This window comes from Myotis daubentonii, chromosome 1, assembly GCF_963259705.1.
Source record: "Myotis daubentonii chromosome 1, mMyoDau2.1, whole genome shotgun sequence".
Lineage (NCBI taxonomy): Eukaryota > Metazoa > Chordata > Mammalia > Chiroptera > Vespertilionidae > Myotis > Myotis daubentonii.
In genome coordinates, this window is record NC_081840.1 from 1,147,162 (window position 1) to 1,285,799 (window position 138,638).

The 138,638-nt window shown below is 54.4% G+C and overlaps 4 protein-coding genes, 1 long non-coding RNA gene, 2 other non-coding genes and 2 pseudogenes across 20 annotated transcripts in view; 4 read left to right on the forward strand and 5 right to left on the reverse strand.

Annotated features, from left to right (window-relative positions):
* Nucleotides 1-5,501, reverse strand: part of MARK3 (microtubule affinity regulating kinase 3) — a 109,225-nt gene extending 103,724 nt beyond the window's left edge. For 3 of the 12 annotated variants that reach the window (XM_059685239.1, XM_059685248.1, XM_059685229.1), the window contains exon 1: nt 4,893-5,500. In XM_059685239.1, coding sequence (XP_059541222.1) covers nt 4,893-4,943 — 51 coding nt within the window. In that variant the 5' untranslated portion in view covers nt 4,944-5,500. Of the gene's footprint in view, nt 1-4,892 lie in introns of all 12 variants that reach the window. The other 9 variants (XM_059685282.1, XM_059685291.1, XM_059685274.1 and 6 more) reach the window with 5 other exon arrangements.
* LOC132223331 (U4 spliceosomal RNA) lies at nt 2,625-2,737 on the forward strand (annotated as a pseudogene).
* Nucleotides 5,502-10,465: 4,964 nt separating the features above from the next.
* LOC132228543 (small ribosomal subunit protein eS8-like) lies at nt 10,466-11,187 on the forward strand (annotated as a pseudogene).
* An 8,954-nt stretch (nt 11,188-20,141) lies between these two features.
* On the reverse strand, nt 20,142-29,410 carry EIF5 (eukaryotic translation initiation factor 5). 3 transcript variants are annotated; one of them, XM_059685135.1, is made up of 12 exons: nt 29,276-29,410; nt 28,941-29,141; nt 27,684-27,963; nt 27,493-27,574; nt 27,048-27,220; nt 26,588-26,699; nt 25,843-25,988; nt 24,390-24,548; nt 23,549-23,710; nt 23,065-23,229; nt 22,645-22,779; nt 20,142-22,309 (listed from the first exon to the last, which is right to left on the reverse strand). In XM_059685135.1, the coding sequence occupies exons 3-12, from the start codon at nt 27,753-27,755 to the stop codon at nt 22,220-22,222; spliced, it is 1,296 nt and encodes a 431-aa protein (XP_059541118.1). In that variant the 5' UTR covers nt 27,756-27,963; nt 28,941-29,141; nt 29,276-29,410; the 3' UTR covers nt 20,142-22,219. The 3 variants fall into 3 exon arrangements, with proteins under 3 accessions (XP_059541118.1, XP_059541126.1, XP_059541136.1); XM_059685143.1 differs by lacking the exon at nt 23,065-23,229; XM_059685153.1 differs by lacking the exon at nt 20,142-22,309 and having other exon boundaries at nt 22,667-22,803.
* On the reverse strand, nt 26,315-26,438 carry LOC132224744 (small nucleolar RNA SNORA28). Its single transcript, XR_009450723.1, has one exon. It is a non-coding gene; the product is annotated as a small nucleolar RNA SNORA28 (small nucleolar RNA).
* Nucleotides 29,411-49,615: 20,205 nt separating the features above from the next.
* LOC132224884 (small Cajal body-specific RNA 24) lies at nt 49,616-49,745 on the reverse strand. Its single transcript, XR_009450754.1, has one exon. It is a non-coding gene; the product is annotated as a small Cajal body-specific RNA 24 (non-coding RNA).
* A 2,312-nt stretch (nt 49,746-52,057) lies between these two features.
* Nucleotides 52,058-59,654, forward strand: LOC132214066 (uncharacterized). The gene is made up of 4 exons (XR_009448210.1): nt 52,058-52,305; nt 52,418-52,477; nt 55,162-55,318; nt 59,549-59,654. It is a non-coding gene; the product is annotated as an uncharacterized LOC132214066 (long non-coding RNA).
* Nucleotides 59,655-88,050: 28,396 nt separating this feature from the next.
* Nucleotides 88,051-90,907, forward strand: LOC132228945 (ras-related protein Rap-2c-like). Its single transcript, XM_059685871.1, has one exon. It carries the CDS (start codon nt 88,256-88,258, stop codon nt 88,856-88,858), a length of 603 nt encoding a protein of 200 aa, XP_059541854.1. The 5' UTR covers nt 88,051-88,255; the 3' UTR covers nt 88,859-90,907.
* A 27,403-nt stretch (nt 90,908-118,310) lies between these two features.
* On the reverse strand, nt 118,311-131,274 carry TNFAIP2 (TNF alpha induced protein 2). Its single transcript, XM_059685701.1, has 13 exons — nt 131,261-131,274; nt 128,706-129,066; nt 127,837-128,467; nt 125,471-125,585; nt 125,188-125,310; nt 124,927-125,027; nt 124,315-124,413; nt 123,638-123,746; nt 122,679-122,801; nt 122,304-122,459; nt 122,018-122,139; nt 118,961-120,251; nt 118,311-118,714 (listed from the first exon to the last, which is right to left on the reverse strand). The coding sequence occupies exons 2-12, from the start codon at nt 129,049-129,051 to the stop codon at nt 120,113-120,115; spliced, it is 2,064 nt and encodes a 687-aa protein (XP_059541684.1). The 5' UTR covers nt 129,052-129,066; nt 131,261-131,274; the 3' UTR covers nt 118,311-118,714; nt 118,961-120,112.
* Nucleotides 131,275-138,638: the final 7,364 nt, after the last annotated feature.

The window sequence follows — 138,638 nt, forward strand, 5'->3', positions numbered from 1 at the left end:
TCTCACTTCTTCTCTGAAATCAATAAAACATATTATTAAAAAAAAAAAAAAAAAGACTGGCCATTGAGCTGTTGAGTACATGGGGGGCTAACTACATACCAGGGTTTCTCAATCCTGGTACTACTGACATTTTGGGCCAGGGAGTTCTTCGTTAGAGAAAAGGGGTACTATCTTGTGTATTGTAAAATGTTTAGCAGCATTCCTGGTCAGTAGCAACCCTCTGCAGTGTGACAACTGAAAGTTTCTCCAGACATTGTCAAACGTTCACTAGAGGGCAAAACTGTCCCCAGAAGACAATCATTGACAAATACTTATTAAACTTTCTCCTACTTATTTGTTTGAAATTTTCATAACAAAACTTTTTTTCCCATTCTCACTGGAGGATATGTTTTTATTAATTTTAGAGAGAGAAAGGGAGAGGGAGAAACATTAATCAGTTGCCTCCCAAACTCCGATGGGGGATCAAACCCCCACCCTGACCCAGAATCAAACCCGATACCTTTCAGTGTATGAGACAATGCTCCAACTAACTGAGCAACACCAACCAGGGCAACAAAATACTTTTAAGTCTTAATCATACTCTGTATTGGCACAACTACATCTTCCTAATTAAATTATATATATATATATATATATATATATATATATATATATATATATATATATATATGGCTAATATGCAAAGTGTCCCCTCAAGAGTTCGATCAGGAGACTGGGAGTTCGATCACTCCCAGTGAGTATACAGTGTGCTGACTACCAGGGGGCGGCTGGAATGAAGGAAGGCCCTGGTGGACAGCCAGTAAAGGAAGGCCCCGGCTGGCAGCCAAAAGGCCCCGATTGGCCCTGATAGCCGTCCAGGCCTAGGAACCCTACCTGTGTACAAATTTTGTGCACCGGGCCTCTAGTCAGTAAATAAGCTTTTGGGAAATAGCCTGATACACACAAAAAAGCAGAGGGGGCTCAGCTGGAAAACTGGGACTTAGCAGAGATTCTACTACTAAAATAGTCAGAGGTCACAAGCTTCTTGTCAACTATCTGCACCTCAGCACCCTCATTACATCAAATTGTCTGACTAGTCCTTTGAACTATGAAGTGGATATTCACATTTGAAAAAAAAATGAAGCCCTAGCCTGTTTGGCTCAACGGATAGAGCATCGGCCTACAGACCAAAGAGTCCCAGGTTCGATTCCGGTCAAGGGCACGTACCTTGGTTGCAGGCTCCTCCCCAGCCCAGGCCCTGGTCAGGGCTCATACAGGGGGCAACCAATCGATGTGTTTCTCTCACATCGACTATTCTCTCTGTCTTTCCCTCTCTTCCACTCTCCCTAAAAAAAAACACAAAAAAAAATCAATGGAAAAATATCCTCGGGTGAGGTTTAACAAAAAACAAAAGCTAGAAAAAGAAATATAGTAGGCAAGAATGAAGATAATATTTTCATAACAAATTATCTGCCTTTTACTATTCTTAACCAATAGGCAACATTCTTATCTCAATATAAGTAATTATTTAAAATTTAAATAAATTTGCGACAACATGGATGTATCTTGAAAGGATTATGCTAAGTGAACTAAGTCAGAAGGAAAAGGACAAGAATCATGTGATTTCACTCATGTGGGATATAAAACAAAAAGCAACAAATGAACACACAAAACAAAACAAACTCATAGACACAGACAACAGAATGGTGGTTACTAGAGGGGAAGGTGGGTAGGTGGAGAATAGATAATGAGGGTAAAGGAGGTCCACTATATGGTAATGGAAGAAGACTAGACTTCCGGAGGTGAGCACATAGTGGAGTATACAGATGTCATGTTATAAAGTTGTATTACTGGAATTTATATAATGTTATTACCCAATGTTACCCCAATATATTTAATTTAAACATTTAAATAAAATTTGGAAGGTAAACAAAAGGGAATCTTTTTATAAAATAGAAAGACAATGCTGTTCTATACATAACCACCAAAATGCCCATCAATTAGTGAAAGGATTTTAAAAAATTGTGGTACATCCAAATAATGAACCACTGCACACACATACTAGCAAACATGAATGAACCTCAACAGTATTATGCTAAGTGAAAGATGCCAGACACAAGACTATATAGGCTTTGATTCCATTTATATTAACACTAGAGGACCAGTGCACAAGAATCGTGCACTGGAGGGGGGGGGGCGGGGCCCTCAGCCTGGCCTGCACCCTCTCGCAGTCTGGGGCTCGGGACCCCTCACTCCTTACCACCCGACTGCAGTGGAGGCAGGAGAGGCTCCCGCCACTGCCATTGTGCTGGCCAGCCGTGAGCCAGGCTTCTGGCTGAGCAGCACTCTCCCTGTGGGAGCACACTGACCACCAGGGGGCAGCTCCCCCTGGTGGTCAGTGAGTATCATAGGGACTGGTCATCCTGCTGTTTGGTGGATTTGCATATTAGCCTTTTATTATATAGGATTCTAGAAGAAGTAAAACTGTAAGGACAAATAACAGATCAGTGGTTGCCAGGGGCTAGGGAAAGGCAGAGGGGATTGATTGCAAAGGGCCATAAGGAACATTTTGGGGCAATAGAAATGCTATATCTTGACTGTGATGGTGGTTACATGGCTATACATTTGTCAAAATTCATTAAACTAGCTTTGCAGAGTGGCAATATTGTAGCCAATGAGTTTTATCCGAGGTGCAATTATTGCTAATTGAAAAAAAAATTCATCAAACTATACATGAGTCTATGATCTATCTCAATATTACCTGACTTTAACAAATGAGCTGCTCAACAGACTGAGGGCTCCCATTCATTCTGTACCCTCATTCCTCAACTGGCAAGAAGTCTAATATTTAGCAGCAGTTCAGTGATGATAGGTAAATAATATGGTATATGCCAGATGTGTAACACGGACACAAGGGCACCGCACTGTAAAAGACACCCAAGTACTTCCAGAACATGCCAATACCTGAGTTAAAAATGGAATAGGGCATGATAAATTAACACATGACGTGCTACAATCCTCTGATTGTAACACTGTCAGAAATTCAATTTTAAATACATTCCATGAGAATAAAGGCACTCTTCATACGCTACATTGTTGTTGTTTTTTAAAAAATATATTTCATTGATTTTTTACAGAGAGGAAGGGAGAAGAATAGAGAGTTAGAAACATCAATGAGAGAGAAACATCGATCAGCTGCCTCCTGCACACTCCCTACTGGGGATGTGCCCGTAACCAAGGTACATGCCCTTGACCGAATTGAACCTGGGACCCTTGAGTCCGCAGGCTGATGCTCTATCCACTGAACCAAACTGGTTAGGGCCGCTACATTGTTTTTAAAGAATAAAGCTAGCAATTTGTAATGACACACACAAAAAATTACAGCATAATTCAACAAATTCACCAGAGAAGGAGGAAAAGATTCATTGGGTGTAAATCCTTCATTATCACAAGTCTATGATGATTGCCAAAACCGGTTTGGCTCAGTGGATAGAGCGTCGGCCTGCGGACTGAAAGGTCCCAGGTTCGATTCCGGGTCAGGGGCATTGTACCTGGGTTGTCGGCACATCCCCAGTAGGAGATGTGCAGGAGGCGGCTGATCGATGTTTCTCTCCCATCGATGTTTCTGACACTCTATCTCTCTCCCTTCCTCTCTGTAAAAAAATCAATAAAATGTATTTTTAAAAAAGTCTATGATGATGATTATTTGGCTTCAGTTTATTTAGAAAGCATGGAGCACTTGCTCTGGCCCAATGTAGTAAGTTGCTTCTCTGAATGAAAGTCAGTAATTAAAATTAACTCATTCTTTTGCTTGTTCCAAAGAGTAGCCAAAGAACAGGCTGATAAAGTCAGAAATTGGTTCAAAAGGTCTACAAGAAAATGAACTCACTGACTCACCCAGTCTGCCACTTTCGGTTACCCTATGTAATCTTAATCCGTCCCAGGTAAAGGTACCCCTGTGCCACTTCCTGACCTGCTTAGATGGTCACCACACGTTAACATCCTGCGACCGGGCTCTAGCGCCCGGAGCGGTCACCTGCCCACCACCGAACAAAGCAGCGGCACTGGCCATGAAGGCCTCCGAGCCCGCCAGCCCCGTGTCCCGGGCCTTCCTGCCATCAGGGGCCACGCCACGGGCAGAGCAGAAGCCTTTTCCTACGTGACAGGTCTTCCTGCCAGGAATTAGCTCATGAGGTGACAGCGAAAGCCCAGCGAAGCTTCTTTAAGGAGGGACTTTGGCGATGTTGTGCGGAAACCACACTGCTCGACCGGGGCAGACCTGAACCCAGAAGAGAGGGGTTCGGAAACTGCCCCAAGTTGTCATTCCCTGAAAATGCTGCTCGCGGCCTTTTCAGAAGGGGTCGTGAACGAAACCGGGGGCTCCGCTGAGAGCACCACGGGCTGCGAGCCCCCCTCTTCGCGAAGCAAGCAAGCCGGGCAGGGAGGGAGCGGGCAGCCTCGCTCCACACCTGCGCCCGAGGCGCCCCCGCCACCGCGCCCCCGCTGCCCTCTCGGCCCAGCTCCGGACCCTCGGCGGCCACTTCGCGGGAGCGACCCGACGACCTCAGTCCCGGACAATCTGAAAGGACGAGGCACAAAGGACGGTCCACTTGACTCGACCGGCTCCTTTTCACCGGCACCCGGGCGGACAGCCCCCCGAGAGCTGCCTGCCCCATTTACAAGGAGTTCGGAGAAAATCGGCGCTAACCCGGCAGAGATGGGGCGCACACTCGGGTCCCCCGCGGCGGGGCGCGACCGGCGGCCTCCGGGCCCGGGTGGGCGGGCAGGGCTGAGGCCGCAGGCGCTCGCGGCGGCCCTTCCCGGGTCCTTCCCAGGAAACGGCCGCCCGCCCGCCCGCCCGCCCACCCACTCGCTCCGGGCCGGGGAGCAGCGAGGGCGCCCGGGCTACTTACGTTCTCAGTGTCCCGCTCATTCACCGTCGGCAACGGGGTCCTCGTGGACATCTTCCCTCACTTCACTGCGGCACCACGCGAGGAGGAAACACAGCACAGCCCGGCCGGCGACGGCGTCCTGGAGCGGCGCCGCGGGAGGGCGGCTCCCCTCCCCCACGCCGTCTAGATCCCGGGCCGGGTCCCGGCCGTCCCCCGGAGGGTCCCGGCGGTCATGCTTCCCCGGCCCCGGCGGCCGCGCCGAGGAGCCCCGCGGGCGGCGGTGGCGGGGCCGGGCCGGCGGCAGCGGACTGCGGGCGCTGGCGTCCCCGCGTCGGAGGGCACCCCGTGGGCCCGGAGCCCCTCGCCGCCTCCTCCGCCCCTCGCTCCGCGGGTTTCAGCGCCGGGGCCTCCACACAGCGCCGCCGGCGGACCCCGAGAAGGCGGAGGAGGATGTGCAGGAGGTGGGGCGCGAGACAGGCCGCCGCGGTCTGCGGGCGCCGACCATGGACGAGACTGTGGAGGCGGCGCCTGCGCCCAGCTGCTCGTCTCGCTCCGGCTCGCTTTCCGCCTCAGCCTCCGCCTGCTGGCCGCCGGCGCTGCCGCCGCTCCCCGCACCTCCGAGCCTCACGGACCCAAGATGGCCGCCCGACGGCTTCCTCTGCTGCCTCCGGGGGCCGGAAGTGACGACACCGCTGCCTCCCGGAGCTCGGCCAATCAGCGCGGCCGAGGAAGCCGGCCGGCGACTGTTGCTAGGAGAGACTTGGTCCTGCCCCGGGCCCAGGGGGCGGCTGTGGGCCGGGAAGGGCTGGCGGGTCCGACGGGTCCGGGCGGCTGGCAGGCTCCCAGCGTCCAGGGCACGCGGGCACCCCCGAAAGAGCGGACGAAGGCCCTGGGCGGCGGCCCGAGTCCTATCACTGGGTTGGCGTTTACAATGTGGACCGGGGGCCTGCTCTGTGGCAAAGCTGCCCCGGACCGTGCGGCACCGAACAGAGTCCCGGCAGCAATGATAAGGCCGGGGCGGCGGGGAGGTGCCGGGCTCCTGCTTCATTGACGTTGACCGGGGAGTGGAGGACTCGGTCGCCCTTCCTGCCTCTGGCTGGGGGCAGCCGGGCTGGGCTCGGCATCCGGGTGGCAGCAGGCGCGTCCTGCTCTGGAGGAGCTCGCTGTCTGCAGGAAGGTGGACCGAGACCAGCTAAATGCCATCGGGAAGGAAGGTGCTCTACCGGAGCTCTACGGAGGCTAGGGGCCCGGGGGAGGTGTGGCGAGCAAAGCCCTAGAAACCCGCGGGGACCGGTTCCTACACGCCCCGGGAGGTTCTACTACACCAGGAGCTGGAGCACCCCTGGGTCCCCGCCGGCACTGAGCTCAGTGGACGCTTGCAGCCTGGGACACTGGACATGCTACCTCCCCTGGAAGCCTTCCTTGTCCCCTCTCCTCCGCATGTGCCCCGTGGCCCTGCCCAGAGGCTGGCCAGCGGGGGATGGAGTCCATGGTGCAGGGCTCTGAGGAAGGAGATGGATCGGTATGGGTTGGAGCAGCATGAACTGTTATTGACAGCCTGCCTTGGGGGGCCATTACATTTGTCGCCTCATTTACCTATAAGATGGGCAGGCACACCTTGAGATCTGAAGTCTAAACAGGTAACAGTGACTTGACCCAAGTACCCGAGTTGGACTGCAGAGCTGGATTTTGAACACAGCTCTTTTTTTTAAATATATTCCATTGATTTTTTACAGAGAGGAAGGAACAGGGATAGAGAGTTAGAAACAACAATGAGAGAGAAACATGGATCAGCTACGTCCTGCACACCGGCCACTGGGGATGTGCCCGCAACCAAGGTACATGCCCTTGACCGGAATCGAACCTGAGACCCTTCAGTCCGCAGGCTGACGCTCTATCCACTGAGCCAAACCGGTCAGGGCTGAACCCAGCTCTTAAAACTTCCTAATGCATAAGCCCTCGTAATAGGTATATCCGGTTTTAGTTTTTCTCTTTTGTCCCCTGCATGTGAACCGGCTGGGACGTTTCCTGCTCTGTGAAACACACGTCTTTAAACACCAGAATCATCACTCGAGAGGACTGAGATGCAAGTGAGGCTTCCATCTCCCTCTCTCTGGCAAGTGTTCACAGGCTCAGGGTAGTCCAGTTTAAAATGTTATTATCGGGGACTCTCTCCCCCTCCCCACGTGGGAGTCTGCTTGTTTCTCAATAAATTTCCCTCTTTTCCTATAAAAAGTAAAATGTTATTGTCTTTCTCCCTCATTGGCCAACCAGAAATGGTTGAATTCTCTTTAAATGTATGTCACAGTCCAATTGAAAAGTGGCTTATCACGGTATTTTGGGAACTCCAGCAGGGGTATTTGGCCCAACGCGGGCTGGGCCGGGGAAGCTCCCTAAGCAGAGGTGTTTCTGCTGAGTCTAAAACAGCCGTGGGCAAACTACGGCCCGCGGCCGGATCCGGCCCGTTTGAAATGAATAAAACTAAAAAAAAAAAAGACCGTACCCTTTTATGTAATGATGTTTACTTTGAATTTATATTAGTTCACACAAACACTCCATCCATGCTTTTGTTCCGGCCCTCCGGTCCAGTTTCAGAACCCATTGTGGCCCTCCAGTCAAAAAGTTGGCCCACCCCTGGTCTAAAAGCATGAGCAGTTAGCCAGGTGAGGAGGTGGGAGGGCAGTCCAAGCAGCAGGATGGCCTGTACAGGGGCACAGAGATGAGAAACATCATGGCGGGCGTGCATCCATGTCAGCAGAATGACAGGTGAGCCTGGAGGGTTAGGCAGGAGCCAGGCCAGGTTTGGCCGCAGCATGGCACTCTGTTTTGTGCCAATGACAGCAATGTCAACTAGGTCAGCTGGGAAACACCGCCAGGACCCATAAATGGTGTCAGCCTTGGGCAGGAGTGCCAGGGAATGAGGTTTCCACCTAGATCAGCAGTTCTCAACCTGTGGGTCGCGACCCCTTTGGGGGTTGAACGACCCTTTCACAGGGGTCGCCTAAGACCATCGGAAAACACATATATAATTACAAATTGTTTTTGTGATGAATCAATATGCTTTAATTATGTTTGATTTGTAACAATGAAAATACATCCTGCCTATCAGATATTTACATTACGATTCATAACAGTAGCAAAATTACAGTTATGAACTAGCAATGAAAATAATTTTATGTTTGGGGGTCGCCACAACATGAGGAACTGTATTAAAGGGTCTCGGCATTAGGAAGGCTGAGAATCACTGACCTAGATGGTTTCTCATTGAAATCACACATTAAATAATGAGTCAGTGAATGCCAAAAGGTAGGAAGTTAAGCTGACACATCCTCACTCACGATGCTTCTGGTTTTCATAAAGTCGAGAATTAAAGAAACGCTTTGAGCTTTTCATTACACTTATGTCAAAGGACATCATCCTATATAATAAAAGCAAAGTATGCAAATTGTCCCCTCGGCAGGGAGGTTGTCCAGGAGGAGTTCAACTAAGGGGCGGAGGTAGCCACTAGGGACCCTGGGGAAATTCATGCACTGGGCCTCTAGTGGTACTATAAAGAGCTGGGGTTGAGAAGCAAGGTGTGCCTGTTATATGCACGCACACACACACACACACACACACACACAAGAGAGAGGAGGAAGAGAAGCAGAAAGAGAAAAAGAAAAAAAAAGTGTCCAGCCAGGTATGGCTCAGTGGTTGAGTGTCCACCCATGAACCAGGAAGTCACAGTTCCATTCCGGGTCAGGGCACATGCCTGAGTTACAGGCTCAAACTCCAGTAGGGGGCATGTAGGAGGGTTAGGGCCCTGCAGCCCTGTGATCTGGGGACACCCCAGAGGCCCCTCCTCAACCCCAGCCACAGATGCCCAGGACAGGCCCCTCTGCCCCCCAGCACCCGCGGGCCCCCAGCCTCCCTCAGAACCTGCTGTTCCCCACCCACCACGCTGGAGAACGAGAACACCCCTGGCCCTGACCTGAGGGGGGACTAGCAGCTGGAGGTGAGCCAGGGGACAGGGTAGAAACCTCTGACTGACTTCTTTCCCTGCCCAGAGCCTGGAACAATTCAGGGTCGAAGCAGCCTGGGGCATTTTTCCTTTAAAATAACCAACAACAGCCCTGTGACTCAGTGGTTGAACATGACCTATGAACCAGGAGGTCAGGGTTCAATTCCCAGTTGGGGCACAGGCCCAGATTGCAGGCTCCATCCCCAGTGTGAGGTGTGCAGGAGGCAGCTGATTAATGATTCTCTCTCATCATTGATGTTTCTCTCTCCCTCTCCCTTCCTCACTGAAATCAATTTTATATATACATATATATATATATATATATATATATATATATATATATATATATATATATATATATATAATTTTTAAACTTTTTTTAAAAAATATACTTTATTGATTTTTTACAGAGAGGAAGGAAGAGGCATAGAGTCAGAAACATGGATGAGAGAGAAACATCAATGAGTCGCCTCCTGCACACCCCCTAATGGGGATGTGCCCGCAACCAAGGTACATGCCCTTGACCGGAATCGAACCTGGGACCCTTCAGTCCACAGGCCGACGCTCTATCCACTGAGCCAAACCAGTTAGGGCAATTTTTTACCTTTTTAAAAAGGAAGAACAAAACCCTCAAAGGTAGCCTCTCCTCCTGACCTTACATGGACTGCTCAGGGGCTGGGCATGGCGAGACGGCACGGAGCCCACCAAGTCGTTAGAACAGGATTCTGTACCGGCGGTGCAACCTCAGCCATGAGCTGTCCAGGGTTGGCCTTCTGAGTCAGGCCTGAGTCCCACCTACACGCCCTCCCCGTGGGGCTGCCGGACTCAAAGCCTCCTTTCACAAAGAGGGCAGGAGCATGGATGACTAGCAGTGTGTAATGTGTCTGAGCTCAGATGAATAATTGATGTGCTTGAATCTTAATAAGCAGGAAGGTTTCTGTGGCCAGGGAAGCCCAAAAGAGATTCTGGTAAAGCAAACTCTTGAATGTGGACCTAAGGCAGGCAAATAAACATAAGAACAACAACAACAAAACTCCAAAACTCCCCTAAAAACAGAAACCTATACACACATATACCCACATAATTTATAGGTCAAAGAAATCAAGAAGGAACATGTAGAACTGAATAATAATGAAAATTTTTTTCACATCAGAAGTTGTACGATACAATGAAAGCAATATTTAGAGAGAAAATTTTAGTGTTATATGTTAAATACGAAAAAAGGGCTAAAAATTAATAAGCTATGTATTAACATTATGTAGTTAGAAAAAAAATACAATATGCCAAAGAAAGCAAAAAGGAAAATGAAGGCCTGGCTGTGTGACTCAGTTGGTTGGAGTGTAATCCCGTACACCAAAAAGGTGGCAGGCACATACAGATTTCAGGTTCCATCCCTAGTTGGGGTGAGTCAGGAGGCAACCAATCAGCTTCCCTCTCCCATCGCGTTTCTCTCTCTCTTCCCTCCATTGCTCTCTAAAGTTTATAAAAGGACAAAATAAAAGCAGAAATTAATGAAATAGAGAACAAAGTTAAAATGAGATCAACAAAACCATTTGAAAAATACTAGTTAAAAAGGTAAAACTCGCTTTTTGCGTTTTCTCTTTCGAACCGGAGCCGAGCCATGGGTATCTCTCGGGACAACTGGCACAGGCGCCGCAAGACCAGGGGCAAGAGGAAGCCCTACCATAAGAAGCAGAAATATGAGCTGGGATGCCCTGCCGCCAACACGAAGACTGGACCCCGCCGCATACACAGTCCGCGTGCGCGGCGGCAACAAGAAGTACCGGGACCTGAGGCTGGACGTGGGCAACTTCTCCTGGGGCTCCGAGTGTTGTACGCGCAAAGCGAGGATTATTGGTGTTGTCTACAACGCATCCAACAACGAGCTGGTCCGCACCAAGACCCTAGTGAAGAACTGCATCGTGCTGGTTGACAGCACACCGCACCGACAGTGGTACGCATCCCACTACGCACTGCCCCTGGGCCGCCAGAAGGGGGCCAAGCTGACACCTGAAGAGGAAGAGATTTTGAACAAAAAACGACCAAAGAAAATTCAGAAGAAATACGATGAGAGGAAAAAGAATGCCAAAATCAGCAGTCTTCTCGAGGAGCAGTTCCAGCAGGGCAAGCTGCTTGCATGCATCGCTTCAAGACCAGGCCAGTGCGGTCGAGCAGAAGGCTATGTGCTTGAGGGCAAGGAGCTGGAGTTCTATCTGAGGAAAATCAAGGCCCGGAAAGGCAAATAAGTCCTCTTCCCTTCTATCTTAGCCCGTGTAATAAAGGTGTTTATCAAAAAAAAAAAAAAAAAAGGTAAAACTCTAGCCTGGCTAAGAATAAAGGAGAGAAAGCATGAGTAAGGCACTAGAAAATATAACAGAAGACATGATTACAGATGTTGCAGATTCATAAAAGATACCGAAATATTATCAACAAATCTGTGTCAATATTTTGAAAAAAATATATAAAATTAATTTCTAGAAAACTATAACATCATAACTATCGAAGAAGTAGAAAATGAGTAGTTCTATAACTATTAAAGAAGTTGAAATAGTTTTATTGGCAGTTTTACTAAATTGTCGAAGAACACAATTTCAGTTTTATGCAAATTCTTTCAGACAAGAATGGTCCAAAATTTATGACCTTAAGCAAGCACCTCAGGGAGCTTGAAAAGGAACAGTAAGCCCTGGCTGGTATGGCTCCGTGGGCTGGGTACTGTCTCATGCATCGAAAGGTTGTGAATTCAATTCCCAGTCAGGGCACATGGCCAGGTTGTAGGCTTGATCCTTGGTAGAGGGCAGATCGTGCAGGAGGCAGCTGATCTATCATTCTCTCTCATCATTGATGTTTCTCTCTCTCCTCTCTCTTCCTTTCTGAAATCAATAAATTCTTGCTTGCTTTTCTACAAAAAAAAAAAAGTATTCCCCGCTCAATACACAAACATGTTTGAAAGATCCGGCACTGAAATATCTGAAGCATTATACATGGTAGTGAAGACATGGCAATAACCAAAGTGTCCTTCAATAGATGACTGGATAAAGAGGATGTGGTACATAATATATACAATGGAATACTGCTCAGTCATAAGAAAATATGAAATACAGTTATTTGTGACAACATAGATCGATCTTGAGAATATCATGCTAAGTGAAAAAAATCAGATGGGAAAAGTCAAGAACCATATGATTTTACTCATATATGGGATCTAAAACTGTAAACAACAATGAACAAACAAGACAAGCAAACAAAAACTCATAGACACAGACAACAGTATGGAGGTTGCCAGAGGGAGAAGAGAGGTGGGGGTAACAAAGGGTAAAAGGGGTCAAATATATGGTGACAAGAGATTTGACATATAATGCAATATACAAATGACGTATACAGAATTGTACACTTGAATCTTATATTATTAACCAATGTTACCCCAGTAAATGTAATTTAAAAGTCAACGTAACTCACCAAAATATTAGAATGGAGAAATCATATGAACACAATACATGCAGAAAAATGATTAAATTTTTCCAGCAAACTAGGAACAGATTGGAACTTAATTTTACTTTAATCAAATTTACCAGAATTTTCCTTTAGAGTTATTTTTATGCAATATAGTGAAGTACGGTAGCAATCATCTCAGGTAGAAACTATAGTTTAACTTTAACCCTGCTGTTTGGCTTCTGTACTTATTTGCTTTAATAATAGAAAAGTTATTTTAATTTTCTTAATTATATAAATCATCCCATTCGATTAAATGCCCTATTGATTGTCATGTGGATATCCCATGGGTTGTGGTCATACTGGTCTTAGAAAGCACATTTTCCTTTACCTGGGAAGGACAGCACAGTTATCCCAAGGTCAGAGGGCTCCAGTTAACGTGTCCCTGTTGACTTGTGTTCTGGAGACCCAAAAACTGTGATTTAGAAAACATGTTGCGCCGAAGCCGGTTTGGCTCAGTGGATGGAGCGTCGGCCTGCGGACTGAAGGGTCCCGGGTTCGATTCCGGTCAAGGGCATGTACCTGGGTTGCGGGCACATCTCCAGTGGGGGGTGTGCAGGAGGCAGCTGGTCGATGTTTCTCTCTCATCGATGTTTCTGACTCTCTGTCTCTCTCCCTTCCTCTCTGTAAAAAATCAATAAAATATATTAAAAAAAAAAAAACATGTTGCTTCTGCTTCTGTAAACTGGTTTTTTGCAAACCAGGTTCCTCATTCCAGACCCGAGGGCTCTAGATAATGTGTTTCTGTCAATTCAGTGATCCAGAGACCCCAAACTCTAATTTAGATAACATGCTGCTTCTGCTTCTGTAAACTGCTTTTTTGCAAACCAGGTTCCTCATTCCAAACCTTGGGATGTAATCAATACCTTTGTGATTTTTGCCTATATAAATCTGGTGTTGTGGCCATCTTATCACTATGAGATTTGGGAGAGCTGAAATGCCCTCTCATAGTCCCGGATTGCAATAAATGTGACTCTTTAATTCGACTTCTTGAGGCGTCCTTCTGTGATTCACGGGGTACATTACAACAATAGTAAAATTTTTTTTCTGATTTAATCTCCCTAGTAGTTATAGGTCTGGTCAGATTTTGTATTCCTTGGTGAGTAGGAACTTAATTATGTCGCCATGTTTGATATCTATATGCCATATAGCTTTATTTTTTTCCATCACCATATATCCCCTCTATGCCCTCTTCCACTTTAACCCTCTCACCCTAACCCCATCACCACACTATTGTCCTTGAGTTTCTTTCTGCTCAATTCCCCCAACAGAGCTGTCTGCCTACTCTCTTATCTATGAAACTCTTTTTTTTGTTTGGTTGTCCATTAAATTCTACATGAGTGAAGTCCTATGGCATTTCTCTTTCTATGACTGGTTTATTTCACTTAGCACAATGTTTTGCAGGTCCCTCTGTGCTATGGCAAAGGGTAAAATTTTCTTCCTTTTTATGGCAGAGTAGTATTCCATTGTGCACCACGGGTTTTTAGCCACTCATTTACTGGACACTTGGGCTGCTTCCAAATCTTGGCTACATACCATCTAGCTTTATTGTCCCTCACTATCTGCATTACTGTAGTCTTTTGTGTTATTTGATCTTTTGTATTAAATGCTTATTTTCTCATTTTTTTATATATTCTATTATCTTTGTGGTTACCATGGAGATTACATTTAACTTCCTAAAGTTATAAAACTTTAATTTGAATTTATGCCAATTTTACTAAAGCATGTAGAAAACAAACTTACAATTGTTAAAATACTAGCTTTTATAATTTCCCATCTACTTTTATTGAGATCTTTATTTCTTCTTATGGCTTCCTCTCTAGTGTCCTTTCACCCTGCAGGGCATTTCTTGCAGGGCAAGTCTAGAGGTAACAAACCTCATCAACTTGTTTATCTGAAAATATTTTAATTCTTCCCTCACTTTCTTAATTATACATTTTTATTGCTTTTAGGGAGGAAGGGAGAGGGAGATAACATCAATGATGAAAATCATCTTCTGCCTCCTGCATGCCCTCCCACTGAGGACCGAGTTCGCAACCGGGCATGTACCCTTGACCAGAATTAAACCCAGAACGCTTCAGTCCCCAGGCCAACTCTATCCACTGAGCCAAACCAGCTAGGGCCCTCAACTTTTATTATTGATTTCAGAGAGGGAAAGATAGAAGCATCAATGATGAGATTCTTTGATCAGCTGCCTCCTGCAGCATGCACCCTTACTGGGGGTTGAGCCTACGACCCTGGAATCAAACCATGACCTCCTGGTTCATAGGTCAAAGCTCAACCATTGGGATACACTGGCCAGGCCACTTTTTAAGGCATTTTGAGTATATTAATCCACTACCTGATTGTGACTCTCTGAGTTGATCTGGCTTGTAATTTGTTGAGCCTGTCTTTCGTTTACTTTGGGAAGTTTCCAGCCACTATTTCTGCTCTATTTACTTTTTTTCTATTTACTTTTCTTCCGTTTTCTGTTCTTCAGAATGAATAATTTCCATTGCCCTAGCTAAAAGTCCACTGATTTTTTCCTTCTGCCTTTGATTCCATCTGGTGAAACTTTCATTTGTTATTGTATGTTTTAGCTCCAGAATTATGTTTTTTTAATATATTTTATTGATTTTTTACAGAGAGGAAGGGAGAGATAGTTAGAAACATCAATGAGAGAGAAACCGATCAGCTGCCTCCTGCACATCTCCCACTGGGGATGTGCCCGCAACCAAGGTACGTGCCCTTGACCGGAATCGAACCTGGGACCTTTCAGTCCACAGGCTGACAACTCTATCCACTGAGCCAAACCGGTTTCGGCATTTTTTTTTTAACTCTTTATTAATATTTCCATTTGGCTCAGATATTGTCTTGACTTCTTCCACATCTTCCTTTCCTTGAGTATCATTAAAATGGCTGCTTTAAAATCTTTGTCCGTGAGATCGGCTATCAGGTCTTTTTCAGGGAGTTTCTGTGGATTTTTTCCTTGGGTGGGCCATATTGCCCTGTTGTTACATATTGCTGTACACTGGACATTTGACTCTGTTAACCTTGGAAATCAGATTCTCCTTTTCCCCCAGGGCAGCTGGGTTTGTTTTCCATTTGTTACTATTATTTTTATAGGCTATGTCTGTGCCAAGGCTCAGCCTGAGGATAAACATGAAGGCCGGTCTTCCCAGGTCTTTCTGGGCCTTTGCCTTTCCCTGGGCATATGTGGTCAACTTCTCATTTTCTGTACATATGCAGCTGCTTGCCAATATGACCTAGTAAATGTCCTACTCTGGTTCCCAAAAGGTGAAAATGAGAAAACGAGAGGCAGTGCCGGGGTCCAACCCCAGCAGGTCCAGTGGTTCCCAAAGGCGTGGACGGAGTCGGGGAAGAAGGAATGACATGGAGACAGCGTTCAGTTGATCAGCAGCCTAGCCAGGATCTCTAGCCCGGATCTCCAGAGAGGTTCTGCTCAGGTTCTCCAGTCAGGTTCAGTCACCAGGTTCTAGTCAGGCTCTCCTGCCAATCTCCGCAGTCAGGTTCAGTCCAGGATCCCCTGCCATGCTCTCTCGCCAGGCTCCGCGGCCAGTCCCTGTCCAGGATCCTCCGGCATGCTCTCGCCAGCGAAGTTCTTCTTTCTCTAGAGAACGTTCTGTGTAGGTTCTGTGCCTAGGCTCTGTCTCTCTTGATCCTGTCTTCCAAGCCCTGTGTCTTGCTGTCTTGTTACATCTGTATTTATACCAGTTGATTCAATCCTATCGATCTCTATTACAAAGGTTAGGGCGTTTCTTATCTCCATTCCAGGGAGTAAAGATTATGCAGCTTAAGCATGATTGTTTGTAGTTAAAGTGATTAATTACCCACCTGGCACTTAGTTAAGGGGTTTTATTCCCTCCCTAACTTCAGGGGAAAACCCCTACTTGGGGAAACAACCTTTCTCAGAGACCTTGGTTAAAACACATAGTGCCAAGAAGGTGAGCAAACATATTAAGAACAGTATGCCATATATGCCAGGTCCCTTGAAACAGCAAGCATGGACCGGCTCCCGGCAAGGCAGGAAGCAGGGCACCACATCTTTAAATCTCCCAGAAGTTACTTCAGCCTGAGAACAGGCAACACTGGGGAGAAGTGAAACAATGGCTTCCCTACTCTTTACACTTATCCAAAGCAGCATTTTATCAGCAAAAGGGTCTTTGTGGGCCACACTACTTCCTCAAAACTGTGTGCATGTTGGGGGAGAATAGGTAAGCTACTACTGTGCCAGAGTCCAAAATGAACTGTAATTCTATTGTCCAAGGAAGTTGAAAGCCTCCCAAGTTCCAAAATAGTCGTATCAGACAGATTCTGCCAGTGTGACTGTTAGGTGGGGAGACAGATTCCTGGCGCTTCAGACTCTCCCCAATATTTTACTAATATTTTGCTAATCCTCTTTTACTAATATTTTGCTGTAGTTTCAGGATTGGTCTCTAATTGGGTTCAACCAACAATCTCAGAAGTCACAATTGTTTTCTAAATTTCTGTGTAGCTCTTTTAATGCACACTTGGGACATTCCTGGTTGTTTCATTCTTGTGTTATTCATTGCTCTTTAAAAAAACTAAAACAAAAAAACACCACCATCGTCCTGGCTAGTGTGGAGCAGTTGGTTGATGTCCAAGCACACCAGAAAGCAGTGGGTTTGATTCCTTGTCAGGACAAATGCCCAGGTTGACAGTTTGATCCCTGGTTGGAGCATGTGCAGGATGCAGCTGATTGATGTTTCTTTCTTACTCTAATTTACAAAATATGTATTTATTGATTTCAGAGAGGGAGAGGAATAGAAATGAGAATCATTGATCAGCTGCCTCCTACATGCCCCCTACTGGGGGTCGAGTCCATAACCCAGGTATGTGAATGGGAATCCAACTGTGACCTCCTGGTTCATAGGTTGACTACTCAACCATTGAGTTACTTAGGATGGGCTCTAAATTAAAAAAAAAAAAAATAAAATTATCATTTCCATAAATACTTAAAAAGTTAAAGGAATGGGAAAATGAAGAGAAAAATGACCCAGGTTCTCATGTAGTCTTTATAGATGTATGAACTGGCTTGGAGGGGAAAGCATGTTTTAAATCTCTCAGTCATCTCCCAATACCCCATCCATTCACCCATCTATTTATTCACCCAAACATCCATTCATCCACTAGTGTACCTAGTCATTCACCCACCCACCCACGGCTCCATCCACCTATAACCCATCCAGAAACTTGGTGATTCCCTGGGTATCTATCTCCTTCTATGTGCAAACTGTTCTAGGGACTTGGGATGCAGATATTAGATTTGTCCCTGCCCTTACAGATGTCAATCTTTGGAGCAGATTCTGCTGTTGCCTTGACAGATAAGGCTTCCAAATCAGGACTTTCAGCTCTATCCTCATATCCAGCTGCCCCCTGGACCTTCTCCACTTAGATATGTCAAAGGTCCCAAAGTTCAACGACCTTCTTCCCTTTGTGCAACTTGTCGGTCTCCGGATGTCCTGTGTTGTGTAGCCTGGTCACCGTAGCCTGCGGATTTCCTCTCACAATGTGCTCCTTTTGAGTCTCGGTTGGGCTCTCCCATTTGGGGCCTGGAGGATATTATCTAACTCAGCAACTCCACAAGGCATCCCCCAGGAAACCTTTCCTGACAGTCTTTCACTTGAACTCTAATCACAACTGTTCACAACCACCTCTCCGGGACTTCTGGTGGCTTCCAAATGGCAAACTGTGCCGCCCATACCAGGTTGTAAGATCCCAGTGTCAGGCCCCATGTCACTATCTGGATCCCAGTGCTGGATGCTCACAGAAGGGTGGCATCCACATGCTTTTGGTTGACTGGTTATAAAGCTGCTGAGATGTCCTCAGAGCCTGCTAATCAGGGTAAATAGGTTCCAATTGAAGCAACTGCTGTCTCCAAGTGCCAGGAGTTTCTGTTGACCCAATCACAAACCCTACTGTAAGGCAGACCTTGGCAGTCACATGTCAAGCCCCAGGTGATGCCCTGCTCCCTCTTGGCCACAGTTGACTGGAGCTGCCAAAAGAGCCCTCTTGGTGGCTGGAAGTGATCAACCTGACAGAAATGTTCATTTACCAGTGGAGCCTACAGACACCTTCCCAGGATGGTGAATTGGGAAGTCTGGAGAACTGGCTGTATAGAACCAGAAACAGAGACTTGAACTCATGAAGAGGGTGCGTGTTGTTCCAGCGTGCCAGGCAGATTATGGATAGAGACCCACAGAGCAGCAGCCGGGTGGGCAGCCCTGGAGGGATGCTTTCTTGCCAAGATCTCTAAAGCCCGTTGGTATGTGTACACAAGGCTGGAGCTGGTGTAAGCTGGGTCCTCACAAGGCCAGGCTTGTGCAGTGAGGTTACCACCATCTTTCTCCCTCCAATGGGCTCCACAACTTAGGGTTACTTCTTATCAAAAGTACTTGACTAGGCCTGGATGGTGTGGCTCAGCTAGTTGGAGCATTGTCCTGTATGCTGAAAGGTGGTGGGTTTGATCCCTGGTAGGGATGCATATGGAAGACAGCTGATCTGTTTCCCTCTCATATTGATGTTTCTCTCTTCCTCTCAAAAAAAAAAAGAAAAAAAAAAAAAAAAAGTAAGAATACATAAAAAAAAGACCTGCAACTACAGAGGGCTGTCCCAGCACTGTGTCTCCTCAGGCGCCAAGCCTCCAGAGACATCCTCCCGGATGCTGGTCTTCACCCAAACCCAGTAAGATGTACAAAAGAGGAAGGTTTGGTTAGCCCTGAATTCTCAGTCTTTCTTGCCTGTGGGAAAGCCCCTTCACTAGCAAAATGATTACAACTCACTTTTATTGGGGTGGGCCTGCTAATCCCTCCAATCTAGGACTCTGTACCGTTGGGATAGCCAAGGCTGCTTTGGGACCCTAATCTTTCCAGGCTAAAGTGCACCCTTGTCTGACCAGTCTAGCACTCATGGCAACTGCTGTCAGCTACAGGAGGGCCTTACCCCTCCCCTTCTTAGCTTCTCACGCAGCTGGATGATGCAAATGTGATTCTGTTCCTGCAGTTTGTAAGGTTCATGCAGTCCACAGGCCTTAGGCTTGAGGATGAGGCCCTGCTGCCGCCTCCTCCTCACTAACCACTGCACTCAACTACAGGGAGTAGCTTCCAATTTCCAGATGTGCCCCCACCCAGAAGGCAAAGAGTCCCACATACCCCAAGGTAGGAGGCACTAAACACTAATTTAGAGAACACCCCTCCCCACCCAGAAACCTTTAGGACCCAAATTGGTACCTTGTTAATAAGTTCATGTACTTCAAAACACTTTCTTAGAAAGCTATCTCCGTTTCCCTTTCTCAACGGAAGATACATGCAGTATCAGTTATGTAACTAACTACAAGCATACCCTGTTTTTACTGTGCTTCAGATTCATTTTTTACAAATCGAAGGAAGGTAAAGACCCTTCACCAGCAAAATGATTACAACTCACTTTTATTGGGGTGGTCTGCAACCAATCCTGTAGTATCTCTATATACTTGACATCTGAATTCCCTTGGTAAGTGCCCATAAAGAGTTCATGAAATCACATTAAGGCAGAGACCCTTTCAGTTTAAAATCAACTCAAGTTGCAGATCAGGAACACAAGACCTAAGGAAAGCCACTGACTCTAGGTAACAAGCAACATCGATTTTTGAATAGGTCTGGCAACTGCAGAAGGCAAAGTCCAACACAAATCCAAAGCAGCAGCTACAAAACAGGGCACATTTCAATAATCCAGCATCTTATGAAAATCTACATTAATTTTAACATTGAAGCAGACACATATAATTTTAACATTGTTTTAATCAAGTAATGTAGCAGTTTAAAACAGGGAATTTTAAGACAGTTGAATAGAGCAAAGTGAAGGATCACTCTATTAGGATAGCCTCTGTGAATAAAATTTTTATGTGGTTTTCAATCTATTGGAATTTTGGCACCAGACTCAACACCAGTCTATGCCAAAATTTTATTTAGTGTTTAGAAGCCCTAAACATAGTTTCCTTCACATTAAAAGAAAAACAAAACAAAACAAAAGCCTCTATAACAGAACCTCATTAGCTTGACACCGGGTATGAGTGCAACCTGGCCTATGCCACCAGTATCTCCTATAGGATGTCAGATAATGAAAGCAATTAGCCAATGGCAAAGAATTTGAAACCTAGGTGAGATGTGAATTTGCAAAACCCTTCTCTTTGGTGTGACAAAGCACATTCCCTCCAGATATAGTTTCTGCTTCACTCTCATCAAAATCTATCAAAAGGCAGCTGGAGACTAATTCATTCTCTCTCCAATAAAATTACTAGATTTTAATTTCTTAAAATATCAAGCTAACAAGATTTTATTATATCAAATGTTTGTATAATTTCAATGTGAAAAAACTTTTACATACATTTGTTAAGGTCTCATTATAATCTGAGATGGATCAAAGAAAATCAGAGGTGAATAAAGAAAGCCCATGCTCCAAATAAAACGAATCCTGTGATTCTTGATTCCCATAGAACACTTTTTATGGAAAGAAATAACTGCAATAATTTCTCAAAACCCTTAAGTGAATTTAGATATTTTTGGGGAAAGAATTCACAAGTTATTTCCAAATCTAAAGACCTGGATGGGCTGGGCCAGGCCCTAATCACCTGTATTCAGTGGCCATCACCAGACTTCATGAGTGTCTAACTATATTCAATGTGAAATAAAAGACACCCAAGTCTCCTGCCAAAATATAGGCTGACTTAGAAGTACAATTTTAGTTTTCTTTTTAAATAAGACATTTTTTTGAGAGGAGAAAAAAAAAATCAAGCTTGAGACATAGCAACACTAATTTTGGCAAGATAGCAACCAAAACCTGTATGTCCAAATGTAAAAGGCATTCAAGAATAAGCCATAGTATTAGGGAAAATCCACACTGAACAAAACATACAGTATAAGTCTAAACATTTTGAAATTGTAATTTAAACCGTAAAAGCTGAAAAATTATGCTGTTTTTTGCTAGAGATTAAGTGCACCTTTTTCTTCTTCCCCCAAATAAAATCATGGAACTATCTAATCAGACCCTAATGCTTGAGCTTTCTCTCAGCACAAAGCAACAGCTAACATAGACATAAAATGCTCATTTGTTAATAATTCCCCTGGCTCATCCAACTTGCAATGCATATGACTTCAAAGACTACAGTTTGGGGCAAGGGTATGTGAACTGAAAAAAAAAATTCAAGTTTCAAAACCTGTTCTTAAAATTAATGTATAGGACACTCAGGTCGTTTTCCTCTTAGTAAGATGAAAGTGTTGCACTGCCCACCCTGGCATTGTAAGAGTGTACACGACCAGATGCCAGTTTGAGGGACTAGAGATAAGACTTAAAAAGTACTGTGTTTCTTAATGGCTGAATAAGGTATTTAAAAATACGTTTATGCTCACACTCTGCTAAAGACCTGCTTACAGTCTCAGCACCTAACAGTTTCTAACAGGCTCCAAAAATCCCTATCAGGTTAAATGATGGTACAGTGTTTTTTAAAGGAGCCAATTGTTTCAGCAGCTTAAGTCATTCAGAGCCAAAAAATTTAAGAATGACCAAAATCAAATCTTTATTTTTATAACTGTATAAATGTGATCCAAATGTGTCCACCACTAATTTTTCAAAAAGAAACATGCTATAAATAAGCAAACTACATCTGTTCACTGATATGTGTATGGACTCCCGAGGTGTCTCATTGGGGCTTAATTACAGACCACTCACAGCAATACATTTTTAGCAGAAAGTGTAGCATGATGTTAAGCCATGTTAGCTTTTGCACATACATGTTGCACTTCTGGCTGAGGATGCAGAAAGATTCTTAGCATTACAGATAAGCTGGGCTGCACCCACCCCTTTAAATGGCATCAATATCAATGTCATCATCCTTGTTGTCAGACTTCACAGCTTCCACTTTCGGGACACTGGCAGTCTTCGAGTACACCACCTGATAAAACAAGTATTTTAAGTCCGTGCTAAACAAAGAAAATGGCCTTGATGCATCCCCCCACCCCCAATAAGCTCGCTCCACAACCACCAAGATCTTGTTCATTTTTACAGACCACTAGCACCTCTATATGCAACCTGCAGTACTTAAAACTTACATTGGAAATTCTGACATTTATTTGAAATGTCTGGGGATATGAGATTCCCATCACCCTTTATACTCAGGATTACTCTCCAAATTATTGCGACATCTTATTGCCTCAATCACCCAAATTTGCCTTTTTACAATTCTCAAGCACCCATCACTATCACTAAATTTAACTCTCCAGTGCTTACCTCAATATTCTCATCTTCGTCTTCTTCTTCGCCACCAGAAGATTCCTCCTCTGCTTCCTTCAACCACTTGATAAATGGTTCTGCTTTGACACGAATCTCTTTGGCAAGTTCTTTTGAAACGTATTTCTTTGAGGCCTAAAGAACATTAGGTATAGTTTCCTTAAGTTTGAAGAATTTGAAAAAATGGGTTATTTATATAGCTCTCAGGGGACTGGGTCATACTGTAATCTTGAATCAACAAAATACACATATTCCACAAGAAAGTATCGAGTGTGAATAGCTTCTTATTACCAGCAAGCTGCCATGGTGGGGAATCCCCTCCACGTTACAGTAGTCAAGCAGAGGAACTGCATTTTCATGTGCATATAAAGAAACTAAGTATGAGAAGATACTTGAAGAGCCCGTTTATACATCCCCCACCTTTTCTGACCAGCTGATGATGACCTCTTCCTCCAAAAGGTCTGCGTCATACATTTCCTTCAAGATATGTGGAATCTTGGCGAGCAGCTGAGCTTGATGCATTGCTACCACACACTCCAAACCATGAAGGAGGTAACGTTGAGCTTTTTTATTGTTGTGACAAAACTGCAAATAGATTATCTTTGTGTTAACAAGCTTTCACAGATGTTCTAAGTTGCTAATTTCAACATCCAAGTACATTCACTGCCCTAGGATTGTTCCTTAAAGATATGGCCCCTAACAGTGGCTCAAAATGGTCAGCACAAGAACTTTGCATTACTTTATCTGTAGGAGACCATGTGCAGTTTTCAGACAGTCTCATGCTTTTAAGGCATATCAATTATCTCCACTTTCAGGTTGACAGAGAACAAACGAGCAAGAGTTAAAGTGATGTTCCCAAGGTCACACAGCTTTAATCTCATTTATGAATCTCAAATTTGCTTACTCGTAGGAAATGGCGCCTGTATTTTTTAATCTGTTCTCTAATCTTCTCATTAAAAAGAACTTCAGTCAAAACAAGAGGTCCCATAGCTTTTACATCCAGTCTTTCTGCTTCAGCAACAATTTCTTTGTCCGATGAGTCGATAATACCCTCTTCTTTCTTTTTCTGCAAATAAAAGCAATTCAGTGAAACGGAGACATGTTTTGCTCTAGAGATATAGGTTAGTCCCTACTCTCATGGACATTTCCTCTAATTTGACAGTTTTAAGACTTCTATGATCAACAGCAGCCAGAAATAGTGCCTGGGATCACGCCCAAAATATATGTGAACTAACAAATAGAAAAAGTAAAAGCCTTGCCATTTGAAGATTCAAAGGATTCCATGAAAAGTTACTTGACAAGTATCAGCTTAAAATAATATTTAATAGCCTGAAGCTATGTTGAAGCTGGTTTTATTGATCAAAGAAAAAACAAACAAACCAGCCAGCATGGCTCAGTGGTTGAGCTTCGACCTGTGAACCTGGAGATCACAGTTTGATTCCTGGTCAGGGCCCCTAACAGTGGTTCAAAATGGTCAACAGACGAAGAACTCTGCATCACTTTATCTGTAAGAGGCCATGTGCAGTTTTCAGATAGTCCCATGCTTTTAAGGCACATCAATTATCTCCACTTTCAGGATGACAGAGAACAAATGAACTTGATCACCAATGTGGGTATGCAAGGGGCAGTCAATCAATGATTCTCGTCATTGATGTTTTTCTCTCTCTCTCCCTCTCTGAAATCAATGAAAATATATTAAAAAAAAAAAAAAAAAGTCCAACCACTCTCAAAGCAAGTATTTTTACCTTAACAAAATCAAACAGGATATTGACCCGTTCTTCAACAGTTCTTTCCAAATCATCACTGAGTGTTAGAACTTTTGCATGGTCACTGATTTCATCCATTCTGCGCCTCTGAGCTTCCTCAGTTGTATCCTCCCCCCAGTCATCATCCTCTTCTTCTTCCTGTTTACAAGAGCAAAGATGCGTGACCAAAGCCCTTAAAATGTAAAAAATGAGCCCAGCCAGCATGGTTCAGTGGTTGAGCATCAACCTATAAACCAGGTCATAGTTCGATTCCTGGTCAGGGCACATGCCTGTGTTGCAGTTTCAACCGCTAGCGTGGGGCGTGCAGGAGGCAGCCAATCAATGATTCTCTCTTATCACTGACTAGAGGCCCAGTGCACAAAATTCATGCGGGGGGGGGGGGGGGGCAGGGGCAGGGGGCAGGTGTCCCTCAGACCCGCCTGTGCCCCCTCACAGTCCAGGAACCCTGTGAGGAGCAGCAGGCCTAAGCCATCAGTCAAACATTCTTAGCAGACATTTTTAGCGCAGCTGGGGAGGCAGGCAGGAGGTTCCTGCCACCACTACTACACTCACCAGCCGGCAGCTTCTGCATTGAGCATCTGCCCCCTGGTGGTCAGTGCATGTCATAGCCAAAACCAGCTCTGACATCCCCTGAGGGGTCCCATATTGCAAGAGGGCACAGGCCAGGCCAGGGTCCCCACCAGTGCACCATTGGGGCCAGGGAGGGACCACGGGAGGGCTCTAGGGCATGTCCAACCATCTCAGTCCAGATCAGCTGGACCCCAATAGCAAGCTAACCAACTGGTTGGAGCTTCTGCCCCCTGGCGGTGAGTGCATGTCATGGCGAGCAGTTAAGTGGCCTTAGCATATCATTAGCATATTATGCAATGCTTTGATTGGTTGAACAGTCAACTGGATGCCTGGGCACTTAGCATATTAGCCTTTTGTTATATAGGATGTTTCTCTCTCTCCCCCTCTCCCTTCTCTGAAAACAATAAAAGAACATTTTTTTTAAAAATTCAGGTTTTTTTCGCCGAAACCGGTTTGGCTCAGTGGATAGAGCGTTGGCCTGCGGACTGAAAGGTCCCAGGTTCGATTCCGGTCAGGGGCATGTACCTGGGTTGCGGGCACATCCCCAATAGGAGATGTGCAGGAGGCAGCTGATTGATGTTTCTCTCTCATCGATGTTTCTAACTCTCTATCTCTCTCCCTTCCTCTCTGTAAAAAATCAATAAAATATATTTAAATAAAAAATAAAAAAATAAAAAAAAATAAAAATTCAGGTTTTTAGTTAACATCAAAGTTCATTTTCCCTTAGATGGCGTTTACCTCAATTCAATCAACCCCACCTGGCACCCAAAACACTGTTGTGGTTTATAGTATTTCTGCTCACTATAACCAAATTTATTTTACACAATCCAAGTGCCTACCACACCCTCAATACTGCACTTACCACTGCATGTGGAGGGAGACTGATTTCATTTGGTGGTGGTGGTGGTGGTGGTGTCTCACTGCTGGACACAGAGCCATTTTCCTTGTCTTTGCCCTTCCTATTTTTCTTTTCCTTTTCTTTCTTTCCTGTACCACTGTCACTATTCTCTACCAGGAAAAAAAGTAAAGTTTAGTATCACGGCTTATTCTACACCTTATCACCCCCATCATAAACATTTAAAATCCTGCTTTTTGTTCCTGAACCCTCCTCGGAGAAAACCAAACACACTGCTACTTAAAATTTGAAGAGGATTCACAGACCAAATTCATTCACTGTATTCAGGTTAAGAATGGAATGTTCCAAAATATTAATGGTACTGTTACGATTAAGATGAAGTGATGACTCAGAAGACCCAGCATTCATGACCCTCTTCCATCACTCATGAAGTTGAACAGGGGCATAGCTGAACTGCACATTAGCTCACAGCCAGAACACTGTCTAAGTCTATATAACGGCTTGTCTCATAGAGGAGAGCACCGGAATAGGTTAGACTTGGTTGCTGTAGCAAGCTCAAATTGTGTCAGACAGTGTCGATCATCTGCCACAGAGTGTTGCTTGCAATGCTCTAAAGCCACTTAAGCTTAATGAGCTAATAAGCCCTCCGTTCTCCTTATATGTGTTTTATAGCAACAAGAAAACTTCCATTTTCTTTCAAAGAATCAGTAGCTTCACAGTAAGATCTTGGAAGTTCATCAGGAAGACTTACCAGGTGGGTTTTTGAGAATGAATGTGCAGAGTTTATGATGTGTGTCAAGCATGCCTCGATAGCCACAGGCTTTACAAGAATTACCTATTGTTTGCTTCTTTGGATTGACATGCTGCCAAAAAAGTAAAAACAAGTATGTCATCCATAATATATGATGAAAATTCTGAGAAAAAAGTGTGAAAAGATCTAACCAACAGAAAACATCTAAAACACCAGTTTAACATTCAAAACAATTATTTTCCACAGTGATCTACTTCAAAAGTCACTGAGTAATACTGCCAACAAATAAAATAACAAAAGTCAGTATGTGAATATCTCCAAAATTTACAGGTTTTGTGTTATACTTCCAATTATGTCTGCTTTGCCTTGTCGAAACATTAGTTAGTGCTATCACAGGACTGATCACAAAAGCAGGTATTTAGTTTCTTCTTTTATTGACAAAAATCTCAAAGACACTCACCAGCTCTGTTTCAGGATTCTCACACTCAGGACAAAGAACAAATTTTTTAATGAATCCATCCAACATGTCTTGCAGCTTATTCGCCTCATGAGATCCATTGACAATGTAACGGTCATTCTTAACATCAAACTGGGTCTGTGCTCCCAGCTCACAACCAAAATATTTGGTGGGATCTGTTTGGGGGGGGGGAAAAAGTTTGATCACAATTAACTAGCCTACTCAGCTAGATGTATACAATTATCACTCCCTATGTTTTTAAATTATTGGGTTAAAAAATGTGTTGCCTACATTTTTTTTGTACTAACGACATTAAATCAGTTGGCTTTAAATCCAAGGTTCTACTTAACCTTTACACTAATGAGTACACAATCCAGGCAAGATCTGCAGATCCAAGTTGGTCATTACTGTCTATGCCTTTCAGACTTCTCCAAGAGGCATTACTTACACGTTGGAGGCCGATTAAGCGCCTTTGCAACGTCAACCATGTTGACTATAACTGTCTTGATTCCATTTCCTTTGCCCTCAACCTAAAGGAAATAAGAATTTAATTTTGCACTGTCTAGCCAAGAGATTCAACTTTAAAGAATCTACGAAAAGAGCTTAGGACTTGTTACTAAAACGAAGAAAAGTTACCACCTTGGCAATCAGACGGGGCATCTTGTAGCGATAGAACTGGTCTGACACACTGCGGTTGACGTTGACAGACATTTTGGCTTATTAGTGGCTTTATCAATAAGATGAAGAGATCTTTGATTGCAACTTTTTGGTATCTTCTGTCTGGAGAAGAAGGGATGACATAAACGACTGCAAGACTTCTCGGTCTCTGACATGAAAAAGTTTTCGCCACTGAGGCTGTAAGCTCCTTGCTTGTATGCTATATTCCCCCAATACAGGTACCAATGGCTGCGCAACAGCTCTGGAAGAGAAAGGGGAGAGAACACACAAGCCCCCACATTTAACAGGACTCCTGTATGCAACACGCACCCTATATCCTAGTTAATTACGCCCAAATTTCCAGGGTTAAAAAGCACCCGAGTTCACTCGAAAACGAGCCTTCTGACACAGGACACCTGTAGCAACATGAAAGGTCGCCACCTGATTAAGACGCGACCAGGAGGAAATGCCAGACTAAAACAGCGAACTGCCTCAGGCTGCCGCGGACTCCCGGGACGGACCCCGCTCCGCATTTCAACAGTCGGCTTCTGTGCAGCGAGCGGCCTGCTTTCCCAACTAATGAAACCTCTCCTCCCCCGAACCGGGCCGATACCGGCACCGAGTGTGGCACACCGCCCTCCCTACGAGCTACCGGGTGAAGACGGCGGACTGTTCTCTACACCGTCCCTGCGACAACAATGCCGACTTCGCAGAGACACTCCCACAACAGCCCGCACACGAGCTCCCAGCGCGTGAACGGCCTGCGGAGGACGCGCCCGGCCCCGCTCGCGCCAACGCGCCTGACCTGACCTTCGCTCCCGTCCCCGCGGCCGCGAGCCCACGCGGTCCCGCCGGGGGAGGGCCGTTCCCCCAGAGGCGGACGCCGCGGAGCCGCGACATGGCGAGGCTTCCCCAGGGCGGCAGTGGCCCGGGCCGCGACCGCCGCGCCTGTGCGCGGAGCCATCGCGCCGCGGGGGGACGAGACCCGACAGGGGGCGCCGGCCCGCCACCCTGCCCCGCGCGATGACTCACAAATGCAGCACCGAGGCCTGACTCAGCCGCGCGGCGCGCTCCCGGGGGCGGGGCGGGGCCCGGGGGGGAGGGCGCAGGACCGGGGGGGGGGGGGCGCCCGCCCGCCGCCCGAACTGCGCCACACGCGCCGGGTCACGCGGCGCGCCGCCATCTTGTGCGGCCGCCATCTCCCCGCCGGCCCGCGCCGCCCGCCGCCCGCGGACTCACCGTTTTCGTCAAATAAAGACATAAACCCAACGCTGCTCGCCCGGGACTGGGATGAAGTGAGGCGCGCGTGAACCCGAGTCCGAGGAGGGGCGGCGGAGGAGCGCAGCGAGCAGCGGCCGGGCAGGCGCCGCCGAGCAGCGGGGAGGGGCTGTCCCAGCGACGTCCGGGGTCCACACCCTTCAGCGCCCGGGGCCTGGCGACCTGGCGCGGAGAAACGTCGCCGTGAGCCACGGCCGACGGGGCGCCTTCCCCGCCAGCCAGCGGCCCGCGGGGGTCGAGGGGGCGGGGAGGGCTGGGAAGGGGGCGCGGGGCCGCCAGCTCGCCACCGGACTCACCTCTGGAATGTTCTCGCTCTGACTGAACAACGCCGCCGCCGCGCTCAAGCTACCCTTGGCCCCAGTGCCCGCCCCCCGCGCCAGGCGGCACATCCCATTGGCGGGAGGCCTGCCCGACCTCGCTCGTCATTGGCCTGCACGCCGCGTCCATCGCGCCCTTCCCCGCCCCTTCTGCTTCCGGAGGCTCCACTCGCCGCCTTAGCCGGCCCCCAGCCCGGGTCCCGGTTCCTCCACCTGCCTTCCCCTCCCCTGCGTTTCCCGGAGGCCTTCGCGGTCTCGCGAGAGCGGGCGCGCCGCGGCGGGGCGAGGGGCTCGCCCGCGGGCCGCGCTCGGTCGGTTTGGCCGGGGGAAGATGGCGGTTGGCTCCCCACCCTCCCCTCCCCCGCCGGCGGGTCCTGGCCGCGTTCCCGCTCGAGCTCTCCCCGCGGCGGATGCGCAGCCTCGTCCTCCCGTTCCCCGGGGTCCGCTCGAGGGGAAGAAGTTGCTTGGTCTCCCTATTTCCGCGGCCTGGGCACCGGGGGTAGATTGGGGCGCCCGGGGCTTCCACCCTAGGCCCGCCCGGTCCCCTCCCGGGCTCGGGTCTGCGCGGCCGCGGCGACGTGACCCACCGAGTCCCCGTGACGGGGGCGTGAGGCCGGGTAGCTCCCCCGTCCCCTGCCACCGTCCGCCATGCTCCCCCGGGCACCGCAGCCGCCCGGCCCACACACCCGGTTAGCGGGCCGGGACCCCCTGGAAGCGCCCCGTAGAGGGCGTCCCCGTGGGGTGACCGAACAGTCCCCTCGCCGGCTTGTAAGTCGTGACTGAGGGGCCAAGCAGGCACCTGGAAACGAGGGCGGCTGCAGACACCCCCATTCTTTCGGAGTCAGATGGTGTGGGAGTTTGCGTTGCGACGGTAAAGATTCGGCATCCGCCGCCCCGGACAATTGAAAACGCGCCGGGCCGTGAAGCCAGAGCCGGGTAACGGAGTGGCGGGCTGGCACCTGCCGTCCCGGGGCCCGAGCCCGCGCGTAGACGGCCCGGGCGCAGCAGCCGCGCTGGGAGGGAGGCGGGATGGGGCGCACGGGGGCTGCCCGCCCTCGGTTTCGGGCCCGTCCGGTTTGCAAGAAGGTGGGGACCGAAAGGCACGGTGATCTTTTTAGTGGGTTCAGGAGCACCCTTCCGTGACTGACAGCTTCATAAACCATTTTGAAATTGACAGCGACCGTGGGGAGAATAAATCCAAGGCCGTAGCGCGGAGAGAAGGGGCTTTCGCCCCGGGAGCGGGGACTCTGCACCCGGGCAGGGTATGTACCTGTGTCTGTGCGTGACTTAGAGCGGGCGCTTTGCGGGGCCAGGGTTCCCAGGGGACACGCTGCTCAGGTTCACCTTGGAGCATGACTTAGCTGTACTGAAACATGCGAGTTTTTTGCATGACTGCAGGCAAATGACATTATTTTAGAACTCTTTTTTGGAAACTATGGGCATGAAACTAGCCTGAGGCAAGAAGCCTGCCTCCTCAGCGAAGTTTTAAAATAACTACATACAAAGTGATTTGGAAAAAAATTTTTCTTGTACGTGTGATGGCCCATAGTTAATTTTCTTTAAAAAGTTTGTGCTAAGCCCTGACCGGTTTGGCTCAGTGGATAGAGCATCGGCCTGCGGACTGAAGGGTCCCAGGTTCGATTCCGGTCAAGGGCATGTGCCTTGGTTGCCCGCACATCCCCAGTGGCGGGTGTGCAGGAGGCAGCTGATCAATGTTTCTCTCTCATCGATGTTTCTAACTCTCTATCCCTCTCCCTTCCTCTCTGTAAAAAAATCAATTAAAAAATATATTTAAAAAAAAAGTTTGTGCTAATGTTAACTTTAATTATTAGTACGTGTACTGAGGACAAAAAAGTGTTTTGTAGAAAGAAACCTCACAGGCTGATGGGATCATAAATCTCTAACCCGCGGGTCATGGTGGGTAGCCATGCCCCAGACTTACAATTTCTTAGGAAAATGTTTATCTTGCCTTAAGCAAGCCCTCTCCATTGCTCTTGTCATCCAGGTTAATACACCTTTGAAATAAGCATAACAACTAGAGAGCAAATAATCTTGTTAACTCTCCTGTAATCCAATTACTAGCCTTACTCTCTCCCACGTGCATATCACCTTCCTTACATTCCTTCAATTTCACATGCATGAAAGAAAACTGCAAAACTGTTATTTTCCTAAGTGTTTGAGATCTCGCTTCCTGGCAATTGTCATCTGTTTATTTTTAATATAATGTTTTGTTTTTTAGAGAGAGGAAGGGAGAGGTAGAAACATCAGTGTGAGAGAGGAACATGGATTGATCGGCTGCCTTCTGCACACCCCCTACTGGGATGGAACCCCAAAACCCAGGTATGTGCCCTGGGAACCGATTCAGCAACCTCTGGTGCACGGGACAACTCCCAACCGACTGAGCCATACAGGCCAGGGCAATTGTCATTAGTTTTGGCTCAAATCCTGTATAATTAAAGGCTAATATGCAAATTGTCCCCTCAACTGGCAGTTCAATCGGGGTGGGGGCTGGGGCCCGGCTGGCTGCTGCCCCCTGGTTGAACTCCCCCTGTCTGGCCCGCCTGATTGCCCAGATGGAGATGGGCCGGCGGACCCCACCCATGCACAAATTCGTGCACCGGGCCTCTAGTAGACTCATAAAAACTCAAGACAGCTTTGGATGTTTATACATCGACAGCACCACTCCTTTGTGCCCAATCACAGGCCACGCTCTTTGTTGAATGCTTCTATAACCTGGGGATTTGCTAAGTTCTTTGCATATAACTTTCTTACTTACTTCTTAGCCCCTAGGAGGAATTTTTTATTCCCATTTTACAAATGAGCAAACTGAGAGTGGGAGAGGAGGGGGGAAGACAAGCAACTTGCCCAAGATTGTGTACCTATTAAGGGGCAGAGCTAGAAGTTAGACCAGGTGTGTATGACCCCAGCGTCTGTTCCCTCAACTGCATGGGCCACAGCCTGCCCAGAGGAACATAAACAACCTCATGTAATAACCATCACGTGAGGGGGTGTTGCCATGCCCGTTTCACAGGTGAGGGATGGGACTCAGGAAGGTGAAGTAATGTTCCTGAGTCCCCTGCCTATTACACATGGTGGACAGCGTTGGAACTCTAGCTTGTTTGACGCCAAGATCATTGCACAACTCGGCCTCTCTTTGCTGGTCTCCGCCTCTTCCGGCTGCACTGTCCTCGGGTTTGCTAATGATAGGCACTTGGTGCTTACGAAATCCTTTGCGAATGAGTTCCTGAAATATGCGTGTCAGTGCGGACATGAGTAGCTGCGGAAAGGTGAATTAGTCCACTGGCTCCACGGTTGTGTAGATATCGGTGTCTGTGACTCTGTTTAGCATGAATTAGCCCCCTGAGCAACATCAAGTCTGCGTGGACGGAGAGCCTTGTGCTTCTGAGCTGGGGGCCCCTGGGAGCCAAGGCATTGGCTGGCCGGCCTCCCCCATGAGGCTCCTGTCTCAGCTTTCTCTCACCTCCAGCGAGTTTTTTTTTATCGTCACCTGATGATATTTTTTCCATTGATTTTTAGAGAGAGTGGAAGGGAGAAGGAGAGACAGAGAGAAACACTGATGTGAGAGAGACCCATCAATTGGTTGCTTCCCACATGCCCCTGACCAGGGCTGGGAGCCAGCAACCAAGGTACCTGCCCTTGACCGAATCAAAGCCAGGACCCTTCAGTCTGCAGGCTGACACTCTACCACTGAGCCAAACCGGCCAGGGCTCCATGCTGTTTCAAAGCTGCCCACTATTGGCCATGGAAGTTCCTGTCTCCCCGACTTGAGGACAGTTTAGGGGATGGCTGTTTCCTCCTAGCCCAGCAGTCGCCAACCTTTGGGACCCCGCGGACCACAGGTTGGCGACCACTGTTCTAGCCCTGGCCTGCGCTAGGCGGGAACCGAAGGTTATCTGGTGTGTGCAGGGGTGGAAAGGGCGTAGGCTCGTGTCCAACAGCACCGTAATCTAAGGCACCCATTTCAGTAAACACTTCTGACTCGCCAGGCAACGAGAATCCAGGCCCCACCTACAACACAGGCACTGCCCAGGGCCACACGGAAACATGCCCTGTAGACACCCCAGGAAGGCAGGCCCCCTCCGTGGCATCTCTGGGCCCCTGGGCAGGATATCTCCCCACTTCTGTGGCCCCGCCCCCCACATTCATGGAACGTGGTTGCCCTTGCCTGTTTACTTGTCCGCCTCCTCAGGCTCAACATGGGGACGGGGGACTTGTCCCTGAGAGCCAAAGAATCTGAACTTGGGGGAGGACAGGGAGCCTTCAGTTTTGAAGGGGACAGAGGCAGGCAGCAGAGGTGTCTGTGAGGCGGCACCCAGGCCAGGTGTCGCTGGAGACTGACATGAGCCCGCCTCCTCCACAGCACACAGTTCCAGCCAAACTCCACCTGTGGCACTCCTGGAGAGAGAGGAGAAAGTGCAAAGTAGTCCTAGCCGGTGTGGCTCAGTGGACAGAGCGTCGGCCTGCGGACTGAAGGGTCCCGGCTCGATGCTGGTCAAGGGGTCCAGGGCACATACTTTGGTTGCAGGCTATTCCCTGGCCCTGGTCAGGGCACGTGCAGAAGGCAACCAATCAATATGTTTCTCTCACATTGGTGTTTCTGTCTTTCCGTCTCTCTCCCACTCTCTCTAAAATCATGGAAAAATATTCTTGGGTGAGGATTAAAAAAAAGAAGTGCAAAATGGAGAAATGTGGAGGCCTGGGAGAGCAGGCCCTGCCCGTGAATGGGTTGTGTCTCTGTCACATGGAAGCCACACATGACACCCCATGCAGCCTGCCCCTGGCCGCCTCAGGGCCTCTTGCAGGGAAGCCCGGAGCGTGGCTGCTGACGCAGAACCTCCCCTGCACGGCTCGAGTGGCATTAGTCTCGCACAGCGTGCTGCCCTGGTACACACCGTGTGCATGGAAGCCTGGGACGGGCTGAGGGGTGGCGAGACGGGACTCCCACCCGTTCTCCTTCCTCTAGCCATTGACAAGCCTCTGCAGGAGAGCATCTCAAGGCGGTCCCCACCCCGCCACACGGTGTCCTCTCCAGTGTGAGCCTGGCAGGCTTTATCCGCCCAGATGAAGTGCCCACGTGCCAGGCAGTGAGCTCACGGGTCGCTGGTGGCTGTGGCTTGTAGCCTGTGCTGACCACTTGACCCGCAGCAGCAGGAAGCTTGGCCGGTGACCTTCCCCGCTGAGTCAGCGGCCACTTGGGGCAGAGTTGCCAGCAAGGTGGTGTTTTTTGTCCTTTTTTTTATTTTAGAGAGGAAGGGAGAGGGAAAGAGAAACATCAATGATGAGAGAGAATCATTGATTGGCTGCCTCCTGCATGCCCCCAACTGGGGATTGAGCCTGCAACCTGGGCATGTGCACTTGACTGGAATTGAACCTGGGACCCTTCAGTCCGCAGGCCGACGCTCTATCCACTGAGCCAAACGGGCCAGGACCAGGGTGGCCTGCACTCGGTGCTCCATTTCCTGCTTCTCTGGGCACGGCCTGGTTTCCGTGAGCCAGCACTTCTCCTCTGAGGGTGACACCGGGACCCGAGGGCCAGGCAGACATGGGTGGCTGGGCTGCCACAGTGTGATTCTAGGTCTGGGCAGGGCCCAGAATTGAGATCTCTAATAGATCCGGCGGGAACGCAGCTGCTGGTCCCAGCACCCCACTTTGCCCTAATGCTGGGGGCCCCATGGCTTTGGAGTCCAGGGACCCCTTTTCCTCTCCCCATAGTGTCAGTGGCTTTCTTCTGAGATGGTCCAGGGGCCCTGATTCAGGCGGCCTGTCTGAATGCAAATGAGCGAAGAGGAACAAACGGATATCCCGTCACCGAGCTGCAGAGGTGGGTCCCAGAGACATTGCACTGGGCCGAAGCCCTGTCCGCTGTCCCCTCATTCACATCCGGACCTCAGCGAGGGCACAGTGTGCGTGGTGGCTCTGCCCGGAGCCAGTCTCTGTCATTCAGAGCCTCAGGCGGGAGTGGTCACAGACATGAGCCTTTGGATCCCACCCCACGCCCGGCCAGGGTCCAGGTGTGCATGCACACCCACCTGCCTGGCCACTGCCCCCCCGCCTGCCTCCGCTCTGTGCTAGTCTTCACTCATCTATTCACTTATTCATTCATTCAACCAATATCTATGGGCGACCAGCTCTAGGAAATTTAAACATTTAAGACATTGTATTAGTTTCCTGTGGCTTCTGTAACAAATGACCTGGGTTAAAACAACAGTGATTGCCCTAGCTGGTTTGGCTTGGTGGATAGAGTGTCAGCCTGCGGACTGAAGGGTCCCAGGTTCGATTCCAATCAAGGGCACATGCCTGGGTTGCGGGGCATACAGGAGGCAGCCGATCAATGATTCTCTCTCAACATTGATGTTTCTATCTCTCTCTCTCCCTCTCCCTTCCTCTCTGAAATCAATAAAAATACATATTTTTTAAAAAACCCACAACAGTGATTTATTCTCTTAGTCCTGGAGGCCAGAAGTTCAAAAATCAAGGTGTTGGTTGGGCCATGCCCTCTCTCCTGGCTTCGGGTCCTTGGTTCCTGGGCTCACAGCTGCGTCACGCTGAGCAATGCCTCAGTCACCTGACCTTCTCTCTGGGTCTGGTCTTCACACGGAGTTCTTCTTGTGCTCTGTGTCTTCCCTTTTTATTTTCAAAATTAGAGGCCTGGCGCATGAAATTCATGCACTCGGGGGAAAGGGGGTCCCCTCAGCCCGGCCTGTGCCCTCTTGCAGTCCAGGAGCCCTCAGAGGAGCGGGCCTAAGCCAGCAGTTGGACATCCTTAGTGCTGTGGAGGCGGGGAAGACTCCTGCCACCACTGCCATGCTCGCCAGCCATGAGCTTGGCTTCTGACTGAGCCGACTGCTCCTGTGGGAGCACACTGACCACCAAGGGGCAGCTCCTGCATTAAGCGTCTGCCCCCTGGTGGTCAGTGCACATAATAGGGACTGGTCATTCTGCCATTTGGTCGATTTGCATATTAGCCTTTTATTATATAGGACTAGTAGCCCAGTGCATGAAATTCATGCACTTTAAAAGGGAATTAATTGCCATAACCAGTTTGGCTCAGTGGCTAGAGCGTCGGCCTGCGGACTCAAGGGTCCCAGGTTCGATTCTGGTCAAGGGCATGTACCTTGGTTGTGGGCACATCCCCAGTGGGGGTTGTGCAGGAGGCAGCTGATCGATGTTTCTCTCTGATCGATGTTTCTAGCTCTCTGTCCCTCTCCCTTCCTCTCTGTAAAAAATCAATAAAATATATTTTTAAAAAAATGACAAAAACATGATATGAAAACAACAGTGATGCAAACAATGACTGATAAAGTGATTAAACTTATTCTAATATTTCCCTGTACACCACATTAAGAGTGAAAACACTTTCAGAGTGCTTGACTAATTTCCCTTATGATGAAGTACTTAGAACTTTAACTGTAACATCACATGCTCTTCAAACTCAAGAGAAAGCAACATATAACTGACCATGTGCAAAAACGGGTTCAGGTAGGAATATGCCTACTTTGTCTAGAGTTTGTCCTTGTGATTTATTAATAGTCATCACAAATGCTGGCATCATGGGAAACCGTCGTCAAATCAGTTTAAATGGGAGGCCAGTGTCAGATGGGGACAAACTAATTCTTGGAATCAGAACAGCCTCTCCCTCTGCAGATCCTGGTAATACTTCAGCTTTGATAATGTTAGGTTGTAATCTTTTGATAATAAATCTGGTACCATTACAAAGACCCCATTTACTATTGAGATTTCTCAATAGCGTGATGATTGCACCCGCTTTCAATTTTAATTTGACACGGCATTCCCGAAGGAGTAATACTATTCAGAAATTCGATGGGGAAATTTTCCTTTGTTTCTTTATTATGGGGTGGGGCCACAACATTAGTAACAAAGAAACAGAATTAAAATTTTATTGTGGGGAGCCGCTACAGTGTTTTGGACAGGTTCAAGCCTTGGACTGATGAGAGGGCACAGTCCTCTCATTGCCACGTGCAAGTCCCAGCTTGGAGGGCAGGGCCCTCCCAGCACAATTATAGCAACAGCTGTAGCTGTGAGCGTGAACCTGTGGTTGGAACACGTGGCCCCACGTGCCTGAGTGATGTGGGCTTGATAGAGTTCAGGTGCATATATTTGAGTAGGATTGAAACCCAGGAGAATGTTTGTAAACATCTTGGTGACGCCCTTACTTTGCCTCGTAGCATCTGCTATAAAATAAAGGCATGGCTGTGGGCGTGGTCACTGTCTCTCAGAGAAGCAGCGTCCCACCGAGACCCAGCTTTCATTCTCTTGTTTGTCTTTTCTAAGCCTTTCAGCTGCCCCACTCAGGTTCACCCCGTGCTGGCGTGGCACACTTTAGAAAGATCTGCCTCCACGCTCCCAGGGCAGGTTCCTGCCACAAACTCCGCCCTTACAGGAAACAGCTCCGGGAAACTGCTTGGGGGCGGGCTCAGCTATTGCCAAGACAACCCCTGTAGGACTGACTTCCTTCCGCTCGGTCAGGGCTGTTCGTCTGTATGTGATGAACACCACCCATGGTTTTTATATAAGTAGATGTTTTTATTGATTTCAGACAGGAAGGGAGAGGGAGAGAGAGGAAAACATCAATGATAAGAGAGAATCATTGATTGGCTGCCTCCTGCACGCTTCCCACTGAGGATTGAGCCCACATCCTGGGAAGTGAACCTGCTGGTTCATGGGTCAATGCTCAACCACTGAGCCATGCCGGCTGGGCATGATGGCTTTCTTGCTCCATAGGGTGATGTTTCTCAACTTCCCCTTAAACTTAAGATTTTTAGTCCAGCCCTAGCCAGTTTGGCTCAGCCGATAGAGCGTTGGAATGGGGGCTGAAGGTCCCCAGGCTTGATTCCTGTCAAGGGCACATGCCCGAGTTTCAGGCTCGATCCCCAGTAGGGGGCGTGCAGGAGGCTGCTAATCGATGATTCTCATCATTGATGTTTCTGTCTCCCTCTCTTTTTTTTTTTTTTTAATTAAATCTTTATTGTTCAGATTATTACATTTGTTCCTTTTTTTTCCCTCCCCATAACTCCCCTCCTCCCAGTTCCCGCCCCACCCTCCGCCCTCACTCCCCACCCACTGTCCTCATCCATAGGTGCACGATTTTTGTCCAGTCTCTTCCCACATCTCCCACACCCCTTTCCCCCCCAAGAATAGTCAGTCCATTCCCTTTCTATGTCCCTGATTCTATTATAATCAACAGTTCATTCTGTTCATCAGATTATTTATTCACTTGATTCTTAGATTCACTTGTTGATAGATGCATATTTGTTGTTCATAATTTGTATCTTTACCTTTTTCTTCCTCTTCCTCTTCTTAAAGGATACCTTTCAGCATTTCATATAATCCTGGTTTGGTGGTGATGAACTCCTTTAGCTTTTCCTTATCTGTGAAGCTCTTTATCTGACCTTCAATTCTGAATGATAGCTTTGCTGGATAAAGTAATCTTGGTTGTAGGTTCTTGGTATTCATCACTTTGAATATTTCTTGCCACTCCCTTCTGGCCTGCAAAGTTTCTGTTGAGAAATCAGCTGACAGTCGTATGGGTATTCCCTTGTAGGTAACTGAGTTTCTTTCTCTTGCTGTTTTTAAGATTCTCTCTTTGTCTTTTGCTCTTGTTATTTTAATTATGATGTGTCTTGGTGTGGTCCTCTTTGGATTCCTTTTGTTTGGGGTTCTCCGAGCTTCTTGGACCTGTAAGTCCATTTCTTTCGCCAGGTGGGGGAAGTTTTCTGTCATTATTTCTTCAAATAGGTTTTCAATATCTTGCTCTCTCTCATCTTCTGGCACCCCTATAATTCTGATGTTGGTACGCTTGAAGCTGTCCCAGAGGCTCCTTACACTATCCTCGCATTTTTGGATTCTTTTTTCATTTTGCTTTTCCGGTTGGATGTTTTTTGCTTCCTCGCATTTCAAATCATTGACTTGATTCTTGCGCTCCTCTGGTCTGCTGTCGGGCGTCTGTATAATATTCGTTATTTCAGTCTGTGTGTGCTTAATTTCTAGTTGGTTCCCCAATATAAGATCGAGGGTCTTATTAGTTTTCGTGTAGATCTCATTAAGTTTATCGGCAGCTTCTAAACAGTTCTTGAGAGACCTTAAAAGTGTGGTTCTGAACTCTATTTCTTCCATTGACAATTTTGTCCTGTTTCTTTGTCTCCGAATTTTGTTATGCTTCCTTGGTGCACCCCCTAGTGGTCTTTGTTCGCAGTCTTATAGATAAATCTTGATTGTTGTAGCTAATTCCAGGGAGGGTTTGACCTCCAGGCCAAGTGGCTATGAGAATCAGCTGTGTCAGCAGTGAGAGAACTTCTGTCCTCTAGGGAGGTGCTAATCTAGCCTTTGCCTGAGGCTATCCGGCAAATGCCTCTGTGCAGGGCTTGGGCGGGGCGGGTCGCACAGGATCAACAGGGTGGGCCGGAGAGAGCAGTTATGGCGGCTCCCAGTCCTGTCGCAGGGGGCTCTGCCTCTCTGAGTCCCAGCACCCGCTGCAAAGCTCGGAGAGAAAGCTGCACTCGCTCTGACCGAAGCCAGACAGTCCTGCTTCTCCCGTTTGAGTCTGGGTCCCTAAAGACTCGCCCGGATCTGGTGCTCAGAGTCTGCGACTCCCTCCCGATTGAAAACAACAACTGCGCCCTCCGCCGCCAGCCCGCTCCGCGCACTCCGCACCTCAGAATTTGACTTCAGCACTGCGCCTCCTCTGAGTGTCCGTATGCATTTCTCTTTCCTCCTAGTTGTAGGACTTCCACTCAGCCAGCGTTCCTGTGGTTCTGGGTGATGTCCCTTCCGTTTTTTGGTTTCACTTTTGAAGTAGTTGTTCAAAGCAGCAAACTCCGGCGTTAACCTATGCCGCCATCTTGGTTCTCCTGTCTCCCTCTCTTTTCCTCTCTGAAATCAATTAAAAAATAAAATTAATTAAAAGAAAAGAGTCCATATTTGGGGTCAGTTTCCTATATCTCTGTCATATTCTCTAGTCGATAGAAGAGCCATCAGAAACCATAGCAACATGCTCTAAATCACCTTTTTTTTTTGTGGTGCCCTCTACATCCATGCAGTTAGTACCAGATGGGACTCTGCAATGTGGACTCCGGAGGAAAGCGTTTTCCTTAAATTCGGTGAGAGGTGTTTTCCCTGGGCCATCGGCGCCCACGTCAGATGTTCCCCGCGTGACGTGCGCTGTTGGCCTTGGTAAGAGGCTCAGTTGTTCTGAGCTCCTTTTAGCTCAGCTCACAGGCTGCCTGTGCGTTGTGGGTTTTTCATGCAGAAGTCTTTGGCCGAGGTCGCACATGTGCACATTCTCTTGCTAGATATTTACCAACCTGGGGCTATTTTTAACACTCACGTTCTCTGCCTTACAACCACAGTCCGAATGGAAAGCCCTGACTGGCTCCTCTCACTGAGCACGATGTCTCCAAGGTGCATCCATTCTGCTTGAGGGAAGCCACTCACAGAAAGACACCTACTGTGCGAGTGCTCAGGAGGCGGGGCAGGGCGAGGCCGGGGCACAGGCAGGCTCGTCGGTGGCGGGGACTGGGTGGGTCGGGCAATTAGTGTTCAGTGGGAACAGGGTTTCCATTTGGGAAGGTGGAAAAGTTCTGTAGACGGATGGTGATGCTGGTTTCACAGCATGTACATCACCTTTGGGCCCTGAACTTAGAAATGGTCACAATGGTAAATGTTGTGTATATTTTACCACAATAAGAATAAAGCCCTGCGCCCTGACCGGTTTGGCTCAGTGGATAGAGCGTCGGCCTGCGGACTGAAGGGTCCCAGGTTCGATTCCGGTCAAGGGCATGTACCTGGGTTGAGGGCACATCCCCAGAAGGGGGCGTGCAAGAGGCAACTGAATCGTTTCTCATCGATGTTTCTAACTCTCTATCCCTCTCCCTCTCCTTCTCTGTAAAAAATCAATAAAATATATTAAAAAAAAAAAAAAAGAATAAAGCCCTGCAATAACCCAAGGAACTACATCTAAATATATCCAAAGTGGTAATCGATACATAACAACTCACAGTCCTGAGGGGCGGGGCTAGGAGAGGGGCAGTGGATGTAGGGAAGAAGAGCAGGCAAAAGAGATATTTTACAATTTATGCTATGAGTTAGGTGGGAGGGGTGTCTCTTTTTTTTTTTAATTAAAAAAATTTAACCCAGACGGTGTGGCTCAGTGGTTGAGCGTTGACCTATGAACAAGATCACAATTCGATTCCTGGTCAGGGCACATGCCCAGGTTGCGGGCTCGATCCCCGTTGTAGGACTTGTAGGAGGCAGCCAATCAATGATTCTCTCTCATCATTGATGCTTCTCTCTGTCTCCCTTCCTCTCTGAAAGCAATAAAATACATTAAAACATTTTTTTTTTAACTAGAGAATTTTAAAGCCCTGGGGAAGATCCCTCGGGCCACCAGTACTAGCGCATCCTATGGCCTTTGATCTCCTTTCTCTGGACAAGCTCCACAGCGAATCCAGTCAGAACTCCAGGTGGTGAGGGCTCTGGGCTCTGGGCTCCTGCTGGGGTCTGTGCAGGGAGGGCTGGAGGGCCCAGCATCCCAGGAACTCACTGTGCTCATCCGCATCCAGTCGCCTCTAGTCCTTTGACGTTAGGTAAGCTGTTTAGGTTCAAGGGTGTTTCACTCACATGGCTTCCTAGGGACTGCATTTTCTGGGGTGTGCAGGGAGCTCTCCATCAAAGCTTGATGGAGCAGAAAATACATGCGAATGCTCCCAGCAGCACTCTGTTACAGCGTAAGAACCCTTGTAAATATTCACTACGCTAGAGGCTCGGTGCATGAAATGCGTGCACAGGTAGGGTCCCTAGGCTTGCTCAGCGATCAGGGCCAATCTGTGGGGCAACCAGCGGGGCAATTGGGGCCCCCACTCGCACCTGCCTTGGCCTGGCACCGCAAACCAGCTGGCCCCAACCCGTGCAGCAGGCCTCTATCCTATATAGTAAAAGAGTAATATGCCTCCCAGCACTGGGATCAGAGTGACAGGGGGCAGCGCCCAAACCCCCTGATCGCCCTGCGGCTCTGTGTGTGACAGGGGGCGGCGCTCTGACCCCCTGATCAGCTCTGCTCTGTGGATGATAGGGGGCAGCGCCCCCACCCCCCCTACCCCCCATGGGCCCTGCTCTGTGTTTGACAGGGTAGAGCCATAGCCTCCCCATCAGCCCTGCCCTGAGTGTGACAGTGGCGGCGCCCCAACCCCCTGATTGGCCCTGCTCTGTGGATGATAGAGGGCAGTGCCCCAACCCCCTGATCCGCCCTGCTCTGTGTGTGACAGGGGGCAGTACCCCAACTCCCCTATCAGCCCTACTCTGTGAGTGACGGGGGAGCTCCTCAACCCCCTGATGGGCCCTGCCCTGTGTGTGACAGGGGGGAGCTCCCCAACCCCCATGATGGGCCCTGCTCTGTGCATGACAGAGTACGGAGCCTCAACCCCCTTGATGGGCCCTGCTCTGTGTGTGACAGGGTACGGAGCCCCAACCCCCTTGATGGGCCCTGCTCTGTGAGTGACAGGGGGCAGCGCCCCAACCCCCCGATTGGCCCTGCCTTGAGTGTGACAGGGGGTGGTGCCCCAACCCCCCAATCGGCCCTACCCTGAGCGTGACTGAAGGTGGCATCGCAACCTCCCGATCCACCCTGCTCTGTGCGTGACGGGGGCAGCGCCCCAACTCCCCAATCGGCCCTGCTCTGAGCCCGACCAGGGGCTGCACCTAGGGATTGAGCCTGCCCTCTGCCACCCGGGAGCAGGCCTAAGCTAGCAGTTCGTTATCTCCCGAGGGGTCCCAGACTGCGAGAGGGCACAGGCCGGGCTGAGGGGACCCCCTCCCCCCCCCCCCCGAGTGCACAAATTTTTGTGCACCTGGCCTCTAGTAAATAAATAAAATACATTCCTGCCTGGCCAGTGTGGCTCAGTGGTTGAGCATCGGCCAGGAGGTCAGGGTTCGATACCTGGTCAGGGCACATGCCTGGGTTGCAGGCTCAATCCCCAGTGGGGGAGTGCAGGCGACAGCCAACCAATGATTCTCTCCCATTTGTGATGTTCCTCTCTCTCACTCTGCCTTCCTCTCTGAAATCAATAAAAATATATTTTAAAAATGTTTCTTGTCCAAATCTAATTATAGTTCTATGACTTCATAACTTTGTGACTTTGAGCTAGTCTTCTCAGCATTTTGAGCTATTATTGTTCTGTAAAATAGAAATGATAACTCTACGGGGTTATCAAAGGGGAAAAAAGAGATTTAAATTCATGACATTTGCTCAGCCATACGAGTAGAGACCGAAGTAAAAAGAAACCAGCCTCATCGGTGTTTAAGTGGTAATGGGATCAGGGGTGATGCTGGAAATGCCTTGGCCTCATGCAGCAAGCGTTGTAAACCCACGTCCTTCAAGGGCCAGGCACATGAGCGCACAGTGGGAGGCAGGCTGGAGCGAGGCCGTGAGGCGGGCAGGGCCTGTGGCAAACTGGAGAGCCCCACACTCATTCCATCAACAAAACCAAACAAAAACTCCATGCAAGCCAAGCAAACCATAAAGGGTTGTGTGTGGACCAGGGCCAGTAGTTGTCAATTCCTGCTTTAGAGGAGGAGAGACTTAGATCTGGTCGGGACACCAAAAGCCTTTTATAGTCCCAACCCCTAATTTTCAGAAGGTGGGGACGTGGCCAATGTAGGATCTAGATCTTAGCCCCATTTCAGGTCTCCCACGCCACCACTCGCTAGAGACATTGTTTTTCACAGATACTGTATCATTCCAAGTCTGAATTTGAATCTCTTTTGACATAGATACATTTGTGGAATTTAATCTTTCTGCCCAGGCCATGTCAGCCCCTAGGACAGCGGTTCTCAACCTGTGGGTCGCGACCCCTTTGGGGGTTGACGACCCTTTCATAGGGGTCACCTAAGACCATTGGAAACATATATAATTACATATTGTTTTTGTGATTAATCACTGTGCTTTAATTATGTTCAATTTGTAACAATGAAAATACATCCTGCATATCAGATATTTACATGACGATTTATAACAGTAGCAAAATTACAGTTATGAAGTAACAACAAAAATAATTTTATGGTTGGGGGTCACCACTGAAAGGACAAAGCAGAAACGAACTCTCCTCCACTTTATCTTGTAGGGCTGGGCCCTCAGCCTAAACCCTCTCCCCTTTCTGAGAGTGACCACAGGAATGCCAGTAATATCCTAACTCCCCCAGCCACCACCTGAGTGGACCAATGAAGCTCCAGGAACGCAGCTAAGGTCCTAATAAGGCTATAGTGGGGGACGGCTCAAACCTCAGAATGTGTTGGTCACTTCCTGACCTTTGTGCTGTAAAACCCTGCTGAAAAACCCTGACTAGAGTGACCAATCTCTGTAACTCACGTCACTTATCTAAGCCCACCCAAATGACTAGCCCTATATAACCATTGTTCTCTTGGGACTTGGGGCTCTCTCTCATCCAATAATGGAGGCAGAGGGGGACCAAGCTGGCTTGAATAAAAGACTCTATGCTTTTGCTTTGGACTCGGTGCTCCCTAGTGATGTCCTTTGGAGGATCTTGAAATCTGGGCATAACATTTGGGGGCTCGTGTGGGACCCCCAAGACTCACGAGGGACCCCGATCCGGAGAGTCTGACTGACCACAGTAAGTGTCTGTGTGTTGTCGATTCTGTTCTGTGTGTTCTGTCCTGTGTGAGCTCACTTCTGAAATCTGTAGTTTCTGAAAACGGTCTAGGTGAATGCACTGGAGGCCTCGGGTGGGAGGAGTCGGAGGACGCTCCGATCCTCTGTCAGGAGGGGTGTAAAAACCCCTCACGAGGGGAGTAGGTTCCTCTTGAAACTCTGGGACGAGGCGGGTCGCTCCCGCTGGTTGGCGTAAGGCCATCGTCCAGTTTTTGGCTTTGCTTCTGCGGGGTCGGAAGGCTGTTCTTGGACGCCTTTGTTTGTTTGCTTTCTGTGTTGTTTTGTATAATTTTGTGGACTTACTGGATGGACATTATGGGACAGACTCAAACTACTCCTTTAAGCATTATGGTCATTTTAAAGTCAAGGGCTGGGCCAAACCTGCTTGCCCGCCTCAGGTGTGGTTTTCCAGAACCTCTGGAAACCTGGGACCTTGAAGCTTACTGAATTCAAATGATAAAAAACTTATATCTTGCATTTTTGAAGTTTATTCTTAAAAATGTTACTGATTGAGAAATGCTGAATATTTGACTTGCCAGCTAAAAGTTTAAGGTTCAGATTGAATTGGGAAAAACTGTGTGTTGTGGTAGCTAAATGCCTTTGCTGAATGAATGTCTGGTGAAAGTGTGTGAGCGTGAAGGGAGGGGGCCTGCCCTCTCCTCTCCTTTGTGTGGCCCCACAACTTCGGTCAGGCGGGCATCTGAGTAAGGATCTGTGAAAACAGGTCACCCCCCCTCCCTTGTCTGTCTCTCATCACCAATCATCATGGGGTCGGGACAAAGTTTGTTTGTGTAGGACTAGCCAATTTACTACAGAGAGGGGGGACTGATAAAAGAAATCTAACAGTTACTGTTTTGTTATAACTCTGGAGAGTCCATAAAAAGGACTGACAAGAAAAATCAGAAGATCTTAAAGCAGATCAGTATGTTTTTCTCCTTATATAATTCCTCTGAAATTTGGCAATGCTTAATAAGTCATGGCAATACATTTCTTTGCATGAAATCAATAAGACCGCTTTTTAATAGTGATTTTATTAACCAGAAACTTTGACTGGAGTATCATGTTTTAAAGAAACCTGTCTGAGCTCTGAAGACTTGAAGCCAATAAAAGTGCCACAGGAAAAGCCTGGTATCCTGCTTGGGAGCCCTGAAGATGGCTGGCGCTGGAGCATCAGGCCCATGCCCTACCATCACTGGCGGTTGGACAGAGTAAAAGGGGAGCAATAAGGATGCCTCTGCATCCCTGCGGAACCCCCACACACTCTGGGCCGCAACGAGCAGGAGGGCTACTGAGATGGGCCTTAAAGCCTAGAGCGTGGGCTCAGGTGGAGTTGCTGCAGGTGAGGGATTCACCTAACTCAGCAGATACTGCAGGCAGGCCTGATGGCAGCTGGATGGCTTGGCTTCCTGGCCCTACGGGGCACATTAAGATTCAATCATGAAATTCCAGTAAAAATAGTCAGTTACCATTCTTGTTGTGTTTATGCAAACATCAGGCCAAATTGAATACAGTAGATAAATTAATCTTGATTTGGCTTTTTGATAGCCATAGAGGAATTTTTAAGAAGAAAAATCCTATTTCAATAGAGGTTGTTAAAGCTAAAATGGTTTCTTTCCCTTCCACCGGACCATTTGTTATAGTTTGTCTCTGCCAAGTCACAAGCCCAGCTCCTTCTGTGACAGCGGACCTCGCCGGACCCCTTGTAATCCTCCTAATGCTGTTGACTTTTGGCCCTTGCATTATTAACAGACTAGTCTGATTTGTCAAAAAGCGCATAGGGGTGGTCCAGTTGATGGTTTTGAAAGCCCAGTACAGGCCTCTAGCGACGGAAGGTAAAATAGAAATGCAGTCTGTCTCATGATTGAGCCGTAAGTTCCAAGACAAGGGGGGAATGAACGGACAAAGCAGAAATGAACTCTCCTCCACTTTATCTTGTAGGGCTGGGCCCTCAGCCTAAACCCTCTCCCCTTTCTGAGAGTGACCACAGGAATGCCAGTAATATCCTAACTCCCCCAGCCACCACCTGAGTGGACCAATGAAGCTCCAGGAACGCAGCTAAGGTCCTAATAAGGCTATAGTGGGGGACGGCTCAAACCTCAGAATGTGTTGGTCACTTCCTGACCTTTGTGCTGTAAGACCCTGCTGAAAAACCCTGACCAGAGTGACCAATCTCTATAACTCACGTCACTTACCTAAGCCCACCCAAATGACTAGGCCTATGTAGCCTTTGTTCTCTTGAGACTCGGGGCTCTCTCTCATCTAGTAATGGAGGCAGAGGGGGACCAAGCTGGCTTGAATAAAAGACTCTATGCTTTTGCTTTGGACTCGGCGCTCCCTAGTGATGTCCTTTGGGGGATCTTGAAATCTGGCCATAACAACCACAACATGAGGAACTGTATTAAAGGGTCGCGGCATTAGGAAGGCTGAGAACCACTGCCCTAGGACTTTTCTATTTCGATAACAACTGCCACCCCCCAACAAAACCCCACATTCAGTGTTGGACAGAAATTTTGCTGTGATGTCACTGTGCCTGCCAGCCCTTTGAAATGGGAATTACTGGTGTCTGCTACTTTGTATTCAAATGCCAAGTTTATTTGTGAACACGTGCATATCTTCGGCTTCCTGAGACTTGACAGGTCTTGAGAAAGATGGGCTTTCTCTGAGCGCTCAGCTCATTTTAGGAGAACTCTGATCTGAGGGCATGAACTGGCAGACGGGGTGGGTATGCCCCTGCAGGAGTGTCTGTGCTTAGCCTCCCAGTTTGGGGAGGAGGGGAATGAAATGCCTTTAAGGCACTGTGATCTGGGAAGCCCTGTACACTCCCCAGTCCCCTACCAGCAACATCTTCAGCTGCCCATGCACACAGCCCCTCCCTGGCCCCTGCGGGTAAGTGAGGCTGTGATGAGACTCACTCAGGGAGGTCACAGGGCACTGCTAGCAGAGCCAGTTTCTCCAGGAAACACACTCAGAGGTCAGGAGTTTCAGCAGACTTCCCTGGGATAGCCACGCACGGCCAGCTGCCTTGGCCTGTAGGACAGGGTAGAGACCCACCCTGCTGCTCTGCCTCTGGCCATGTGCAGGAGGGAGTGTCAGAACATTGGGAAACTGTTTCAGATGGGAATTCTAGTCCAGCTGGTGTGGCTCAGTGGTTGAGCAGTGACCTATGAACCAGAAGGTCACGGTTCACTTCCCAGTCAGGGCATATGCCCCAGTTGTGGGCTTGATCCCCAGTAGGGGGCGTGCAGGAGGCAGCCACTCCATGATTCTCTCTTATCATTGATGTTTTTCTCTCTCCCTCTCCCTTCCTCTCTGAAATAAATTTAAAAATATATTTTAAAAAGAATAAAGTGGGCAAAAAAATGCTCAAGATCAATTTTGCGAGAGTGGATGGGGGTAAAATCAATTTAGTGGGACCAGAAGAGCATTGGTTTAAGTTTTTTTGTTTTGTTTGTTGTCGTTAATACTCACCCGAGGATATTTTTTCCATTGCTTTTTAGAGAGCGTGGAAGGAAGGGAGGGAAGGGGCCCAAGAGAGAGAGAGAGAGAGAAACATCGATGTAAGAGATACACATTAGCCCTAACAGGTTTGGCTCAGCGGATGGAGTGTCGGCCTGCGGACTCAGGGGTCCCGGGTTTGATTCTGGTCAAGGGCATGTACCTTGGTTGCGGGCACATACCCAGTGGGGAGTGTGCAGGAGGCAGCTGATCGATGTTTCCCTTTCATCGATGTTTCTAACTCTCTATCCCTCTCCCTTCCTCTCTGTAAAAAATCAATAAAATATATTTAAAAAGAAAAAAAAGAGATACACATTAATTGGTTGCCTTCTGCAAGAGGCTGAGATGGAACTTACAACCCAGATATATGTCCTTGACGAGACTCAAACCTGTGACCCTTCCGTGCCTGGGGTAACACTCTAACCACTGAGCACACAGGCGGGGGAGCATTTTTTAAAGCAGCCTTATTGAGGTGTTAGTAACACACGGCAAACTAGCACATATTTAAACTATGCAATTCGATAAGTTTTTTGTTGTGTGTGTGTGTGTTTTTTTAAAGAGCCTTTGCAGGAAGTTTTTTTTTTTTTTTTTTTTTTTAAATATATTCCATTGATTTTTCACAGAGAGGAAGGGAGAGGGATAGAGAGTTAGAAACATCGATGAGAGAGAAACATTGATCAGCTGCCTCCTGCACATCCCCCACCGGGGATGTGCCCGCAACCAAGGTACAGGCCTTTGACCGGAATTGAACCTGGGACCCTTCAGTCCCCAGGCCGACATTCCATCCACTGAGCCAAACCGGTCAAGGCGGAGTTTTTTTTTTAATTGTATTTTATTGATTTTTTAGAGAGGAAGGGAGAGGGATAGGGAGTTGGAAACATCGATGAGAGAGGAACATCCATTATCTACCTCCCGCACACCTCCTACTGGGGATGTGCTGGCAACCAAGGTACATGCCCTTGACCGGAATCGAACCTGGGACCTCTCGGTCCGCAGGCCGACGCTCTATCCACTGAGCCAAACCGGGTGAGGGGGTGATAAGTTTTTTTTTTTAGTCTATAACATAATCATATTTATTTCCTTTAGCAGCTCAACCTTTCTTTTTCTTTTCTTTTTTTTTTTTTACATGTCAGTAGTGGAACGATCCACCCCTTTTTACTTGCAAAGGGTGAACAGAAAGCTACTATATTTCTCTAGGACACTTACAAAGAGTTTTCTTCACCTTAAGAAGAAACTGAATAAAAGTAAGCTCAACCTTTCTTATTTCTAAAGTATCATAACAACCACTAACCAACAAAAGCAGGCAACGATGGGGGAGGCACTAAGCAAAGAGAAAACATTACGAAGTCATGTAGTGTTTTCCTTGGTGGTGATACGTGGGCTGGGATCTGCAGCCCACTTTGGACAAGTCGGGAAGTTTTGACATATGCGTGCACCTGTGGCACCATGGCCAGGTCAGGATGGGAGAAACTCGCCATTGCGAGTCCGTGCCCTTTGCGATCCTCCCACCTGCCCTTCTCGCTGCTCCCCATGTCGACACTGGTCTGCTTCCTGTCACAGGTTAGTTCGTTTTGCCCAGAGTTCTTTTCTGGCTTCTTTTCTGAGAATTACTGTGAGATTCATTCATGTTGTTGCATGTACCCATGATTCATTCCTTTGATTGCTGAGTCATATACCATTGCAGGGATATAGCACACTTACTTTTTGTTTTGCTTTTAAATATATTTTTATTGATTTCAGAGAGGAAGGGAAAGAGAGAGAGATAGAAACATCAATAATGAGAGAGAATCACTGATTGGCTGCCTCCTGCACACCTCCTACTGGGATTGAGCCCATGATCCGGCATGTGCCCTTGACCGGAATCGAACCCGGGATCCTTTAGTCCACAGGTTGACACTCTATCCACTGGGCCAAAACAACTAGGGCAAAGCACACTTTGTTTATTCATTCACTGATTGATAGTGAATCTAGGTTCTTTACAGTTTGGGGCAATTACCAATAAAGCTTCTATGAATATTCGTGTACAAATCTTTGTAAGAACATAGAATCCCCTTTCCTTGGGCCCATTTCCTGGGAGTAGAATGGCTGCACGTGTGGTAGATGTATGTTTGATTTTCGAAAAAACTCCCAAACTATTTCCCAAAGCGGTTGTATCATTTTACAGTCTCATGAGCAATGTCTGAGGATTCCAGTCCTCCACATGCTTGTCAGCACTTGGTTAGCCTGTCTTTTTTTTAAAATCCTCACCCGGGGACACTTTTTCCATTGATTTTTAGAGAAAGTAGAAGAGAGAGGGAAAGACAGAAACACATCAACTGGTTGCCTCCTGCATGCCCCCCAACCAGGGCCAGGGCTGGGGAGGAGCCTGCAACCGAGGTACATGCCCTTGGCCTGAATCGAACCCGGGACCCTTCGGTCTGCAGGCCGATGCTCTGTCCACTGAGCCACGCTGGCTAGGGCTAGTCTGTCTTTTTAGTCGCAGCCCTTCTAATAAATGTAGACTAGTTTCTGGTGGCTATTTAACGTGCGTTTCCTTAGTGACTGATGGTCTTTGTGCATCTTTCCACTTGCTTATATGCCACTTGCCTATCTCCTTTGGTGATGTGTCTATTCAAATCTGTTGACCATTTTAAAAATTGTTGTGCTTACTTTTTGAGTTTCAAGAGTTTGTTGACTTCATCCCGGGCTGGTTTAGTTCAGTGGATAGAGCGTCGGCCTGTGGACTGAAGGGTCCCAGGTTCGATTCCAGTCAAGGGCATGTACCTTGGTTGTGGGCACATCCCCAGTAGGGGGTGTGCAGGAGGCAGCTGATCGATGTTTCTAACTCTCTATCCCTCTCCCTTCCTCTCTGTAAAAAATCAATAAAATATATATTTTTTAAAAAAGAGTTTGTTGACTTCAAAGAAATAGAAAACTCGGTATTTCTCCAGCAAAACAGATTTATTCGGGAATAACACAGAACTGTAATTCGGCACAGAGTCCATTGGAGGAAACTGGGAGTTGGAAGCATTGTGGCTACTCATTGGTTTAGCTGTCACTGTCTCTCATTGGCTGAGTGGTTGCCAGGCGAAGAGAAGATCCTCCTTCCTCCTGGAGTAGCTGAGTAGGAACAAGTGATGGAGATGGGAAGTAGTCTCTTCCTGTTTGGGGTGATTGGCAGGTAGGGTGTGAGAGCTCCCCCTGCAAATGCTCTCTACTCCAAGTGGAGTTTCTGTTCATTAATTTCCACAAGTTCTTTTTTTTTTTTTTTTAATATATTTTATTGATTTTTTACAGAGAGGAAGGGAGAGGGATAGAGAGTTAGAAACATCGATGAGAGAGAAACATTGATCAGCTGCCTCCTGCACACCCCCTACTGGGGATGTGCCCGCAACCAAGGTACATGCCCTTGACTGGAATCGAACCTGGGACCCTTCAGTCCACAGGCCGACGCTCTATCCACGGAGCCAAACCGGTTACAGCTCCACAAGTTCCTTTTGAAAAAATTATTTTTATTGTATAAAGAATTACAGATGTCCCCTTTCCTGCCCCCCACATTGGCCCCCTCCACTTCCCTACCCCCTTGGCCTTTATATATTCTGGATAAAATTTATTTTATTTTTGTTGTGGTCCCTCTCGAGGTTTGGTGTCATCCTTCACAGTGAGAACTCTTTCATTCTGGAAAGTTCTATTTCATTCTTTCTTCCTCTCCCCTCTGTTGTCTTCTTGGGAAATCGCTAGTGGATGAAGATGGGCCATCTCTTAGATTTTCTTCCATCCGTTCCATCTCATCCCCTGTTGAAGGCAGGTGCTTCCGGTGCCTGGGACTTTGCTGGTGAGCGAAAGCAGTGAACCTCTGCTCTCACCTGGTCGGGGTGGGGGGGCGGGGGCTGGCGATGGGTGACATGGCCCGACAGTAAATCAGCGAGTCATTTCTTCTGTTCCAGGTGATCCTTGCTGTGGAAGGAAATGGAACAGGACAGGGCAGGGGCCTGCGTTGGGAGCAGGTGAGGCCATCTCACCAGGAGCAGAGATAAAGGCCTGCAGAGGAGTGGCCGGTGTCTGCAGGGGTGGGGAGAGCGAGGCGTGGAGGGAGCAGTGGAGCAGAGTGAGGGAGGCAGCCTGGGTGCGTGGGTGAGTGCGGGTGTGGGAAACCTGGTCGGAGGTGGGGTGGGCGGCAGGGCCGGTGCTTCTTCCGTGTTACTTGGAATGGATGGAGCCCCGCAGGAGCGAGGGGCCCGGGGGTGGTGGTCAGTCTGGAGCACAGACGGTGGGCGTGGGAGGGAGGCCAGGCGGGAGGCCTGCAGTGGTCGGGAGGGAAGCGCTGGCCAGAGGAGGTGGGGGTGAGCAGCTGGTCTCCCCGAGAAGCAGGGAGATCAAATGCTTTATTGTGGGAAATGCTCTGGGAGGGACATGAGGAGGGAGGTGCGAGGGAACTGCTGGTCAGCCACGAAGGTCTGACTTGGAGCGTGGGGGGGGGGGGGAGGCAGGAGCATCCTGGGGGTCCTGGCAGCCCGAGGAAGGTCTGGCACGGCCATCCCATTGGCGAATCCTCAAGCCAGAGCCAGTCATCAGAGGAGCCCGTCCCCCAGACCAGAGCGGCAGGTCCCTGGCGGTAAGTTCCTGGTGGGGAGCAGCGGGGGCAGCAGAATCCCAGAGCTAAGCAGCTGGGACCCTCCCTGGAGTTGGGGGTCAGTGTCTTCATGGCCACACTGTCCTGGGCATGACTAGCCTGGACTGTCCCCTCACTTGACCTCCATGACTCCAGAAGGGAAGAGTGACCCAGCCTGGCCAGCGTGGCTCAGTGGTTGAGCATCGACCTAGGAACCAGGAGGCCGTGGTTCAGTTTCCCGTCAGGGCCCCTTCCCCGGGTCGGGTCCTTGATTCCCAGTAGGGGGAGTGATTCCCATCATTGATGTTTCTCTCTCCCTCTCCCTTCCTCTCTGAAATCAATAAAAAAGCAAAAAAAGCAAAGAGTGACCCCAACTGCTGTGTGGGTCCCTGGTTTCTCCCTGCTCCTCCTCCCTACATCCTTTGCTTTGGGGTCAAGCCCTGTGTGAGGGGTGTTGAGGTTAAAGCGGAACGTGAGTCTATTGCTAGCATGTACTAGTAGGTTCCCGGACAGAGGATGGAGAATCAGGTCACAAGATCTAGGAGAGAATGCAGGTTCATTAAAGTTTAAACCCAGAGCTTTCTGCAGTGGTTCTGAGAGTCAGCATCCAGCCGGGGGAGCGGACAGGGCACGTGGCCGTGACAGGCCCTGCCTGGGCCGAGATCTCTGGCTGGTGTCTGCACCATCCTCTGCGCGGGAGACAGTGGCCCAAGTTTGCTTTCAAGCTTTCTGCTTTTAAGCAACATTTAAATTCATCCCAGCACATCCTCGACTGCCTGGGGACGTCCTGGTCTGAGCTGGGAATCTGGGTCAGTGTTTATAAGAACAGTTTTGCTGAATGAAGCTGGAGCCCCCAGGGAGGGTGGCTTCTCGGGGGAGGAGGGGGTGAAAGGGGAAGGCTTTGGCCATGAGCCCATCCGTGCGACATCTGCTCTGGGCTGCGCTGTTGGGTGTTGACCTGGGCGCTGGAGCCTCTATGTGCCTCCTGGGAAGGCGCCTGAGGCTCTGTGTGAGCCGGGCTGGGGTGTCTCTGCAGTGGTTTGGGGTGACGGGCGGCCCCGGCCAGGGCTCCTGGCGTCAGGGTCCTGCTGGGCCAGGCTGTGCTCAGGTCGCTGGGCCCTGAGACCCCAAGACTCCCAGACTGTTTGCTTCGCCTGCTTTAAGCTCCAGCATCTGTGCTGTGGGCTGAATTGTAACCACCCCCCCCCAGGAACAGGCTGGAGCCCCAAGCCCAGAGTCTCATGGGGCACTTATTAGGGGACAGTCCTGACAGATGTGACCCAGCCGGGAAGAGGTCACTGGGGTGGCCCAGGGCCAGCACGACTGGTGTCTTTATAAGAAGCGTTTGGGACTCACGCACACAGAGGGACGGCCCTTGAGGACACGGGAGGACGTGGTCAGCAGTCCACAGGCCGGGGGAGAGGCTTCTAAACCAGACCCCGAGATCCCCTCCGCCTTCCGCCATGTGAGGACACAGCCAATGACAGTGCCCGTGGCCCAGGAAGGGGGCCTTATCAGACACCCCACCTGCCAGGGCCTTGACCTTGGGTGTATCCAGACTGTGAGGAATGAGTTCCTGTTGTGTGGAAGGGCCCCTCTGCCCCTAGGCTGTGGTATTGTCATAGCAGCCTGAGCTGAGACAGCGGAGCAGGCCTAGAGGGACCTGGTCACACTGGGGGAGTGACAGGGACAGAAAGCACATAGGGAAGGGAAACTCCTGTACCAAAAAATATCTCAATTTCAGTTTTTTAAAAAATATATTTTTATTGATTTCAGAGAGGAAGGAAGAGATAGAAACATCAATGATAAGAGAGAATCATGGATCGGCTGTCTCCTACACACCCCACACTGGGATCGAGCCCATACCCTGGGCGGGCATGTGCCCTGACCGGGAATTGAACTGTGTGACCTCCTGGTTCATAGGTCAACGCTCAACCACTGAGCGATGCTGGCCCGGCACAACAAATAACTTTTTAACTATAAATATACCCTAAGTATTGTATTCATATAAACATAATGAAAAAGCCCGTTTCATCTGAGATGCAAATTTAACTAGGATTCCTGTGTTTTTATGGCTAGATCTGCAACCCCCAGCTGTACAGAGCAGCAGACACTGCAGGGCCTTGTGCCATAGGAGCACACGTGCCCCCGCGTGTTGGGGGCGCCCCCGGTTCACATGTGCAGTGCATGTCTCGCTGTGGATTTGAGAACCGTGCAAGCTGCCGTCTGGGAGGTGGTGAGTGGTAAGGGTGGGGCAACCACAGAGGCGGGGGCAGTGCTGGAGTGACAAGGGGCACCAGGGGCATGGTCATCACTCATTCCGTGCCCTGCAGGTCTGTGGTTTTAGAGGCGTTTTCTTGAAAGAACCCTGAGCCTCCAAGTGTGTTTTGAAATATTACTCAGAAAGTCGCCTGTGGTGAGCAGAGGCTCACTTCTCCTCTGAGGGGAAGTCCCTGGTTCCGCTCTCCAGGCTTCACCTGGGCAAAGATGCCACCAGGTGGGCAACGTGCCCCATGCCAACAGCCACTTCCGCCCGTGGCCAGGAGGTGGCGACAGCGTCCGTGACCTCTAAAGACAGGCTCGAACCAGGTGCTTCCTCGCCTGGAGAACTTGCTTCCCCTTAATGAGTCTTTCATCCTCCCCTTGCCTCCCCCTTTCCCCCTCCACCCGCACTTCCCTTTACCCCCAAAGCAACCTGGACCACGCCTCTGCCCAGGCTGACTCCCAGAGTCAAAATGCTCGGGGCGTCCTGGCCGACTGCCCAGCGGGTGAGGGTGGGACTGGAGGCCAGGCGAGGCCCGGCCACCGCAGCTGCTGCCTCCAGGTGGAGCTCCTGGACCAGCGGCCGGGAGAGGGCTGCTGAGGCCCCCTCCTCAGAAGCTGGCAGGTCCGATCCAGCCCCAGGGCTGTGGCCGGGACCAGGAGTCGGGCGGCTCCCTGCTCTGGGGCCGTCCCCTCGGTCCTTCAGTGCCTCTGGTCTGCGCAAGCCGCTTCCTTTCCACCTGCCGCTCCCTTCCCTGCCCCGCTCTGCCTTCCCTCCATGCTCACAGCCCGGAGGGAACTCGCACAGGCCACAGGGGGTCAGGGCAGCGGATCAGAGAGGGGGGGCCGTCTCACTTGCTGTCGCCTGTGTCCTCACACGGAGCCCGCTGAGCCTGGGCCAGCCTCTGTCGGGAGGGACCCCGGACCGACTGCGATGAGCAAGGGAAGGCCGGGCGCCATGGGGGGCACATGGGGCTGCTTTGTCCATGTCTTGGGGGCCAGAGCCAACCCCCCAGAGGAAGTGACCTTCAGCCAAGAGGAGCAGGAGAGTCAGGGTAGAGGGGGGAGGAGCAGCCGAAGCTGGAGGCCTGGGGTGCCGGAGTCTGCACAGATGGGGCCCGAAAGGTGTCCCTGACTTCAGGGTCCCCAGTGATGGTGACAGCGAGGCCCAGGCACAGCCCAGTTGGGAGGCTGGGAGAATGCCAGCTCAGGACCACTGTGGGTGGATCCTCAAAGGACCTGAGAGAAAGGGAAGAATGTTCCAGGTCGTGGGGCGGGCGGTGCAGCCGTGGGGGCTGGAGGGGAGGCTGACCGGGGAGGGAGGAGGGCTCTCACCCCCTCAGAGGGCAGCTGTGCCAGTGCCTCTTGGAGGGCATATGTGCCCCCGCGGCTGGAGGGACATGCCCGGGATAGACATGCCCTGGGGCCGGCTGTCTGGACCAGGCGTGGTTGTCCCAAGGTCTTTAAAGGAGGGTGTTAACATAAAAACATTCCAACCTGTGAAGAATGTGAGTTTATTTGAGCCAAACTGTTGACAACTGGGGAAGAACAACAATGGATTGGTATGGTGCTGGGGGGGGGGGGTACCTCTGGGATTGGATAAAAGTGAAATGATGGACAAATGCTCCCTTTACATAGATGGCTCCAGGATAGTTAACAGCTAACAGTGGACAATTAACATAATAACAATGAGGGGGGGGGATCTGTGGGCTCTGCCATGGGGCCATGGCTGTGCCCTGAGGGGTCGGGAAAAGGGAAGTTACAAGTTACCAGACATCCCACGGGTGTGTTAGCTTAGAGCAGCGGTTCTCAACCTTTGGGGGTCGAACGACCCTTTCACAGGGGTCACCTAAGACCATCGGAAAACACATATATAATTACATATTATTTTTGTGATGAATCACTATGCTTTCATTATGTTCAATTTGTAACAATGAAAGTGGGGGTCACCACAACATGAGGAACTGTATGAAAGGGTCACGGCGTGAGGAAGGTTGAGAACCACTGTCTTAGAGGCAGACAGACAACGGGCTCAGTAAGATCGAAGTTGACCTTTGTCAGGGAAGATACTGGCCCAGGACATGACTGCCCACCAGAACCTGCTTTTGGTTCCACATGGAATTTCAGACCATCCTTGTGGCTCCTTTCGTGCCCCCCCCCCCCCCCCCCCCCCGTCCTTAAGAGGAGTCAGCGAGGGCAGCCCATGGTTTCTGAAGCTCCCGAATGGCAGCGGGAGTGGCGGAGAGCTTCCCTCGGAAAGGGAACCCACTCCCTCGGCCTGTTCCAGCGAGTCAGGGGGACCCCAGGGGCCTGAGCCTGGGGGTCACAGTGTAGAGGACCCCGCAGGGCTGAGATAGGGGCCGCAGGGACGGTCTTCTGCTTAGAGACCACCCTGTGCCTCTGGGATTGCAGCTCCAGGCCCGATGAGCTACCCAGCCCACATGCGGACGTCTTCAGGACCAGCTGCCTGGGATGATGAGCCCAGTCCTGGTGCCGCCACCAATCAGTGGAGACCACAGCCCTGAGAGGACACACCAGGGAAAGTGCTGTGGGCTCTGTGGAGACCTTCCCGGGGCCGCCCCCCCTTCCCCCTAAAAACCCTCAGGAGGCGGACCCAGCGCCTCTCCCTGCCTGAGCATCGCCAGGGTCCTTGCTAAGAGGCAGTCATGTCTGCAGCTGGGGAGACCTCAGGGTCCCTCAGGGCTCAGTAAGGATGGCTTGTCTGGTTTTTGGGGGGCTCACAACCCCAATCCCAAGGAGAGCTGCGCTGATGTGGGATAAGTGGGTTCCCCATCAGACAGAGAGAAGTGACCCACACGGTCACGTCAAGCTTTTCGTGGTCACAGTAAAATATGCAAAAAGAAATAGGTGAGCCCGGCTGGGGTGGCTTAGTGGTTGAGCGTTGACCTATGAACCAGGAGGTCAGGGCATATGCCTGGGTTGCCGGCTCGATCCCTAGCGTGGGGTGTGTAGGAGGCAGCCCATCCATGATTCTCCCTCATCATTGATGTCTCTATCTCTCTCTTTCATTTCTCTCTGAAATCAATAAAAATATATTTTAAAAAATTAAATGAAATAAAACAGCACAGAAGTCAGTAGAGATGAGAAGTACACTCCTGGTTGCCTAGGGCTGGGGACTGGGGGAATTGGGACATGGCTGTTAAATTGTGTTTGGAGCGCCCTAGTGGATTTGGCTCAGAGGATAGACTATCAGCCTATGAACTGATGGATTCCATTCTGGTCAAGAGCACATACCCGGGTTGGGGGTTCAATCCCCAGCAGGGGGCATGCAGGAAGCAGCCAATAATTCTCTCCCATCGTTGATGTTTCTGTCTCTCCCTTCCTCTCTAAAAATCAATAAAAATAGATTTTGAAAAATTGTGTTTAGCCGAACCAGTTTGGCTCAGTGGATAGAGCCTTGGCCTGTGGACTGAAGGGTCCCAGGTTCGATTCGGGTCAAGGGCATGTACCTTGGTTGTGGGCACATCCCCAGTAGGGGGCGTGCAGGAGGCAGCTGATCGATTTCTCTCATCAATGTTTCTAACTCTATCCCTCTCCCTTCTTCTCTGTAAAAAATCAATAAAATATATTTTAAAAAATTGTGTTTGGAGCTGCTTTTTGGTGAGCTATGAAAATGTTCTAAAATTGTGGAGTTGGAGGCACAGTCCTTAATATACGCGGTGGACACTGTGAATGGGTGGGTGTGATGCTGTGTGAATTCTATCACTGAAAAGTGAATACTTGGAGAAATCTCAGACAGGGGTGTCTGGGAGGTCTCTGTATCATTCTTGCAACTTTTCTCTCAGTGTGACATTCTTTCCAGCTGAAAAGTTAAAGAGTGAACAGGCCAGGGGTGGGGAAGGAATGGCCAATGTCGTGGAGAGGAGGGGTGGCTCAGAGCACAGGGCCAGGAGGGAGCAGTGCAGGGAGGGGGGAGAGTCAGTGGGAGGAGCGGGGTGGAGGGGAGCAGGAGAGGGAAGGGGAGCTCTGTGGGCAGTGGTCCAGGCCCCGGTGGAGGTCTGGCGGGGGGCCGGGCCGGGTCATGTTAAAAGGCTGCAGAGGCTGGAGTGGGCATGGTCTGCCTGCGACCATCGGGTTTATCAGCAGTGGTGGCCACGTGCAGAGTTGGTTTGTTTCTTCCCAAGTTGAAGTGATGACAATTTGAAATGGATGGCTCTCTCTTTCTTTTCTTTATGTTTTTAAGGTTCGCTGTGTGCTGGACACGATGTTGGTTCTGAAGAACAGTGACATGCAGAGGATTCCGGGCTGTGAGCCTGAGCCTGTGGAGAAACTGAGGAAATTGCTCAGAGCGGAAGTGAGTTCCCTGTGGACGTGGACCCACCGTGGAAGGGTGGGAGGTAGTTGGAGCCGCGAGTTGGGTGCCCGGCCTGGTTAGCAAGAGTTGCGAGGGATCGAATGGCAGCTGTGTTTCTGCGGTGAGACCCTGTGAGGGGCCCCTGTGCAGTGAGTCCCTGTGAGATCAGCATCCCCCACACTTAGCCGGTGGTGCTGGACGCGGCTGTGCAGCAGAATCACCATAGACCTTCTGACCACTTTGGAAGAGGGCCCACCAGGACCGGAGGCGTTAGCCCAGCAGGAGAGGGGCTTGTCTATGTAACCTCCCCAGGTATTGTTACGTGGGGCCACAGCAGAGACCCACTGCCCTCTCCAGTCAGGGCGTCCTCTATCTTTCCTTTCCTTATTTTATTTTATTTTATTTTTTAAAGGGAATTTATATATATCGGGTTCAGAGAGGAAGGGAGACGGAGAAACATCAATGATGAGAATCATTGATTGGCTGCCTCCTGCACCCCCCACCCTGGGGATTGAGCCCACACCCAGGACATGTGCCCTGACCTGGAATCAAACCATGACTGCCTGATTCATAGGTTGACACTCAACCACTGGGCCACACTGACCAGACTCAGGTGCCGGTAAAACTGTTTGTCTAAATAAAAGAATGGTCTTGCTGGTTTAGTTCCCTTTAAGGTATTCTTTGAAAGTATTGGGGACTTTGGTAAGAATTTATGACTGGAAATTTGAAAATTACCTACTAAGACCTAATGGAACCCATTTTTTCTTTAAATCCTATGCCGAGGGTGTGCTTGCTGATTTGAGAGAGAGAGAGAGAGAGAGAGAGAGAGAGAGAATCATTGATGTGAGAGAAAAGCATCAATTGGTTGCCTCTCATACACACTCCCACTGGGGACTGAACGCCCAACCTAGGTATGTGCCCTGACCGGGAATTGAACCCACAGACTTTCCGTGTAGAGAATGATGCTCCAACAAACTGATCCACACCGGCCATGTCATGGAACCAATTTTTAGGAAAGAAAACTTTGTTACTCCTAACCTTTGTGCATACCCCTAACCTTTGTGCATACCCGTGGTCCAAAGTACAGCTCAGTCCATGGGAGTTCATGGAACACCTTGATGACTTTGAGTTGATTGAATGAGATGCCATGTGTGCAAGGTGCTCATCACTGTGCCAGGCTTGTGCTCACTCTTGTGGTTTCAGTCGGCCTCATCCTGTTTTCTGTCTCATTCTTATGTATTTTCCTTAAAGGAGCTCTAGGCTCATAAAGTTTGCATCGTTTCTCTAAAATGTTGGCCCTGAAAATTGGGAGCAGAGAGTTTCAAATTTTATCATCCAGTTAATATCTCATTGCCATAAATTCATCAATTCAACTGTTCTTGAAATCTTGATTTGCATAATGATAATGCAATAATTTTCAATATATCAAGACTCCTTAAATTATATGTTATTTGCTGTGTTCTCAGTTCAGGTCACTGCATCTATAAATTTGTTTCCAGGTTAGATCACATTTGTTGGACATTAATTTAAATCCCACAAATGAAGGTGGTTAGATTTATGGAATAGCTTCTATACGAGGAATTGATTGAGATAGTTATGAAAAAGTAACCACTTTAGGTGGGATTTTTTTCATTTTTGTTCTTTTGTTCGGGGCAGGAATAGACTGTTGGGGACTCGCTATGATTACAAGGAATATTAATGGTGCTCTGTTAACCATGATTGTTCTGTTCTAATGAGGGAAAGCACGTTCTGATCTGGTGGAGAGTTGTCTGCCCTGGGACATGGGCGCTAACAAGGGAATGCAGGCCACCCTCCTTTCTGAGAAAGTTCTAGATCAGCAACCTCGTTGCCTGTAATCTGGTCCCGGAGCCACCCAGCCTCTGCCAACCCCCAGCCGGAGTTGCCTGTAACCTGTAACCACTATACCTTCCTACTTTCCTGGGCCTGAAGTTCCTACTTTCCCATGGGATCTTTGTCCTTCTACCCAAGATAAGCAGCTGGCTTATGGGAGGTGGGGACAGGGGGTAGAGCAGACTTTTGTGGGTGACCTGCTGCTCTCTCCTTCTGCTGCATTCATGGAATAAATGATCTCAGCCCTGTCTCTGCTTCATTGGCTCAAGGAGTGACCAGCAGCCCGGACCCATTGCTTGTCCAGATTCACTTTCAGTAATTTTATGACAGTCATTGGAGCTGGATAATGAATCGAAATGCTAATCAGTACTCTCCCCCCACCCCCAATCTAAGTCCAAAGATTTCATCTACTTTAAACAATTTAAATTTATCTTAAATTAAGAACGAGTTTTTTAATTAACCCAAGTAAAATCATTACTAGTTTAGAAATAATTGATTGGCAGCCTAAATGTTTAAATTCTGTTTTGAGGGTACCTGTATATTTGTTCTCTAAATGTCTTTCTTACATGTGCTAATTTAGTACTCCTTGCACAGAAAGCTATGTACAAAGTCCTTTTGTTAAGATATTTTCCAGTCCGGCCGGCATGGCTCAGTGACTGAGAGTAACACTATGAACCAGGAGGTCACGTTCAATACCCAGTAAGGGCACATCACATGCCTGGGTTGGGGGTTTGATCCCCATTATGGGCGTGCAGGAGGCAGTTGATCAATGCTCTCATCATTGATGTTTTTCTCTCTCCCTCCCTCTCCTTTCCCCTCGGAACTCAATAAAGATATATTTTTTAAAAATATATAAAGTATAGCCCTAGCCAGTTTGGCTCACTGGATAGAGGGTTGACCTGGGGATTGAAGGGACCCAGGTTGGATTCTGGTCAAGAGCATGTACCCTGGTTGCGGGCACATCCCCAGTGGGGAGTGTGCAGGAGGCAGCTGATCAATGCTTCTCTCTCATCAATGATTCTAACTCTCTATCCCTCTCCCTTCCTCTCTGTAAAAAATCAATAAAATATATATTTAAAAAAAAATATATATATAAAATATTTTTCAAATATATAGCTTTACTTTGTTCGTTTTTCTTATAAACTACACATTAGTGAGTGGTCTGTCAAATTGTGTTTTAGGCAATTGACTGGTGGACTTCAGGGGTTCTAATGTATGAACTATTGACAGTCGATGGGGAGAATTCCCGAGCTAGGCTCTCTAGGTAAGACTTCACAAAATAAAATGAATGTGTTCCCTGAAAGGAACAGATCAAATTTCTATAATGTGGCTGATGGGAAAAAATAATTTTTTGAAACATAGACAGACATATCAGAATGAAGTGGTTAATTTCCATTTACAGTGGTATAGGATCTATAAATATGACCTTTATGTTTCTTTACATTTTATGTGCCAGCTAGATCTTAAGCTTCATGGGGAGGGTGTCCTAATTTTTGTGTATTCCAAAGCAGTTAGCATGGGGCATGAGCCTCTGGCAGAGACGGTTAGAATGCAGGGCCTAGAGCAGTTTGGTTGGGGGGCCATGGAGACAGTGGAATGTTCGGTGCGGAGTCGGTGGGCGTGGAGTCGGTGGGCGTGGAGTTGGAGGGTGTGGAGTCGGTGGGTGCGGAGTTGGTGGTGCGGAGTCGGTGTGAATTGTCAGTGTGTGAAGAGTCGGTGTGAAGAGTTGGAGTGAGAAGAGTTGGTCGTAGAGTCGGTGAGTGCAGAGCCTCTTCCTGTGTGAGAAGGGACTGTCCCTGCCTCCCCCTCGGGGCTCTTGTGAGGAGTGAATGTGCAAGGACAGAGGGCACCTGGCGCAGGGCCAGGGATGGGCAGAGAGACGGTGCCCAGGTGACTCCCGAGTCTGTGAGCAAACCCTTCCCGCTGCCAGGCTTTGACCAGAACCGTGTCCACTGGCGGCAGGTCCACGGCTTCCCTTCTACCATGAATTTTGGGTTCTGGCCGGTGCGGGAAAGTGAACACGAGATGGAAAAGCAGGAGCTACCGCCCACTCCCAGTTGTTGGAACCGTGCGTGGGGCCAGCCTTGGGAAACTGCCACCGAGAGCAAGGACACGTCGGGTGCATGCGTGTTCCCAAACTGTGAAGGCGCTGGGGGGAGACTCAGCCCTAGGACACCTGTGGTTCTGGGAGGGCTCCTGGGCGGGAGCAGAGATGAGGGGAAAGAGCTGACCGGCTCCCCGTGTGTGCTGGGCCCTGGGACCGGAATAGGCCCCGCGGACTCCTCCCCTGAGGGGGCCTGCGAGGGACCAGCCATGCGTCCCACACCCAGCATGTGCCTGACACCCAGGGGCCCATAGTACTGTTTGCTGTGCCTTAGCCCTCATTTCCGGGAAACTGCCCAGGGCTGTTGGTTTTCCAAGAGGCTGTGTGCGACCTGTTCACATAGCAACTGGGTGTTGAACAAAAACTCACCGGAACAGCCATTTTATTTCCAGCTCCCAGATCAGTGGAGTGACCGTGGAATTGAGAGGCCGAGGCTCAGCCCTCACACCCGGGATAGATCTGAGCCCCACCCCTTCCTCGTTAGGGAAACGGGCTCAGGGAAGTCCCGCACCTGTCAGCAGGTGCGCTCGTCCAACCAGACGAGGCTGTACATGTCAGACACTCTCGCATCCTGTGTACAACAGATGGGGGCCGCTTTAGGTTTATGTGGTGCCCTTCTCTGATTTTCTGCTACTGGGCGGGGGCTGCTGCCGACACAGTGACCTGCTGCCAGCGAAGAGTCATATGCTAAGCTCAGTGGCTTAAGTGGGCAGCAGTGAAGGCCCTCAAAAGAGACAGGGCCTGCCCGGCCGGGCCAATGCCCAGGTCGTGGGCTCCATGCCCAGGGGTGGCTTGTGGGAAGCAGGCGATCAATGAGTCTCTCTCATCATTGATGTGTCTATCTCTCCCTCTCCTTTCCTCTCTGAGATCAATAAAAGTATATTTAAAAGAAATATATATATATATACACACTAGTGGCCCAGTGCACGAATTCCTGCACCATTGGGGTCCCTTGGCCTGGCCTGCGGGAATTCGGCTGAAACTGGCTCTCTGACAGCCCCTGAGGAGTCCCGGATTGCGAGAGGGCATAGGCGAGGCAGTGGGACTCCATTGGTGTATGATCAGGGCGGGGAGGGACACGGGAGGTTGGCTAGTGGTGAGGGACCAGAGGAGGGCCCCAGGGCATGTCAGGCCTGTCTAGTTCAGTCCCAATCAGCCAGACCCCAGCAGCAAGCCAACCTGCCAGTTGCAGCGTCTGCCTCCCAGTGGTCAGTGCATGTCATAGCAAGCTGTTGAGTGGCCTTAGCATATCATTCGTGTATTATGCTTTCATTGGTTGAATGGATGACCAGACACTTAGCATATTAGGCTTTTATTCTATAGGATGTTAAAAAACCCAAACAAACGGATAGGGCCTGACTGCCGTGTTGCTTTCTGTAAGGATGGATGGAGGTGGGTGACTGGCAGTAAGGGTCTCTGCTGGCAACGAGGATGTGGGCCGAGCTGTGATTTGGGAGTCCCTGCGGCCTTTCCAAGACATGGTACCCCAGCGAAGGGGCCTGAGAGCCGCCCGTCCTCCTGTCACTGGCTTTACGGCCCTGTGCTGGGCGTCAGTTTGCTCAGACACCACTGAGGCCTCATGGGTCTTCATCTCTTACCTCTGGGTCAGCACGTCTTTTAGTGGCTGTCGGTCTCCCAGCGGGACCCTGTGTTGGAGCCCCTTCTGTGCAGCTGTGCTCTAGGAAGTGAGCCGGTGCATGGAGGCCCTTCATCCTGGGGAACGAGGGTAGCTGCACTGGGGCGGGGCAGGCCAGCGGGTTCCATGGTGCTCATCCTCACCCACCCCTCTTCCTGCACTAGGATCGTGGACACATCCCCCAGCAGTTCCTCGAGGAGCTGCTGGGGGACATCATGGCCCTCGAGGCTGAACAGGTCCAGAGGAGGAACCAGCCCGCCCACCTGAGCTGGGAGCTGGAGCTGCTGATAGAAGGTAGGCAGCAGCCCCTGGCGCCGGGGAGCCAGCCTGGCGGTGGCTTCTCCCTCACCCAGGGAGCTGAGGCCTTGGCTCTGAGTCTCCTGGGTCAGCCCACCCTCAGCCCAGTCAGTAGGGTGTGATTCAGGGGCCATTGGGGACCGTTTCGTTGCCATTCTCCCCAAGGGGAACATGAGGGGCCTGGCAGCCTCGAAGTCAGGACATGAACTACAAGTAAGTGTTGCCAGATTTCTCAGCGCCCGTGCGGACAGTCCCGGGAGCTTCCAGATGACAGCACGCTGACCCCAGAGGCGGTCTTAGATCTGTCCGTGGGGGATTGAAAGCTCTGGATGGCAGGGGCTTCCCCAGTGCTCACTGACCTGCATTATAACGGAGGCCTGGGCTGGTTGCCTCCGTTCCTGTCCTCCCCGGGCAGATGGGTGCCGTCTGCTCTCTGTCTCCCGGGGCAGGGGCTACTCCGTGACCTCTCCTCCCGCAGGACCTCACCCACGGGTGGCAAGTCCTCGACACACGCACCCCAGATCTGCTACCCCCCGCAGACATACTGGTCAATTACCGTGGCTCCCACTCCCCAGCTGAGCCCCCCAGACCCCCGCACTCTGACGGCTGGCCCGGACCATGCCATGTCTTTGCCGACTCTGTGAGTCTCTGAAATCCTTGACTTGACGGTCAGGTTAGAACTTGGCAAATGGTGGTTCCAGCAGTTCCACCGTCTGGAACTTCTGCTTTGGCCTCTCCACGGTCACCTGCCTTCTTAAGCTCTGGGTGGCTCCCCTACCGGCCCCCAGCTGAGCCAGCACAGGGGCCACAACCAACAGCGACAGCCGCTTGTGAAGGACACCCAGCTGACCATCCCCGGCCCTCACACCTAGGCCTCGGGGTGGGGGGGTGGCCGTCTGGGGGGATGGTCCTCTCGGGGCCAGGGTCAGAGAGGGGAAGTGGAGGCCCTGGAAGCTGGGCTCTGACTCACTTTGCTCTTCAGCCTGCACGCGGATCACCGATTTGGAGGAGAATGCCCGTACCCTCCAGGGCACAGTAAAGACGCTGCAGGAGGAGAGCCAGCAGCTCCGGAAGGAGGTAACAGTGGGCGGTGTCCGGAATAGACGGGCAAGCCGGTGGCCAGGTGTCCCATGGGGTGACAGGTTTGGGGTTTGCTCTCAAGCCAAGTTCACTCTGTGACCTGACTGTGGCACGGGCTGGGTCTCTGGCTCTGCAGGTGGCAGAGTTGGGGACCCAACTCACCCAGGACAAGGCCAACAGCCAAAAGGAAGAGCTGGAGGGAGAACCCCAGTCTAACATCGCCAACACCGTGAGGCCCTCCAGGGCCACACAGGTAGGCCCTCCAGAGCGCATGCCCCCCTGGCGCCCCCGCCTGCCTGAGGGGGCCTCCGGGATCACAGCCATGTCCTGGTCATGGATCAGTGACTCCTGGGTGACCAGTTCCCTTGCTCAGCTGCAGCTCAGACCAGCAGTTCTCAGCCGCTGCTGGCCGCGGGGGCAGGTGTTGCCTCCCAGGGACACTGGCCATCTTGGTGGTGGTTGACAGGACTGCGGGGGGAGGAGGGCGGTGCTGCTGGCTGTGTCAGGTGGATGGTTGTTCCGTAAATATCAGGGGAAGTTGGCTGCTAGTGTTGTTCAGATCTTCTGTATCCTGACTGATGTTCTATGTACTTTTTATTTTTCTTTTCTTTTTAAAATATTTTTATTGATTAAGTTATTACATATGTGTCCTTATCCCCACATGACCCCCTATGGGTGGGGGGAGGGCACTCATGCCCTCAGCCCCCTGTTGCCCGTGTCCATTGGTTAGGCCTATATGCTTGCATAGAAGTCCTTTGGTTGATCTCTATGGACTTTTTAAAAAACAGGCTTTTACGATGGGTCCCAGGGGGCAGCCAAGGAGCTGATGCAGAGAGCGGGCGTCCTGTGCCCCTAAAGGTCCCGAGTGTGGAGAGGGCGCAGGGCTCCCGTAGCACCATGTGCTGGTCCGTTCATGCCGTGGGCCCGGCCCGCGCAGTTCCTTCGGTGCTGGGAGAACCGCACTCAGCACGGCTGGTGCTGCCTGCCCGAGGGTCCCTGCTCTTTTGGGGCCCGCACTTGCCCGGCTCTTGGCCCCTCACTGCGTGTGGGGGTGCAGGGATGCGGGGTCCTTGGCTCCCCGGGGCCGTTACCCAATGAGGCATCCTCACCTTTTCCCTCTGGGCAGGAGGAACCTTCCAGTCTGGGCCCCCAGAACCAACAGGGGACCGAGGAGAGGGAGCTGGGGGAGCAGGAGAAGCAGCTGCCTGAAGTCCAGGAGGCCCTGACGCAGGAGCAGGAGGCCAAGGCCCTGGCCGCCACCGCCGGAGAGAACAGCGGAGAGAAGGAGAGGCTGCAGCAGGAGCTCCAAAGGTGACCGCCCCGCCCCTGCAGCGGCATCTGCCGCGTTTCAGTCACACCAACGCCCTCAGCTCCCGCTGAGCTCAGCTCAGGTGAGCCCCCTGGTCATGGTGCCCTTTCACCCGCCCTGTCACGGTCACAGCTGATGGTCAGGAGGGAAGGGCCTCCAGCTGGTGGCTGGGATGGAGCATCGTCCAGGTGTGGGTGACCGCCCCTCCCACATGGATGATGGTGATGACTGAGCGGGCACGGGCATCTTCATCCTCTCTCACCAGCCATTCCAGAAGGACATGTGCTTGCTCCACGTCATTCCCGCGTTCCCTGTTGGCGAACTCACCTCCTCGCTGAGATGCACTTGTCACCCCCCATCGGTCTCCATGGCCTGTCAGGGGCCTGTCCATAGGGCGAGATCCTGGAATCACCTGACGTGCACATTTGCAGCTGCGGTTGAACAAGGCCTCCGACTCCTGCCTGTTTCAGCTCTCACCCTGCACATGAGCGTCCCTTTCCTGGTCCATTGAGTGCCATGGGGTCCTCTTCTCCTGCTTTTTGGTGGCGATTTCGCTGTTTGAAATGGCCCCCAGATGGAGTGCTGCAGTGCTGTCTAGTGTCCCCAAGGGCACGCTGCGCTGGGCCTCAGGGAAAATATCCGAGTGGCACAGGAGGGTCGTTCCGGCCCGAGGTCTGGTGCTGTTGGCTGTGAGCATATGACACAAAGCGTCTTTTTGTCTTGATTGGTGGACAGAAATGGGGCCAGAGCCTCACAGGAACAGGTGGGGACAGTTGCAGTCCACACTGCTCAGTGCGCGGGGGCTCCACAGGACATTATACCGCGAATCCTGAGAATTGACTGCGTTTTTATCCTTTTCAAACAGATGAGGAAAGAGGCTCAGAGAGATTCAGTAACTTGTTCGGGCCAGTCCTGAGGGTAGTGGCCCAGTCAGGACTCAAATCCAGGTCTTGTCTCAGCCCAGAGGCCTGACCACGGGAAGCCTTCCTTCGCACAGCCTTGTTTGAATGTGTTTGGGGCTACAAAGCCAGGTGCCTGCGGGGCCAGGCAGGTCCGGCAGGTGGGGAGGGAGTGTCAGCGGCAGGGCAGGCCCTCCTGGAGAATACACACCCTCTGAAGGCGGTCAGCTGGGAGGCAGGCCCAGGCTGCCAGGCCATCCTTTTGTTTCTACTTTTTATTATTATTGTTATTTAATCCTCATCCCAGGATACTTTTTTCATTGCCCTTCTGAGAGAGTGGGAGGGAGGGAGGGAGCGAGGGAGGGAGGGACTGACGGCGGGAGGGATGGAGGAATGGACAGAGGGAGGGAGGGGGAGAGAGAAACAGTGATGCCAGAGACACATCTATTGGATGCCTGCAGCACACACCCCTCTATGCCGGGGAGCAATCCCACAGCCCAGGGACATGCCCTTGACTGGGAATCCACCCGCGACCCTTCCAGACACAGGCTGATGCTGTCACTGCTGAGCCGCCCCTGCCAGGGCCTTTGCTTGATGCTTTCTCCCCACCCTCCCAGAATCTCAACAGCTGAATGTTGATGTGAAACGGAACGTTTTTTAGAAATATTGAATAACGAATTAATTTAAATTAAGTCACAGAGACTGTGTGGGCCTCACAGGGCCCATCTGTGTTCACATGGAGTCCATGAGCCTCTGGTCGTTGAGATTTCAGGTAGAACCCTTACCCCTGGAAAGCCAGTCGGGTAATTATGCCGATGAAAATGATGATGATGATGTCAGTGGCTTTACATAATGCTCCAGAATCTCATACTTTATTTGTCTCAGGAGTTGGGATCAGAAAGGGACTTGGAATTGGGGGGAAGAGCTGGGCAAAGGCAGAGTTTCAGAGCAAAGATGTTCTGATTCCATGTTTTTCAAAAGTGTTGCACTCGAAGAACCCTTTTTCCCAGGAGGCAGACATGCAAAGCCTTCCAGGGGAAGGATTTTTCACAGGCTGCTCTGTTGAAGTGTGTCCGAGCCTGTCTGTCCTGTGTTTCAGCCCAGAGTGCGGCAGCCGGGGTTGCCGCATAGAACCCCAACGGACACAGTTTGAGAACCTCTGAATGTGCTCAGCCCTCATTTCCACAGCGGAAAACCTGAGGCCCAGAGAGGGTGGGGGTGTGATTGAGGTGTCCATGGGACAGAGGCTGGGAGTGCTCCTGAGCCCTGGGCCGTGTGGCTCTCCGCCCGCAGGCTCACTTCCTGGACTGAGCTGCTTCAGGGGGAGCAGGAGGAGCTGCGCACCCAGAGCCAGGAGCTGCAGGCCTCCCTAGAGGACGCGCAGCGGAAGATGCGGATCTGGCAGGCCGCTTACCATGACCTGAAGGCGGAGCAACGGCCCAAGGAAATTTTGCTGACCAAGCTGAGCATCCAGTGCGAGGTGAGGCCGGGGGCTGGTGGGCCTCAGGACACCGGGCCTGAGCCCGGGGCTGACAGCCTGGGGCTCAGCCAGGTCCGAGTGGGTCCTCATTGGCACCTGTGCCCAAAGACTGTGGGAATGTCACCCAGAGGCCGAGAGGAGGCCAGAGGCATTTAACGGGACAAGCACCTTGGCTGGTGGGGATGTGTTAGAAAAGACCTCTCACCAACCTTTGCTTTTTGCAATTTTTAAATATATTTTTCTTGATTTGAGAGAACAAGGGAGAGGGAGAGAGAGATAGAAACATCAATGAGGACAGAGAATCGTGGTTCGACTGCCTCCTGCACCACCCCAGTGGGGTTCCAGCCCACAACTTGGGCATGTGCCCTTGACCGGATTCCAACCTGGGACCTTTAGTTCGCAGTTCAATGCATGCTCTCTCCACTGCACTAAACTGGTTAGGGCCTGACCTTTGCTTTTTGCAGGGCCGGGGCGGTGCATGGAAGCAGCCAAGTGCTGTTTCCATTCTGTCCTCGCGGCTGAGCTCTTTGCTCTGTGCTCCCCGTGTCATCTCACTGAATTCTCGCAGTGCTTTTGTGAGCTGGGGCCCATCCTCATCCTCTGAGGTTGGGTCTGAACTCCGTTTGTTTGAAGCCAAAGCTTGGGCTTTCCCGCCACTCCAGCCCGATGATGTTCTGGGTCAGGAGTTGACCAACCTCAGCCCCGAATTCCTATCCAGCCCGGCATTTATTTCTCTGATGTCAGAGAGAGGAAGGGAGAGGGAGAGAGGGATGGGAACTTCAATGATGAGAGAGAACCTCTGATGGGCTGCCTCCTGCACGCCCCCTACTGGGGATCGACCCCTCATCCTGGGGGGCATCCTTGACCAGGCATCTCTTTTGTGAACTCCTGGTGCACGGGGGGCCGCTCCACCCCCTGAGCCACACCCTTTGGGCTGCTTCCTAATGAGATACTTTACATTCTTTTGAAAAATGGCTGTCAAGTCCTCAGAGCCTCTTGTACATTTTGCACTGATGGTGCCTCTCTGCTCAGACTGGCTGTGTTTTCAGTGCTCAGTGGCCACACGTGGGCAGGGCTGCGCGACTGGCCGGTGCACTCGGCCATCCCCATGTCATTGGCTGTGTTGGCCCTTGCGACTGGTGAAGCTCATGCCGCAACGGCCATGTTCATGCACGTGGCCCTTTTCTCCTTTTGGGAGCAGTGTCCCAGCAGTGGAGTCACAGGGGCCCGTGGTGTTGAGGACATTGTTGATCTGTGTTTCAGTCGCTCACTCTTGCGAAGAAGGACTGGCAAGAGGAGAAACATGACCTGAGGAGGGAGATAGACACCTTGAAAGAGCTGAACCAGAGCCTCCTGGCCGCAAGTGAGCAGCACTGCACTGAGAACATGTAAGGGGGAGGGGTGACCGACACCTGTCCTCACAGGGCTGCGGGCTTCCAGCTCCGCGCCCAGGCCTCCACATTCGGGGCACAGAGCCCGCCGGCGAACTGGTGTCCCCCGGGCAAGGGAACAGACCATCTTCCCAGCGCACCCTGCTCTCCTTTCCCCGGAATGGCTCTAGAACTCTGCAAGGAGGGGTGGTTGGATTTTGCTGGCTTCAAGGACATGGCCCACTGCCAGCCGCTTCTTAATCTGCTTTTGGAATTAAGCTCAGTTTAAAAATTATGACAGAGGTAAAGAGAGCTACCTAGGGAAGCCATCCAGGTCGCGGGTTGAGCCCGTTCTCTGCCTGATTTCCCCTGGAGGGGCTGGAGAGAGGGTTGTGGGTGCGCCGCGGTTGTCCTCCCTCTGCTGACACGACACGGACCTGGCTGTGGCGGAGGCCCTGCGAGGTGCACGGAACCAGTGACCTGGTGGCCACGCACCGGCAGGGGTGATGGCATGTGAGCAGAGCTGTGTGCCCAGCAGACAGATGTTGAGGAGCTCCAAGGAGGCGGAGAAGGAAGCGTGGTGTGGGAGTTGGGGTTCTGCAGCTGACCCGGATGGGGACAGGGCTAGCCGGGGGGGCGGAGTTGGGGGGACGTGAAGGTGGAGCACGGGTGGTCGGGGTGCAGGGAAGGTGCAGGCAGTGGCAGGAGGGAAGGCTGGAGCAGGGGGCACTCAGATGGGGAAGGCCTCCATGCCTTGCTAAGGAGTGAGATTCCCTGGGAGTGAGTGTTTACGGGAGGCTGGTCTAAGGGCCGAGGGAGCTGCCAGAGAGGAGGCAGGAGGAAGAGGCTTGGTGCTGGAAACCTTGGGGTGGGAAGTCAAGTGACGCGAGATGCATCTGGTGGGCCCAGGGTGGTCTTCACCCCGCGGTGCTGAGCTGCGGGCCTGTCCTTCCTTGTGACGGGGAGTGGCTGGCCATGAGGGGCAGAGGGACATGGTCACAGGGCCACAGGGGCACTGACCCAGCCCCCCGGGGTCACGGTGCCGCTTCACTTTTCTCCCGGATTCTTCTGCTCGTCTACAGCTGGCTCGCCACCTACCCAGGATGGTTTCCAGGGAAAGCCACACTGTAGTTTGGGGTGGAAATGACCGTGGCCTGAGTTGGCTCTCTATAGCGCAGCGGGTGCCAATGACCAGCAGAGGTTGGGTAGGTGCCAACTAGAAGCATCGGGGCCTGGTACCCAGGGGGATGATCTGATGATGGTTTTGCATTAAACAGTGTGTGCAGGAGGCCAGGGAGTGGGCAGGCTTCCTGAGCTGCTCCGAGTGGAGTCTTCCCAGCCCAGGGCGGGTTGGGGGCCTGTCTTCTGTGAATTTGTGCGCCTAGTGGTGGAGGCCGGTCAGAGCCAGACAGGAAAGCGCTCTAGCATAAGGCCCAGCAGCACGGCTGAGGGAAGACAGGAACACAGACGAGAAGAACAGATGCCCAGCCAAGGCCTCTGGGAGCAGGTCAGGGTCGGTGGTCCTGGGCCCAGCGGTTTGCGAGTCATCGCTTTTCACAGCTGCTCACGTCACGGTGAACCCTCAGAAAAGCCCGAGTCTTAGGTGGGACCTCGGCAGCCTCAGGGCCAAAGGAGCCTGAGCTGCTGCCTCGATCCAGGGGACTCATGTTCAAGCCAGGAAACCAGGGTCTCTGCCGTCCAGGCCCACGGGTTTGCCATCCTGAGTTGCACATGGTTCGGGGCTTGCTCTCCTGCGATGAGGTACAGCCTGCTCCTTGGTGTGCAGCAGGTCTCCTCACGTGTTAGGGTTCCCGGACCCACGCCACAAGCTCCCCTCCCCATCTTCCCCACTCGGCGAGCTTGACGGTCACGAGCACCGTGATGTCCGAGTCCCAGGAAAATGCCGGCCCTTCTGGGCCAGGTCCCAGCCGGGGCCGATGAGTCCATTTACATGTTTTATATGAAACCAGACTGTTCTTTCTTTCTCCTCTGTTTACAGCGACAGCCGGAAGACTATGCCTACAGGAGAGGCGGAAGAGGACCGAATTGGGGACCCAAAGGAGGCTAGGGTCCTGCTCCTAGGAAGTGAGTTGATTTCAGCAGCAGGAACTTCAACACAGAACAGGAAGCTGCTCTTTCACGAGTGGGGAAAGCCATGTGGAGCAGTGACCAGTGTGTGGGGCCCGCACCTTCCCCTCTATGCCAGGTCCCCTGTGCGCACCTCTCTCCCAGCTCTGAAAGAATTGAGAGTTTCTTTCCGGCCTTCCTCGGGGTGATCCTCTGAGGGATGGCGAATGCCAGCTGCCATGTCCTGTTGAAGGGGCAGAGAGTCTGCATTAGAGCCACTGAAGCAGGACTATCAGGCTGTGTCTCCAGGTTTCAGGACCTAGAAAGCCATGTTTCTGTTCTGGGAAGGAAGCGTGGGCCGGACACCTGGGCCAGCACCCATGGTCTTCAGTCACAGGAACCTCTTGGTCTGCCCTACATTCCTCTGGAGTCTCTGGACCCCAGGGTGGTTCTCCAACACGTTCCCTTCTGCAGAGCAGCAGCCCCGGTGGTGGGCGGCTCGGTCCCCGAGGCTGCGGGCTTCCGTCAGGCAGGCCTTCCCCTGCGTCCGGGCCTGAGCCCCAGGAGCTGGGCCTTCAGATTGTCCTGCCCCAGCCCAGCCTTGAGGCCAAATCACCATGAATCCTGCAAGGGCTCTCTGTCGACATCACAAAACCACATAATTTCCCACCCTCCTCCTGTCCCTTGTGTTGGCGGGGACATTGAGGCCTCGATGAGGAAAGTACTCGAGTTGAGTCAGCACAGTGTCGCTCGGTGGCAGAGCCAGGATTAGAACCAGCTGTGGTTCTTCTTGTGACATTAGAATGCCTCCATTTCCGGTTAGCTGCACTGTATTACCCTTTAAGTTCACTGTTTTCATTAATTTTTTATTTTACTATATATATAAATATATAGTATATTTTAACTGAATTCAGAGAAGAAGGCTGAGGGTGAGAGAGAGAAACATCAGTGATGAAAGAGAATCATTAATTGGCTGCTTCCTGCACACCCCCCACCGGGAATTGAGTCTGTAACCCGGGTTTGTGCCCTTGACCAGAACGGGGCCCAGAACCCTTCAGTCCATAGAGTGATGCTCTACCCACTGAGCCCAACCGGCTAGGGCTATTTTAATTTTGCTTAATCCTCACCTGAGGATTCTTTTTTATTGATTTTTGGAGAGAGTAGAGGGGAACAAAGGGTTGGGGGGAAGAGAGAGAGACATCAATGAGAGAGACATCAATATGAGAGACACATTGATTGGTTGCCATCCAGCACCCCCCCCCCCCCCCAGTGGGCCCAGGGATAAAACTGCAACCCAGGTACAAGCCCTTGACCCAGAATCAAACCCTTGACCCTTCAGTGCTTGGGCCACTGCTCTAACCCCTGGGGCACACCAGCCAGTGTCCACTCTTTTCCATCCACATGGCCCACTGGGCCCACCCTGTTCCCCCCTCACCCAGACTCCTCAGTGCCCGGAAGGGGCTAAGCCTGCCCGCTTGTCTCACCTATTGGGAGCTCCAGCGGGAAATGAGGAGTCCCTGACTGTCCCTGACCTGGCCCTGGGATGCACAATGGCCAGCACACCTAGAGGAGCACAGCACCTCTCCCGGTGCCTCCCGGTGACGCAGAGTGGAGGCTGCACGTGAGGCTCTGTTTCCCGAGAGGCTAGTGCGGGTTTCTGCCACAGGAACGCTTCTCCCGTCCCTGGGTCTGTGCGAATGAACTGCCAGTGGTGCTCCACGCCCTGAGGCCGCATGCGACGATCCTGGTGCTGGCGATGCAGATTCCCGGGGAACCTGGTGCTGAACCCCAAGTGAACGGCCGCTTCCCCGGCTGGAGGGGCAGTGGGGGTTGGCAGTGTCCTAACCCTCTACTCCTAATAGGAAAAAGCGCTGGAGTGGAGCCAGAGCCTTCCTCAAATTCTTCCAACGCCAGAGAGACGGCTCACGAGGACAAGCCAAGTCACCCGCAGACAGCCCTCCTGGGCCCCCGGAGGCCACCCCCTCGTGCGCATACTGGGAGGAGAAGGGAGACACCCGCAGCGGGCCCCCACCAAAAGGTAGGAGGGGCTGGCCTGGCTGCAGGAGGGCGTGAAGGGGAGGATCTCAGGCCATCCTCGAGGTCAGGGCAGAACCGACGAGATGCGAGCTGGGTGCGCACACGTGTGCTTAGAGCCTGAAGGGGGCTCCGCACGCCATCGTCTGCCCCCTGAGGTGTGTGAACACCCAAGTAGAACATGTAAGCCCACGTCACTGTGGTGGCAGTTTCATCCAGAACCAGTTAGCTCCTTCAGCATGAGGAGCCTCCCCATCACGTCCACTGTGGTGGGTCCTCGCATACCCAGAGCGGATCTCCAGACAGTTACCGCGGAGACACGCTCAGGAGAGGATGTGTTTGGGGCTCCTGGTCTCTGCCAGGCCTCGGAGCAGCCATTTCTGTCGGGAGAGCCCCCATGTAACCCGTCCTGGACGTCTGCCAGCCTTCAGCCAGGCCCGGGCTCTGCTCTCTCTGTGGCTCTGAGCAGTCGGTGTGGTTCTCTTCTCCCACCTGACCTGGCCCTGAGTCCTCCCACCAGGGGGCGCTGGACCTGCTCATTGAGGGCTGGGATGGGAGTGAGCCATTGGGTCCACAGTGGATTTGCAGCTGCATGTGCTGCCTGTGTTTCCTGGGATCTAAGAGGCTGTCAGCTGTCAGCTGCCCGAGTTTGTGCTCATAGAAAGAAAGTGATCGGGTGGTGGCAGTGAGGGTTTTGTCAGAATCGCCACCAGCCGACAGTGACTGGGAGGGATGCTCCAAGCTGCACTCTGATTTCAGAGATGGAAGGTTGGGGGTGGGGGGTTCCTCTTAGAACCAATTAAAGCCATCGACTGAAAGGTGGTTTAGTTTTCACATTCACTTTGAAATATCATTTTATTTATTATTTGCCTATAAACCTGCCAAACATGCCCCCTGAGGAAGTTAACAATTTGAAGGCCACTAGGACTTTCTGAAGACGGGGCCAGGCCCGAGACTTGTGGGCTCCCAGGGGCTGGGGTGCCAGGACCTGACAGGACCCGGGGCCATGACAAGGCGCCCTGTGAGTGTGACGGGTGCCCCAGCCGTTCCTGGTGGCAGTCACCACTGCAAGTCCTGCTGTGTCACTCGAGATGCAGAAATGAAGTGTGCGCACGCGGACACACTGTCTGGGGGCTGCTGCTTGCGTTCCCGGTCTCACAGGAGGTGAAGTCGGGGACACGCTCACGTGCAGGTAAATGATCATGAAGCTTACTGCCTTGTTAGCATTGGTTTTCTCCAGAGGGTTCTGTGGCCTCTGGTTTTCATCCTGGCTCCTCACACTTTTGGACATGTATCACGTCCACTGGTGTGATTGGCTACGTTGGTGAATGAGCTATAATCAGCCCAATTGCGTTAGCAAAACCTTCTGAGCAAAAACTGCTTGACAGATCCCCGCTGTGGTTCGGATCCGTGAGTGAGCAGGTCAGGGGCTGCAGGTAGTAACGGCAGCCGTGCGAGGGGGCTTTCTGGGCTCAGCAGCCTTTCGGTAGTTGACCCACTCTGTCCGTCTCCTTGAGTTCTAGCTGCCGTGGGAGGTCGGCTCCATTCCTGTCCCCCGTTCAGAGCTGGGAGGGGAGCTCAGGAATGCTTGACCAGGGTCAGCACTGCCCAGAGAATCAGTGTTGGAGCTGGGACCCGAACCCGCGTCTGACAGGTTCCGGGGCCCGAACTCTGAACCGCTGTGAGCACTGCCTGCCCTTCAAGCTGCTTTGGTCCCTGAAGATGCTCAGCCAACTTGGGGCCCCAGCACTGAGGAGCGGGTCCCTTCTCTGTGGTGTGAGCCGTGTCAGCAGGTGGCGCTGTGGGGGAAGGAATAGCAGAGGTGCAGCTGTGCACTGGAATCCTCCATCAGAACTGGAGAAATCCCTTCTGTTCATGGATTGACGTGTTGAGGAAGTCACTAGACCAATTGTCTGCTCTCATAAGACTAGAACTTAAAGGCTGTGAGGGCGAAACCCAGAGGAGAGGATGCGGCGCGATCTACACTGGAACAATGCTTGAGTTTGAGGGTGTTTGGGTATCAGATAGAGGTAGGTATTTTCGTTATGTGCAAAGCCATCCTGCCATCAGAGGCTGTGAGAGGTACCAGAATTCTTAGTGAGCCTGCCCGTTCGTCTCAGTGGTTAGTTAGAGCATCGAAGGAACGAAGGGGCGCAACTTAGATTTCCGGTCAAGCGCACATACCTCGGTTGCAGGGTTGATCCTGGCCGCGGTTGGGGTTTGTGAGAGAGGCAACCAGTGGATGTATGTCTCTCCCATCGATGTTTCCCTTTCTTGCTCTCTCCCTCCCTTCACCTACGTCCTCCCATCCACTCTCTCTCTAAAGACCAATGAAAAAAAATTCTCCCGTGAGGACTTTTTAAAAAGAAGTATTATTACTGAGGAGTTCAGGTGGACTGTTTCACTGCCTGCAGCAGGCCAGAAACATGCCACGAAGTGTTTGGAGAGGAGCAGGAGTTAGTTGTGTGTGAGACAGGATGTCAGGGAGCCTGTCATTGAAATGGATGAGTAAGCGCAGCTGGTGTGGCTCAGTGGGGTGAGCATCGTCCCCTGAACCAGGAGATCACTTTCTGGTTCCCGGCCAGGGCACACTAGGATGGGCGTGCAGAAGACAGCCGACCCATCGTTCTCATCATCGATGTTTCCATCTCCCTCTCCCTCCCCCTCTCTGAAAATCAATGAAAACACATTGGACAAAAAAGCGGATGAGTGAGGAAAGCTGCCCCCTACATCAATAAACACCCTTGCTTAACAATGTAACCCATGGAAATGGAAAAACAGTCTAAGGCGTCGACTCCTTGAGTAGTAAAGAGTGCTCCTCTCGTGCTACGTGGAGCCCTGGCTCCAGCTGCCACTCCAACACTTGACTGGAGTCCGAGCAGAAAGGGTTCACCGGGCCCTGATGCTGGTTGTGCTGGGGGGAGTGTTGCCGTCTCTCCCGGGCTGGACTGGATTCTGGTTTCCCAAGGACATTTGGCGAATGTAGCGTCATTTGTCCATTATTCAGTTCATTTCCTCGCTGTTTTCTGTGTTTTTATCCGTCCTCCCTTGGTTATCCGGGATGACAACTTAGCGACGGAACAACGAAAGAGTGCCTTTTGGAGCAGAAAGAAGCATGTCGAGGTCAAAGACAAGCCTCCAGTGGCCAGCTCTGCTTGGTCTGACGTCATGAAAGGCTGCATTTAATGCACCCACCCTCCCCTCCCTAACTAGCCTCTCCCTTTTTCCTGACCACGAAGATTTATAATCCTTCCCTTTATCCCTGTCTTGATCATATACCCTTTATTTCTGAAAATTTTTTCAATTTCTTTTAAAAGAACAAAAAAACTGCAACAACAACAACAACAAAAAGCCCAAGAAAACCAGTTCGCTTGGAAAAAGAAAAATCCTGAACCTAATGGAAACCTCAGTCACCATGACAACAAGGCCACGCCAAAGCAGGAGTCACCATCGCCCTGACTTAGTCGCTTGCTGTGTCCCCTACTTGGACTCTTGCCCCGGCACTAACTCCTGGGCTGCCCCGGCCTGGTCCTCCCTCGGCCTGTCTCCCGGGGGCGCAGGTGGAAACCCGAGGTCTCTCTGGCTGGCTGTGTCCGCCGCTCTGCTCCTCCAGGTGACGGCACGCAGGGGAGGCCTGATGTCAAGGGGTAAGATTTGGGTGCTTCAGACTTCACGGTGGGTGTGACATTGAGTGGCTGAGGGGCAGGGGGCAGGTCCTGGGAGAGTGAGGAGGGGCCCGCAATCCCGACAGTGGGTGTGGCTCCAGGGCCACAGCCCCCGGGGCTGCCTGGAGCCCGACGCTGTGCAGACAGCCTGTCCTCGTGCTCCCGGAGCTCCACCGCACGCCTGTGCCACTGGGATTGGAAAGCCCATCGCCTGTCCCACGATGAGGTAGTTGCAGGTCTTTTAGGGGTTTTGCCCTCATGTTTTTTTTAATTAGGATTCTGTTTAGCTTTGACAAGAGTATACGTTCATGGTAGAAAATTCAGAGATTGCAGAAAGCACAAAATACCAGGTAAACTCATGGTGCAGTCAAAGTCACCATGCGGAGAGGAGGGCTTCTTAAACAGACGGTTGTTAGGGTGGCAACCGACTTGGTTCTCAAATCCTAAGGGTGCCCTCCTGGCCCGTGAGGCCCGGACCGCAGGTGTGGAGTGGTCCTAGGCAGACTCGGGTCAGGGCGCTTTGAAATCAGGGATCTGAGGACAGTGTCTCCAGCAGGTGTGCCCAGGAGTTATGTGTTGGACTTGTGCCAACATTTGGTGCAGCCTCGTGAGTTGGTCCCCCAAGTTCTCCCAGCTGCTCCGGGCCCGCCCTGTGAGCGATGGGTAGAGTGGAGGCCTCCGCTCAGGCCTGCGGCCAGGGCCTCCCACTCAGACCACAGCCCGTGAGGCACAGCCCCACCTCTGTCCCTGGGCTCCGTGGGCCCTGCTGCCTCTGCTGCTAGGCCTCGGTGTGGTCGCCCCCCCTTGGCCTGGGGTGCTGCAGCCCCCTGTCTCACTGTCCTTCTCTGCCCCAGGCCCTGGGGACCCGATACTGAAGGGAGTGGCCCTCCACGGAGGCAGCCTTGACCACTCAGGTGCCTCTGTGACCCAGCACCCAGGCTTGGCGTCCTGACCAAGGGCGCTGCGGGAGCTGGGGCGACGCTAGGCTGTCAACAGGCCGAGCAGGAGTGGAAACTTTGGTCCTGGCCATGTGGCCTGTGCGGGGCACGCCCTGGGAGGGGAGGGCTCTCCGAGAACCCCTCCTGCCCTCACTCCGTCCTCTCCATCCTTCCTCTCTTCTCTGTAGGACACTCCCAGGTGCCCGATGACCTGCCAGGGTACCTGCTCAGAAACACCTTCACCTCCTGACCACCGGGGGCCAGGCAGGCGCACCTGCCAGGAGCAAAGGGAGGACGCCCTCCCTCTCTGTGCCCGCAGGAGGACTGTCAGCCCCTCCGGGGGAAGCTGCTGAAGGCGGGCGGTGTGTGAAGCCCAACTTGAGACCTGCTGAGCCCGAGGCCCACCCAGTGCGCCCTGAGGCAGCCCTGCCTCCCCAGAGCCTTTGTCTGGGCAGAGCCAGGCCACCCCATTCGCCCCTTGCTCCCCACCTCCCACACAGCTGCCCGCTGGTGCCTGTCCCTAAATAGGGCGGTCAGCCTAGCCTCAGCCCAGCTGCTTGGGACCGCAGGCCACAGGCCGGCAAACAGGAGTCACCTGAAGGCGGGGGTTCTGAGGACTCGAGGGGCAGAAACAGCCAGCCACACCCTCTGCCCCAGCTCCTTCACCGCCTGGGTCCCCAGTGCCAACCACTGGACAGGAGGCGCTTCTCACTGGCTCCCCCAAAGGAGGAGAGGCTGGCTCCCCTGCAGCCTCCGCCACGGCCCCGCCACGGCCACGGGAGGTGGCGGCCGCAGCAGCGCCAGCCCCAGCACTGCGCAGTGACTGCTGCCCCGGCTGCCAGGACGAGGCCTCAGCCCCGGGCGTTCAGGGCAGGTGGCCACCGTGGCCCCTGTTCCGACGGGTGGAAGCTTCTCAGAGCCCGATGGGTCCAGGGCCGGACCACAGACAGGGGCTCCCTGCCAAGAGCCCACGCAAGTCACCCGACGTGGCTCCACGCCCATGGGCCCCTGAGAACATCAGTCATGGGAACAACTTAGAGAGCAGGCGGGCGTCGCCACAGCTGCGTGGGACCAGCAGGTGGAGCTCAGAGGATGAGCGTGTGTCGGGGTCCAACCCCAGCGGGTCCAGGGGTCCCCAAAGGTGTGGACGGAGTCGGCGAAGAAGGAATGACACGGGGACAGTGTTCAGTTGATCAGCAGCCTAGCCAGGATCTCTAGCCCGGATCTCCAGAGAGGTTCTGCTTCGGATCTCCAGCGAGGTTCTGTAGCCATGTTCCCTCGCTAGGTTCTCCAGCCAGGTTCTGTCCAGGCTCTCCAGTCAGGTTCAGTGTCCAGGTTCCAGTCAGGTTCTCCTGCCAATCTCTGCAGTCAGGTTCAGTCCAGGATCCCTTGCCATGTTCTCCCGCTAGGCTCTGTCTCTAGGCTCCGAGGCCAGTCCCGGTCCAGGATCCTCTGGCATGCTCTCGCCAGCGAAGTTCTTCTGTCTCTAGGGAACGTTCTGTGTAGGTTCTGTCTTCTTGATTCTGTCCTAAGTTCTGAGTTCTGAGTGTTTCTGTCTTGTTACAACTGTATTTATACCAGTTGATTCAATCCTATCAATCTCTATTACAAAAGTTAGGGCGTTTCTTATCTCCATTCCAGGGAGAAAAGATTATGTAGTTTAAGCATGATTGTTCGTAGTTAAAGGGATTAATTACCCGCCTGGCACTTAGTTGAGGGGTTTTATTCCCTCCCTAACTTCAGGGGAAAATCCCTACCTGGGGATTCAACCTTTCTCGGAGAGGTGACCTTGGTTAAAACACAGCGCCAAGAAGGTGAGCAAACATATTAAGAACCGTATGCCATATATGCCAGGTCCCTTGAAACAGCAAGGATGGACCGGCTCCCGGCAAGCGTGGCTGTGGGTGACTCGTCTCTTGGACCCGCAGCCCCTGAGCCTTCAAACTCCTGACGCCCCTTCTGACCACCAGGGCCCCCTCTCCCATCGGCCTGAGGGGCCGGGAGCGACTTTGGAACGGGGAAGCCCAGACAGGCCAGACGACCAAGACCTCGCGGCCCTGGGTGGACCTTGGAGTCGGGCTCACTGTTACCCCAGAGCGTTGCCGAGCCAGGCCTGGGCCCCACACTCCTGAGCCCGGGGCCCGCGGCCTTCCAGGCAGGTGGCCTCAGGCTGTGCCTCTCTCCAGCTGGCTCCTGGGGCCCCGGACCTGCCCCCGGGTTCACTTTTCTACCATCATGGGCTCTGCCCTGCCTGGCGCAGAGGAGCCTTGCCCGCCCCCTCCCAGCAGAGGCCACGGTGTGCAGAGGGGAGCGTGTGCGGGAGCGGGTGCAGCCTGATTGGTAACGCGGCTGTAGCCCCCGGTGTCCGCCATCGAGGATGACACTTGGATTCTTTGTTTCTGCGTCACTTCCCGGGATAGAAACCCAATTTAATACATTCCATACCCGGTGTAGGCCCTTATGAAATGTATGTGTTTTGAGGTGTCCCCCTAATGGATGTGCCACAGGCTGTCCACCAAATGTACACGCCCTTTAACAGCTGATCACTCAGTTTTCCCTCCTTTTCAGGGTGAGCGGATTTGACGGAATGGGTGAAGCCAGACTCAGCTTGGAACCAAGTAGATGTATCCTCTGGAGTTTGTTATGGGGACACGTCCAGGATGAAGGGTCTGGTCCCGAACGGGCCCCAGTCCAGGCACCCAGGGCCGCTGTGGACAGAGGATGCGCAGAAACACCGCACGCAGCGACTCTCGGTGTTTGCGGTTCCATTGCTTCAGCAGCAGCAGCGCCGGGACCAGAACTGACGCAGCCACGGAGTCGCAGACATCAAGAATCGTTCCTTCGGTTCGGTGTTTGTGCGCATCTCTCTCAACAGCTGCCCTCGATTCCTCGACTGCTGGGTGTTGGGTCCCCTCACCTTTAACTTCTCTGTGTCCCCATAAAAAGCCTCGTGGAGACATGGTCTTCGTTCACATCTTACCGTCTTCACCCATTTCTTCAAATCTGTTCAAACTGAAAAGAAGTGAAAATTAAGTGCGTTATCAGCTGTTAGCGTGTCTACATTTTGGGGGGATACTACACGTACTTTCAATGGAGGGAATTTGCCATCACTTGTCTGACCTCTTTGGACCTGTTTGGGGGGACAGCCTGTATTTACATTCAATGGGGACTCATTGTCCACAGCAGCCTGAACTCTCTATACCATTTTTGGGGGGACACCTTATATATTTTAAAAAGGGGGGGAGTAGGGAAAATCTATTTGGAAATCACTTAGACATAGAACTGGTTAAACGATGAAAAGTCAAACTCTCAATGTGGTGGGATAGGGTCTACTCTACACTGTGTCCTGGATGATGCTTCTCCACCTCCGGGGTCCCCCGTACCCAGAGTGCGGGGAACAGGCAAGCGGGGGCCTCCATCTCCCAGCTTCCCAGGCCATTCCCAGACCCCGGAGGCTCGAGATCAGGTCGAGCGGAGGAATGTTCCCGGGGAAACGGCCCGTCCCCACATGAGGAAAAATGTCCCGTCTGGATAGCACTTCACTTTATGGGCACACATGGGAGCCCATGCAAAGCATCGCTGTCTCAGGGGGAAAGTGGGTGCTGGTGTTTCCCATCATGCTTTGCTTTATCCCTGTCCTAGTCCAGGGTTAGAAAGACAGGCCAGGGCCGGGTCACAGATCCTGTGAGGTGGTACAGCTTCGACACCCAGGTGTGATCCAAGGTGCACCCGGCCAGCGTGGCTCAGTGGTTGAGCATCGATCCATGAACCAGGAGGTCACGGTTCGATTCCCAATGAGGGCACAAGCCCAGGTTGCGGCTCAATCCCCAGTGGGGCAGGGGAGGGAAGTGGCGGGGGGGCGTCCAGGAGGCAGCTGATCAATGATTCTCTCATCATGGATGCTTTTATCTGTTCCTCTCCCTTCCGCTCTGACATCACACAGCTGGGCTCGCTCAGGCCCAATCCGGGCCTCCGAGGGGATGTCGGGAGCCCGGGCTCCTGGGTGCCGGCCGTGCCCGGCCATGGCCATGCCTGGTGTGCCCAGCTCTGTGCTGTGCAGGGCACCAGGGCGCCTGGCCCAAAGGTCTGGTCCTGGAGGAGCCGGAGCACAGAGACCCGCGGAGGCCTGGCCAGCACCTGTGACACCACCCCCACCCGCCTGGCCCACGGCTCACTCTCCCTGGGCTGCTGCTTGCGGTCTCTGTCCTCCTTCAGGGAAGCCCCGAGGGCCCAGGGGAGGGTCCCCTGCCCCCTGCCCCCTGCTCTCTCCCACCGCTGGGCCCTGAGCGCAGACCTGCTGTTTTCTGGACGCGCTGTCACTGCTGGGCTCCACTGCCTCTCCTCTGAGGGGTTTTCCTTGTGTGTCCTGGGACTTCTCAACAGCAGCTCCCGAAAGAACTCGGGTCTAAAAGAGATCACCCTCTTCAGACCCGTTGTCAGAGCCAGTGCCCCGGTGCAGGGCCAGCGAGGGCAGCATCTACGGGCAGGAGAACCCCACGCAGGGAGGGGCCGCTCCACCCCCAGGAGGGGGACAGCAAACTCGCCTTCCTCCCTCCCTGCACCTGTTGGGGCTGGAGGCCAGACGGTAACTAGACTGCGGGTCCTGGGGCCTCGTTTCTGCCACCTGCTGAGCAGGTGAGCCAGGCCGACTCTGCAGCCAGTCCCTCCATCATTGTGCAAACACGGGGTGAGCTCACTGCTCAGACCTGCACCCGCAGTGCCTCACCTCTGGCCCCAGCAGGTCACCGGTTTCTCTCTTCCAAGGCCCCATTCCTGACCCCCGACATCATTTCCAAAAGTAAACAGTTTGCCCATAAGATCATGTCTCATGTCATAGATTCTGCTTTTGGAGGGAACGTAAATTAAGAGAGCTGGGCCTCGCCGGTGTAGCTCAATGTTTGAGCATCGACCCAGGAACCAAGAGGTCACCGGTTCAACTCCTGGTCAGGGCACATGTCCGGGTTGGGGGCTTGATCCCCTGTAGAAGCTGTGCAGGAGGCAGCCAATTGATGATATTTCTCTCTCATTGATGTTTCTATCCCTCTCCCTCGCTCTCTAAAAAAAAAAAAAAATCAGGAAAAACATTTTTTTTAAAAAAAGAGTTAGGCCCTAGCCAGTTTGGCTCAGTGGATAGTGTTGGCCGGAGGACCAAAGGGTCTCAGGTTCGATTCCGGTCAAGGGCACGGACCTCGGTTGCAGGCTCTTCCCGGATGGAGGCCCTGGTCAGGGCTGGTGCAGGAGGCAACCAAGGTTGTGTGTCTCTCACATCGATGTTTCTCTGTCTCTCCCTCTCTCGTCCACTCTCCCTAAAAATCAATGGAGAAATATCCTCGGGTGAGGATTCACAACAACAACAAATTATTTCTTTAAACACCTAAAGCGTAATGACTTCACATCTCTGCTCAGGCCGGCCCTGCCTTCCTGCAGGAGCTTGCACGGCCGGGGCCTCCACGGCGCTGGCTCCCAGGGCTGCCCCGGTGCGTCCCCTCCGCAGTCACCCGTGGGAGCTGCCGAAGCCGGGCCTGACCCGCGTTTCTCCGGGGTGTCTGCCGCCCCGTCTTTTCCAACCGGCTTTCAGTTCGTTACGTGGCGGGCAGAGCCCAGCAGGGCCCTCCGTTTAGAAGCCCGGTGTGGGCTGTGCTGGCCGCGGGCTCATGCTCCACGGGAGAGACTGGTGTCCAGGGAAGATGCAGCCTCGGCCCTCAGCCTCGGAGGGGGTCGGGCAGGGAAAGGGGAAGCTGGGTACCTCCCCTGCAGCCCCCACCCCGCCCTCAAGTCCTAAGGCATCTGCTGCGGGAGAAGAAGTGGGGTTTCCTCGGGTGACCAACCCCAGGACTCTCTGCCCAGCCCCCTGTCCCCGCCCCGGCCTCCCCACCCCCAGGAGCTCACCTTCACGCACAGGTGCACTCTTCAAGGTGAAGGGAGCAGGTGGGTGGTGAGTTACGCTCTAGGCCAGGAGGCCGGTGGAAAGCAGGGCGGGTCCTGGGGGCGGTGACGTGTGACTGACCTTTTAGCAAAGTCCCCTGGGCCTGCGCAGCCAGAGAGGGGCTGGGGGGGGGGGCAGAGCGAGGGGAAGGAGGGACTGACCGGCACAGGAGGGGCCGTCCTCTGAAGCTCCCTCCAGGTTCCCCCTCTCTGGGCCCTCCCCCTCTCTGGGCCCTCCCCCTCTCTGGGGCCTCCCCCTCTCTGGGCCTCCCCCTCTCCGGGCCTCCCCCTCTCTGGGCCCTCCCCCTCTCTGGGCCTCCCCCTCTCGGGGCCCTCCCCCTCTCTGGGGCCTCCCCCTCTCTGGGCCCTCCCCCTCTCTGGGCCCTCCCCCTCTCTGGGGCCTCCCCCTCTCTGGGCCTCCCCCTCTCCGGGCCTCCCCCTCTCTGGGCCTCCCCCTCTCTGGACCTCCCCCTCTCTGGGGCCTCCCCCTCTCTGGGCCTCCCCCTCTCTGGGCCTCCCCCTCTCTGGGGCCTCCCCCTCTCTGGGCCTCCCCCTCTCTGGGCCTCCCCCTCTCTGGACCTCCCCCTCTCTGGGGCCCTCCCCCTCTCTGGGCCTCCCCCTCTCTGGGGCCTCCCCCTCTCTGGGCCTCCCCCTCTCTGGGCCCTCCCCCTCTCTGGGGCCTCCCCCTCTCTGGGCCCTCCCCCTCTCTGGGCCTCCCCCTCTCTGGGCCTCCCCCTCTCTGGGCCTCCCCCTCTCTGGGGCCTCCCCCTCTCTGGGCCTCCCCCTCTCTGGGCCCTCCCCCTCTCTGGGCCCTCCCCCTCTCTGGGCCTCCCCCTCTCTGGGGCCCTCCCCCTCTCTGGGCCCTCCCCCTCTCTGGGGCCTCCCCCTCTCTGGGGCCCTCCCCCTCTCTGGGCCTCCCCCTCTCTGGGCCCTCCCCCTCTCTGGGCCTCCCCCTCTCTGGGCCCTCCCCCTCTCTGGGCCTCCCCCTCTCTGGGCCCTCCCCCTCTCTGGGCCTCCCCCTCTCTGGGCCCTCCCCCTCTCTGGGCCTCCCCCTCTCTGGGCCTCCCCCTCTCTGGGCCTCCCCCTCTCTGGGCCCTCCCCCTCTCTGGGCCTCCCCCTCTCTGGGCCTCCCCCTCTCTGGGCCCTCCCCCTCTCTGGGGCCTCCCCCTCTCTGGGGCCCTCCCCCTCTCTGGGCCTCCCCCTCTCTGGGCCCTCCCCCTCTCTGGGCCTCCCCCTCTCTGGGCCCTCCCCCTCTCTGGGCCTCCCCCTCTCTGGGCCCTCCCCCTCTCTGGGCCTCCCCCTCTCTGGGCCCTCCCCCTCTCTGGGCCTCCCCCTCTCTGGGCCTCCCCCTCTCTGGGCCTCCCCCTCTCTGGGCCCTCCCCCTCTCTGGGCCCTCCCCCTCTCTGGGGCCTCCCTGCCTGGAGAGGGCCCAGCTGTGCAGCCAGTCAGGCCTGACCTTCAGCGAGGCCAGCCTGGCTCCCGGCCACCAGGCAGACTCCGGGTGGGGAAGGGGTGGGGAAAGCTGCATTCCGGGGCGACGTGGAAGGATCGGGTTACCTTCCAGGGCAGACCCAGGGGCTCTTCTCGGGAGGCGAGCCGGGGCCTGGACGGAGGGCAGCTACGTCCCGGGACCGGTGGGAGGAAGGCGGCGAGGGATCAGAGTCTGGGCTTGGCGGGGGGCGGCACGTGGAGCCTCCAGGCCCGGGGCTGGCAGACACCCGAGAGGGACGAGGGGCGGGGGCGGGGTGAGCCCCAAGCGCGGGGCGCAGATCGGCCCTGCGCTAACGCAGACGCCCGCCCGCCCGCCTGCGCGGCCCCACCCGGGGCCCCCCTTCCCCGCGTCCCCTCCCCCGCGCTGGGTCCCTCCCCTCCCCGCCGCCCCCGCCCCGCCCCGCCCCGCGCGCCATTCCTCGCCTCCCGCCGCCGCGCAGGGCGTGCGCCATGGCCGGCCCGGTGCCGCGACCCGCCAAGGGCTACCGGGTGGTGCTGCTGGGCAGCGCGGCCGTGGGCAAGACGGCGCTGGCCACGCAGTTCGCGTGCGGCCGCTTCCCCGAGCGCTGCGAGCCGGCGGTGGAGGAGCTGTTCAGCAAGCTCATCGAGGTGAACGCGGCGCCCGCGCTGCTGGAGATCGTGGACACGGTGGGCGCCGAGCACCTGGTCACGCTCCGGGACCTGTACATCCGCAACAGCGACGGCTTCGTGGTGCTGTACAGCGTGCGCAGCGAGGCCTCCTTCGCGGCGGTGCGGCCGCTGCGGGAGCGCATGGGCCGCCTGCGGGGCGCCCGGGCCGTGCCGCTCGTGCTCGTGGGCACCCAGGCCGACCTGGACGCCGAGCGCCAGGTGCTGACGGCGCGGGGCCGCGCGCTGGCCCGCGAGTGGCGCTGCCCGTTCCTGGAGGTCACGGCCAAGAGCAAGCGGATGGTGGACCAGGTGTTCACGCAGGTGGTGCGCGAGATGGAGGCCCTGGCCCCGCCCGAGGCGGAGGCCCGCGCGGCGCCCGCGAGCGCCCCGGGGACGGGGCCGTCGGAGAGGTTCATCGGCTAATGCGCCGCAGCGTGGCGTCCGCGCGCGGCCACCTTCGCGACGGCGAGGCCCGGAGCCCGCACCCGCCTGTGGAGCCGTCCAGCGGAGCCTGGCCCGCCCCGCGCGCTTCTGGACCCTCGGCGAACCCTCTGCAGCTGTTTCCCGGACGGACGGCGCTTTGAGAAACCAGCAACCTCACATCCGCCCCCCCCCTCCCCGCCCCCGTGTGGAGAGCGCGCCAGCCTTTTCTTCCCGTCGCGGTCCTTACAGAGGATTTTTTTTAAAAAATCCACATCAGACATTTGAAATTGGTCGAGAACGTGAGCTAGCGGTTAGCTTTCGATTCAGTGAGGCCTGGTCCCCCTCGCTTAAGGCCTTGAGTTGCAGAGTGAGGTCGCCCTGTGTCTCTAAATATAGTTCCGAGGCCGGGCGGCTGGAGAGGGATGGGGGGGGGGCGGGGGGGGCAGCTGCCCTCACACAAAGCGCTCAGACTGCCTTGTTCTCCAGCTGAAGGAGCAGGAACGACTTCAGAAGCTGCTGGTTTCGTTGTTTGTCTTTCCAACACCTGAAGCTGCAGTTGGGGCAGTTTCCACGCTGCCTCTGCTTCTCTGTTATTTTCCGGGAAATGGTTGGTCACTGGAGGGAGGTGGCCCTGTGTGTTTTTGCAAAAATTCTCTCCGCCGCGGTGGCTATTCTCTGTTCGGCAGCAGGACATTGTGTGTGAGTAACGGGGACACGGGCGCCCACAGAGAAGCGGAACATGCGGTCCCGGCTCTGACCTCCCCCTCGAGGCCAGAGGCTGCCCTGGCCGGTGCACAGGCTGTTCTGGGACCTGAAACTGCGTCCGTCAGTCCGGCTGCGAGTTGCTTGTGCTTATTCGCGGAGAGAACCCTCTCACCTGCCCCGCGACACACTTTTCAGGTTGAAGGCCTCGCCTGGCCGTGGAGCATCTTTCCAGGAGAAATCGACAGGAAAGCCCCCGCCCGCGGGCACCTGTAGAGGGAGGCTACAGCTCTCTGAGTGCTGTCTATGTGGCATGTGACGTCTGACTGGAGAAAGGGTTTTATCTGAACATGACATTTACATCCATTTTAGAAGCTAGGAGTGCCTGGCAGTTCCCCAGGAGGGCCGGCTGGGGCGTCCCCTGTCCCCTCTCTCCCTCTCCCAGGACATGGGGACATGGGGTGGGGGAGTTGGGACCCAGCTGACCCACTCCCCTCTCCAGCCCTCTGTCCCCTCACACCCCTCTAGGCCATCATTTCTTATGTATATTTAGTTGATTTCAGGGAGGAGGGGAGAGGGAGAGAGCGATAGAAACATCAATGACGAGAGAGAACCATTGATCGGCTGCCTCCTGCACGCCCTCCCCCCCCATTGGGGATCAAGCCCACAACCTGGGCATGTGTCCTTGACTGGAATCGAACCCGGGACCCTTCAGTCCACAGGCCGGCGCTCTATCCACTGAGCCACACCGGCCAGGGCTGGGCCATCATTCTTCAGGGGACATTTCATAGGGAGGGAAGGGAGGAGGGCTGCAGGCCGGGGCGGGGAAGCACCCTCAGGGCCTGAGCTCCTATGTCCAAAGCTGCCCCTTCTGCCTGCGGGAGCAGACAGGACTGCCGGACGGAGGGACGGACGGACGGACTGGTTGGGCTGCAGAGGAAGCAACAGGGAGTGACCAGCGCCACCCCCAGCACTGAGAGCGTGGCCCCAAGAACCGGAAGCTGGTGACCCCTCCCCGGCCGCTGGCCCCCCCTGCCGAGGCCTCCGGGGTCTTGCCTCCCCCTGGATAACAGGCCCGTCCAGGAAACAGTGTACAAATAGCGATTCTCCCGCTAGGCTCCCGGGACCACCTGGGTCCCACCCACTCAGACCCGCATTTCAGCTCAGAGAACAGGGCTGCTCCTGGCTGGCGGGGCCGCATGACGAGTGACCGGGCCCACATGCTCCACCGCTGTGACCTCGGGAGCCTGTATGAAGCTGCCTTCTGAGTGTGTCTGCAGACACGCGCACACATGCTCACGCACGCACTTACCAATATACACACAATAAAAAACCTACTAGCACACACTGCGATTTCTTTCTCTTCTTACTGCTAATGTGTAACTCCGTGTGTTACACACGGGTTGCCCGCAGTTCCTCTGCAGTCACCTCAGTCCTACATGCCCTGAGCAGCAGAGCCCCCGCTTGTCAGGGGGGACCCAGGAGAGGACCCGAGAGCCCTCAGGTGAGGCCCTGAGACTCCCCAGGTGAGGCCCTGACACCCCCAGCTAAGGGCCCTGACACCCCCCAGGTGAAGGCCCTGAGACCCCCAGATAAGGACCCTGAGACCCCCCAGGTGAGGATCTGAGACCCCCAATAAGGACCCTGAGACCCCCCAGGTGAGGATCTGAGACCCCCAGATAAGGACCCTGAGACCCCCCAGATAAGGACCCTGAGACCCCCCAGATGAGGGCCCTGAGACCCCCCAGGTGAGGGCCCTGAGACACCCAGATAAGGACCCTGAGACCCCCCAGGTGAGGATCTGAGACCCCCAATAAGGACCCTGAGACCCCCCCAGATAAGGACCCTGAGACCCCCCAGATGAGGGCCCTGAGACCCCCTAGGTGAGGGCCCTGAGACACCCAGATAAGGACCCTGAGACCCCCCAGGTGAGGGCCCTGAGACCCCCCAGGTGAGGGCCCTGAGACACCCAGATAAGGACCCTGAGACCCCCCAGGTGAGGATCTGAGACCCCCCAGATAAGGACCCTGAGACCCCCCAGATGAGGGCCCTGAGACCCCCCAGGTGAGGGCCCTGAGACACCCAGATAAGGACCCTGAGACCCCCCAGGTGAGGATCTGAGACCCCCAATAAGGACCCTGAGACCCCCCAGATGAGGGCCCTGAGACCCCCCAGGTGAGGGCCCTGAGACACCCAGATAAGGACCCTGAGACCCCCCAGGTGAGGATCTGAGACCCCCAATAAGGACCCTGAGACCCCCCAGATAAGGACCCTGAGACCCCCCAGATGAGGGCCCTGAGACCCCCCAGGTGAGGACCTGAGACACCCAGATAAGGACCCTGAGACCCCCCAGGTGAGGACCTGAGACCCCCAATAAGGACCCTGAAACCCCCCAGGTGAGGGCCCAGAGACCCCCAGGTGAGGACCTGTGAGATCAGGTGGCTAGCTTGTCAGCTGGGAGGTGGTTGGGGTCTCACCCTTCGAGGTGACGCTGGCGTCGGCTCCGTGCACGCTCAGCATAACCAGGAAATGTGTGCTGGTTCCCGAGTGGCATGGCATTCACATGGCCACTCGCAGGTGGGCACGGCAGCGGCTCTTGCCGCCACGGCTGTGATGCCGGTGTGTGCGCAGATGCTGTGGGTGGCGGGTGTGAATGACGCCCCGTTCCTCCCTGTGACATGCCGCTCGCTCTGCCAGCTTTGAAATCATGTGCCGCCCTTTCCTTCGTGGCTCTGGGGTCTCGCACAGCCCCTGTGGCGGGCAGCCTGCGACCCGAGGGCCCTGCCTCCTGGCGTGGTTCCCGCCCCTCGGGTGTGGCAGGACCTGGTGACTCTGCTAAGGAATATAACATGCCCAGGTGAGGGCATGGCACCTCCAGGTGACATCCCAAAGCACTGACCCCCGAGTTACCGCCTCTCAGCCTCCGTCCAGGCCCCGGTTCTGGGGAAAGCAAGCTGCCCAGCTGTGAGGTCAGGGCTGGCTCTGCCCTCCCCGTAGACATCTGTCCCCACCCCACGTCTTCACATCTGCCCTCCGCATGTCTTTGTCCCAATCTCTTCTTAGAAATACAGCTATCACCCTGGCTGGTGTTTCTCAGTGGATAGAGCACCTGCCTGAGGACTGAGGGTCCTGGGTTCGATTCCAGTCAAGGGCATGTACCCTGGTCCTGGTTGGCGTGTGCAGGAGGCAACTAATCGATGTGTCTCTCTCACATCAATGTTTCTCTCTCTCTGTTCGTCTCTCCCCTTCCCTTCCACTCTCTGTAAAACTCAATGGAAAAATATCCTTGGATGAGGAGGGAGGAAGGAAGAAAGGAAGGAAGGGAGGGAGGAAGGAAGGAGAATAAGCAATCAGCCCAGCCTGCATGGCTCAGGTTGAGCATCGAACTATATGAACCATGAGACCAAGGTTTGATTCCCAGTCAGGGCACATGCCCAGCTTGTGGGCTCGATCCCCAGTAGGGGGCGTGCAGGAGGCAGCAGATTAATGGTTCTCTCTCATTATTGATGTTTCTTTCTCTCTCTCCCCCTCTTCCTTCCTCTCTGAAATCAATAAAAATATGTTTTAAAAAAAAGAAAGACAGCAATCCTATTGGATGAGGGCCCACCTTCATGTCCGTAGTTGAACTTGATCACCTCTCTAACAGCCCCCCTCAAATACAGACACAGGGTTAGGTGAACAACGCCAGACACAAAGGAGAACGTAATACAGGATTCTGTTTATAGGAAGTTCAAAAACAGAGTCAGCCCTGACCGGTGTGGCTCAGTGGGTAGAGCGTCGGCCTGCGGACTGAAGGGTCCCAGGTTCGATTCCGGTCAAGGGCATGTACCTTGGTTGCGGGCACATCCCCAGTGGGAGGTGTGCAGGAGGCAGCTGATCAATGTTTCTCTCTCATCAATGTTTCTAACTCTCTGGTATCCCTCTCCCTTCCTCTCTGTAAAAAAATCAATAAAATATATTTTTTAAAAATAAAAGTGTTAATGTTGCCCTACCCGGCTTGGCTCAGTGGATAGTGTGTTGACCTGCGGACTAAAGGGTCCCAGGTTCAATTCCAGTCAAGGGCACATGCCCGGGTTGTGGGCTCCATCCCCAGTGGGGGGCGTGCAGGAGGCAGCCAATCAATGATTCTCTCTCATTGATGTTTCTATCTCTCTCTCCCTCTTCTTTTCTCTCTGAAATGAATAAAAAATATACATATTTTAAAATGTCAGTGTTAGCCCTGGCCAGAGTGGCTCAGCTGGTTGGAGCGTCTTCCCATACACCAAAGTGTCGCCGCTTTGACTCTTGGGTCTGGCACATGCCCAGGTTGGGAGTTCGATCCCCAGTCCGGGCGTGCAACAGATGGATGTTTCTCTCTCACGCTGATGTTTCTCTCTCTCAAAATAAAAATAGAGTTTTCAATAAAAACATATTTTGAAAATTAATAACTGAAAGGTCAGTGTTAAAATTCTGGCAATATCCCAGAAATTACGCATGCCCTTAGCGACAAGGTAAACGTACATGTTTAAGCTGCGTGCTCACATAAGAGAGTGTGAGACGGCTCACAGGTTTCAAGCTGCTCAGCGAGGGCCTCAGCAGGAAGTCCGCGTCTCCTCCACGCCCACGCGTTTCCCTGGCGGCTTCTTGAGGTCACCAGGTGTTGAGTGGGTCGGAAGGCTCTGCAGACACCCGGCTCCTAAATCACCACCTCCAGGAGGCCAGGGGAGGGGAAGGGACGTGCCCAGGACAGAACATCCTGTCCCCCCACTAGGGGGCAGAGCCGGCTCAGGGGAGGAGGAGCTGCTGGTTGTGGAACCTTCCAGGGCGAGGTGTCCAGACAGGGTCTGCAACCGCCCAGAGCCCACGGCAAAGCCTAGGTGGCCGGGGTCCCAGGGACCTGCTCTCCAAGGCTCCCCGTGGGTAGGGGTCCCCCTCCCAAGAGCTTGCTCTGTGGCCATGGTTTCTGTTGCCTCATAGTGTCCAGGACACTCACTGTGAGGCTGTCCCCCCACCGTCCTGCACAGTCTCCGGGACCATGGAGACCCCCCTGGAGGTGGCCACACCCATCCCCCTTGGGGTCCTGCCCCGAGGCTGGCACGCCTGTCCCAGGATGTGGGGAGCTTGTGGCCTTTGGAGGACCCCGGGCTGCATCAGCACCAGAGCACACAGGGAGGGCTGGACAGTCTGCACCCCACACCCCGATCCCCACAATCAGGTGATCAGGGGTCAGGGGTGAGTGATGTGGACAGGGGGCACGGGATGAATGCCAGCAGGACAGCTTTTTGGTATATATACTAGAGGCCCAGTGCACAAAATTCATGCAAGGGGTTTCACACACACACACACACACACACACACACACACACACACACACACACACCCTGCCGTGGTGGCTGCCTCTGCCTTGGCCCCAGCTGCCACAGCTTTATCCAGAAGGTCATCTTGAAGGATGTCTGCTCTAACTAGCATATTATGCTTTCACTATTATAGATTAGAGGCCCAGTGCTGTGCACCAGTGGGGTCCCTCAGCCTGGCCTGCAGGTATCAGGCCAAAACCGGCTCTCCGACATCTCCTGAGGGGTCCCGGATTGCGAGAGGGCACAGGCCAGGCCATGCACTGGGACTCTAGTATGCATATAAGATCTTTGGTTAATCTCTTCCTGCCCTCTCCCCTCCCCTCTCCCCCCTACTTCCCCCTTCTCTCTGAGATTCATCAGTCTGTTCCATGTTTCCATGCCTGTGGTTTCTGCTCCTGCATTGACTTTCTGCCCCGTGGTGGTCAGTGTGCGTCATAGCTACTGGTCGGCTGGTCACTTAGACTTTTATATAGATATATATATATTTTTAAAAAAATATTTTTATTGATTTCAGAGAGGAAGGGAGAGGGAGAGATAGAAACATCAATGCTGAGAATCATTAATTGGCTGCCTTCTGCACGCCCCTTACTGGGGATTGAGCCCCAAATCGGGCATGTGCCCTTGACTGGAATCAAACCTGGGACCCTTCAGTCCGCAGGCTGGTGCTTTATCCACTGAGCTGAGTTGGCCAGGTCAGGACAGCTTCTTGTTAAAACTAATCTCAAGTCCCCAGGCAGCTCACCCTGCAGAAGGGTCTGGAACAATCCTTGGATTGCTTTGGAAGAATAAGAGTTCCCCTTTCTCCTGTTCTTCCAAATCCCACCTCCAAGTGGTGGGGCCTGGGTGCCAGGGAACTCAGGGCAGGATGGGCAGACGCTGTGGGGAGCCGAGGCAGAGCCCCTCGCTGGGCTGGGGAGGACTAAGGACACAGAGGGTGGAGGTCAAGGCGACAAGAGGGTCTGGGGGACAGTTCCTGCCATTGAAGCTTCTGGCTCTGCCACCCTGAGAAACAGGAGCCCCTCTGCTGGCCCAGCCTGACCCCGTGACCCCAGTGACTGCTTCCTGGGCAAATGCCTGCTTGGGTACGTGGCTGCCCCAGCATGGTCTCCTCCTCTGGGTGGCTCTGCCCAAACCAAGACCAGCTGCTCATAACCGGGCAAGAGCAGGCCGTGAGGGCGATGGGGTTTCCTGCCTGTCCTGGGGTCCACAGTGCCCCCTCCTCTCCTGGCTCTGCCCTGCAAAGCTCCAGGCTGGTCCTTAGCTTTTTGAGGAGGCAAGAGGAGCCCTGTCCTCCCCCTCCCCTCCCTTCTCCCCTTCCCTCTCCTCCCCCTCCCCTTCCCCCAGGCCCTCGTCCTGGACCTTGACTGACTCTTGCAGAATACCCTGTGGAAGGATTGGCCAATCCTGGTGGGAGGAGGCCCAGCCATGCCTTCGGGGGCTGGTCCCGCCTCCTGCTTCATCACACAATCAACATGTCCTTGTTAGGAGTCCCATTTTTCTGTAAAATCCTAGGCATCCTTTCCTCCGTTTTATAGACTTAAAAAAAAAAGTTTTCTAGTTCCAAAGCACTTCATTGGAGAGGTCGAAACGAAATAAGGTCCTATATAATAAAAGGGTAATATGCAAATTGACCAAATGGCAGAACGACCGGTCACTATGACTCGCACTGACCACCAGGGGGAAGATGCTCAATGCAGGAGCTGCCCCCTGGTGGTCAGTGCGCTCCCACAGAGGGAGCCTGCTCAGCCAGAAGCCCTGAGCCAGGCTCACAGCGGGTGAGCGCAGCAGCGGTGGCAGGAGCTTCTCCCACCTCCTCGGCAGCACTGAAGATGTCCCACGGGGAGTGGGCCTAAGCCAGCAGTCGGACATCCCCCGAGGGCTCCTGGACGGCAAGAGGGCACCGGCCAGGCTGAGGGAACCTCCTGAGTGCACACATTTTGTGCACCAGACCTCTAGCATCAAAATAAGACATTTAAAATGACTCAACTACTACAGACATGGGTGTGTCTTAAATGCCTTTCCCCATCCTGTTTGTACAAAATACTGTCTTCTTTTTAAAAACCTGAACAAAGAGTCACCCACACCCCATTCTCAGGATTCTGTGAGCACCCCTCCCTCCCTCTTGGCCCCTCCAGTTCTCTCAGCCCCTTGGGGCGCAGGCTGTGCCAGCATTTGGTACAAACACGCATATTCCTGCAGCAACCCTGCTCTAAACGGTCCTCAGACCCGCACTCTCCCTTCCTGCCTGTCAGGACGCCCCCCACACTGACCAGGACCCGCCCCTCTGGACGGGCCACCTGCCCTGCGGGTGAGAGTGTTTGGCTTCTTCCCTTTGGCTGGATGTTTTGGGGTTTTCCAGTTCCCCTGCAGTGAGAACCCTGCAGACAGGAGACAGATGGCGGCCCTTTTATTTCTGACAGGTGCATTTCCTGGGAGGAGAATTGTCACCTCGGAGGTCTGGTTTAAGGCCGTCAAGATTCTCAGCCTCTTCCTTCCCAGAAGAGGCCTAGAGGAGGCAGCCCATCTCCTGCCTGTTCGGGAAGTCTCCGGGTGCATGACCATGTCGCAATCCGGAAATGTCATTCCGGGACCCAGTTACCAGGCAACAGCTCTCGGTGGGACCAGCAAGCAGAGGTCCAGGCTTCTGTCTGAAGTTCCTGCAAAAGCCATGGCAGCCAAGATGAAAGTCTTAGAGACATCTGTTCAAATCATGGACTTCTGTGGAACGGGACGGCACCGGGACCTGGGCTCAGCTACCTCAGTACTTGAGTTCTGGCTAAGAAAGAATTCAGAGCCAAGACTCCAACGATAAGAGGACATTTATCTAGGAAATCACAGAGGCAGGAGGAGTAACCCCGAGAAGAAACGGGCTCAGGAAACAAGCTATAGAGGCAACAGAAGGGCCCTGGGAGCATGGGGGGGGGGGGGCTGGGCAGGCCCCCTTGGGAGCTTTTACGGGTGGAAATCCTAGGGGAGGACCCGGGAGGGTTTCTTTTTCTTTCTTTTAATGTGTTTTTATTGATTTGAAAGAGGAAGAGAGAGAGGGAGAAACAGCGGGAGAGAAACACGGATCAGCTGCCTCCGACAGGCCCCCATTGGGCCCGCAACCCGGGCCCGTGTCCTGACCGGGAATCGAACTGGAATCGAACCAGACCCCTTGGTGCCTGGGTCAACGCTCAACCACTGAGCAACACCGACGAGGCAACTCTCAATGGAACCTTCGCCCGCTCTCCAGGTGCCCTTCAGGGTTGGTCCCCACGGGCTGGCTGTCGGCCCAGGGCAGGGTCCTCACTCGGCGCAGCGGGTCCTGAGCTCAGCAGCGAGGCGGCTTTTGCGGGGCTGCTGCTTTTCTGGGCCTGGAGCTGAGACACCGGTGAGGCCTGGGTGGCATCTCCAGGGAGGCAGGGTCAGCCACTCCGCACCTGGGCCCGCGTCCTTGCTCTGCTCCTCTCCCTGCCCACCACCATGGGGCACAGCACACGAGGTGTCCGTGTGTCTCAGCAGCAGCTGTGAGTGGAACAGCCTGCAGTAAGGTGCATGGACTTGACACATGTGGTTTGTAAATGTTCACACCTGCAGATGCTCATGAGACGGTGGTCAAGGCAGTGACCCATCCGTCAGCACCCACGCGTGGCCCTTCGTAACCGTTCTGTCCGGCCCTCCCCACTCACCCACCCCCAGCACCCACTCCCCTGCCTCTTAGTGGCATCAGGTAACAAGGGCGCATGGCAGGCTGGAGACCACCAGGGGCTCTCACCCACAGCTCCTGGCACAGCCCCTGGGCAGGCCCTCCGCCAGCATCACAGACCCGTGTGCCAGCCTCCCCTCCCAGGAGGTGCCTCACCGAGGCCCCAGCATCCACGCACAATGACGCAGGCGCCTGGCTGCTGACTTTTTAACAATTGATTTCCGAGAGGAAGGGAGAGGAAGGGAGATGGAAAGGTCCGTGATGGGAGAGAATCACTGATCCGCTGCCTCCTGCACGCCCCCCCGCTGGGACTGAGCCGCCCTGCACATGCCCTGGTGGGACATCGAACCGTGCCCTCCTGGCTCATAGGTCGACCCTCAACCCTGGCTGACTACCTACTTTGTTTGTAGCGAAATATTGGAAAGTCCCTAAGCACCTGGCAACGGCTGAACAATGGAGCGCTATGCAGCCGAGAACGAGGAGGAGGGAGTGCACTCTGCTCCGAAGCAGAAATTGCTCTGAGAGGAAGGCGAAGGGGAAAGCATGTGTGCCCAGCAGAGGGTGGCGTGCGTGCCGTTTCCCTAGTGGAGGGGGGGGGCATTCATGAGGGCCGTGACCCTGCCCGCCTCTCTTATCGCCCCCCCCTCCGCCCCTTCCCCCTCACCCGGAGAGGGACCAGGCACGCACTCACTGGCAGACTGGCAGCTGGTGGAGGGATTAAGCCTCTTTCCCTTTGTTTTATGTTGGGTTTGTTCTGCTTTTCTCCTTGTGTCTCTGTGCAGAGGGGCGTGTCTGCCCGGCGGTCAGCATGGCTGTGCGAGCCTCCCCCCGCCCGCCTGGCCATCTCAGGTTGCACCTGGCAGGTGCTTTTGTTCCCCCACCGTGTGGCTGTGTGCCAGCCGCTTACACACCTGCTGTGCCTGCGGGACACAGGTAAAGCGCACAACACACACGGTGCCATCTTAACCAGTGTGTTCTAGTCACAGCTCAGTGATGCCTACAGGACGCGAAGTACGTTGATGGTAGTGCGTTCACATCGCTGTGCAAGCGTCACCACACCCCGCCCTGCAGCGCCGTTCATCTTGTAAACGAAACCGTTAAATAGCTGCCCGGCCCCGGCTCCCGGCAGCCACCACTGCACTTCCTTTTCTTTCTTAAATATATTTTTATTGATTTCAGAGAGGAAGGGAGAGGGAGAGACAGAAACATCGATGATGAGAGAGAATCATTGATTAGCTGCCTTCTGCACGCCCCACACTGAGGATTGAGCCCGAGACTCAGACATGTGCCCTGACCGGGAATCGATCCGTGACTTCCTGGTTCATAGGTCGATGCTCAACCCCTGAGCCACGCCGGCCAAGCATGCACTTTCTGTCTTTATGGTTTTGATGCTAGAGGTCAGGTGCCCACCTAAGGAGGGTGGTGTCATGTCTGTCTTTTGTGGCAGGCTTATTTCACTCAGTATAATGGCCTCGTCTCATCCATGTGGTAGCATCTATCAGGATTTCCTTCTTTTTTTATTGATTGATTGATGGATAGATTGATTGGACTGAGAGAGACACAGAGAGAAACATCGACTTGTTGTTCCACTTATTTATGCATTCATTTGTTGATCTTGCAGGTGCCCTGACCAGGGATCAAACATACAACCTTGGCATATGGGGGGCAGGGGAACACTCTAACAAACTGACCCAGCCAGGGCGGTCCTTGATCTATTTTGAATTTATTTATTTATTTTATTATTATTTTAAAAATATATTTTATTGATTTTAGAGAGGAAGGGAGACAGAGAAAGAAAGAGAAGCATCAATGATGAGAATCATCTATCAGCTGCCTCCTGCACCCCGCCCCCCACTGGGGATTGAGCTTGCAACCCAGGCACATGCCCTTGACTGGAATTGAACCTGGGACCCTTCACTCTGAAGGCCGATGCTCTATCCACTGAGCAAAACTGGCTAGGGCTATTTTGAGTTTATTTTTATACTAGAGGCCCGGTGCATGAAATTCGTGCACGGGTGGGGGCCCTAGGCCTGGCCAGCAATCAGGGCCTATTGGGACCATCTCGCCCAGCCCCAATGAGGGCTGGGCTGGCCGGGGCCTGCCGGCTGATGGACAAGGCCTGCCAGCTACTGGACAAAGCCTGCCGGATGGGGGGAAGGACAGGGAGAGGGACCACAGGAGGTGGACTGGCTGTGGGAGGTTGGCTGTGGGAGCACACTGACCACCAGGGGGCGGCTCCTACATTGAGCATCTTCCCCCTGGTGGTCAGTGCACATCATAGTGACTGGTCCACCGGTCATTCTGGTCACGCGGTCGTAGCGATCGCTTAGGCTTTTATAGATATAGATACAGTAGCATTGAGTACAGGTACAATTTCACTTTTTTGCATGTGGATGTCCAGTTTTCCCAGCACCATTTGCTGAAAATCCTGCTCTTTCCCCACTGGATGGTCGTGGCACCCTTGACAAAAATCACTTGGCCGCATACGTGAGGATTAAGTCTGGGCTTTTCATTCTACTCTCTGGCCTGTGTCTGTCTTTATGCCAAAGCTGCACTGTTTGATCGCTTTTAGCTTTGTGGTAGTTTTAAAATCAGGAAGTGTGAGTCTTGGAGGTTTGTTCTTTCTCAAGATTGTTTTGGCTGTTCGTGGTCCCTGTAGGTGGCATGTGAATTTTAGAATGGGACTTTCTGTTCTGCAAATAATGCCATTGGGATTTTGATAGAAATTGCATTGAATCTGTAGAGTGCTTTGGGTAGTATTGATATATATATATAATTTTTTTAAAATTCTCACCCAAGGATATTTTTTCCACTGATTTTTGTTTTATTTTTTAAAATTAAACCTTTATTGTTTAGATTATTACAGTTGTTCCTCTTCCCCCGCCCCCCATAGCTCCACTCCATCCGGTTCCCACCCCACCCTCCGCCCTCAGCCGCCCCCCCCCCCCACTGTCCTCATCCATAGGTGCACGATTTTTGTCCAGTCTCTTCCCGCATCTCCCACACCCCTTTCCCCCCCAAGAATGGTCAGTCCATTCCCTTTCTATGTCCCTGATTCTATTATGATCACCAGATTATTTATTCACTTGATTCTTAGATTCACTTGTTGATAGATGCATGTTTGTTGTTCATAATTTGTATCTTTACCTTTTTCTTCTTCTTCCTCTTCTTAAAGGATACCTTTCAGCATTTCATATAATACTGGTTTGGTGGTGATGAACTCCTTTAGCTTTTTCTTATTTGTGAAGCTCTTTATCTGACCTTCAATTCTGACTGATAGCTTTGCTGGATAAAGTAATCTTGGTTGTAGGTTCTTGGCATTCATCACTTTGAATATTTCTTGCCACTCCCTTCTGGCCTGCATAGTTTCTGTTGAGAAATCAGCTGACAGTCGTATGGGTACTCCCTTGTAGGTAATTGTTTTGTTCTGCTGCTTTTAAGATTCTCTCTTTGTCTTTTGCTCTTGGCATTTTAATTATGATGTGTCTTGGTGTGGTCCTCTTTGGATTCCTTTTGTTTGTGGTTCTCTGCACTTCCTGGACTTGTAAGCCTATTTCTTTCACCAGGTGGGGGAAGTTTTCTGTCATTATTTCTTCAAATAGGTTTTCAATATCTTGCTCTCTCTCTTCTTCTGGCACTTACTTCTGGCACATAATTCTGATGTTGGTACGCTTGAAGTTGTCCCAGAGGCTCCTTACACTATCTTCATATTTTTGGATTCTTTTTTCTTTTTGTTTTTCCGGTTGGGTGCTTTTTGCTTCTTCGTATTTCAAATCTTTGACTTGATTCTTGTGATCCTCTAGTCTGCTGTTGGGAGTCTGTATAATATTCTTTATTTCAGTCAGTGTATGCTTAATTTCTAGTTGGTCCTTTTTCATAACCTCGAGGGTCTCACTAGATTTCTTGAGGGTCTCACTACATTTATTGGCGGTTTCTAGAAAATTCTTGAAAAACCTTATAAGTGTGGTTTTGAACTCTATATCCAGTAGTTTGCTTTCCTCCATTTCTGTCATTTGTGACCTATTTCTTTGTCTCCACATTTTTTATGCTTCCCTGTGTTGATAGAGTGGCTTTCTGTGCTAGGTGTCCTATAGGGCCCAGTGGCTCAGCCTCCCCAATTACCTGGGGTGGACACTCTTGGTGCACCCCTTTGTGGGCTTTGTGCACAGTCTTGTTGTAGTTAAGCCTTGATTGTTGTAGGTATTAGTGGGAGGAATTGACCTCCAGGCCAATTGGCTGTGAGAATCAGCTGTGTCTGCAGTGGGAGAACTTTTGTGCTGGAGACACCCCTCCGGGGCAAGACTAGCTTCAGTGGGGCTTTGGTGCTCCCTGAGCCTGCCCCCTGAGTGTGTCCCTTATGGATCTGAGGAGTTGTAATTGGATGGTCCCACTCTGACCACTGGGTACACTGGCTCTTGGATCTCTAAGGAGATGCTAATTTAGCCTCTTCCTGAGGCTACCCAGCAGGAGCTATGGAGAGAGCTGCAGATTCCTTTTCTTTGTTTGGGGTTTGGAGATGCCCATATGAGGCCCAGCTGTGAAGCAATGCAAGCTGCTGTGGGGCCTTGGGCCTTCTTTTGGAAGTTCTGGGTCTGTCTGGCCCAGCTGCAGTTTGTTAGGTAATTTTCAGATTGCAAAGGGCCAGGCCTTTCATATGCAAAAGTCTCTGTGCACAGCTTGGGTGGGGCAGGGTCTCAGGGGATCAACAGGGCAAAGCAAGCAGCTATGGCTGATCCTCAGCCCTGCCCTAAGAGGCTCCTCATCTCAGTGTCCCGGTAATTGCTGCAAGCACCTCTGAGAGAAAGCCACCCTCAAGTTCTGCCCGATGCCAGACAGTCCAGTTTCTCCCCGTATGAGTCTGGGTCCCCAGAGACTTGCCCGGAACTGGAGTTCAGGGCAGTCGGGAGCTTGAGACTCCCTCCCGATTGAAAAAGACAACCATGTCCTCAGTTGCCAGCCTTTTCCGCACGGGCTTGAGCCTCTGGACCTCTGCACTTTACTTCCCCACCTCCTCTGAGTCTCAGTGTGCTTTTCTCTTTCCTTCTAGTTGTAGAATTTCCACTCAGCCAGCCTTCCTGTGGTTCTGGATGATGTCCGTTTTGTCTTTTAGTTGTATTTTTGAAGTGGTTGTTTGAGGCAGCAATTTCCGGTGTTTACCTATGCTGCCATCTTGGTTTCTCCTCCTCCACTGATTTTTAGAAAGAGTGAAAGGGAGGGAGGTGGAGGAGAGAAAGATAGAGAAACATAGATGTGAGAGAGACACATCAACTGGTTGCCTCCTGAATGTATCCCGACAGGGGGCAGAGATTGAACCCACAACAGAGGTATGTGCCCTTGACGGGGAATCAAACCTGTGACCTTTTGGTTTGTCAGCTGACGCTATAACCACTGAGCCAAAACCAGCCAGGGCTAGTATTGATATTTTAACAAGTCTTCTAATCCATAAACATGGAATGTTTCCAATTATTTGTGTCTTTAATTTCTTCCAGCAATGTTGTTTATATTGCACAAGTTTTCTTTATTTTTTAAAATTCTCACCTGAGGATATTTTTTTCCATTGATTTCTAGAGAGAGTAAGAGGGAGGGAAGAGGAGAAGGGAGGGAGAGAGAGAGAAAGATTGATTGGTTGCCTCCAGCATGTGCTCCTACTGGGGCTGGGGAACCTGCAGCCAAGATAAGTGCCCTTTACCAGGAATCAAACCAGAGACTTTTCAGTCCTTGGGTCAACACTAACCACTGAGCCACTGGCCAGGGCCTTTAAGTTCATTGTAAGTAATTTTGTTTTCAGGTTTTGCATTATTTATCTATAGAAATGCAACTGATTTTTGTGCATTGACTTTGTATCCTGCTACTTTGCTGAATTCATTGCTGTCTTTTGTGGAGAATGGATTTTTTTTTGTGGTGAAATATTTAAATTCCTTCAAATTTCCTTTTGTGTTTATTCTATAGCTATTTTCTTTGGGGTCCCCATGGGGATTACATTTCACATCCTAACACGATCACACCGTAATTTGAATTTATAGCAGCTGAACTTCGCTGACATTCCTTTAGGCTCTTCCCACCCTTTTGGTGGCTGAGACACAGAACCACATCTGTGTGTTTTGTTGTTGAGTCAGGCCCCGTCTCCTGATGGTGATACTCTCAGTTCCGAGTGTCAGGGGCACTGGCCTGGGCCCCTGCCCCTCAAGGGAACCCCACAGCCATTTCTCCTTCCAGCCAGTGTTGTGGCTGGGCTGGTTGTTGTGTTTCTTATTATGATTGTAGGATGCACGTCAGTACAAAACCACAGGGAACTTGAGGAGTGGCTTTATTACTCACCGGTGCTGGAGGACACACCGCACGCATGAGGGTCACGCAGCCAGGTGCTGGGGAGAGAGGAGGACATGGGCCGGGGGTCTGCCATGGTCAGGGTCTGAGGGTGGGGTGTCTGAGATTTTGCAGGGTCCCTTATTATGGGCTAATTTGAAACATAAGTGTGGGAGCTAGGGGGAGCATTTGAGATCTTGCTCCCCCAGTATATGTCATCAGTTTGGCTCAAATAAAGTTGTGTTTTTTTTTTAAATAAAGAGTGGGAATGAAGGTGTGGGAGAGTGGAGGTAGGTCACTTACGTGACCAGCTTTCTAGGTCACCCAGAGCCTCTGAAAGGGGAACTTCATGGGTGTGGGCGGCCCAGTTCCTTAGCTGGTTGATTTGCTAATAGTCATGCCGTATGTTTTTTTTAAATGGATGTCATTCTAAATGGAGGCCTCAGCAATCCAAAGCTCAAGGTACAGTTACACAATACTTGTGTTCTCAGACACACAGAAATAATTCCATCACCGTCATTAACCTCCTGAACTAGAAAACAGTAACAAACCAGATCTGGAGATAGACACCAAAGCTACAGTAGGACTAGCTTTTACACTAATGTTTTTTATAAATATATTTGTATTGATTTCAGAGGGGAAAGGAGAGGGAGGGAGAGATAGAAACATCAGTGATGACAGAGAATCATGGATCGCTGCCTCCTGCACGCCCCACACAGGCTCCCCCTGGCCGGAATCGAGCTCGACCTCCTGGTTCATAGGTCGACGCTCAACCACTGAGCCCGCGCCAGGCGACCTGTGCTGATTTGACAGCTGCTGACTTTAGGCTGGAGGGTTGGGGACTTGGAGAGAACAGAATTGGGAGCCTAGTGACAAGAAAACCTGGGGAAGAGTGTGACGACAGCCTCTCCGAGTGGGTGCACAGCGCCTGCGTGTGCCCTGGCTGCCCCGCGGGCATCTATCGGGAGCAGCTCTCACTGACCGGGTGGAAGGCACTGCGGGTTAGCCAGGGCTTCTGTCACCGAGGCCGCAGGACGGCTCGAACATCTCACAGCGCGAGAGGCTGGGAGCCAGCCCAGGCACAGGGCTGAGGGCTGGCGCCTCCTGAGGGCCGGGAGCCTCACCTCGCCTCCACCTCTGGGGTTCTCTGGAGATCCTTGGTGCACCTGGGCCCGTGGGGTCACCCCAGGCTCCGCTCCATCTTCACCTGCTTCCTTCCCAGGTGAGGGTGTCTCCAAATGCCCCCTGTGAGGCGGGCAGTCGTCGCTCATCCGGGGCCACCCCAGTGGCCTGGTGGCGGCTCGCTCAGCGCCAGAGCGATCCCAGCTCCAAAGGAGATCGAATCCTGGGCGCTGGGCTGCAGGACTTCAATGTGAATTTTGGGGGACACAATGGGACCTGTAACAGCCTCTTTCCCCAGCCCCCCAGGGCTTCCACATGGACCCACCGACACAGTAGCGACGGGGACAGGGATGCGGGCTACCTGTGGGCGCACAAGCACGCGCTTTCTCTGACCAGCGGCTCTGGCCTCGTAGGTGTCTGATCTGCTCGGCAGGGCCTTAGCGGGGGTTGGCACTCACTCCGGGGCTGGCACCGCGCCTGGGAGCCGGTGGGTGGCCTGGGCCTCTTCGGTCTCCCAGGGGCAGGGCCGCAGCGTCCCTGGAACGTGGATGTGGCTCCTCATCCATATGCTTCTGCGGGACCAGGCCCCCAGGCCCCCAGGCTCCCAGGCCCCCAGGCCCCCAGGCTCCCAGGCCCCCAGGCCCCCAGGCCCCCAGGCTCCCAGGCCCCCAGGCCCCCAGGCCCCCAGGCCCCCAGGCCCCCAGGCTCCCAGGCCCCCAGGCTCCCAGGCTCCCAGGCCCCCAGGCCCCCAGGCTCCCAGGCCCCCAGGCCCCCAGGCCCCCAGGCTCCCAGGCCCCCAGGATCCTTAGCCATCGGCACGGACTCCGCAGTGTGGCTTCTGGCCCGAGGTTCATGTCAAGGCCTGGGAAATGCAGCTCTCACCTTGGGTCCTGTGCTGGGAGGGAACAGGTGGCTGATGGCTGGAAGAGAGCAGCCAGGAAGGGTGGGCCCTGCATCCCAGGACCCAGGAAGCAAGGAGGGGCTGCGGGTAGGTCCTCCCCTCTGGCCTACAACCTTGACCTCTGCAAGTGTCAGCGTCTCAGTCCCCCAGGGCGAGGGCTTCCACTGGACACGGACACGCAGTGTTTCATTGCATTGAAAGATGGCACTGCCCCCTTGGGCTCCTCATGCCGCGCCAGAGGCCTAAGAAAGGATGCTCTCCTGGGAACGATGGAGTGTGGTCATTCCAGGGAAGTGGCGAGTTGACGGGCAGGGGGGTGGGTCCCTGCAGCTCTGGGGGCGACATGCAGGGCCCGCCATAGAGACCACAGAGGCAGCACCACTAGGACAGGCCCTGGGGGACGGCTCAGGTCATTCCGCCCAGTAAAGAGCCCAAAGCGGGGTTCTGGCTGGGGGGGCGGGGGGGGGGGGGCAGGCCGGGTGATGGGAGGCGGATGCGCAGGCATCACAGGGGATGGGGGGGGGGGGATGTCGCACTTCCTCCGCTTGTCCCACGGTGGGCGCGTGTGCTAACCACCGGCCTCCTTTCTCCCGACGTTTTCGTTGGTCCAATTAGCTGGAGTCAGCGTTACACGCCTGTCCTCGGGGCCTGACCCCGCGGAGTGCCGCGCGCAGGGCGGTGGGTGCAGTGGCTCCGGGTGTTTGGAGACGTGCGGGGGGGGGGGGGGGGCGTTTTCCCGGCAGGAAGAGAGACGTGGCGTTCGGTGGAAATGCTCTCAGAGGGGAGCTGTGTCCACAGGGGCCCCTGGAAGCTGAGCATCGAATCCACGGCCTCTGCCGCCCCGCGCATCGCTTCGCCCTGGCGGGGCCGGCTGTCCCCGCCCCCGGCAGAGCGCTGGTCCGCAGCGGGCGCTGGAGGGGCAGGAAGAAGGGATCCCGGAGTGGGGGCCGCACCCGGGATCCCCTCGAGCTGCGGCCCCGCCGCCTCCTCTGGCCCCGGGGCCCGCGCACCCGCCGCGCAGAGCGACTCGGCGGCTGCACCCTCCGCGGCCCGAGCCCCAGGGCGGCTGGGCGGGGCTCGCGGGTGGCCCCCCTGGGAGTCTGCCTCCGCCCCGGGCCGACGTTTCTTCTCGAAGGTACCCCAGTGACTGGTTTCCGGCTCGGGTTGGCCCCCGAGTGGACGCAGCGGTGACAATGGCTCAGCTGGAGGGTGCACAGCGGAGGCGAGGCGGAGGCCGAGGGAGCGCCGGGAGGGCAGAGCCTCCACTCAGGGCACCACGCTCCCTCCCCCTCCCTCCCGGGTCTCCCCACCAGCGCTCCCACTGAGGCCCCACCACAGCCTGACTGCTCCCCCCGCCCCCACCCGGTTATATCCAAGGGCGCCCCTCGGGCTGGCGGGCGAGGGGCCGGGGCCAGGGACCCGGGCTGGTGGGTGCTTCCCCCCCTCCCGCACCGGTGCCCAGAGGACATGGCCCTGCCCAGGCCCCCACCCCTGGGTGCGAGCTGGGCGCTTGGGGCTCCACATTGGCCGCCCCGGCCAGCATTCCCGGTGTCCACCTCCCACAGCGGGGGACTCTCCCATCGTCTGCTGCTCCCACCACAGTGAGCAGCCGCCTGCGAACGGGTGAGATGTCCAGGCGCTGAGGCCCTCCCGGAGGGCGGCGCCAGGTGCGCACAGGGCCAGGGCAGGGTGGTCACCTGAGTGTGGACACTCCAAGGAGCCCACACAGCCCCTCCCCGCAGACCCTCCAACCTAACTGCCCTCCTCCCTGGCCTCCCCCTCCCCCAGGCCATCCCCAGCTCCGACCAGGCTGATCAGGGGTCTTGTGCACGGCTCCGGGAAATGGTTCCCCTCCCCGCTGCCCCGGAAGCGAGCTCCTCTCCCTACACGTAACCCACAATCACATTGCTACAGAACAAACCGGACCAGAACCAAACAACGCTCTGAGAGTTTGGAGTTACACTTTATTCACCGAGGCGGGCTCAGGGAAATGAATCCAAACCTAAGCACAGCTACAAGCAGAACTTCCCTTTTTATAGAAGAGCCAGCCCTTTGTGTGCTTGCTGGCGGTGGCCTTGAAAACTATACAGTTCTATCCAACTAAAAAATGCACCTGGCATGGCATTGGGTGTATCTAGTCTCTGGCCTACAAGGTCAGATAGCTAAGTTTATCTCCCCCACTATTCAAGCAGGCTAGAAAGCAAAGTTACTTTTTCAGAATAAGAGGCCGTCCAAAGAATAGCAGAGAATTCCAAACAGTAGTTTTACAGAATAGGGGTTTTCCTCCACATTCCCCGCCCCCCCTTGTTCCACATGCTTTTCAGCCTTGTGGTGCAACAACCAAGGGATGTTAAGGTGAACAGGGGCGTTGACCGATCTTTTACTACTTCCTGCTGAAAAAGGGCGACGTCCAAGGGGTTAACATCCCGTTTCTTCCTCTTGGAGAGGTTTGTAGGGAATTCTTCTGGCTTGTAGGACCATTTGAAGTTTAAAGGCATCTAAATGGGATGAGATAAAGCGAGTAAACAGAATTAGAAGACATGGTCCTAGGATTATGGCCATGAGTAGCATTAACAGTTGTCCTGTCGATGGAAAGAGCTATTTCCAGATTCCCCCCCCCCCCGCCCCCCCTTGCAGCCCAGTTCTCATATAACTCCTGTTTTATTCATCTTGTTTCTTTTTTTATGTAGGAAGCAGTAATTTTATGGTGCTTCTGTATTCCAGCAAGGGCAGAAGAGTTCTCCTCCTGGGACTAGCCTCAGGTTCCTGCAGTACTCATAAAAAGATAAAATGAGAATTACTAGAAAGATAAAAAAACAATGATTATCCAGAAATACCAGAGCATTTTGCCTTTAAGAGAAGATAAGAAACAAAGTGTAAGGAAGAATTCAGCAGGGTGTTCTCTGAATCCTTTGGAGCAGGTTAATTAGCCAGGTCCGTTGTCTTCTTGAGGGTGATCTGCAGCGGGTGTGTCTGGTCAGAGGTCACCTTCCAGTCAGGCTCCTTGCTGTTCTGGGCACAGAAGGAGCTGGGCTTGTGACCTGGCAGAGACAAACTATAACAAATGGTCCGGTGGAAGGGAAATAAACCATTTCAGTTTTAACAACCTCTATTGAAATAGGATTTTTCTCCTTAAAATTCCTCTATGGCTATCAAAAAGCCAAATCAAGACTAATTTATCTACTGTATTCAGTTTGGCCTGATGTTTGCACAAACACAACAAGAATGGTAACTGACTACCTTTGCTGGAATCTCATGGTCGAATCTTAATGTGCCCCATAGGGCCAGGAAGCCAAGCCATCTAGTTGCCATCAGGCCTGCCTGTAGTATCTGCTGAGTTAGGTGAATCCCTCACCTGTAGCAACTTCACCTGAGCCCACGCTCCAGGCTTTAAGGCCCATCTCAGTAGCGCTCCTACTCGTTGCAGCCCAGAGTGAGAGGGGGTTCCGCAGGGATGCAGAGGCATCCTTATTGCTCCCCTTCTACTCTGACCAACTGCCAGTGATGGTAGGGCATGGGCCTGATGCTCCAGCGCCAGCCATCTTCAGGGCTCCCAAGCAGCATACCAGGCTTTTCCCGTGGCACTCTTATTGGCTTCAAGTCTTCAGAGTTCAGACAGGTCTCTTTAATACATGATACTCCAGTCAAAGTTTTCCGTTAATAAAACCACTATTAGGAACCAGTCTTATTGAATATATGCAAAGAAATGTATTGCCATGATTTATTAAGCATTGCCAAATTCCAGAGGAATTTTATAAGGAGAAAAACATACTGACCTGATATGCTCCAAGATTTCCTGATTTTCCTTGCCAGTCCCTTTTCATGGACTCTTCAGAGTAATATAACTGTCTTCAAATGGCAAGAAGAAATTTACAATATGTCTACATTCAAATAGATAGTTATAGCTCCCCCTGTAGTAGGGCTCCCCTCACTTGACTTGTTTTCTCAGAATGGACTAAAGGAGCTCTATTTCCTTACAGGGTCTCACATGTCACAGGACCTCACAGGGTCTGTAATTCCTGTAACAGAGGGCTACTATTTACCCCTTTACTACTTCCTTCTGTTCCAAACAGGCCTTCCCCAGTTTCCTACAGTTGAGGTTTGTACCACCCCTGACATGGGCATGGTCACACAGGCCTGCCAGACAGTATACAGGCTGCCAACTGTTAACTGTCTCTTAATAGAGACCAAAACCTGATGGGTATTCTTCTTTGCCCAGTTGGGCACCTGCCATCTTGGCAGCTAGACATCCTTTACTTTTGGGGTTCACCCACATAGCCCCTTTCCAGGACAGTTAACATATGGCCATAACAATGGCCTTTAATATGGGAAACTGAACACTTGCCAGTTACTCCCAAAGACTACCAAGGACTGTAGACCAACACAGGTCTACAGCAACTGCTGACAGCTACATTCAAACCTGCAAGAGAATCAAAGGTTAATACAACATATTAATACAATGAAACATAATATTGGCAGCATGGCTGCTTCAGGAGCCAAATCTCATGCTACCAAACATGACACATGGTAGGGCTATACAAATACATTTGAGGGAGGGCAACTAAAGTTCACTGTTGACTCTGCCTACACAAAACAAAACTGTCCTGGACTCTCTGGAGCCATGTCCATGAGAAGAAGGCATCAGCCAAGTCCATCACGTAGGGCATTGCTCTAATGCCATACAGGGTGATCCATGCTCTTGGCTGTAACCAGCACCTGGGAATGTAGCAGAGGAGTCATCTTGCTCAGTTCTCTGCAAGCCACAGTCAGGGCTTGTGTGCGGCGGTTATTCTTCTCTCTAGCCGCAAACACAGTCTGAACAATCTCTATAAAATGCATTCTGGCACAGGAGAAGTTGTTTGCTGCACAGAGGCAGCTAACCTCTACACAACTGGGCTCGGACATCTGCCCAGCAAACTGCAGTCTATAAGTTCAATATGCAGCCTCCAGTTCTCCTAACCCAAGGAGGTTTCGGCCAGTCTCTAAATCAGACTCCTCCTCTCTTGGAGAATTTCAAAGTCCTGATGGCTCCCAGGTCCAAGGAGAGTGCTCTTTTCTTTGCCCTTTTGTTAACCCTGTTTATTAGTTACAGGGCCCTGCTATCCTTGACTTCCCACCAGTCCCCTTTGTGGCAGAGCAACAACCAGGCCTCTTCCAAGGGAGTGCACTGGAAGGGGATATTAGCCCCTCCTCTTCCAGCAGCAACAGGTACTGAACCCTTTCAGTACATTTGCAAATAGGGAGCTTTCGTTAGCTCTATCCACAGCTTTCCCTACTTCTCTCGCTGCTGCTTCTTCTTTCAGGGCAGCGGGCAGCTCAGGCATCCAGCCCCCCCTTCTTTGTCCTGGCTTTCAGGGGCTGAGTCTGCCTAGCAAACAGTTCTAAACTTCTAAATCACCAGGGCGGCTGCGGATTTCAGGTCTGTTTCTCCTCCGCTTTTCTCCTGGGAGTTTAGTTGTTTTTAATGTATTAGAATTTTTTTTATTCTTAGGAACCTTAATCTTTTAATGATTACCAAGAGTGAACAGTCAGCAGTTTTAGATTAATATTTATGAACACATTTTAAAGTACTTTTACTCTTAAGATATATCTAGACCTTTTGTAATAAAACTAAGAACAGGTATCGGTTTAATTTAGCATTGGAAGGGTTAAAAGAATAAACCAGGGCAGAGAAAGACTGTGCTTACAGAAAACTTGTTGTGACCTTGAAGTTAGTTGATGATGCACCTGCTAGCAGTCTGCAGCCAGTAACATAACTGCTAACACCCCCCTTCTTTGTCTCAGCCCAAGCCCGTTTCCTTCCCTCACAGACTTCCCCCCCTACTTTTGATCTCCCCGACCAATTCCGCTGTCCCCCAGTCCAGCTGTTTGTCTCTCTTTAAACAGTGGGAGTTTCGAAGAAAACTATAGACTGCTCCTATAGAGTCCTCCCTCCCGGAGGCTGGGGTCCGACCCATGGGGAAGTATGACTCTTAGTCGGCCTGGAAAGATAACAGGTACATAGGAAGATTTTTTTTGCAGACAGAGAGCCTGGAGACCATCTGAAATTCAGTTACAGATGCTTTCAGAATCAGGATAAGGGAGGGAGGGAAAGACCAGGTTATATCCCCTATGAGGATTTTAATAAATAACTGAAAAGGGCAAGTCAAATAAAACACATAATCACAAAGACAAAGACAACAGACCACACGAGACACACAATCAGGGGTTAATGGGGTCTATAGACAGTTAATAATAACTTCAGCCTTAGGGTCAGGGCCAGTTAATCTGTCCTGCGGAGCTGTAAGCCCCTCCGTGTCCACCAACGAGATAAGAAAACCATAAATAACAAGTTCTTTGAAATTTATTACTTTGTTAATTTGCTAAGCAAATAGTTAACTTGAAAAGACTTCTCTCTTGCTTTTTACAAGCAATCTCAGAACTAAGCAATCTTGGAATTTAGCCAGCCTTTATTTTAGCCTTTAAATCTACCCTAGCACTTCAAAATTTCAATTTAATACAGCGAATTTACAACCCAGGTAAGAGCAACTGATAGACAGAAATTTTTGTTAGCGAAGTGGGCTGATTCCTTCTGTAATGGCGAGCAAAAGACTCTGAGAACTATTAGAGACTCTTACAGCCCATCGCGGGTCCAGTCCAAAAGTTCAGCCAGATGAATTAACAGAAATGCAAAATAAATCAAAGTAGCTTTCACTTTACACAGACGAGTTAATAAGCAGCCAAACACTCGTATTCACACTCTCTCAGTAGACTAGCCCAGACTGGAGCTGAGCAGATAAAACAATGCCCAACTCCCCAGATGGGCGTGGGGGCACTCCTGGCACCCATGTCCCAGAACAGAATTCTCAACCAATGTCTTGGTGAGAACCTACCGGAGGAGTTAAGACTGCGTCCAGCCCCCCTTCTTGGTAGCAAATTGGCTAGTCCCACACAAACAGACAGCTGTTCACTCAGAGTTTAAACAAATTCCCAAGTTTCAAATTCTAAATTCTAACAAATTCCAAAATCCAAAACAAATTCCAAATTCCAAACAAATTCCAAATTCCAAACAAATAACAAATTCCAAATTCCAAACAAATTCCAAATTCCAAACAGATCCCCAATTCCTAAGGGAGCTCTGTGGCTTCCCGGGAGGTGATCAAGCTCCCCTTCCACTCATTCCGAGTGGGCCAAATGGTAGGGTATTGGGGCCCCTACCTTACCAATTCTGTCGACAGGTCCCAAGGTGTGTCCGTCCATGCTCTCCAGATGCCGGCCGGGTCCTGGGCTGAGGCCCGGGAGTGCCCAGAGTTCCCCCGGTTCAATTCTGCTAAATTAGCGGAGCGGCGCCTCCCGGGGGCCTATCCGGCTCCCCCAATCCTCAAACCCAGTCCACACCGGAGGCCAAGAGGCCACGATGGGTAGTTCCCCGGTCTTCCCGGTCAGGGAACCAATTATGTTACAGAACAAACCGGACCAGAACCAAACAACGCTCTGAGAGTTTGGAGTTACACTTTATTCACCGCGGCGGGCTCAGGGAAATGAATCCAAATCTAAGCACAGCTACAAGCAGAACTTCCCTTTTTATAGAAGAGCCAGCCCTTTGTGTGCTTGCTGGCGGCGGCCTTGAAAACTATACAGTTCTATCCAACTAAAAAATGCACCTGGCATGGCATTGGGTGTATCTAGTCTCTGGCCTACAAGGTCAGAGAGCTAAGTTTATCTCCCCCACTATTCAAGCAGGCTAGAAAGCAAAGTTACTTTTTCAGAATAAGAGGCCGTCCAAAGAATAGCAGAGAATTCCAAACAGTAGTTTTACAGAATAGGGGTTTTCCTTCACAACATCTGTCCCCGGCAGCCCACACACACATGGTCGCCTGGCCAGGCCCCTTCTCCGTGCCACAACCAGAAGGCTCTTTTTAAAATAGAAATTTCCATTGATTCCGAGAGGAAGGGAGAGGGAGAGAGAGAAACATCAGTGATGAGAATCACTGAACCGCTGCCTCCTGCACGCCCCACACTGGGGATCCAGCCGGCAACCCAGGCAGGTGCCCTGACCAGGACCAAACCCTGACCTCCTGGTTCCTAGGTGGATGCTCAGCCCCTGAGCCACAGCCAGCCAGGGGGGTCTTTCCAAGGACCACATGTCTTATCAGCCCCATTGCCTCTGGGAGACCCTCCGTGCTTCCTTCCTTACAGCTGAAGTGAACCCTGCTCCCGCCCCAACTAAGGCCCGGAGCCCTGCCCCCTTCTGTGGGCTCTGCTCGCTCCCTGCCTTCACCCACCCCTGCCTGGCGCTCTCTCTCCCTCCCCCTAAAACAGGAACCCTTCCCAGTCCTCCTGGCCTTTGCCCAGTGGTTTCCTCCCCTGCACTGTTCCTTCCAGTCGGGAGGGGGGGTCCCCTCCCTAGCGAGCATGCCCAGGCCACAGCGCCGCCTCCCCCCTCCCCCACCCTACCCCCTGCACTTGGACCCCAACTGTTCATCTACTCACTCCCTCCAGGAATGTCAGCCCTGCAGGGAGGGCCCGGCTGCCTTCCCCACTGCCCCTCCCCCATGGATCACACTTGTTCCACATGCACTGTCCCCCCCCACCCCCCCACCCCCACCCCCGCCTTCACAGGAGGGGCGGGTGGGCCTTGTGCAGGGAAGCAGGGGCTCGGAGCCCCGCCCAGGCGCTCCCTCCCTACGCCCACGACTGCCGCCTCCTCTGAGGCAGAGGTTCCTGGGCCACAGCTGCAGGAGGTTACTGAGGTGGAACCTGGGGTGGCCCGCACTGGTGACCAGGGTGGGACCTCAAGCCCTCTCCCACCCGACCCCACCCCGGTGGCAGGAACGACAGGAACCTCGAGGTGCCACCCATGTCCCCTCCTTCCACCCCAGCGTGGTGGGTGGGCACCTGAGAGTCACCTGCCCTCCGGCCCAGCCCCACCCCAGTGCTCCAGGACCTTTTGGGTTTAAATTCACCCTCTGGGGCCCTACACACCTGCCCCCATTTAAAATGAGGCAGCCCAGCCAGCGGGGCTCAGTGGTTGCACATGGACCTATGAACCAGGAAGTCACGGGTTCGATTCCCGGTCAGGGCACATGCCCGGTTGTGGGCTGGATCCCCAGTGTGGGGCGTGCAGGAGGCAGCCGATCCATGATTCTCGCTCATCAGTGATGTTTTTATCTCTCTCTCCCTCTCCCTTCCTCTCTGAAATCAGTAAAAATATTTAAAAAATAAATAAATAAAAGGTTGAGGCAGCCCTGGCTGGTTTGCTCAGTGGATAGAGAGCGTCAGCCCAAGGACTGGAGGGTCCCGGGTTTGATTTCAGTCAAGGGCACCTGCCTTGGTTGCAGGTTCCCCGGCCCTGATCAGAGCTCGTGCAGGAGGCAACCAATCAACGTCTCTCTCTATACCGGCGTTTCTCTCTGTCTCGCCCTCTCCCTTCCACTCTCTCTAAAAACTCAACGGGAAAACATCCTTGGGTGAGGATTAACAACAACAACAAAAACTGTCGAGGTGAGAAACCTGTAAGAATTCTTGTGTTTATTTGAGCCAAACTGACGACAATTGCCAGGAAGCAGCCTCTCCTGACGGAGAACATGCCTGAGGGTGGCAGTTCTGCAGCGTGTTTCACACGTTAGCATCAACGCGGGAGGCGGAAGGGGTCACCTGAGATCCCTGGTGGGAGGCGAGGGAGGCGGGAGGAAGCTCGGGGGCCTCTGGGATCGGATAAAAAGTACAACGGTGGACACGCCCTTGGCGGGGACAGGACCGCTAACGTGCCCAGCACATGGAGGTGGTATTCAGGGAGCACAGTGACATGAGGCATCTGTGGTCCCTGCTCCGGGGGGAGGTGTGCCCGGAGGAAGGGATGCTGTGACATTTCTAAGGCATGTTGTCTTAGAGGCCACCAGTCCAGGTAAGGGACAGAATGACCTTCGGCAGGAGGCGCCGGCCTGGGACGGGATGACCCGCCTCGACCCGCGTGTAGTCAGGAATTTTAATTCCAGCTCATCCTGTGTGGTTGCTGTGGGTCTCTGGGTGTGTAAGGCTACCACTGAGCTTGCCAGGTTTAATATGTGGCTTCGGCCCGGCCGGCGTGGCTCACTGGTTGAGCGTCGCCCTATGAACCAGGAGGTCATGGTTCGGTTCCCAGTCAGAGCACATGCCTGGGTTGCAGGCTTGATCCCCAGTGTGCGGTGTGCAGGAGGCAGCCGATCAATGATTCTCATCATTGATGTTTCTCTCTCTCTCCCTCTCTCCCTCTCCCTTCCTGTCTGACATCAATAAAAATACATTTTTTAAAAATGTGACTGTTTTTCACCCCAAAAGCGTCCCCCTGGTCCTGGCTCCCCCCATCCTGTGCCCCAGCGGTACCATGAGGGTCACTGAGCCTCCCCCTCCCTGCCCCCACTCGGTGCTCCACTGGGAGGCCGAGGGCAGAGTCTGCAGCCCCCAGGGGTTCCAGCAGCCCAGGACCACGCACAGGTGGCACATGGACTGGGGCCCGCCAACCACGGGGCGCCCCGTAAGGGTCTCCTGGGGCTGCCATCCCCCTCCTCCCTCCCCGCTGCTCTGTGGGCTCTGCCCATCCCAGTTGGCCCCACAGATGGGGCTGGCCAGAAAGGCCTCCCTCCCCCTCCAGCTTCCTCTGATCCTGAGCCAGGCTGCTGAGGTCAAGGGCTTTCCTGCAGGTCCCAGACCCCAAGGGTGGTGCCCTTGCCTGCCTCTCTGTGGAACGGATGGTCAGATCCTGGGCCGGATGGGAGAGATCTGATCTGCCCACTATTTTGTTTTTCCTTTGACTCCAACGGGCCTCCCTGACTCACCACCGCCCTGCCCTCGCTACGCCCTCGGGACCACGGGCTGTTGACCACAGAGGCAGCGTTTACGGTTACGTCCAGGCCTCAGCTGTGCTTCAGCTCCAGAATGACCCACGAACTGCATCCTGGGAAACCAGAGCAGGCGCTGCCCCGGCGACGTGGGCCCAGATGCCCAGCCCACCCGCCCGCTCTAGCCCTCGCAGGCCAACCGAGCATGAGCACCTGCGACGCTGGTCGTGGCACCACAACTCCCAATAAGCCCTCGCTTCCTGGCTGCAGAGTCCTGTGCGTGGCCTGTTGGGCTTTGCTGTGCAGGCAAACGGGCCTCCCTGGTGAGCCAGGCCTCGGTCCGCCGACAGCTCTTCAGGTCAGTCCCAGACACAGGAGTATGTTCCCTCTGAGCCCTGTGCGTGGAGCTGACATGATTGTCCAGGGTCCTAACCTCCCCCCTCCCCCATCATCCTCAGTAAAGTGTGTGGGGAGGTCATTACAGGCAAGGACACTGCGGACCTGGCACAGAGCCAGGAGGACAGGCCTGCCCAGACCCCCAAACCCTGAAAAAGCCTCTGAGGCCCAGCCCTGCTCCCCAAATGAATCACTCCACGGCCGCTTCTGAAATCAGCTTTATGTCAAGCTATAAAAACACGGACCGTGTCCCGAGGACACGCATACAAAAGCAGTGCTATCAAAAATAACATCAGTGACATCCAACATGTGAACGACAAATGTACAAAGGCTCTGTGCGCCGTTTTCGCGGCCAGTTCCTGGCCAAGTACCTGGACGGAGAGACGGACCCTGGAGAGAGAGCTGGCCCGACCTGGCGGCGCCCTCAGAGGCCGAGTCACACCTGAATCTGCTGAGAGGGCCTCTGGGGTGGGCCGAGGCCAGGGGGGTAACTGAACACGTCTTCCTGGGGTAGGCCCAGGCGCTCTCCAGGGCGGGGGTCGAATGGAGGCCGTGGTGGGCAAAACCATGGCCCCCCAAAGATGCTCACGCCCTAACCTCTGGAACCTGTGACCAGCCCTAACCGGTTTGGCTCAGTGGATAGAGCGTCGGCCTGCGGACTAAAGGGTCCCAGGTTCGATTCCGGTCAAGGGCATGTACCTTGGCTGTGGGCACATCCCCAGTAGGAGGTGTGCAGGAGGCAGCTGATCGATGTTTCTCTCTCGATGTTTCTAACTCTCTATCCCTCTCCCTTCCTCTCTGTAAAAAAAAATATATATATATATAAAAAAAAAAAAAAAAGAGAAATGGAACCTGTGACCATGTGAGGCTCGCGGGAAAGGGAATGAAATCGGGCTGCCAACCAGCTGGCCTCACAGAGCGCGGTGCTGGGCTATCCGTCTGGATGGGCCAAAGGTAGTGGCTGGGCTCCTTGCGAGTGGAAGAGGGAGGCGGGAGCGAAGCCCTGAAGCCCTGCCCTGTGAACGGCTTTGAAATGGATGGGACCACAAGCCGAGTCGTCTGGGAAGGTGGCCTCTAAAAGCGCAAGAGGCCAGGAATCCTCCCCGGGAGCCGCCAGCAGGGCCCAGCGCCGGCCGGCCCCTTTGCCTTCAGCCCACTAGACCCGCATCAGAACTCTGACCTCCAGAACTGAAACTTAGTCTTGTGTTAAGATACTAAGTTTGTGGAAATTCGTTATAGCAGCAGTAAGTAACTTATATAGGTGCAGAGGGGTCAGAGGTCAAGTTTGCCCAGCCCAGTGGAGGACCCAGGAAGGCACCCCTGGGCCTGGGCCTGCCTGGGGGGCAGCCTGAACCCTAGAAGACCCAGGAAGCCCCCTTCTGGGCAGGGGTGCCTGTGGGCAAGGCAAGCAGAGAGGGGTCGGGGTCTGAGCTGCTGGGATCACAGGGCAACCTGGAGGGGCTCTGACACCGGCTCTGCCCCAGCCTGCGGGTGACTACCTGCCCCTTCCCAGGCCCAGGCAAGAGCTCATCTTTCCCTTCTTTCCTCCCAGCTGCCTTCCATTCCAGACTTGCTGAGCCCAGCTGGTCGCAGCCCTGGGTGAAGGGGGCAGGTAGGTAAGGCTCGGCATCTGGCCCTAGGCACTCAGCCCCAGCCACGAGGGCAGCTCTGAGGTGGCCGGGGAGGGCCCCCTGGATAGGAGGTGACCCAGGGTCGCTGACCCCTGGCCACTCTGCTCCTTTAGTGCATGACGATCAATAGCCACTTCTCACGTATGGTCTCTGGCTCCTCATAGGTGTGGTCCCGCCCCACCAGGCTGGTAACGAACTGGGAGCCGTCCGTTCCAGCTGCCCCCGGGCCTGCACCAGGCCAGGGCTGGGCGGCAGCAGCAGCAGCAGAAGGCAGGAAGCCCAGGAAGCTGGAAGCCAAGTGGGGTGACTGGCTTGAAGTGGGGTGTGTCCGAAGCTCGCCGGGGCTCACAAGCAGGTCAGTCCACAGGAAAAGCTAACCAACCTTTATAAGTGAAAATAGGGCCTTGGCGGCCTCGGGGGCCCCCGTGTGGACGTCCAGGATGCTCCGGATGCTCTTGACTTCACTGCTGGACATCCCCTTGATGGCCAGGATGGCGCTCAGGTGGCCTTTGCTGTCAGGAGGAAGTCCCGTCAGTCCAGCCGGTCACCAACGCCCCTGCTCACACCCTTCCCGCTCTCCAGCCTCCCGGGTGAGCCACTGCGCCCCGCAGCAGCTGCCGCCCGCTCTCCTCCCATGAGCTCCAGCAGCATGGCCGCCGGCCCCCCGAGGGCACGCCTGCTCCTGCCACCTCAGGCCTTTAACCGGCTGTCCCTCCTGGAATCTCTTCCACCCGCTCTGGAGGGGACCAGCTCCTCTCACCTTTAAGTCTCAGCTAAAATGTCACCTCCCCCAAAAGGCCTTCCCATCCCGAAAGCCAGCACCTCCTGCCGGTTACATAACCTTTCCAACGTGCAGGTGGATCCCTTTGCCTGACTACTGTGAACCCTCCGTGGACTAGAAGCCACAGGAGGGAGAGCGGAGGCCTGCTCCGTCTTGTACATCATTGCATCCTGGTACCTAGAACCGAGCCTGGCACCTGGCAGACCACTGCTAATTGTGGGTGGGCTGGTGGGTGGGTGGTGGGTGGGTGGATGAGTGAGTTGATGGGCGGAAGTCGATGGATAGATGCATGGATGGATGGATGGATGGATGGATAGATGAAAGGATGACTGAGTGAGTGGATGGAAGGCTGAGGGGTGAATGGATGGGTAGGTGAATGGAGAGATGCAGAGTTGGGTGGATGATGGATGGATGCATGAAAGGATAGGTGGTGGACGTGTAGATGAATGGGTGGCTCGATGGGTAGACTTGTGGATGGTGGGTGAGTCGATAGCTGGATAGCTAGATGGGTGGTTAGATGAGTAGATGGGGAGATGCTGCTTGTATGGGTGGGTGAGTAAGTGGGTGCGTGTGGAGGTGAGTGGGTGGCTAGGTGGATGAGTGCAGTGGATCAGCCAGGGGCTACACTAGGCTGAGCTGTCAATCCAACTCAGGGCCCATTCAAACGCTCTCCTCCGTGTCAGAGGACTTGGCCCCAAAACCCATTTCCTGGGCTCACAAGATCCTCAGGCAACCGCCACTCTGGAACGGGGGACCAGGACCCAGGGCCCAGGTCCAAGCCCGCAGCCCCCGAGGATCCCTAGGCTGAGTGGTGGACCCCAGCTCCATCACTGACCTGCTACAGCCTCTAGCAAGTCCCTGGTCTCTCTGGCCTCAGTTTCCCCTCCAAGGGGCAGTATCATCAAAGGCTAAGAGTGGGACTGTGGAGCCAGACTGCCTATATTTGTCATCTTAGCTCCACCGACTCACTGTGTCACCTTGGACACGTGCCTTTAGCTCTCCAGGCCTCGTATGTAAATCAGGGATGAAAGGCATCAGTCTGGCCTAGCCCGTTTGGCTCAGTGACTAGAGCATCCGCCTGCGGACTGAAGGGTCCCAGGTTTGATACCGGTCGAGGACATGTGCCTGGGTAGTGGGCTCAATCCCCAGTAGGGGGCGTGCAGGAGGCAGCTGCTCAGTGATTCTCGCTCATCAGTGATGTTTCTGTCACTCTCTCCCTCTCCCTTCCTCTCTGAAATCAATACAAATATATGTTTAACGGAGGAAAGCGTCAGCCTGGTAGGGCGGTGGTGAGGCTCAAGTGAGTGAGCCGCTGTAAGGCTTTGCCTGGGCGCCGGCAGTCGCAGCCCTCAGCAAGGTCAGCAGCCAGGACTGCGTTGCGTGGCCAGTACTGGAGCGCCCCCACCCCAAAGGGGCTGATGCAGCCAAGCCAGGCTCTGACAGTGGGGACCGGCAGGGCCACGCTGACTGCCCAGGTCCCGGGCTGCCCGGTCTCACCTGAAGTCAGGGTAACAGGTGGCGTAAGTGGCCACCTCGATCTTGATGGCACTGGGGTCTTGCAGGCGGATGATCTCGGCGAGGGTCGGGAGGGCGTGGTGCAGCCAGGTGGCCGGGGAGCCCTGCAAGCACAGGCCCGGTTGGAGGGAGGCTGCCCCTGCTCCAGAAGTGCCCCCGGGCCCAGAGTGGTTCCCCCAGAACCGATGGCGCTTGGAGAGGCCCAGAGGGCAAGGGCAGCCCATGGGGGATGGGGGTGGGTGGTGAGGGGGGTGGAGTCGGGGCTTACAATCTGAGTGCAGAAGTGCTGGATGACTTCGGCGTTGGCCAGGACCTGCCCGGCCAATTGCTGCTGCTGCTCCGCGGTCTTGAGGACCACACGCCGCTTGCAGAGCCGCACGATGTACTCCTTCACCAGGTGCAGGTGGACAAGCTCCATGAGCTCCTGCGCGGCCGGGGCAGAGGCAGGGCCGTGAGCCAGCTCCCCACGGAGCTCACATCCTCCCCTGACAGGAGCTTGAAGCCTCAGCCCGGAGTTCAGGGAGGACAGATGCCAGGGCCAAGGAGTGCATACATGTGTGTGCGTGTGCAGTGCTGGTGGGTGCGTGCACAGGCCCGTGTGAGCCTCATGCCCAGCCCAGCCCAGCCCAGCCCAGCGCCTCACCTCCTGGAAGCACTCGCGCAGTTCTGAGAACTCGGGCAGCTTTGTCTCCACGGTGGAGACGATTTCCTCCAGGGTCTGCGCAGAGGCCGCCCAGCGGGTCTGTGTGAACCTCTTGAACAGCGGCTGGGGCGGGAGAAAGGCAGGATGTCTGGACCCGCCCTGCAGGGGAAGGCTGCCAGCCACACACGCAGACACGCACACTGACTCTCGGGGTGGGCCAGGGGCCAGGGACCCAGGGCAGGACTCAGGTCACAGGCAGGAAGTGGAGGGGGGTCTGTGTACCCTTCTCCAAGGACACCCAGCTGTGGCCGCCTGCGGAGGCCTTTTCCACCCTCCCCCCACCCCTCCGCCCCCAAATAAATAAATTTCTGCATAAACAAAGCCTCGCGCCTGACGCCTGACTGGTGCCAAGTCATCCCGGGTCACTGTGTGGCCTTCACTGCCAACTGGCCACCCCACCTCCCACTCTGGCCGCTGGGTACGTGGCGGGCAGGCATGGGACCCCTCCTGCTTTTCTCTGGGGACCCTCACCCTCTGCTAAAGTAACAAGGGCTTTCTGTGGGTTTCTTGGCCCAGGCAGACATGGCTTGGCGGTGGCTGCCAGAGGCTCTGAGCATCACAGCTGGAGTTCGGCATGGGACAGGCGGTTGGGGAGGGGGGTGGGAGGGAGAGTGGGGGGCGCGGGGAGGGAGGGAGTGTATGCAAGCTTAGGGACTGGGTGGGGGCACGCTGAAGCTTTTCTGTGTCCTCCCAGCCCTGAGCGGCCCCTCTGAGGCCAAACACCAGGCCAAAATGGTGGGGGCGAGGTCGAGGCCTCCACGGCCCCTCGCTGGGCACACCAGCCTCTCTACACCCGGCCCCACACCGTGCCTCCCACATGCCAGCCGGACTCCTACCATTCCTCCCACCCCCGTGTGCTATGCACAAGCCTCGGCGGGCCCTGGGCGGGGCGTAGCTACCTTCAGGTCCCAGAACAGGCCCTGGAGCAGGGTGTCAAAGCCGTGGCTCTTGAGCTCATTCAGGGGGCCCAGGAGGCTCTGTGGCGCCTGCCACTTCTCCAAGGATATCCTGGAAGGACATGGGGCAGGGAGGCCAGTCACACCGGCCCTGCTGGCCCATGGCCCGTACCAGAGAGCCAGTTAGCCCGAGGCCCATCTTCCTAACCACCTCCTCACTCTGGAACCCTCAATGGCTCCCCATTCCCTGGGGAGCAAGTCCAAGTCACTCCATTATACCCCCCAGGCAGGCCCAGTCTGCTCACTGCCCGCACACCCCCAGGCCACATCCTCTCCTAACTGGGGCGTGTGGCTCCGCCTCTGCACACCTGTGTGCTCCGCTGCTGAACGGACAGAATCGCTGCCCGTTGTTCGAGGATACAATCACCGGTGAACCCTCTGCCTGCGGCGGGGCCCACCACACAGCCGCTTCTGCTGGGCAGGTCTCCCGTTTCCCACAGACCTTCCTCATTTATTCCACGGCTGCTTACACTGCTGTGGCCTGCCCCCTGCACCTACCTCACCCCCCACCACGCACTCTCCTCTACCTCCCAGCAGCCCCTTCTCGCCAACAGGCAGGCTGGTGCTCTGCTCCCACACCCGCTCCTGGCCTCCCAGCCTCACCGCCCTCACCCTCTCACCGGAAGGACAGGCAATTGTTGATGTTGGCCATCACATTGGCCCTATAATTTTGCAGCTGTTTGCACCTCTCCAGAAAGTCCTCAAAGGCTCGCTGGTAGCTGGTGAGACAGGAAGAGGCACTTGCAGGACCAGCACAAACACTGGGACAGGAGCAGCGCCCGGGTTACAGCGCACTTTCCCAGGGGTGGCCCCTCAGCTTAAGGCGGCAGCTGGCCCCGGGCACCACGCGGCTGACTTCGCTCTGGGGGCCAATGGAGCCAGGTCCTGCCGAGCTCCTGAGCAGGGGGCTGCCAAGCTCTGGGAGCCTGGAGGGGGCCGTGGGTAAATGGAAGGGTCCTCAGAAGTGGGGGGGAGGCAGCCAGGAGATTGGGGGGCGAGACTGGAGGTGCCACCTGAAGGGGAGGCCGGGTCTCAGTCCCTCGGGAGGCATCGCCTTGCAGCTGGAGGGTGCTCTGCTGGGAGCTGTGCCCAGCAGAGTGGGGGCCTCAGTGCCCAGTGCAGGGGGACAGACACCCCTAGGGGCCGGGAGGGCACTGGTCTAGCCTGGACCCCCAGCCGGGCGCAGGGAGGACGCTGCAGGGCCCTCTGTGCGCGCCTGCGCACACACCCACCTCCTCAGAAACGCAGCCAGCTCCGCCAGCAGCATGTGCTGTATCTGCTTGCCCAGGTCAGGCGTGATGCTCTCGGCCTTGACCTGGCCCTGGGAGATGATCTGCAGGGAGGGGGGTAAGCTGAGCAGGGCCCCACCAGCACCAGGGCTGGGGTGGGGGTGGGGGCCTGCTGGGAAAGGGGGCGGGCTCAGAGGCGGCACGTGTGTGCACACAGGGATGGACTGGGTGGGCTGTCCGTGGACACGGGAGGGGGGCTGTTACCTGAATGATGTCAATGGCCAGCTCGCTGTGACAGTGGCCGTTCAGCCTCTGGGGGGCCACATCCTGGGCCCAGCGCTGTGACTCCAGGTCCAGGGCTCGGGCCATCAGCTCCTTCACGCTGGCCTGGGGGCCGGGGAGAGTCGGGTCAAGGTAGCAAGGAACCCATCAGCCCTGCCCACGTGGGAGCCCTGTCAGGCTCCCTGATGTCCTGACTGCCCCAGAGCCTCCCTCCGCTTCCTTCCTGCCCCTCCCTGGCCAGGCCCCGCGCTGTCCTTGGACTCACCACCTCGTTGGACAGGAACGTGGCCTCCAGCAGCCGGACCTGCTTGGGGGGCAGGAGGCTCCCCAGGTTGATCCCCTGCAGCTCCCCTGCCAGGCTGGCGCTATTGATGATGTCGCTGTGGGCAGAGGGGCTGGCGTGAGGCAGACAAGCCCCACCCAGCACCATCCTGAGGTGAGAGTACCTCCCTCCCTGCCTCTCCGCTGCTCTGAGCTCCGCTCTCTGCCCCCCACTGACCCCCCTCCCTGCCTCTCCCTCTGCTGCTCTGAGCTCCGCTGTCTGCCCCCCGCTAACCCCCCTCCCTGCCTCTCTACCTCAGATGATGGATCCTCTATCTGTTCAGGTAAAAACCTTGGAATCATCATGCCTCCTTTTACTCTCTCATCCACTCAGGCTCCAAAACATCCCCCCACCCCGCCCCATCAGCCTCCAGCCACCCAGCCAACCACCCCATCTCCCGCCTGGCTCATTGCCCGAGCCTCCTCCCAGGCTCCTGCTTCCGCCCTTGTCCACCAGCAGGCAGAACCTGCTCACCTCCTCCTGCAGATCAAATCCCAGCTCCCCGCTCACACACAGGAAACCCGCTCCCTCTGGCAGCAGCCTGAGACCAGCCACCCCTCCTCCTCTTCCCACCCTGTCCCTCCCTCTTCCCTCCCTGCACCCCAGCCCTAGGCCCCGCCCTCCCGGCCACCCCTGCTGCCCGCAGAGGCTGGGCCAGCCGAGCAGGAAGGGCTGCTTGCAGGGCTCTGCGGAGGCGGCTCCCCTCACCCTCCTGGCGCCTCTGCGGGTCCAGGGCCCCCAGGGACCGCCCAACCTTGGCACTTCCTCAGGGCCTTTGTCTGCAGGAGGCTCTGCCCCTCCGCAGCCTGGACACCATGTCCCTTTGCTCCCTGCACTTCTGCCACAGGCCTCAACCAAGCCTCCGGAACCCTCCTCAGGACTCCCAGCCCAGCCAGCCGCCGTTTCCGCTGTGTCGACCCCAGTGGGCCCCAGGCTAAAGGCCCCCCGGTCACCGTCACCGGGACAGGAAGGCTGCCTGCCTGGCAGAGGTGTGTATGCCCAGCGTTTCCTGTTGAGTCAGGCCCGCCGCCCCTGCCCTGTGCCACTGCCCTGTGCCCTGCTGACTCCTCACCCACCACCCCACTGGGCCCTTCCTCCGGACCCGCTGACCACCAGCACCAACTGAGCCCACTGGCCACCCAGGTGGGCCCCCGAGGCCCTCCACGCTGCTCAGACTGTCTACTCCTCCGGGCTTCCCACAGGCTGCCCACTGGGGGCTGGGCCAGCCCTTCAGGCCCCCCCTGGCCTCTGCTGGGCACTTCCACACTCTGTCTCCCCCCACCCAGCTGTGCTGAGACCCATGGAGTCTGGGTAAATCGGGACGCCTGAGGCTGTGCCCACGGCTACCAGGCCCCCTCCACGGGCACCGCCAGCCTCCCACCGAGGCGCTCCAGGGCCCCCGGCCGGAACTCAGCTCAGCTGTGGGCTCACGGGGATCTTTCCATGGGCCGGCCCAGCCCTGCTCTCCGAGCTTCCTGGGAGGCCCCCATCACCTGTCCATAAATCCCAACGCTGACAAGCTCCGCACAGCTCCCAGAATGCCTTCTGGCTCCGCTTCAGGCCCAGGGAGTGACTCCCTTCCCCGAGAGCACCTCCCTCCTTCTGCCTTCTTCCTGGGCCCCTCCCCTTCCTTCTGTGGGATTGGGAGCTGGCCCTGCTCAGGGACCTGGGCTCCTGCTCCAGGCAGACCCTGCTGGCACCTCCTCAAGCCCACTTCCCGGACTGACCAGGCCAGGCTAGGGCTCTGCCCTGGGCTCCCAGTCCCTGGCCTCCTCTGCCACAGCCCCCCCAGCTCTGGATTGCCATCGTCTGCCCACCCCTTGCCCAGTTCACGAATGAATGAAGTTCTGGGCCCGGCCAGGTGGCTCAGCGGTTGAGCATTGACCTATGAACCAGGAGGTCATGGTTCGATTCCCAGTCAGAGCACATGCCCAGGTTGCAGGCTCCATCCCCAGTGTGGGACGGGCAAGAGACTGCCCATCCATGATTCTCTCTCATCATTGATGTTTCTCTCTCTCTCCCTCTCCCTTCCTCTCTGAGATCAATACAAATGTATTTTTTTCAATAAGTGAAGTCCCTGCCTTTCTCTGCACCTCAGTTGCCCCAACTGCACCTGTTTCCCCAAGTGAGGCCCTGGGAATGAAGGGTTCCAAGTGCAAAGCCGACACAGTAGCCGCTCCGCCCACGGGGACTCCTCCCCGCGGCCCAGGGCCCCGCCCACGGGGACGCCACCCGGGGGACCTGGTTTCCCCTTCCAGGCCCCGCTCCCAGAAACGCCTCCCCTCCCCGCAGTCCAGACCCGCACTCACTTGGGGTAGAGGTTCTGCACCCAGAGCAGCAGCATGTAGGTGTCGCGCTGGCACAGCTCGAACTGCGCCATGGCCGCGATCTGGGCCGCGAACTGCGCGTGGTAGCTCTCGGCGTAGACGGCCACGACACCGAACTCGGCGGGGAAGAGCGGCTTCAGCCGCTGCACCACGGCCTCCAGGTCCTCCTTCATGGTGCGGCCCATGGACAGGAACGTGCGCTCGGCCTCCGAGAGGCCCTCGGCGGCGGCGGGCGGCCGGCCCATCCGCCCCTCGGCCTCCTGCGCCACCGCGCGCTGCCACAGCTGCAGCCAGTGCCGCGGGCGCGTGGCCGCCAGCGCCGAGGGCGGGGGCTCCGCGGCCGCCACGCGGCGATCCTCGCGCTCCTGCTCGGCCAGCACGGCCAGCGCCTGGCGCAGCCGCTCGGGCGCCGCCTCCAGCGGCCGGCGCAGCGGCCCCAGCACCTGGTCGCGCAGCAGCACGTACAGCGCCTCCACTTTGCTCTGGCGCCGCACCAGCTCCTCCTCGCTCACGCCGCCCGCCGCCGCGGCCTCCCGCAGCTCCCGCTCCAGCCGCAGCAGCGGCCCCGCCGCCTCCAGCCGCCCGCGCTCCAGGTCCGCCTTGAGCTCCTCCACTGCCACAGGGGACACGCGTTAGCGCGCCAGCCACGGGCCAGGGCACGCGGGGCCCGCCCACCCCATGGCGCCCGCTGGAGAACCCAAAAGGCGAAGTGATGCGTCCCAGACAGGACTGAAGCCTGGTTCGCCTCCCCCAGACCCGGCGAGCCCACCATTCTGCCCTCTCGGTCCTGGACGAGTGAGCCAGGCCCCGCCCGCTCTGACCGGGACCCTCACCCACGCGGCCCAGCCTACCTGTGGGCAGCGGGCCCCCCAGCCCCGGCGGGGCCTCAGGCGGGGCCTCGGGCTGGGCCTCGCGCTCCGCGGCGCCGGACTGGCCCTTCTTCTTCTTGCCTTTGGTGAAGATGCTGAACATGCCGGCCAGGCCTTTGGGCTTCTTCTTCTTCTTCGAAGCCTCCTCCTCATCCCGGGCCACCTCGGCCTCCGGGAGTGGCACAGGGTCCTCCGAGGAGGCCTCCGACATGGAGGCCTCTGACTCCGCCTCTGACCCGGAGCGAAACTTCAGGGGGCTTCCAGGGAAGTCAAGGGCCCCTGGCACCCGCTGGCCGGGCAGGCCCTGGAAGGGCATCGTCTGCAGCATCACCCCGCCTCAGGCCTGCGGTGGGCGAGGGGAGGGGAGGGGAGGACGGGGTCAGGTCGCAGCACCGGGCGGGCGTGTGGCAGCAGTAAGTGGGCCTGCTCAGTGGTCCCCGGTGTGGCCACCAGGGCTCTGGCCCACGTGGGCACCAGCTCAGCTCCCTCCCTGGACACAGGTTTCTCTGCACCCACAGCTCACCACCACCACCACCACCACCACCACCACCACCACCACCGCAGCCCCCCAGCACCACCAGGCAGGGACCAGGCTGAGGAGGCCCCGCCGGCCTCTCAGCCTGGGGGGCCTCCCTTCCCTTGCAAAGCTTCCTTGACAGCCCACCCTCGGGGCAGGGGCTGCAGAGCATGCACCCTGGATCCCGGGCCTGGGACGAGACAGCATGGCTTCGGTCCCATTGCACCGAGCACGGACCGAGGTCCAGAGGGGCGCGTAGCAGCGAAGGCTGGCTGAGGCAGAGGCCCAGCCCGGCACACCCTCCATCTTGCCCAGCTCTTCTCTGTCTTGTCTGGCTGTGGGGTCCCAGAGGGACCCTGTGAGCAAACATGGAACCACGAGGCCAGCAGAGCCCCCCCTATCCTGGCAGTGGGGCTCAGTCTACAGACACCATAGCCCCCCTCCCACTCTAGGGGGGAGGACTTTGGAGAGCCACCCACGTCGTGAGATTGGGGCTGCCTGCTTCTCCCTGCTCCAAACGGGGTGATGTCACCATCACAGCAGCTTTCACTTTCTGTGCCTTCCCGGGTGCCCACCCATCTCTTCCTCATTCCCACTGGGGGGGGGGGGTGTCCTCATCTCACAGAGAGGATGCAGGGAGGCTTAAACGCCCCTACAGTCAGCAGCGTGAACTCAGAACTCATCCCCTGCCTCCGGGTCCCCCACCACCTTGCAAGCTGCACCCAGAAAGGCAGGACCCCTGCTCCCAGCAGCGCTTGGCCACCGTCAGAGCGAGGCCAGGGTCATGGAGGGGAGCATGGCTGACCCCAGGGAGAGAGCGGGGCAGAGCTGGGGATGGGGAGCAGACGGGGCCAGGCCTTCCTGGGAACTGGGGTGACCCATGACCATAGTGCCTTCTCGCCACCCAAGAGTAAATATACCCAGTCATGACGCAGGCAACGCAGTGACTTAGACGGCCCCTGCCGCAGCCCCGCCACGCGGATGGGCTGCCCACCATCCAGGAGAATCCGAGGAGTGGGTGATGGAGAGGCTGCGGGAGGCTCAGCTTGGGTCGGCAGACCTTCCGGAGCCCCTGCTGCCTCCCCACCAGCCCACACACCTGTCCCATCCCCCGGCTGCTCACCCAAACCCCTGAGCTCGGCCAGAGCCACGCGGGGCCAGGGCGCCTGGGTTGTTCCCACTCCCACTGGCCTCTCCAGATGCCCTGGGCAGGGTCCTCCTGTGCCCCTGGGCCTGGCAGTCCCACTGCAGAGCCCAGCAGGGGTGCTCTAGGGGGCCCCCAGACCAAGGTCCCCATTTCTGCCTCCCCACCCACTGCCCCCGCATCCCCTCCCAATCCACCCCGTTCATGCCACGCACCCATGGGAGCTGGTCTGGCCATCTGGCGGGGATGCTCAGGGCCACCCCGGGGCCTGCCCACCTCCTCCCGGGGCGAAGGAGAGGCCACCCTGACCAGCAGGGCCACCAGCCTCGCCCCTGCAGCCTCAACCCCATCTCCCTGTTCCCACAAGCAGCCCCACGCGGGGCCAGGAAGGGTGTGGGGGTCTCAGGCCAGCAGGGAGGGTGGGAGAGGCGATCGGTGAGGCGCAGCCCTGGCTGGGCAGTGAGGGGAAGAAGGGGCCGCCCAGTCATACTGTGTGGCAGCCCCCCTCTCCTCAGGCCCGCACCCCGCTCCTGCCCTCCTGCCCTGGGGTCGGAGTGGGGTCACACAGCCTCCCTGCCTCTGCTCCTGGCGGGGGGGGGGGGGGGTTGTCTCCCCCGGTGAGGACAGCAGGCGTCGCGGTGGAGTGACGGCCCGGGGCACACAGCCTCCCTCCGCTCCCGCTGCGAGACCAGGGGGACCCGCGCCCTTCCCCCCGCCCCCTCCGGCCTTTCCAGGAATCGGCCGCCCCCTGGTCCCCGCCGCCGCGCCGGCCGCTCCGTCGGGGGACCGGCCATCCGGGGGCGAGCGGTCCGGGCAGCCGCGCGGAGCGATGGGGACGGACGGACGCCGGACGCGGGGAGGGAGAAGGTCACTTACTGAGCCGCCGCCGCTTCTGTCCCCGGCCGAGCCCCGCGCCGCCTGAAAAAGCGCCGACTCCGCCCCGCCCGCCCGCCCACCCGCCCCGCCCCCGGCTACCACGCGGGGGAGGCCAGGGGGACGGCGACCGGGCTGCCCGGCCCCCCTCTCGCCGGCGAGGCTGGGCCCGTCCAGCAGGAGGTGTGGGGGGGTCACTACCTCCCACCGGCGGGGCGGTGGCCGGGGCCACCCCGTATTTGGGGCGCGGGGACCCTTACCCAAGGCCGACAGGGATCGGGTCTGGCTCCCACCCATTGCCCAAGGGCTGCTTCTGATTGGCTAACTGTGAAGTCCCCTCTTCTCTTTCTCCCCCACCCCCGCCCCCCAGCTCAGGACCACGTTTCTGCGTCACAGAGCCACCCCCATCCCAGCTCGGGGCGCCGGGACGGTCCCACCCCAACTCTCTGGGCCACAAGGGGATCCCACTCTGGGTGGCCCTGTGGCCTCACAGAGGCGCGGAGGGCTCCCTGGAGGAGGTGTCCTAGGGGAGGCTGTAGGGTGGTCCGCTAAGGACAGAGCCTTCACTGTCAGGCCTCGCGGGAATGGGGAGATGCCGAGGGCACGCAGACGGGTGGCGGAGTCGGAACTCACACCCAGGCCGCCGAACCCCCACTGAAGGGCCTTCCCTTTCTGGGACCCGGGCTGGGCCGGGACAGGCTGCTGGGGGCCCAAAGCCCGGACCCCAGGAGCGTGGGCTCGAGCCTCACTCAGCCCAGCTCTGTCCTCGCCGGTGTGGCTTGAGCAGCTCATCCCCTCTCTGGGCCTCAGTTTCCCCGCTCAGCCCGGTTGCCCAGGTCTGGTATGGGGTGGGGAGAGGGTGCGGCGGAGAGCACCCCTCAGCGGCGCGCCCCCTGGCTATGGCACATGTCAGGAATCCCTCTGGAAAGGACCGAGTCATTCAGGAATTTCCCGGCTGCGCCCGCTTCCCTTTCGGGGAGCCGCTGCCCCTCCCCCTTTTGTTTGCTCCGTGACCCCTCCACCTCCGCGGGCCGCCGCTCCCCCTGGGCCCGGGAGGATGGCAGGGCGGGCGGGTCTGGGAGCTGGGGGTGCCCCTGGGGACCGGGAACTTCCTCTTCCTCTTGGGTGGAAGTGCCAGGCTTGGGGGGCTTAGAGGAGGGGAGGGGCGTCAGGAGTGACAGTAGGTGGACCCCCCTTTCTCTCCCTGACTCCGGGGGAGGCGTTTTTCAGAGGAGCCACCGGAGGGGCGGCAGGGAGGGCCTCCCATCTGCTCCCCAGTTGAATGGGAGAGCGGGCCCTAACCAGTTGAATGGGAGAGGAAAGCCAGGCCCCCAAGCCATCAGCTGCCAGAGGGCTCATTGTGCAAACCTGCTTTCCTGTCAGCTCCCCTGCTCGCCCCAGATTGGGACACTTGTGAAGCTCCCAGGCCCACAGATTGGGACACTCTGCCAGCTGGCGAGCACCGTCCAGCAGAGCCGGTCCTGGTCCGCAGGGCGCAGCCTGGCCCGGCCGCCCAGCCCACCTGCCCCCTTCTCCATAGCTTCACCTGAGCAGCGGCCAGGGCAGGGGGTAAATGGGGGGGGGGCTGCCTTGCCCTTGTGTGTTGCACCAGCCACTTCCCCAGGGCACAGGGCGTGTCCGTGAAGCCCCCAGCGCGAAGGAAAGCCTGCACAGGGGCCAGGGATGACAGCTGGGGGGGGGGGGGGGCTGACTCGGCAGGAGCTATTCCTGACATGTGAGGAGACCTTCCAGGGGAGCCAGCCAAGGGCCAGCCAAGAATCGCCGTCAGCAGGAGGGAGCAGCCCATGCGGTGGGAGTGCTGCTGGCCAGCTGCTGGCCCTCCCGTCCCAGTCCGGTCCGGTCCCAGTCCCGTCCCCCATCCAGTCCCCTCGGGTTCCCGGCAGGGAGGGCGGCAGCAGGGGCAGCCTGGCAACAGTCCCGCAGGCCGGCCCAGAGGTGGTCGGCCAGCTCAGGGCCAGGAGCCGTGGTCTGCTTCTCGCATGCGACCGGGGCCTTGGCCCCACCACACGCGTGGGAGCTGCATGCCTATGGCTCTGCCCCCCTTCCGGCCGCTCAGAAGTGACAGCTGACTTTTTTCTTAGAGCTGCGGTAAGAGATGCCTAAGGAAAAGGACCATTTTGATCATGGACGCGTGCAGCTCAGCGGCATTAAGTACCTTTGCACTGTGGTGCAGCCATCGCCGCTGCCGCCATCCTCGAGAAACTCATCGAACGCTAACCCCTCCCCCTCCTCCAGCCCCGGTGACCTGCATTCTACCTCCGTCTCTATATGCGTGTGATATTCTAAGTGCCTCCCGGAAGTGGAATCATATCGTGTCTGTCCTGGGGGGCCGGTTTATTCCTCAGCGTGATGTCAGGGTCCCTCCCTGTCCTGGCGTGTGTCGGGCTTTCCTTCCTTTGTAAGGCTGAATGCCCATTGTTTGTTCGTTCGCACCCGTGGGCACGGGCTGCTGCCACCCCAGGCTGTTCTGAGGGCTTTGTGCACGTTAACTGCTTCCATTGGGCAATCTTCTGAGATGGGTGCTCCCTCACTGGCCCCTTTCTCAGGCGGGGAAACTGAGCCCCGTCTGTGGGTCAGTGGTGGAGCTGGGCGCCCCATGAAACATTGCTTCCCCCCAGTGTTGATCAATGTGGGAATGCAGTTTTATGTATGTAAGTCACAAGGAGGGACTGCCAGGCCAGACAGCTTAGATGCAGAAATGGGAGGTTTTACTGCCTTCCACTTTGTTTACATTTTGGGGGGGGGGGGGGGGAAAGTCCCGGCATTACATAATCTTTTTCATTAACTGAGTCTTCCATGGCTCCCTCAGGGACCCAGCCACATGGGGGGAGGGGGGAGGGTGGGGAGAGAGTGCCGGCTGTGCTGGGACTGTCAGGGGCAGGGCTGGGGGGGGGGGGGGCTGCCTGGGAGAAGCTCCTGGGAAGAGGGGCATGGAAGGCAGAGGGGGCACATTCATGGGCAGAGGCTGAGGGCCTGTGGGTCAGGGGGCCGGCTGCACCCAGACTCCGGGAAAGGTGAGGCCCAAGCAGTGGCCTTCAGCACAGGGGGGTGCTGACAGTGGGTGGGCTCCCCGACCAGGAGGCCAGGGCACCGGGCTGTCGCCCAGCCACCCCCGCCCCCCCCCCCCCAGGCCTGGCCCACTTCCCTCTATGAGATGACTTGCATTTCCACTGCTGGCCCGTCAGTCCTGCTTCTCCCTCTACTTCCCAGGCCATCGCCTGACTGGGGGACCCTTCCTGGGGCCCCTTGTTCCCTGGGGTTGCCCCCTCACTAACTGCACTGCGCAGGCCCTCGTGTCCCCTGCTGACAGGGGAGGAAACTGAGTCTCGGAAGGGCGAGGGGACTCGCAGGCGGAGGCCTTGAGGCTGGGGCCTGTGGCCCCCGGGAGAAGTCACTGACTTGGGGTCACTGGCAGCTGCACAGTCCTGGGCCGGAGTCAGCTGATCTCCCCGGGGCCACGGGACAGCTGGCCAGGAGCCACCCTCCCGGGCACCCTCTCCCTCGGGGGCACTTGCCCCATGCGAAGATGTTTACTTGTGAACAGCCCCTCCCCTTCCTCCCAGGAGGAAGTCAGGCCCCACACTTCCTTTTTTGTCTGGCAGTTGGGGAAACTGAGGCCTGAGGATAAATGGCTTCTGCAGGGTCCATGGGGCAAGAGGACCCCAGTACTTGGCCTCCCACGGAGTGCAGCGCAGGAGGGCTTCCTGGAGGAACCACCCCAATGGCCCAAATTCTCTCCTAAAAAAGCCTGGCCTTACGCAATGGCTTTTGGCGGTGATGCAAAATGGTCAAGTCCAGCTCCTGTTCCTCCAGGCCTGGGCTGCCCTTGCAGCCTTCCCCTAGCCGGCATGATTTCCAGGAAGTCATGTTTGCTCTCCACTGGACTCCACCCAATGACAGAGGCAGGAATGCTCCTGGGAATCCCAGCACTCTGCAGGGCTGGGCCAGGGCCCAGGGGAGGAAGGCTGCCCAAAGCACCAAGGGCATGACTTTTCCCGGAGCCTGGGTGCGGGGCTCTCCTCCTCATCCGACACTTGAGAACTCTGGGTGTCTGGACTTTGGAAAAGGAAGGCATAACATTGGTATTTTTGTTTTATTTTATACTAGAGGCCTGGTGCACGAAATTCGTGCGGGGGGGGGGGGAGATCCCTCAGCCCAGCCTGCACCTTCTCCAATCTGGAACCCCTTGAGAGATGTCCGACTGGGATTGGGCCTAAGCCAGCAGTTGGACATCCCTCTCACAATCCAGGACGGCTGGCTCCTAACCGCTCGCCTGCCTGCCTGCCTGATCGCCCCTAACCGCCTCTGCCTGCCAGCCTGATACCCCTAACTGCTCCCCGGCCAGCCTGATCACCCCCTAACTGCCCTCCCCTGCTGGCCTGATCACCCCTAACCACCTCTGCCTTGGCCCCCCCCCCACCATGGCTTTGTCCAGAAGGATGTCTGGTCTAATTAGCATATTACCCTTTTATTAGTATAGATTATTATTTTTTAATATATTTTTATTGATTTCAGAGAGGAAGGGAGAGGGAGAGAGAGATAGAAACATCAATGATGAGAGAGAATCATTGACCAGCTGCCTCCTGCACACCCCTCCTCCACCCCCACCCCCCCATTGGGGATCAAGCCCACAACCTGGGCATGTGCCATGACTGGGAATTGAGCTGTGACCTCCTGATTCGGAGGTCAATGCTCAATCACTGAGCCACGCCGGCCAGGCTACATAGATGTTTTTAGACATGTGGCCTCACCCCCGGGGCCTCAGTCTTCCCTCCTGGAAATGGGGCTGGCACACGCTCTGGGTTTGCCAGGGAAGGCTGCAGCGCCCGTGCATGCAACCAGCAGTATCTGCTCCTCTCCGGACACTGCTGCCAGCCAGGCCCTCATGAGCCACGTCTGCAGTTTGCACAAATGCTCCCTGTTCTACCCCAGGAGACAGAGCCAGAGAGGGGGAGTCACTTGCCCAAAGTTACACAGCCAGGAAGGTGCAGAGCTGGGATCCCAGCCCAGGGGCCTCGGAATCCAGAAGCCAATTCCTAACCCTGCACGGAGGGAGGGAGGGAGCCGGGCACACAGTGGCTGCGCCCTGACAGCCCCACGGCCATGGACATCCCTCTTCCCTAAGATCCAGAGATCCCATTACTGTATTTGGGGACTTATTCCCACCCGGCTCAAGGGCTGCCCGCCCCCACCCCACGACCACAGCAAAGGCAGGCTCTTCGCCACTCAGGTCTCCCTTTTAACCTCGGCTGTTTACAGGCAGGTGTCCCCCAGGGAAGGACACAGAGGAAGGAAGAGGAGACTTTTTACCTCATAACCTTCTTATACCTTTTTAATTTTGAACTAAGTGAATGGACCACGATCCCAAAACATACCAAAGTCACAGATGAAAACATGTAACACGTTTCACTAGCCGCTAATAGGTGTGTGGTATATACAGCTTTGGCAGGGGGAGGGCCCCAGGAGAGCAGTGGGCCAGGTGTGGGCCTGACATGTCCACGTGTCTGTCCTCCTCCAAGCATTTCACTACAGTAGGGGTCCCGGGGAGGCCGGGCTATGACCTGGTGGCACCTACCCTTGGAGCTCCAACTCCCGGCACATCCCCGCCTTGAGGCCCAGGAAGGGGTCCTGCTCTCTGTTGCCATGGTGCCCAGGACAGAGCCACTGCCCAGCACTCTCACGGACTGGAGCGGGGAAGGGCAGTGAGCAGGCGAAGGCTGAATCCCTGTTCCTCCCTCCAGGCCTGAGCACAGACAGACACTGACCACCATGGGGGGCCCGCGGGTCTGTGGGGTTCCTAAGGGGACTTTGTGTTGGCAAAGGAAGGAAGTGAGATTGGGGAAGCAGGTTGCTCTGGGAACCAAGCAGCCCCCTCTCCCCTCCTGTGCCGCAGTCTTTCGCAGCAAGGGTTCAGGAACCTGGAGAAGGGCCGCGCATAAATGGATACACTAGACAAGAAATATAAATTTAGAAGGCACGGGGAACCAGGCGGAAACCCTTCTCTAGCCGAGTTGGCTCGCCTAATCTCCGGACCCACAGCTTTTTATTTACACACTAGAGGCCAGATGCACGAAATTTGTGCAAGAGTAGGCCTTCCCTCAGCTGCCAGCGCCCTCCGGGCATCTCTCTGGCACCTGGGATGGCTTCCCTCCAGCTGCCTGCGGGTACGGAGACCCCAAGGCTTTTCGCACAGCCCCTGCTTCATTCCCAAGGTTGAAGCCCGGTCTAATTAGCATATTAGCTCTTATTATTATAGGTTTTGTCCTTTAGCAAAGCAAACATACATATCAAAGGTAAGGTTGGTAAACAGTAAAAGATTGTCAGGTTAGGGGACTGCCCTGAGACATTCAGCCAACACTGTCCCCTTGCTAAAAGCCCCAAGGTCCATGAGCCTTCTGAAGGACTTCTTGCATAATTATGACCTGCTGGTCTTAGCCTCCAGCACTCCTGGGCAGTGGTGAGGGGCCCTTCAAGGGGGGCTGTCCCCGTGTATAGGTGAGGTGCAGGGCCAGGCAGGGAGGGGCCTGCAGCCGTGGGCCAGGGTTCAGGCCTAGCTCTGCACTTTCCAGCCACGAGACCGTAGGCCAGGCCCTTCACCTCTCTGTGCCTCAGTTTTTCCAGTGAAATGGGGCGCTGTCTGTGACTCCCAGGCTGGGGAGGGTGATGTAAATGCCAGCCATAAAGCCAGGCCCCTGTGACTGCATGTTCCCAGGGGCATGGCCAGGCCATGGTCTGCAAGAAAAGCTGGGAAGACCCTGGTGCAAGGCTGGGGGGGACGCTGAGTGGCAGCAAAGCCCGAGGTGAGTGGGGCGGCGTGTGGGGAGGCCCCAGAGGACTGAGCAGCCTCCTCACCGCGCAGGGAGCGCTGAGGCGGAGACCACGCTGTCTCCCTGAGCTTCCAGGTTCGGAGTCAGGAAGTGAGAGTTTCCTGGCAGGAACTCCATGCCCGGGCAGGCCCGGTGCGTGTTCCCGTCAGCCCAGCCGCGTCTGGGGCCTGGAGTCAGCTTCCCAAGGCCGAGTGGGGATGAGCCGCTCCTAACGGTGCAGTCGGGGAGGCTGGGAGCCACAGGGCTGGCTGAGGTGGGGACACCCTGCGTGCTTCAGGCCCAGGGCTCTGCCATCGGTTATTCTGCCCCAGGGGTGGGTGGGGGCTGTGCCCAGGACCCTGCCACCCTCCCTGTCACCAGGTCCCATGAGGCCCTGCAGAGAGGAGAGCCCAGAGAACTTGGCTCCTGTGGTCCAGGCCAAGCGTAGGCTAGGGCCTGGCTCCAGAGCCGCTTCCGGCCGTGCTGGCCAAGCTGTCTGGCCAATAAAGAAGTGTGTGTGTGCGTGTGTCGCTGGAATGTTCTGGCCCTGATCC

Coding starts and splice junctions, on each gene's coding strand:
- TNFAIP2 (XM_059685701.1), bottom strand. CDS start 129,051: ATGCTGCAGACGATGCCCTTCCAGGGCCTGCCCGGCCAGCGGGTGCCA. Junction 125,028..125,187: donor TGGCCATTGACATCATTCAG/GTAACAGCCCCC, acceptor CCCTCCCTGCAG/ATCATCTCCCAGGGCCAGGT. Junction 122,802..123,637: donor GCCTGTTCTGGGACCTGAAG/GTAGCTACGCCC, acceptor CTCCCGCCCCAG/CCGCTGTTCAAGAGGTTCAC.
- LOC132228945 (XM_059685871.1), top strand. CDS start 88,256: ATGGCCGGCCCGGTGCCGCGACCCGCCAAGGGCTACCGGGTGGTGCTG.
- EIF5 (XM_059685135.1), bottom strand. CDS start 27,755: ATGTCTGTCAACGTCAACCGCAGTGTGTCAGACCAGTTCTATCGCTAC. Junction 25,989..26,587: donor CATTCTCAAAAACCCACCTG/GTAAGTCTTCCT, acceptor TTTTCCTGGTAG/AGAATAGTGACAGTGGTACA. Junction 22,780..23,064: donor TCATCAGCTGGTCAGAAAAG/GTGGGGGATGTA, acceptor AATGTTCTTTAG/GCCTCAAAGAAATACGTTTC.